Consider the following 144179-nt stretch of genomic DNA (forward strand, 5'->3'; position numbering starts at 1 on the left):
TGGCCTGACTGTGCCCACGGGCCTAATGCCCGTTCCCTGGTGCTCTAGGGAGGAAGGGATTAACCGGTGCCCTCACCGAGGGCCTACCTGTTACGGTGGGAGAGGCACCAGGGGGGAGTTTCGTTGGCTCTTCTGCATTCCTCCCCTGGGGGCCTCTCCGGGTCCTCAGCTGCGCTGTTCTGCTGCTGGCCCGTCCCGCCGCCTCTTTTCAGCGTCCAGCCGCCGCTTGCCATCTTCTCTCTAGAGCCTGGTGTCTTCTGGCCTCTTCCGCAGCCACCGGAGCTCTTCCCGCGGCGTACTCTCCTCTTCAGCACCGCCCGGCTCTTCGCCGTTCTTCAGCGCTGCCTCCCGTCTTCTCTTGCTCCCGGCGGCGTCTGACATCACACCCCGGGGGTAGGGCCTATTACAAAGTGAGCGCCGATTGGATCGCCGCACCCACCCGTGATTGGCCGGCGCCCCGCGAGCCGTGATTGGCTTGTGGACGGCGCTGGATTTGAAATCCCGCTGCCAGCGCTTCAGATTGGCTGCCAATACCGCCAAGTTTGAAGTGCCGCTGCTGCGGCTCTGCTCGTCTCCGCCTCTGGTCCGGTGCAGGGAACCAGTACGCGGTCCCTGCACCGAACACCCGTCGCTGCTGCTCTGATGTGCCCTGCGATACAGGGCACATCTCTACACCAGAGTGACATTCAGTGCTGCGTCTCCGTCACCTCCCAAGTGGTGTCGCATACTCCCGCGGCTCAGTTCGTGGGTACTTGCGGCGTATAATCTCTGGTTCTAGGCACACGGTTGCAGACGCTCTTCTGGTTCGCGTGGCTACTACAGGGAGGAGGTAAGAGGGTCCCCCAGACGGGACCCTCCACTAAATCGCGCTACGATCGCAGTCTAGGGAGATGGACTGCGACGCCATCTTCGCAGCTGTTACGCACAGGGACCCCACTATATTCACCAGGACATAGGAGTACAGGTCAGGTGTACTAACGCCCCTGTTAGTAAGGCTGCGTAGTATCAGGCAGTGAGGCCCAGCATAGGGGAGCCGGCACTTGACCTGTAGCCCCTCCCCAGCCCAGGGCACCATCTACTGCAGATTTTCCCGCCATGGAGCTTCCTCACACTCTCCCTCACTCCCTGACTGAGACGCTGGGCGTCATCTTAGGAATAGCTGCAGCTGGTCTCCAGGACTGCAGGGCAAGGTCTCCCTTGTAAAGCCGCCTGTATACAGCGCTGTGGTTTTACAAACAATTGAGTATTCTACATGTACAGACAGCGTTCGTTAAGAAAAAGTGTACCAAATATAGGATATATTGGGGGTCATTCCGAGTTGATCGCTAGTTTTAGCAGCCGTGCAAACGCTATGCCGCCCCCCCACTGGGGAGTGTATTTTAGCTTAGCAACTGACCAGGTGTCATCCCTTCTGGATCCCCAACTGGGTCCTGTTGACAACAGATACCAGCCTGCGGGGATGGGGTGCGGTGTTGGAGCAACACTATTTCCAGGGTCGCTGGACCATCACTCCTTTCGATAAACATTCTGGAGTTGCTGGCGGTGTTCAATGCGTTAACCCTCGCCCCACCTCTACTACAGAACAACCTGTTCAAGTACAGTCAGACAACGCCACCACGGTGGCATACAAAAACCATCAAGGCGGCATTTGAAGCAGCATGGCAATGTTGGTAGTGTCAAAGATCCTTTGTTGGGTGGAACGCCATCTGCCAGCAATATCGTCAGTTTTCATACCGATCGTCCTAAACTGGGAAGTGGACTTCCTCAGTCGCCAGAACGTACATGCTGGAGAGTGGAGTCTTCATTCGGAAGTCTTTTAACTCCTAGTGGACAGGTGGGGCCTACCAGACATAGACCTGATGGTGTCTCGACACAATCACAAAGTTCCGGTCTTGGGATCAAGGAACAGGGATCCTCAAGCAGCGTTAGTGGACGCACTAGCCATTCCATGGAACTTTCGGCTGCCATACGTGTTCCCTCCAGTGTCACTCCCGCCGAGGGTCCTGCGGAAGTCCAAGCAAGAAGGAGGAATACTAATTCTAGTCGCTCCAGCGTGGCCTAGACGGCATTGGTTCTAAAACCTGCAGGGTCTGTCGACAGACTGTCATGCCGCCGTAATTGCCTCTCCGGGGGCGCTGGATCTCCGGGCGGCCGTCCTCGCTGGCGGTCCCCGGCTCCCGGCGCTCTGTCCAGCGCTCATAGTGTGAACGTCACTGGTACGCCCGGCGTTCACTGAAGGTGCGGGTGACGTCATCAAGCGCTTCTCCAATCAGACGCTGGCGGGAAGTTCAAATTCAGACGCCGGGCAGAGCTCCGGCGCCTGAGTATCATCTATTCTGCTACAGAAGCTGTGATCTCCGTGCCTCCAAGCACTTCAGCGCCTACAAGCACCTCGGTGACTCCAAGCACCCAGTGCTCTCAAGCGCGGTTGGTGTCTCCAGCATCTGATACTCTTCACCGATTCATCAACGCCTTTTCAAGTTCTGTCTTTCAGGAGACCTCCAGCGTCCACACGTGCCTCCTGTCTGCCGACCAAATCCTGCATGAGGAAAACCTATATTCGTCCGTCTCTGCTGCGTCCCAGTTGCGGAAACCCAGAGTCCACAACACCGCCAAGCCAGGTCAGTGATAGTATACTCAGGCCTCATGGACTCGGGGGATCGGAACACAGACTGAAGTGCCATCCAGAACTTGGCTTCCCGCGTGCAAAGTCAGGAAGCAGCACAGGGCTAAGTGATGCAGTACCTCCAGGAGGTGTCCGGTCGTCTGGATCAGATTCAAGCATTCTTAGCTTCTTTTATTCCGGCCCCGATTCCCGTAGCCGCACCAGTTGCCGCCCCCAGCAATGTTCAACCATCGGCTGGTATCAGTCCGCGCCTTCAACACTCTACCCCTTCCCATTATAATGGGAATCCCAAAAATTGTCGGTTTCTTAAACCAATGCGAAGTTCATTTCGAGCTACTCGCACATAATTTTCCCACAGACAGGTCCAAGGTGGCATATATTATTTCTTTGCTTGAAGGTTCTGCATTGGATTGGGTGTCTCCACTATGGGAACGATCTGATTCATTGGTTTTCAATTACACTGAGTTCATCACGTCCTTCCGAAGAATTTCCGACGAGCCCGTCAGGATGACCACGGCCTCTTCTGACTTGCTACGCATCCGTCAGGGCTCCCGATCCGTGGGCCAGTACGTGGTTCATTTTCAGGCTATTGCTTCTGAACTTCGCTGGAATAATGACGCCCTTAGAGCTGCTTTCTGGAACGATCTCTCTGATCGCATGAAGGATGAGCTGGTCACTAGGGAACTCCCGGATTCGTTGGACGAACTGACCTCTCTCTGCGTCAAGGTGGATCTCCGGATGCAGGAACGTGGAGATATTTTACAACTGGATACCAAGTTAAAACCACTGATCAAAGATAAACCACAGATCATATATAAAAAGGCACAGAATCTAAAACAGAGTCTGGTTAGAAGTTATTTACCATCTGAAGATACCAAATTAAAGGAAAATCAGGGAAGTTTCTTTTGCTTAAAATGTGTAGCATGTAAGACAACCAAGCAAACATCAGTACAGCCCATAAAGAAATTCAAATCCAATGTCACAAAAAAAGAATTTGACGTAAAAGGTAGAATTACTTGTGACACCGAAAAGGTAATCTACATGTTAGAGTGCCCTTGTGGACACCGATACATAGGACAGACTAAAAGAAAATTGAAGATTCGCATATCTGAGCACATACTAAATACTAAAAAAGGCTTGGAGACCCACAGTGTGTCCAAACATTTTTCTCTAACGTCCTAGTGGATGCTGGGGACTCCGTCAGGACCATGGGGAATAGCGGGCTCCGCAGGAGACAGGGCACATCTAAAAAGCTTTTTAGGTCACATGGTGCGTACTGGCTCCTCCCCCTATGACCCTCCTCCAAGCCTCAGTTAGGTTTTTGTGCCCGTCCGAGAGGGTGCAATCTAGGTGGCTCTCCTAAAGAGCTGTTTAGAAAAGTTTTTTTTTAGGTTTCATTTCAGTGATTCCTGCTGGCAACAGGATCACTGCATCGAGGGACTTAGGGGAGAGATTTCCAACTCACCTGCGTGCAGGATGGATTGGAATCTTAGGCTACTGGACACTTAGCTCCAGAGGGAGTCGGAACACAGGTCAGCCTGGGGTTCGTCCCGGAGCCGCGCCGCCGATCCCCCTTACAGACGGCAGAACGGAGGTCCGGAAACAGGCGGCAGAAGACTTCACAGTCTTCATGAAGGTAGCGCACAGCACGGCAGCTGTGCGCCATTGTTGTCACACGGCTCACTGACTTGGTCACGGAGGGTGCAGGGCGCTGCTGGGGGCGCCCTGGGCAGCAATATAAGTACCTTATTGGCAGAATAAATACATCACATATAGCCATTAAGGCTATATGTATGTATTTTAACCCAGGCCAGTTCTTAAAAACCTGGAGAAAATGCCCGCCGAAAAGGGGGCGGAGCTTATTCTCCTCAGCACTCAGCGCCATTTTCCTGCTCAGCTCCGCTGGTGAGGAAGGCTCCCGGGACTCTCCCCTGCACTGCACTACAGAAACAGGGTAAAACAGAGAGAAGGGGGGCATAAATTGGCTATATTTATATATTAAGAGCGCATATATAGTAAACAACACCTTCTAGGGTTGTTTATATACATTTATAGCGCTTTTTGGTGTGTGCTGGCAAACTCTCCCTCTGTCTCCCCAAAGGGCTAAGAGGGTCCTGTCTTCGATAGAGCATTCCCTGTGTGGCTGCTGTGTGTCGGTACGCGTGTGTCGACATGTTTGAGGACGATGTTGGTGTGGAGGCAGAGCAATTGCCGATGATGGTAATGTCACCCCCTAGGGAGTCGACACCGGAGTGGATGGCTTTAGTTATGGAATTACGTGATAATGTCAGCACGTTACAAAAGTCAGTTGACGAAATAAGACGCCCGGCAAACCAGTTAGTACCGGTTCAGGCGTCTCAGACACCGTCAGGGGCTGTAAAACGTCCTTTACCTCAGTCTGTCGACACGGGTACCGACACAGATGAATCTAGTGTCGACGGTGAAGAAACAAACTTATTTTCCAATAGGGCCACACGTTATATGATCACGGCAATGAAGGAGGCTTTGCAGATCTCTGATGCTGCTAGTACCTCAAAAAGGGGTATTATGTGGGGGGGTGAAAAAACTACCTGTATTTTTCCCAGAATCAGAGGAATTGAATGATGTGTGTGATGAAGCGTGGGTTACACCCGATAGAAAATTGATAATTTCAAAGAAGTTATTGGCATTATACCCTTTCCCACCAGAAGTTAGTGCGCGCTGGGAAACACCCCCTAGGGTGGATAAGGCGCTCACACGTTTATCAAAGCAAGTGGTGTTGCCGTCTCCTGATACGGCCGCCCTCAAGGATCCAGCAGATAGGAGGCTGGAAACTACACTGAAAAGTATATACACACATACTGGTGTTATACTGCGACCGGCAATAGCCTCAGCCTGGATGTGCAGTGCTGGGGTAGTGTGGTTGGATTCGCTGACTGAAAATATTGATACCCTGGATAGGGACAGTATTTTATTGCCTCTAGAGCAATTAAAGGATGCTTTTCTTTATATGCGAGATGCTCAGAGGGATGTTTGTACTCTAGCATCAAGAGTAAGCGCGATGTCCATATCTGCCAGAAGAAGTTTATGGACGCGACAGTGGTCAGGTGATGCGGATTCCAAGAGGCATATGGAAGTATTGCCATATAAAGGAGAGGAATTGTTTGGGGTCGGTCTTTCGGACCTGGTGACCACGGCAACTGCCGGCAAATCCACTTTTTTACCTCAGACTCCTTCCCAACAGAAAAAGACACCGTCTTTTCAACCGCAGTCCTTTCGTTCCTATAAAAAGCGACCAAAAGGACAGTCTTATCTGCCGCGAGGCAGAGGAAAGGGTAAGAAAGGGCAGCAAGCAGCCCCTGCCCAGGAACAGAAGCCCGCCCCGGCTTCTACAAAGCCATCAGCATGACGCTGGGGCTTTACAAGCGGACTCAGGAACGGTGGGGGGTCGACTCAAGATTTTCAGCAATCAATGGGCTCACTCACAAGTGGACCCGTGGGTCCTGCAGATAATATCTCAGGGTTACATGCTGGAGTTCGAAAGGTTTCCCCCGCGCCGGTTCCTGAAGTCTGCTTTACCAACGTCTCCCTCAGAAAGGACGTCGGTTTTGGAAGCCATTCACAAGCTGTATTCTCAGCAGGTGATAGTCAAGGTACCCCTCCTACAACAGGGAAAGGGGTATTATTCCACACTATTTGTGGTACCGAAACCAGACGGTTCGGTAAGGCCTATTCTAAATCTGAAATCCTTGAACCTGTATATACAGAAATTCAAGTTCAAAATGGAGTCACTCAGAGCAGTGATAGCGAATCTGGAAGAAGGAGACTTCATGGTGTCCTTGGACATAAAAGATGCTTATCTACATGTCCCGATTTACCCCTCACACCAAGGGTATCTCAGGTTCGTGATACAAGACTGTCATTATCAGTTTCAAACGCTGCCGTTTGGTTTGTCCACGGCTCCTCGGGTCTTTACCAAGGTAATGACCGAAATGATGGTTCTTCTACGAAGAAAAGGCGTATTAATTATCCCTTACTTGGACGATCTCCTGATAAGGGCAAAGTCCAGAGAACAGCTGGAAGTCGGTGTAGCGCTAACACAAGTAGTGCTTCAACAACACGGGTGGATTCTAAATCTTCCAAAATCTCAATTGACCCCGACAACACATCTGCTGTTCCTGGGCATGATTCTGGACACGGTTCAGAAAAAGGTATTTCTCCCGGAAGAGAAAGCAAGGGAGTTATCCGAACTTGTCAGGAACCTCCTAAAACCAGGGACTGTGTCAGTACATCAATGCACAAGAGTCCTGGGAAAGATGGTGGCTTCGTACGAAGCGATTCCATTCGGCAGATTCCATGCACGGACATTTCAGTGGGATCTGCTGGACAAATGGTCCGGATCGCATCTGCACATGCATCAGCGGATAACACTGTCACCGAGAACAAGGTTGTCTCTCCTGTGGTGGTTGCAGACTGCCCATCTGTTAGTGGGCCGCAGATTCGGCATACAGGACTGGGTCCTGGTGACTACGGATGCCAGCCTACGAGGTTGGGGAGCAGTCACAAAGGGAAGAAACTTCCAGGGCGTGTGGTCAAACCTGGAGACGTCTCTTCACATAAATATACTGGAGCTAAGAGCAATCTACAATGCTCTAAGCCTGGCAAAACCTCTGCTTCAGGGTCAGCCGGTGTAGATTCAGTCGGACAACATCACGGCAGTCGCCCACGTAAACAGACAGGGCGGCACTTCGGAGTGCAATGGCAGAAGCTGCAAGGATTCTGCGCTGGGCGGAGAATCATGTAGTAGCACTGTCAGCAGTGTTCATCCCGGGAGTGGACAACTGGGAAGCAGATTTCCTCAGCAGACACGACCTTCACCCGGGAGAGTGGGGACTTCATCCAGAAGTTTTCCACATGATTGTGAACCATTGGGAAAAACCAAAGGTGGACATGATGGCGTCTTGCCTCAACAAAAAATTGGACAGGTATTGCGCCAGGTCAAGAGACCCTCAGGCAATAGCTGTGGACGCTCTGGTAACACCGTGGGTGTACCAGTCAGTGTATGTGTTCCCTCCTCTGCCTCTCATACCAAAGGTACTGAGAATTATACGGAAAAGAGGAGTAAGAACAATACTGGTAGCTCCGGACTGGCCAAGAAGAACTTGGTATCCGGAACTTCAAGAGATGCTCACGGAGGATCCGTGGCCTCTACCTCTAAGAAGGGATCTGCTTCAGCAGGGACCTTGTATGTTCCAAGACTTACCGCGGCTGCGTTTGACGGCATGGCGGTTGAACGCCGGATTCTAAAAGAGAAGGGCATTCCTGAGGAAGTTATTCCTACTTTAATTAAAGCCAGGAAAGAAGTGACCGCACAACATTATCACCGCATTTGGAGAAAATATGTTGCGTGGTGTGAGGCCAAGAAGGCTCCAACGGAAGAATTTCAATTGGGTCGATTCTTACATTTCCTGCAAGCAGGATTGTCTATGGGCCTCAAATTGGGGTCCATTAAAGTTCAAATTTCGGCCTTATCAATTTTCTTCCAGAAAGAATTGGCGTCAGTGCCTGAAGTACAAACTTTTGTAAAAGGTGTACTACATATACAACCCCCAATAGTGCTTCCAGTGGCACCGTGGGATTTGAATGTGGTTTTAAATTTTCTCAAATCTCATTGGTTTGAGCCTTTAAAATCGGTAGATTTAAAATACCTTACATGGAAGGTAACCATGCTATTGGCCCTGGCTTCAGCCAGGAGAGTTTCAGAGTTGGCGGCTTTATCGTACAAAAGTCCATATCTGATTTTCCATTCGGATAGGGCAGAATTGCGGACACGTCCTCAATTTCTCCCTAAGGTGGTTTCGGCTTTTCACTTGAACCAGCCTATTGTGGTGCCTGCGGCTACTAGCGACTTGGAGGATTCCAAGTTACTGGACGTTGTCAGAGCATTGAAAATATATATTTCAAGGACAGCTGGAGTCAGAAAATCTGACTCGTTGTTTATTTTGTATGCACCCAACAAGATGGGTGCTCCTGCGTCTAAACAGACGATTGCACGTTGGATCTGTAGCACAATCCAACTTGCACATTCTGTGGCAGGCGTGCCACAGCCTAAATCTGTAAAGGCCCACTCCACTAGGAAAGTGGGCGCATCTTGGGCGGCTGCCCGAGGGGTCTCGGCATTACAACTTTGCCGAGCAGCTACGTGGTCAGGGGAGAACACGTTTGTAAAATTTTACAAATTTGATACTCTGGCTAAGGAGGACCTGGAGTTCTCTCATTCGGTGCTGCAGAGTCATCCGCACTCTCCCGCCCGTTTGGGAGCTTTGGTATAATCCCCATGGTCCTGACGGAGTCCCCAGCATCCACTAGGACGTTAGAGAAAATAAGAATTTACTTACCGATAATTCTATTTCTCGTAGTCCGTAGTGGATGCTGGGCGCCCATCCCAAGTGCGGATTGTCTGCAATGCTTGTACATAGTTATTGTTACAAAAATCGGGTTATTACTATTGTTGTGAGCCATCTTTTCAGAGGCTACTTCGTTTTGTTATCATACTGTTAACTGGATTCAGATCACAAGTTGTATGGTGTGATTGGTGTGGCTGGTATGAGTCTTACCCGGGATTCAAGATCCTTCCTTATTGTGTACGCTCGTCCGGGCACAGTAGCTAACTGAGGCTTGGAGGAGGGTCATAGGGGGAGGAGCCAGTACGCACCATGTGACCTAAAAAGCTTTTTAGATGTGCCCTGTCTCCTGCGGAGCCCGCTATTCCCCATGGTCCTGACGGAGTCCCCAGCATCCACTACGGACTACGAGAAATAGAATTATCGGTAAGTAAATTCTTATTTTTAGACTGTCATAATAAAGATGCTTCAAAGTTAAAATTTATGGGCATACAAAGGGTGGAAAATAATTGGAGAGGAGGCGACATTTCACAAATTTTGAGACAAAAAGAAACCAAATGGATTTATTTCATGGATACGTTAACTCCCAAGGGTTTAAACATTGACATAGAACTTAATGCCTTTTTATAAATTAGTATAAATATATTATATACATATCACCAATTTAGAATTGCGCAAAACCATATAAACATTGAAAGAAAAAAGTAATTTTATGGACAGCTTTCCGCTTTTTCACTCCTAACAAAAAATCAGGACACATGGTAACCGCCTGTTTTAATTGAATTTCCGTTTTTGAATAAAGTTTTTTTTTTTATCCTATAAAAAGTGATTGAGGAAGTCCATCAGTTATCCTAGATGAAGGGCTTATGCCTGAAACGCGTTGGTTTATACACTAAGGAACCCTTACTGTGCACCAAATTTGCAAAATCAGACTGGAACACGGACGGGGAACCAGCAGCCAGCCAGCTGCTAATTAAAGCCGCCAGCCGCTTGGACGGGGAACTAGCAGCCAGCTAGCCGCCAATCAAAGCCGCCAGCCGCTGATCAAAGAGCGGCTAGACATCAGCCGCCTACCTAACAACAACACCTTGTACCACGGGTGTCGGGACCGCTGCTAAGAAGCAAGAACGAACAGGGTTAAGATACTCCTAATATAAATATCAGTCATTTACAACTTACGGACTAATTATTTAGATAGGGGTAGTTTTCTTGATCTTCTTTTAGGCTGAACTGCAATCCAGTCCCAAATAGTCCAAAAAGGGCTGTAAACATTTTTTACTAATCTTTCTTTTTTCACAGGTTTTGAGCATACACATATTTACACATATCAAGCGCTTTTTTACTTTTACACTATATGAAAATCTTGAACTGAGCTGCTAAAAAAATCCCGTTCATAGCGCAATTTAGTACTTTTTATATTCTGGAATTCGTACTTCACCTGGTGTGATGATAAGAATTTTGATGCCTACAGATTCAAAACTTCTAGAATCTTGGATTTTCTACAACAAGACCTGGGTTTAGGCCTTCATCTGGCCTCCCTCAAGGTTCATTTATCTACCTTGTTGTCTGTTTGATTTCAGAAAAAGATTGCATCTATTCCTGAAGTTCATACATTCACTCAGGGTGTGTATAAGAATTCAGCCTCCCATTGTCCCTTCTGTGGCTCCATGGGATCTGTCTATTGTTCTGAAAGCCCTGCAAGAGTCTCCATTTGAACCTCTTGAGATGGTGGACCTAAAATGGCTCACGACCAAGGTCCTGTTTCTACTGGCTTTTGGCTCTGCTAGAAGGGTGTTGGACTTAGGGTGGACGACAGGACAAAGCGCCTGTCTGATATTTCATCATAACCGGGTAGTTCTTAGAACTCTCCCTGGTTATTTACCTAAGGTGGTGTCATCATATCACCTTAACCAAGAGCTTGTTGTTCCGGCCTTTATCTCTTCTGACTTATCTCCCAAAGAGCGGTCTACGGATGTGGTAAGGGTTCTCCGTGTTTATGTGGAGAGGACTGCCTCTATTAGGTCAGATAACCTTTTCGTACTACATGGTTCCCACAAACGTGGCTGGCCTGTGAATAAGCAAACCTTGTCCAGATGGATTAGAATGGTGATTGCACAAGCCTATGCGCATGCTCGACTCCCAGCTCCTGTTGACATTAAAGCCCATTCTACTCGGTCTGGTGGACCTTCGTAGGCGGAACACCGTGGCACATCCACGGAACAATTGTGCAAGGTGGCTACGTGGTCCTCAGTGAACACGTTCATAAGGTTCTATGCCTTTGATACTTCCGCCTCAGAGCATGCTTCCTTTGGACGCCGGGTTCTCATACCCGCTAAGGTCGCGTCCCCTCCCTTGAGGAACTGCTTTAGGATATCACCCGACGTTTTCCCTGTGGAACACAGTGTTCCCTGCTGCAGAACAGGGGATTTGTGGTAGACTAACCATTGTTAAATCTTTCTGTGAGGTAGTGTACCCAGGGTTCCACTGGGCGACCACCCTGACGCACCTAGCTTCTATGGGTTTGTATGGCATTAGCCGCTGGTACCTTCTCCTGTCGTGAGAATGTGGTTCTATGTGACTAACATCTACCTTTTCTTTTACCTTCTCCTGCATTGGACTGGTTAACAAAACTAAGCTCACAGTGCCTGGAGGTGGGGTTATAGAGGAGTCCCCCCCCCCCCCCCCCCCCCAATACTTCCTACGACAGCCTAAAGCTTTAGCTTGTTGGTGCTTCTCTGGATCCACTCTAAACCCGATGTTTTCCCTGTGGAATCCAGTGTACCTCGCAGAAAGATTTAACAATGTTAAGTCTACCATAAATCTCCTTTTTGAGCTTCATGGCAAAGGCTGTGAATACTTGTGTACATGTGATTTCTTAGTTTTTTATTTGTAATAAATTTGCAAAAATCTAAAAAACTTTTTTCATGTTGTCATTATGGGGTATTGTGTAGAATTTCGAGAGAAAAGAATTTGTTCAATTTTGGAATAAGGCTGTTACATAACAAAAGGTAGAAAAAGTGAAGCGCTTTGAATACTTCTCGGATGCAATGTACTCTGGTGTACTTAGGTCAAAAGGCCATTCGGGTCAAAGGGTCAACAGCCAAAAGGTCGACACTTTCCAGCCAATTGCCTCCCCCCTCTCCTCTTCCCTCTTCTCGGGCACTACTCCACCATCCAACCTACTAACCCCAGCATCCTGCGGAGAGGGATGGTTGGGGGAGGAAATGTGCACGTCACCTAAACAGTGCTGGAAGGGTCCAGTGGCAGCTCAGCAGCTCGGAGAACGCTGGACACGCCCCCAGAGTGATGGGAACCGGGTCATGTGAAGCTGCTAATGATGGCGCTCAATTGGTGGCAAATGGGAATAGCGCCCCCATTTATCCGTATATAGGAACACAGCAGGAGCAGTGCTTATCAGCACACTTTACACACCACATTGTCTCTGGGATGAACAATTGGGGATGGACACTCTTATCTATATGTTTGGAGATAAGATTTTATTTTCATGTTTGCGTCTGTTTCATGGAGCAGGTCAGATGCCGGAAGCCACCTGGGGCCTCATTAGCTGCACAGTCCGGCCATTAACTTCAATACATTTCCATTGTGCTGCGATCATTAGTGTTTTCTGCACTGTCAGGGAAGTAACCCCTCCGGCCGCACTCCAGTCACATCTCAGGCAGCTATGACGGGAGGGAGTCGCAGCTCCAGATCTGACAATGCGGATGACTGCGAGTCGGTCAAAGAGATGGGATTTATTTTTTTTAAAAGTTCCAATTTGGGATTAAGTATCAGACTGGTCGGTGTGCGTATTCAGACCGTAATCCTGAATGATTCTTCCCCAGAGCTCTATAAGGAATCTTAATGTGTGAGACTAGAAGAATGAATTATGCAGACAGTAATACAGAGTTGCTGTATGACTATGGTACTTGTAAACTCTCTCTGATATTTATTTTAATTATTACATTTATTCTTAGACCATTTAGCTGTGAGGAACCGGAGACCTTTTACTAGAAGTCACGTAAATGATGTCACGGAGGATGGACAAGGACAGGAGTCATGTGACTGAAAGGATATTAAACCTCACTGTGGAGGTCATCCAGCTGCTGACAGGAAAGGTGAGGGGCAGACAGACAAACGTTCCCGCACAAGTTCAATTCGACGGTTACATCCCATTCACAATGTCAACCCAAAAGAAATTGTAGCCATGTATGGGGGCGTGCTACCAGAGGAAAGGTGGTAGCATTATTGTGCACAACGGCGATTAGAGTTTCACAATCAATATCAAATATATCTTTAATAAAAAAAAATATATATATATATATATATATATATATATATATATATATATATATATATATATATATAGTTAGATTATGAATTGATTCATTATTCCCCACGTACAACAACACTCTAATTTAATGGTCAATTATAAAACATAACTTTTATTAGATATATGCAATTAATAAATCCCCATCTATTGAAGCTAAAAAGGTGAAATATTAAAAGATAGATATAAAGTAAAGAAAAAAGAATTAAAATATATAGTACCGGGATGTCAATGAACACTCCTGATATTTACTTCATTTGTGATTCAAAATGTCGATAACTATACTGTCAGTCACAAAATTAATATATTTAAACTCTATTATTCGCTGTAATATCAGCCTTTGTGTTCACATACAAAGTTAATTAGGATGTATATAAATCAGTTCTCTTGCAGTCTTAATTTTTAATAATGACTGTCCCAAGAAGGCAGATTCTTAGTATCAATCTCGTGCTGTCAGTGTGGATACAACTGCTCATAAACTTATGAAGATATCAATTGATTAGAGTTAGCTGCGCAGATATGGTTCAACAATCCTCTGTTCTCTGAACTCTACACTATGTTGCCCACACAAGCCAATTTATATACAAATGTATCCATGTTGTATTTTGTCACAGTAGAATTGTGCCCACTTTAATTGTTACTGATTATTTCAGTGTGGACAAGCTGTTAATAGCGCTCCATGACAGGGCGTCTTCACTGAATTATTGCCGCATTGTCCAGAATAAGCGTCATACTTTCAGTGTGAATACAAATGCTCATCCCGGAAGTGTCACAGTGACTTCACTCATATTCGTATTACTAACACAGGGACCTGACTGGGGAGGTGAGATCTGGGAGTGTCTAACACAGGGACATAACTGGGGAGGTGAGGGAGATTGACAGTTACAAGTGTCTGCACTTTCATTACTTTTCCAAAGATGACTTTCATTCCGGCTGTGCAAGCTTTCCTTTAAGAGGTCCTTCATATACTCCCGTCATACATTCTTCCTATCCCTTCATGAATTTAAATTTTAGTTATGGAGACTCTTCACCTCCTTTTGAGCCTCTTGAGATGGTGAAATTCTGCTACTTTACCTTGAAGGTGGTTTTCCTCCTAGGTATTGCCTTTTCTGTAAGGATATTGGAATTGGTGGCCCTGTCTTCTAAGCCTCCCTTACTTATCCCTTATTCTGATAGGGTGGTGTTACGGACGAAGACATCTTTTTACCTAAGGTGCTTTCATTTGAACCAAGAGATCTTGCTTTCAATTTTTACTTTTGATCCTTGTGGTAGCTCCCAATTGTGGCTGACTAGCGTCCAAAGGATCTATTGCTCAGTGGATTACTGCCACTATTTGTCAGGCATATATATCTCTCGATGCGCCTGTCCGACGTCTCTCTGGGCTCATTCAACTTGTATGGTCGTGGCCTCTTGGCTGGTTTGCCATGGTACCCCACTGGAGCAGTTGTGGAGAGCGGTGACCTGGTCCTTTTGCATTCTTTTACCAGGTTTTACTTTTAATATACTGTTGGTTATATTGAATCCAGCTTTAGGCATGAGATATAGATGTCGTTTTCCATTTAGTTTTATTGATGTCTCTCTCATTACATAGGATCACACAGTAGTAAGGAAGACATCTGGAAAGTGTGAGACACCCAGTAGCCATCCTTGTGTGTCAGGAGGACTGAGCAGGACCCAGAGCCCCATCACGGTGCCTCCACCTCACTCACTGACACATGAGAGGCACAGTGACCAGAAGATCCTGAAGCTCACCAACAAGATCATTCATCTGCTGACTGGAGAGGTGACTGCTGGGAATGGGGCATTATACAGTAACACCAGGGGATGTATCTGAGTGATGACTGTATCATTGTGTGTGTCAGGTTCCTATAAGGTGTGAGGACGTCACTGTCTATCTCTCCATGGAGGAGTGGGAGTATATAGAGGAACACAGGGGCCTGTACAAGGACGTGATGATGGAGAATCACCAGGCATTGAAGATGGATATGACTGAAAGGATAATAAATCTCTTCCTGGACATCATCTGTCTGCTGACTGGAGAGGTGAGGGATTCTGGGAATGTCATGTCCTCTTGTCTCATACATGACAGCAGAGGCCTGCAGATTAGAGGCAGATAGGACATTGGTGATAAAATAGTGAAGGAGGCGATTATAGATTATATTTATATGTGATGTTTTCATTATTTATTTCTCCAATCAAACTTTATATGAATATTTTTTTAATCTTTTAAGTTTTGTAGATGACCCTGAACTGACCAGAATGTGCAAAATCAATTTTCTCCTTACTATCTGATATATCAGCCCAATATGCATATTTTGCTTTCTTCTAATTCAGCAGGTTTTATTAGTATTAATGACACGGTACAGGTATGTAAGCATCTACTGTTCACATGGTAGAATTTAATGAATGTTGTACACAGGATCACACAGTAGTGAAGGGAACATCTGGAGAGCGTGAGCCAGCCAGCAGCCATCACCGTGTGTGGGGAGGACTGAGCAGGACCCAGAGCCCCATCACAGTGCCTCCACCTCACTCACTGATACACGAGAGGCACAATCACCAGAAGATACTAGAACTCACCAACCAGATCATTCAGCTGCTGACTGGAGAGGTGACTGCTGGGAATGGGGCATTATACAGTAACACCAGGGAATGTGTCTTGGTGATGACTGGAGAGGTGACTGCTGGGAATGGGAGATTATACAGTAACACCAGGGGATGTGTCTGGGTGATGACTGGAGAGGTGACTGCTGGGAATGGGACATTCTACAGTAACACCAGGGGATGTGTCTGGGTGATGACTGGAGAGGTGACTGCTGGGAATGGGGCATTATACAGTAACACCAGGGGATGTGACTGGAGAGGTGACTGCTGGAAATGGGACATTAAACAGTAACACCAGGGAATGTGTCTGGGTGATGACTGTATCATTGTGTGTTTCAGGTTCCTATAAGGTGTGAGGATGTCAAGGTCTCTTTCTCCATGGAGGAGTGGGAGTATATAGAGGAACACAGGGGTCTGTACAAGGACGTGATGATGGCGAATCACCGGCCCCTCACATCACTGGGTAAGAGGAGACTGTCATGTAGTGTAATGGAGAGAGCAGCTATGGGGGCCACCTAGATACACATCTCCTGATAATCACATATATACAATGTACTCAGTCACTGTGTGTCTCCTACAGATGGGTCCAGTAACAGGAATACCCCAGAGAGATGTCCCCATCCTCTTTATTCCCAGGATCATACAGAGGAGAAACAGTGTCCCACAGGAGAGACGGGTAGGGTCTCACACAATACTGAAATACAGATGAATATACACTTAAGGATCTGTACTGAAGGTGTTTGAATATTGAACACTGATATTTTTATGTTATTTAGGGTGAAGATCTTATTGATGTTAAAGTAGAAGACATAAAAGTAGAAGAGCAGACGCATGTGGTGGGTGGTCTGCAGTGTAAGGAGGAGGAAATCCCTACAGATATCAGCACAGGTGAGTAATAATCACATATTCTCCTTGTTCAGTCACTACAGCAATCTGTTATTCTCCACCATCTACTGTTAGTACAGACTAATATGGGCAAAGTATCTGCCCAGTGGAGGAGTCAGGAGCCATCAGAACCTATTATACTCCTCCTCACATCATGTCACTATGTGTTACCAGCCCAGAGATCTGACCAGTCTCCTCCCCCCACACTCTGGTATAACCCATACATCAGGAGCCATCAGCCCCTATTATACTCCTCCTCACATCATGTCACTATGTGTTACCAGCCCAGATATCTGACCAGTCTCCTCCCCACACTCTCTGGTGTTTAGTATACAACACTAGGTGTAACATCTTTCTGACCTTTGAAACATTGTAGCCATTCATTCTCTGAATAGTGGAAAGAGATGTGGTGTCACATATCCCAAGATCCTCCTGACATTACATATTGTCCTCCCTTAGCAATAAGAGTAACAATATCTGTATATGAAATACTTTTCTGATTTGCGTCTGAGACAAGTCGTATACCAGCACTAATGTATGTTATACATATATATGTGATGCTATATAAATGCTACCTCAAACTGATTGGTAGCTAGGGGCAACTTTTCTCGTGGTCCACATCTCCACTCTTTCTCTAGCATCCATAAGGGATATTGGGGAATCTAGTACGATGGGGTATAGACGGGGTCCAAAAGAGCCGGCGCACTTTAAATTTCTTCACTGGGTGTGCTGGCTCCTCCCCTCTACTGTGCTTACTGTGAATCTTGGGTAAACACAAACTATGCCGTGTATGTCACACCAGATTCTCTCTATTGTCATCTGATTCTGTTTCTTTGTGAACAATGCAGCCAATCTTCACAAATCAGTGAAGGGGCTGTGGGAGAGGGTCCAGTGCCCCACTGGCTAGAGTCTCTTCAAACTATGATGTCTGATATGTCATCCCAGCTCACTGCTAATGTACATAAAACTCGGCTACTACAACAAGCTGTTGCAGACTTAGCTGCTAGGGCAGATGTTGCACAGCCCCGCTCTCTCTCATGCAGGTCCAGAAAGCGTGGTTTACCTGCTCTACTCTCTGATACAGATGAGGATATACAGGAAGATTGAAAGACTTGGATCCCATTAGTGGGGATTCCAATTCTGCTCGGGGTATTGAACCCCTAATTTTGGCTATACGGGACGTGTTAAAGCTCCCACTAGAGGACGCTGCGCACTTTCCCATTTCCTCCTGAAGGCAGGAAGTTTTGGGTGGAAGCCCCAGGGGTTGAGGTATCAGTCTCTCGACTGTCTAAAAAGGCGGTGCTGCCTGTCCCGGGCTCCTTTACCATGAAGGATCCTGGGAACCGGAAAATACAGACTACGCTAAAATCTATTTACGTGGCAGCAGGTGTGTCACAGAGGCCGGTCATAGCTGGATGACCCATGTCATTCATATGTGGGTTACTCAGATTCAGGAGGGCCTCTCCAGAGCTATGTGCCGGTCACTATGGTGACTCTCCACAAGCACATTCAGGACACTACACACCTCCTGTGTAACTCGCTCAAGGAGATGGGAAATATTAATGCTAGTACTTCTGCCATGGCAATGTCGGCGTGCAGGGCTTTGTGGTTGCGTCATTGGATTGCGGATGCAGAATCAATACGCAGTGTGAATTCCCTCCTCTTTTCGGTGGGAATGGCTCTTTGGGGTTGAGTTGGATGCGTGGATTTCCAAAGATACGGCTGGGAAATCCACGTTTCTCCCCTCTGTGGCCCCGCTGGCGAGACGCTCCTGCACGGGGCTGTCTATGCAGTCATTTCGGTCTTACAGATTTCGTTCTAAGGCCAGAGGTGCCTCAAATACGAATAGAGGCACCAGATGTAAGTCAAGAAAACCTGCAAGCACCAGCTCTCAGGAACAGACCACCAGTTCTGCTTCCACTGAGACCTCAGCATGACGGTGCCCACCCACCCCGAGGGGATCTCGAGGTGGGAGCTCGACTGTGTCACTTCAGCCGCATCTGGTAGGCTTCCTGCCAGTATACCTGGGTCAGGGATCTCGTTTCTCAGGGCTACAAGCTGGAGTTCGACGGTGCTCCTCCCCAACGATTTTTCAAATCAAGCTTACCAGCTTTGAAGGCTATGCAGGTTATGTTGCAACAGGCCGTTCAAAAGTTGGTCCACTCCTACGTCATTGTTCCAGTACCAATACCACAACGAGGCAAGGGTTATTACTTCAACCTGTTTGTGGTACCAAAACAGGATGGTTTGGTAAGGCCCATTTTGAATCTGAAGTTCTTGAATCCTTACCTGAAGGTTTTCAAGTTCAAAATGGAATCCTTGCGAGCAGTGATTGCGGGCCTGGAGGAACAGGAATTCATGGTCTCCTTGGACATCAAGGATGCTTACCTTATTCCGATTTGACCACCTCACAACCGTACCTGAGGTTTACCCTGCTGGATGATCACTACCAGTTCCAGGCCTTGCCCTTTGACCTGTCCACTGCTCCGAGGTTAATCATAAAGGTGATGGCGGAGATAATGGTCCAGGGGGTCAATGTTGTCCCTTACCTTGACGATCTTCTGGTAAAAGTAAGATATAGGGAGCTTTTATTACTCCATATCGACCGCACTATCCACCTTCTGTCACACCATGGGTGGATCCTCAACTTAAAGAAGTCCCACCAGGAGCCAACTCAAAGGCTCTTGTTCCTGGGGATGTTACTGTGGCCTAGAAGGTACCAGGGGACAAGGCGAGAACACTTCAGGAGATGGTCCGCATGGTGCTCCGACCTACTCGAGTGTTCATCCATCTTTGCATAAGATTGTTGGGAAAGATGGTCGCCTCATACGAGGCGATCCAATATGGGAGGTTCCGTGCCAGAACATTTCAGTTGGATCTCCTGAGCAAGTGGTCCAGATCACATCTACAGATGCACCGGATGATTCGGCTGTCACCTCAGGCCAGGATTTCCCTCTTGTGGTGGCTTGCAGTCCTCCAATCTACTGGAGGGCCGGAGTTTTGGGATCCAGGATTGGACCCTCCTTACGACAGATGCTAGTCTAAGTGGATGGGGAGCTGTCACCCAAGGGGCGCAGTTCCATGGCAGGTGGTCAGCCCATGAAAAACCTCAACTTTCTGGAACTTCCGTCGATCTACAAAGTTCTGCTTAAGGCCTCTCCTCTGCTCGGGGATCACGCGATCTAAGTACAATCGGGAATCAAGGAGTTCAGGCACTTCTGTTTGGGCTCAGAGGGCGTGGTACGCAAATCTTCTGGACATGTCCGTCGAAGACCCTTGGCCTCTCCCACTTAGAAGAGATCTTCTTCAACGGATCATTCGTCTACCCGGACTTACGACGTCTTCAATTGATGGCAATGAGGTTGAGCGGAACATCCTAGGGCCTTTCCAAAAAGGTTATTGCTACCATGGTTCAGGCCAGGAAACCTGTGACATCAGAACATTATCTTCATATCTGGAAGAGATATGTCTCTTGATGCGAGGAACACACACATCCACCTGCAGAGTTCCACTTGGGACTTTTCTTACGTTTCCTGCAGGCTGGTGTGGATAAGGGCTTATGCCTGGGTTCCATTAAGGTCCAGACTTCGGATCTCTTCATTTTCTTCCAGAAGAAATTGGCAGTGTTGCCAGAAGTTCAGACCTTCTTGCAAGGGGTACTCCACATCCAACCTCCTTTTGTGCCGCCTACGTCACCCTGGGATTTGAATGTAGTGTTGGAATTTCTACAGTCCTCCAGGTTTGAACCTCTGATGATGGTTGAAGACAAGTACCTCACGTGGAAGACTCTGATGTTATAGGCTCTGGCTTCTGCTCGAAGTGTCTCAGAATTGGGGGCCTTATCGTGTAAGAGTCCCTACTTGGACTTTTACGAGGACAGAGTGGAGCTCTGTACAGGACAGCAGTTCCTGCCGAAGGTTGTCTCCGCGTTTCACCGAATCAACCTATTGTGGTTCCTTCAAATTCGGACTCTTCTCTTCCTCTGGAGGCGTTAGATGATGGACGAGCTTTGAAGATCTATAGCAAGCGAACGGCTCGGATCAGAAAGACTGATTCTTTGTTCGTGCTCTATGATGCCCAGAAAAAGGGTTGTCCTGCTTCGAAGCAGTCCATTGCTCGTTGGATTAGGCTTACTATCTAACAGGCCCATGTGTCGGCAGCTTTACATGTTCCTAAGTGTAGTCTCAGCCTTGCAACTGTGCTGAGCCGCTACCTGGTCGGGGAAGAAAACATTTGTTAAGTTCTACAAGTTTGATGCCCTGGCCAAAGAGGATACCCAGTTTGGACAGGCGGTGCTGAAGCAGTCTCCACACGTTCCTGCCCATTCTGGAAGCTTTGGGACGTTCCCATTGTACTAGATTCCCCAATATCCCTTATGGATGCTAGAGAAAATAGGATTTGAATTACCTACCGGTAAATCCTTTTCTCGTAGTCCATAAGGGATATTGGACGCCTGCCTCAGTGCGTTGACTTTTCTGCAGGTTCTCGTTATGTGGTTACCTGTTCAGATGTTGTTGTTGCCGGCCATTGCCGGTTGTTATATGGTCGTGGTGTGCTGGTATATAAATCTTACCACTCTTTGTTATCATGTTTCCTTCTCTCGTATATGTCCTTTCTCCTTCAGGCACTATTTTACCTATAACTGCCTGTAGGAGGAGGCATAGAGGGGAGGAGCCAGCACACCTAGTGAAGAAATATAAAGTGCACCGGATCCTTTGGACCACGTCTATACCCCATCGTATTAAGTCTCCCCAATATCCCTTATGGACTACGAGAAAAGGACTTACCGGTAGATAATTGAAATCCTATTTTTTACTTCTTGATACATTAATCCCATTGTCTTACTGTCCAGAAAAGTGATCATGCTTAGGAGTATGTTTGGTAATGCGAAGGGGTATATTTACTAATGTGTGGGTCTGTAGAAGTTGGGATGTTTTCCATAGCGACCAATCACATTCTCCTTATTTATCTAGCACCTTCTAGAAGACAATTAGAATCTAAAACCCGCACTTCAGTAAATATAACCCCTTAGTTTCAGGAGAGTGGAGGCTTCTTATCCACAGATCTAGCTGGAACCTACATGCTCCTTGGCTTCTAATACTTTCTTACTGTGGCTGGGACCATGTTCCACGTAGCCATGATGGTGGGCATGGTCTCAGAATGGTACGCCCTCTGGGGTGGTGCCATTATGGGCAGTGTCGGCGCTAGGCGTCATGTATAAATAACTAAAATATTAAATTAATTAAGAAAAACGTATTTATATGTTTCACCACAGCCCCACATTGCTTCCGGCTGCTGAGTCCCTCAGTGCTGTACGGTGTAAAATCGGGCATAGAAGCTACAGGGCTGCACCAGTGGCAATGTGTGTGGATTGCAGAACACGGGGTCCGGGAGAGGAAATTCCCAGTACCACCAGCACTGCAAGAGTTTAAGTCCATGGACTACTATAAATTATATGTATTATAATGTAAGGATAACGTGTTTTTTTTTTCTCTTTCATCCACTAGGGGACACTGGAGTCATATACAATAGGGGTGTGAAGCTTGCAACCGGAGGTGTAGCACAATCTAAAATTTAGCATTGTCTGCACAGCCGGCTCCTCCCCCTTCACATCCCTCATCCCTCAGTTTGAAAAATTGTGCCAAGGAGGTAACAGGCACACAAGGAGCTATGCTCCATTTCAATACAAGAGACTGAGTTAACCTAATGAAAAGGGGGACAAGGTCTTAAGAATAGAGAGACAATGATCCCTACTAAAGAGGATCTGCATCTCTCCTCAGAAAATCCGGAGCACAGAGTCAGCAGTGAGTACTGGTTGTAAAAGGGCCATAGTTATAACCTTAGATACTGGGCATACAGTAATTAAGCCCTGGGAAGATTTCCCCACTGGCCCCCTCCTTCCACTGGCGCTGTGACAACTCCCTGGCCAGCTATACAAGAGATCAGTTTTAGACCCACTTCATGTCAGCTCCCTCGTCCGTCTCTCCTGCCACTACAAGCGGAGGGCTGAGGGAGACACACTGCGGCTGTCACCCGTGTAACGCCGCCGCTTAAACACAGGGGGGAACAGCGGGCTGTTAAAAAGAGCGCGTCCCCTCCCGCTGAAATCTCTCGCGGCTAGCAGCCGCAGCTTCCCCTGCACCCGCAGAGACTCTGACAGTATCTCCCAAACGCCTCCCGCCGTCGGCGCTAGTACGAGGGCGCGGGGGGCTGGTAAAACTGACGGGGGAAAAGAGCAGCAGCGGCTTCTTATACGCTGCTGACTTATAACGGGCAGGCTAGCAGCAAGCTCCTCCGCACTCCCCTGGTATAGACCTCCCGCTGACAGCGCAGCACTGGGGGACAGCAAAGGGGGAGAATGTATAGTAAGTCTCCTCCTGGTAGTAACAACGGGCTGGGGCAGCCGTAAAGGAGGCAGAGTGACCACTTTAGTGATTAGGTGTATGTATATATATATTAAATATATAGTGGCAGCCATTTTAAAACTATTAGAGGCGCCTAAAAGGTTACTGTTAGAAGGTATACGCCCCCTTTAGACCAGTCAGCAGAGGAACGACTTGTTTTATGAAAACTGCTCCCTCTACTGGATATTTTAGATATAGGACTCTGCTGCAATGGATTTTCAATGTGTACTCTAACAAAGAGTTGGGTATGTATATTTCTCTAACGTCCTAGTGGATGCTGGGGACTCCGTCAGGACCATGGGGAAATAGCGGGCTCCGCAGGAGACAGGGCACATCTAAAAAAGCTTTTAGGTCACATGGTGCGTACTGGCTCCTCCCCCTATGACCCTCCTCCAAGCCTCAGTTAGGTTTTTGTGCCCGTCCGAGAAGGGTGCAATCTAGGTGGCTCTCTTAAAGAGCTGTTTAGAAAAGTTTTTTTTTAGGTTTCATTCAGTGATTCCTGCTGGCAACAGGATCACTGCAACGAGGGACTTAGGGGAGAGATCTCCAACTCACCTGCATGCAGGATGGATTGGGATCTTAGGCTACTGGACACTGAGCTCCAGAGGGAGTCGGAACACAGGTCAGCCTGGGGTTCGTCCCGGAGCCGCGCCGCCGATCCCCCTTACAGACGCTGAAGACAGACGGCAGAACGGAGGTCCGGAAACAGGCGGCAGAAGACTTCACAGTCTTCATGAAGGTAGCGCACAGCACTGCAGCTGTGCGCCATTGTTGTCACACGGCTCACTGACCTGGTCACGGAGGGTGCAGGGCGCTGCTGGGGGCGCCCTGGGCAGCAATATAAGTACCTTTTTGGCAAAATAAATACATCACATATAGCCATTAAGGCTATATGTATGTATTTTAACCCAGGCCAGTTCTTAAAAACCGGGAGGAAAAGCCCGCCGAAAAGGGGGCGGAGCTTATTCTCCTCAGCACACAGCGCCATTTTCCCTCACAGAAAGGCTGAGGGGAAGGCTCCCATGCTCTCCCCTGCACTGCACTACAGAAACAGGGTTAAAACAGAGAGGGGGGGCACTGATTTGGCGATATAAATATATATTAAATGCTATAAGGGAGGAACACTTATATAAAGGTTGTCCCTGTATAATTATAGCATTTTGGTGTGTGCTGGCAAACTCTCCCTCTGTCTCCCTAAAGGGCTAGTGGGTCCTGTCCTCTATCAGAGCATTCCCTGTGTGTGTGCTGTATGTCGGTACGTGTGTGTCGACATGTATGAGGAAAATGTTGGTGAGGAGGCGGAGAAAATTGCCTGTAATGGTGATGTCACTCTCTAGGGAGTCGACACCGGAGTGGATGGCTTACTTGTGGAAGTACGTGATCATGTCAACACGCTGCAAGCCGATTGACGACATGAGACGACCGGCAAACAAATTAGTACCTGTCCAGGCGTCTCAGACACCGTCAGGGGCTTGTAAAAACGCCCATTTACCTCAGTCGGTCGACAGACACAGACACGGACACTGACTCCAGTGTCGACGGTGAAGAAACAAAAACTTATTTTCCTTTAGGGCCACACGTTACATGTTAAGGGCATGAAGGAGGTGTTACATATTTCTGATACTACAAGTACCACAAATAAGGGTATTTTGTAGGGTGTGAATAAACTACTTGTAGTTTTGCCTGAATCAGAAAATTAAATGAAGTGTGTGATGATACGTGGGGTTCCTCCGATAGAAAGTTATGGGCGGTATACCCTTTCCCGCCAGAAGTAAGGGCGAGTTGGGAAACACACCTTAGGGTGGATAAGGCGCTCACACGCTTATAAAAAACAAGTGGCGTTACCGTCTCCAGATACGGCCGCCCTCAAGGAGCCAGCTGATAGGAAGCTGAAAAATAGCCTAAGAAGTATATACACACATACTGGTGTTATACTACGACCAGCAATCGCCTCAGACTGGATGTGCAGCGCTGAGGGGGCTTGGTCGAATTTCCTGACTGAAAATTTTGATACCCTTGACAGGGACAAGATTTTATTGTCTATAGAGCATTTTAAGGATGCATTTCTATATATGCGTGATGCGCAGAGGGATATTTGCATTCTGGTATCAAGAGTAAATGTGATGTCCATATCTGCCAGACGAAGACACGACAGTGGTCAGGGGAGGCAGATTCCAGACGGCACATGGAAGTATTGCCGTATAAAGGGGCGGTCCATCGGACCTGGTGGCCATGGCAACAGCTGAAAAATCCACCTTTTGTTACCCCGAGTCACATCTCAGCAGAAAAGGACACAGTCTTTTCAGTCTCAGTCCTTTCGTCCCCATACGGGCAGGCGGGCAAAGGCCAGTCATATCTGCCCAGGGGTAGAGGAAAGGGAAGAAGACTGCAGCAAGCAGCCCATTCCCAGAAACAGAAGCCCTTCACAGCTTCTGCCAAGTCCGCAGCAGGACGCTGGGGCAGTACAAGCGGACTCAGGTGCGGTGGGGGGTCGTCTCAAGAGTTTCAGCATGCAGTGGGCTCACTCGCAAGGGGACTACTGGATCCTACATGTAGTATCCCAGGTGTACATTGGAAATTCGAGACGTCTCCCCCTCACAAGTTTCGGAAGTCTGTTTTACCAACGTCTACCTCCGACAGGGAGGCAGTATTGGAAACAATTCACAGGCTGTATTCCCAGCAGGTGATAATCAAAGTACCCCTTCTACAACAAGGGAGGGGGTATTATTCCACACTATATTGTGGTACTGAAGCCAAACGGCTCGGTGAGATCTGAAATATTTGAACACTTACATACAAGCGTTCAAATCAAGATGGAGTCACTCAGAGCAGTGATAGCGAACCAGGAATAAGGGGACGATATGGTGTCACTGGATATCAGGGACACTTACCTACATGTCCAAATTTGCCCTTCTCACCAAGGGTACCTCAGGTTCGTGGTACAGAACTGTCACTATCAGTTCAGACGCTGCCGTTTGGATTGTCCACGGCGCCCCGGGTCTTTACCAAGGTAATGGCCGAAATAATGATTCTTCTTAAAAGAAACTTGGACGCTTTCCTGATAAGGGCAAGGTCCAGAGAACAGTTGGAGGTCGGAGTAGCACTATCTTTAATAGTTCTACGACAGCACGAGTGGATTCTAAATATTCCAAAATCGCAGCTTTTCCGACGACACGTCTACTGTTCCTAGGGATGATTCTGGACACAGTCCAGAAAAAGGTGTTTCTCCCAGAGGAGAAAGCCAGGGAGTTATCCGAGCTAATCGGGATCCTCCTAAAACCAGGAAAAGTGTCAGTGCATCATTGCACAAGAGTCCTGGTAAAAAATGGTGGCTTATTACGAAGCAATTCCATTCGGCAGATTTCACGCATGAACTCTTCAGTGGGATCTGCTGGACAAATGGTCCGGATCGCATCTTCAGATGCATCAGCAGATAACCCTATATCCAAGGACAAGGGTGTCTCTCCTGTGGTGATTACAGAGTGCTCATCTTCTAGAGGGCCACAGATTCAGCATTCAGGATTGGATGCTGGTGACCACGGAGGCCAGCCTGAGAGGCTGGGGAGCAGTCACACAGGGAAAAAATTTCCAGGACAGTGTGATCAAGTCTGGAGAATTCTCTCCACATAGATGGAGCTAAGAGCAAAATTATAATGCTCTAAACTTAGCAAGACCTCTGCTTCAAGGTCAGCCGGTATTGATCCAGTGGGATAACATCACGGCAGTCGCCCACGTAAACAGAAAGGGCGGCACAAGAAGCTGGAGGCAGTGGAAAAAAACTGCAAGGATTTTTCGCTAGGCGGAAAATCATGTGATAGCACTGTCAGCAGTGTTCTCTCCGGGAGGGGACGACTGGGAAGCAAACTTCCTCAGCAGGCATGACCTCCACCCGGGAGAGTGGGAACTTCATAGGGAAGTTTTTCTGCATGATTGTGAACCATTGGCAAAGACCAAAGGTGGAAATGATGGCGTCCCGCCCGAACAAAAAACGGGACAGGTATTGCGCCAGGTCATGAGACCTTCAGGCGATAGCTGTGGATGTCCTGGTAACACCGTGGGTGTAACAGTCGGTGTATGTGTTCCCTCCTCTGCTTCTCATAACCAAGGTATTGAGAATTATAAGACATAGAGGAGTATGAACTATACTCGTGACTCCGGATTGGCCAAGAGGGACTTGGTACCCGGAACTTCAAGAGATGCTCACAGAGGACTAAGGGCCTGGGGAGCTAAGAAGGGACTTGCTTCAGCAGGTACCATGTCTATTCCAAGACTTACCGCGGCTGCGTTTGACGGCATGGCGGTTGAATGCCGGATCCTGAAGGAAAAAGGCATTCCATAAGAGGTCATACCTACCCTGGTAAAAGCCAGCAAGGAGGTGACCGCACAACGTCATCACCACATGTGGTGAAAATATGTTGCGTGGGTGAGGCCAGGAAGGCCCCACAAAGAAAATTCAACTAGGTCGATTTCTACACTTCCTGAAAACAGGAGTGTTTGAGCCTAAAATTGGGGTTCTTTAAAGTTTTAAATTTCGGCCCTGTAGAATTTCTTCCGGAAAGAATTGACTTCAGTTCCTGAAGTCCAGATTGTCAAGGGAGTATTGCATATACACCCCTTTTTGTGCCTCTAGTGGCACCGTGGGATCTCAACATAGTGTTGAGATTCCTTAAAATCATATTGGTTTGAACCACTCAAATCTGTGGATTTGAAATATCTCACATGGACAGTGAACATGCTGTTGACCAATATCTCACATGGACAGTGACCATGCTGTTGGTCCTGGCCTCGGCCAGGCGATTGTCAGAATGGGTGGCTTTGTCTTACAAAAGCCCATATTTAATTTTCCATTCGGACGGGGCAGAACTGGGACTCGTCTTCAGTTTCTTCCTAAGGGGGTGTCAGCGTTTCACCTGAAACAACCTATTATGGTGCCTGCGGCGACTAGGGACTTGGAGGACTCCAGGTTACTAGACGTTGTCCGGACCCTAAAATATATATATATATATATATATATATATATATATATATATATATATATATATATATATATATATATATATAGTTTAGGACGGCTGGAGTCACAAAGTCTGACTTGCTGTTTATATTGTATGCACCCAACAAGATGGGTGCTCCTGCTTTTAAGCAGACGATTGCTCGTTGGATTTGTAGTACAATTCAGCTTGCACATTCTGTGGCAGGCCTGCCACAGTCAAAATCTGTAAATGCCCACTCCACAAGGAATGTGGGCTCATCTTGGGCGGCTGCCCGAGGGGTCTCGGCTTTACAACTTGGCCGAGCAGCTACGTGGTCAGGGAGGAACACGTTTGTAAAATTCTACAAATTGGATACTCTGGCTAAAGAGGACCTGGAGTTCTCTCATTCGGTGCTGCAGAGTCATCCGCACTCTCCCGCCCGTTTGGGAGCTTTGGTATAATCCCCATGGTCCTGACGGAGTCCCCAGCATCCACTAGGACGTTAGAGAAAATAAGAATTTACTTACCGATAATTCTATTTCTCGTAGTCCGTAGTGGATGCTGGGCGCCCATCCCAAGTGCGGATTGTCTGCAATGCTTGTACATAGTTATTGTTACAAAAATCGGGTTATTCTTGTTGTGAGCCATCTTTTCAGAGGCTACTTCGTTTTGTTATCATACTGTTAACTGGGTTCAGATCACAGGTTGTACAGTGTGATTGGTGTGGCTGGTATGAGTCTTACCCGGGATTCAAGATCCTTCCTTATTGTGTACGCTCGTCCGGGCACAGTACCTAACTGAGGCTTGGAGGAGGGTCATAGGGGGAGGAGCCAGTACGCACCATGTGACCTAAAAGCTTTTTTAGATGTGCCCTGTCTCCTGCGGAGCCCGCTAGTTCCCCATGGTCCTGACGGAGTCCCCAGCATCCACTACGGACTACGAGAAATAGAATTATCGGTAAGTAAATTCTTATTTTTCAAGGGACTTCTAAACAAAAGATCCCGACGAAATAAAGGGAACGACTGGATAACAAACCCGACCCAGAACTGAAATACAGTTGGGTGTGCGAGGGTGACAACGGCTGGTGATATTTTTATTATTATTATTATTATTATTATTATTTTTATTGTTGGTTGTTGTTGTTGTTGTTGTTATTATTTTTTTATATACGGATGGGTCCAACATTTATCTTGACCTTTAATAGGATTAACTGAGCCAGGGCAGTCGGACGTAATTCCCTGCTGTAATGACTTAATCCCCTGCTGTATTGTTCAAGAACAATAGCCTAAAGGTTTTTATTCCAATAAGTCATGTTGGGCCTATGCGCAACTAGTCGAGATAACCGGGGACCCATCTGTAGTATGTACAGTAAAACAAGAAAATCCAGCTAGATGAATCCGGTGTACCTTTAATATCCATCACCCGTTACGGTCTTTCTGTTCCTATTATAAAGGTGGAAAGCACTGAGGAGCGCTCTCTGCGGTACGGCTTCAAATGTTAAAAGCACTTACCAAGAGCTTATTATGTGTGCACAAATTGTAATAAGATCAGCGCTAGTTTGGGTGACTCCCGGGTATGCGTTCCTGTTTATTTAAAGGTGCTAAACAGGGGAGCTAGGTTCCGTCACGGTCAAGCTCTGACAAAGCTTTCATAGGCAATGTCAAAATTCCGCAAACACCAGTCAGAGGTGCTGAGGGATTATCAAAGACCATGGAGGTATTCTGATTTAACTTAATCCCTCCTGCACAGGCATTATGCAATGTGAGCAGGGCGTTTCGGAGAACCCTCCCCATCTTACACGAAGGAGGAAGAGGGTCTTATTCTAGATGAAAGGGCGAGATGAATGAGTCTGCCTTAGATCAGGAACTTAGATTACCTTATAAAAGCGGTTCTGTAGATTCCTACGCTTCCTGAAGTAAGGAGTTCAGGAACCAGAGAGTTTTCGATCTATTCGAATCCCTCTTCTCGTTGACAAATGTCACCTATACCTAAAGTGACCGCCTTAAGGGATATGTCATGTCGCAGGGTGCACACCGCATTAAAATCATTTTATAACAGCACATTTGTCGCATGGGCTAGGCGTAAGAAAGTAGCCTAGCGGAAATTTCTCAGTTAGCGGAGAATATTCGAAAATCAGCGACTTATATGTGTCAGACTTCAAGGGTCGCTAGTAGAATAGCGTCCCACATCTAGATTTCGGCCATTTCCACTAGAAAAATGTTATGGTTCAGAGAATGGCTAGTGGTCTAGGATTCCCGGAGTAGAGGCTATTCCATTTTGGGGTTTAGATGTTATATGATGAGTTCGACAAGTAGATTTTACAGGCAACTACAGTGAAATCTACCGTTCTACCCATTTCTTACTCAAGCACCACTTCCCACGTTAGAGGAGGTTGCTCGGGACCAGTGTTTCAGTTCATTCGATCGCTGTCGTACCTAGCCAGAAGACAGTCGACACAAGAAAAGCATGACTGTCTCCCTGCTCACCTAGAGTCCACCTTGGGGACGTCTGGGCCAAAACAGCACCAGACGTCTGGGTCAGCAAGATAATTCCCATACAGGATAGAGTTACAGGGGTGTACACTCAGGCTGTTTATTAGCAGGGCGAGGGCCTAAGGTGCCCATTGCGAGCACGAGCGTTACAGAAGACAAATTCAAAGTCTCCTACATACAAAGACTTAAGTCGCCAGTCCCTGACCCTAGATGAGGAATGGGATTTTATTCAAAACTTTTGCTAATGCAAAATACTTTCATATTCCGATTTGGACCCCTCACCAAGCTTACTTAAGATTTGCGCCAGTGTGAAATTACTACCGAATCAGGGCCCTGCCATTCGGTCTATCATCAGCCCCAAGAATCTTTATAGAGATCATAACAATAGTGGTGACAGGATTGAGAATACCTTCTCAAGACGATCTGCTATAGACCTCATCTCAGAAACAGTTGATTAAGGATGCTCAGCATCTCATCAAAGTAATCCAACCTCATGCTAACTCAACGCACTCAATTCCTCTGTCTCATCTTGGACACTATACAATGGGAGTATTCCTACCAGAGCACTAGATCCAGGACCCACAAAGGTTACTGGCTCAGGTACTAAGGACACAGACGGTTTCTCCACACCTCTGTGTGCTACTTCTCGAGAAGAGGGTGGCGTCACAGCTCTCCGGTACGGCACGACCATTCCAGATGAAACTCATTGCTCAGGGAGCAGATTCGCACTGGCTTCTACATCGAAGAATCCAACTTCCACCACACATACGAACCTAATGATTTGGTGGTCGTTGCACAAGAATCTCGCAGCATGAAAGAGATTCGGCATTTGGGATTGAAGGATCCTGACAACGAACGCAAATCTCAGAGGTTGGGATGCCGTCCTAGTGGTACAAAGTCCTAACGGTTTGCAGATTCAAGATGGAATAAATCCAGTCAGTTATGCCGGGCTTTGAAAATGAAGGGCAGCCTGCCCAAATACATTCTCGAACTGAGAGCAGTTGGCGGTGCGCTTCTCTTAGACACAGACCTAGTCATGGGTCAACACTTAAAGATACAGTCGGACAATTCACGACGACTGCTTGCATAAACCAGCAAGGGGGAACAAAGAGCAGGATGGCGTTAATGAAAGCCACAAAGATCTTGTTGTGGGCAGAAAGGCGAAACATCATCCTCTCGGCAGTGTTCACTCCAGGTGTGGAAAACTGGGAAGCAGATGATCTCAACTGCAAGGACATGCATCAAGGGAAGTGGTGCCTACATCCACAGATTTTCGACAGGCTGGTGAGAAGATGGGGTCTACCTCTAGTCGATCTAATGGCGTCTCGGCGAAACCATCAGCTGCCCATATCTGTGTCCAGATATCCAGCAGCAGAAGGAGTGACCGCAGTAACACTTGGTGTTACAAGAGGGTTTTTATTTCTCCACCTTGCCCACTCATACCCAGGGTTCTGTAACGGTTGAACCGAGAATGAGTATGGACAATTCTAATGGCACCAGATTGGCCCCACAGGAGTTGGTACTCAATCCTGCAAGGGTTACTGGTGGAAGATCGTTGGCGATTACCTCAAAGGGAGGACCTGCTATCTCAGGGACTGTTCCAACACCAGTCCTCCATAGGCTGCATTTAACGGCGGGGCTCTTGAATCCCAGATCTTAACACAGAGGGATTCCAAGAACGACCGTTCCTACGATAATTACTGCTAGGAAGTCTGTCACAGCCATGCACTACTACAGTATTTGGAATATGTACAGGGACTGGTGTCAAGAACGTGGGGGGAATTCGACGAACTTCCACTTATCCACACTTCTGCTGTTCCTTCAGACCGGTCTAGATATAGGACCAAGGCTGGGCTCTCTGAACGTTCAACTTTCGGCTCTCCCCATCCTATGTCAACAAGCGTTTAGCATTCTTGCCAGAGGGTCAAGCTTTTTTTACAGGGGGTTCTCAGGATAAAACCCACTTTTCGCCCTACAAATGAGCCATGGGACTGTAATTTGGGTTGGAATTTTTCAGATCTCCAACGTTTGAGTCGTTGGCAAAAACAGAGCTGAACTATACCTTGGACAAGGTCACGTTATTGCTTGCCTTGGATTAGGCCAGGCGGGTTTCTATGTTGGGAGCCCTATTGTGTAAGAGTCTTGAATGTCGCATGGGGTTAGGGCAGAACTCCGTACAAGAACAAGTTCCCTCCTAAGGTGGTTTCGGGGTTTCACGTAAACCAGCAAATTGTGGTCCCATCTTTTCGGAGTCGCACAGATGGGTATGTGTTTTTGGCTGTTGTCCAAGCTTTACGGGTATACGTACAAGTTACGTCGGCCTTCAAACTGTCGGACCATTGTTTGTTCTTTATGAGGGTTGGCCAGCATCTAAGCTGCTTTTGTCTCGATGGATTCGATTTGCCATTTGGCAAGCTTATGGTTCCTGTGGAAAACAGTTTCCGACTCATACGGGTGCCCCTACCAGATCAATGGGTGCCTTGTGGAGGTCCGGCAGAGGTGTTTTCACTACTCAACTTTGCAGAGCGGCGATGTGGTCCTCAATCCACAGGTTCTTGTAATTTTACAAGTTTGATGCCTTTGCGTCCGGACACTCTAAGTTCGGACGTTTAGTTTTGCAGACCACTGACAGCACGCCCTCCCTGGGGGATAACTTTGGGACGTCCCCTATTGTATATGACTCCAGTGTCCCCTAGTGGATGAAAGAGAAAAGAGGATTTTGGTACTTACCGATAAATCCATTTCTCTGAATCCTCTAGGGGACACTGGACGCCCGCCTCGGTGCTGTCAACCTGCTGTGTTCAAGGTTCTTGTTCAAACAGTTCATGCAAACAGCGTTGGTTTTTTCTGTTAAGAATTACCCGGAAGCTGTTTGATAAGTTGTACGGTTCGGTTCCTCGCCATGGGCTCTAGTTTCATGTCCTGCTCTCTCGGTCAAATTTTCCAAACTGAGGGATGAGGGATGTGAAGGGGGAGGAGCCGGCTGTGCAGACAATGCTAAATTTTAGATTGTGCCACACCTCCGGTTGCAAGCTTCACACCCCTATTGTATATGACTCCAGTGTCCCCTAGAGGATTCAGAGAAATGGATTTATCGGTAAGTACCAAAATCCTCTTTTTTGTGTTTTTTGATTTTTTTTTTTTAAATGTGTTTAGTTGAAATGTCCGACATACAGATAGAAGACATACAGTGGTTCTTGAAAGTTTGTGAACCCTTCAGCATTTTCTTTATTTCTGCTGAAATTTGGCCTAAAACGACCTCAGATTTTCACACAAGTCCTAAAAGAAGATAAAGAGAACCAAATCACACACGAGAAAAAAAAATAGACGTGCTCATATTTTGATATTTATTTTTTTTGAGGAAAATTATCCAATATCATGTATCTGTGAGTGGCAAAAGTATGTGAACCTTTAGGCTTAGCAGATATTTTGAAAGTGAAATTAGAGTAAGGTATTTCCAATTTATGGGATGATAATCAGGTGTGCATGGACAACCTGTCTTTTTAAAAGAACAGGGATCTATCAGTCTGTTCACAACACGTTTGAGGAAGTCCTATCATGCCATGAACAAAGGAGATTTCTGAGGACCTCAGAAGAAGAGTTGTTGATGCTCATCCGTCAGTTTGTATACAAATGGAGGAAATTCCAGACCATTATTACCCTCCCCAAGAGTGGTCGACCAACAAAGATTACGCCAAGAGCAAGGCGTCTAAAAGTTTACAAGGTCACAAAGGAACCCATGGTAACCGCTAAGCAACTGAAGGCCTTTCTCACATTAGCTAATGTTAATGAGTCCACTTAACAATTCTGTGTGCATGGCAGGATTGCAAACAGAAATCAGCTGCTCTCCAAATAGAAACATTGCTGCCCATCTGCAGTTTGTTAAAGATCACCTGGACAATCCAGAAGGCTATTGGAACAATGTTTTGTGGACAGATGATTCCACAATAGAGCTCTTTGGCTTAAATGAGAAGCGTTATGTTTGGAGAAAGGAGAACACTGCATTACAGCATAAACACGGTGGTGGTGGTATCATGGTTTGGGCCTGTTTTGCTGCATCTGACCCAGGATTACTTGCCATCATTGATGTGACAATGAATTTTGAATCATACCAGAATATTCTAAAGGTCCATGAGCTGTATCTCAGAAGAACGTGGGTCATACAGCAAGTACACAAGTCATTTGACCAATGAAGGGTTAAAGAAGAATAAATGTAAAGTTTTGGATTGGCCAAGTCAAGGTCCTAACCTTAATCCAATCGAAATGATGTGGAAGGACCTGAAGCGAGCAACATAACAGAGGTGAAGCTGTTTTGTAGAGGAATGGGGTATAATTCCTCCAAGCTGATGTTCAGGACTAATCAACAATTACTGGAAACAGATGTAGTTATTGAAAGCAAATACTGAAAGCAAAGGTTCACATACTTATGCCCCTCATAGATATGTGATATTGGATCATTCCTCAATATAAAAATGAGCACGTCTCATTTCTTTGTCTCATTTGATTTGGTTCCCTTTATCTAGTTTTAGGACTGAAAATCTGAGGTAGTTTTAGTCCAAATTTCAGCAGAAATGTAGAAAATTCTGAAGGGTTCACAAACTTTGAAGCACCACTATAGTAAGTACACAACAATTAGTGGGTTAAGGCAATAACCTGGATTAGGAGTTAAACAATTATAAAATAAAATAATGTAGTTATCCAACCATTACCAGTAGGATATAGAGCAGGGGTAGCCAACTCCAGTCCTAGAGAGTTACCAACAGTTAACGCTTTCCAGGTCTCCTCACAGAATCACAAGTGATGTAACTAGCTCCACCTGTGGATCTTTTAAGATGTGTGAGTAATGAATACACCTGTGCACCTGCTAGGTGGTCTGGAAAATGTGAACTGTAACGCGGGGTGGGGCGTGAATAAAAAGATGCACGTACAGGTAGCATTTTATGGGAGTGTTGCTAAAGGTGGTTGCGTACAGAGATGTTTCACTGATTACATAGTAAATCATAGATGCGGGGTTGGGAAAAAAATAGGATTTTAATTACCTACCGGTAAATCCTTTTTGCGTAGTCTGTAGAGGATGCTGGGGTCCACATTAGTAACATGGGGTATAGACGGGTCCTTTGGGAGCTATGGGCACTTTAAGAGTTTAATAGTCTGGGCTGGCTCCTCCCTCTATGCCCCTCCTACCAGACCCAGTCTAGACATAGTGCCCGAGGAGACATACTTCGAGAGAAGGAAATACACAGATAGTGGTGAGATTCACACCAGCTCACACATAACAGACAACCAAGCTAACTAGCTTGAAACAAGTCAACAACCGCTGAACAACATTACTTAACCAAGTAACAAGGCAGTACTGAACCAAGTAACAACTGCAGGAAAATTAAGCGCTGGGAGAGCCCCCAGCATCCTCTACGGACTACGAGAAATGGATTTACCGGTGGGTTATTAAAATCCTATTTCTCTGACGTCCTAGTGGATGCTGGGAACTCCGTAAGGACCATGGGGAATAGCGGCTCCGCAGGAGACTGGGCACAAAAGTAAAGCTTTAGGACTACCTGGTGTGCACTGGCTCCTCCCCCTATGACCCTCCTCCAAGCCTCAGTTAGATTTTTGTGCCCGAACAAGAAGGGTGCACACTAGGTGGCTCTCCTGAGCTGCTTAGTGAAAAGTTTAGTTTTAGGTTTTTTATGTTCAGTGAGACCTGCTGGCAACAGGCTCACTGCATCGAGGGACTAAGGGGAGAAGAAGCGAACTCACCTGCTTGCAGAGTGGATTGGGCTTCTTAGGCTACTGGACACCATTAGCTCCAGAGGGACCGATCACAGGCCCAGCCATGGAGCTCGGTCCCAGAGCCGTGCCGCCGGCCCCCTTAAAGAGCCAGAAGACAGAAGAGGTCCGGAAAATCGGCGGCAGAAGACGTCCTGTCTTCACCAAGGTAGCGCACAGCACTGCAGCTGTGCGCCATTGCTCTCAGCACACTTCACACTCCGGTCACTGAGGGTGCAGGGCGCTGGGGGGGGGGGCACCCTGAGACGCAATAGAAACACCTTGGATGGCAAAAAAATGCATCACATATAGCTCCTGGGCTATATGGATGAATTTAACCCCTGCCAGAATACACAGAAAAACGGGAGATAAGGCCGCCGAGAAGGGGGCGGAGCCTATCTCCTCAGCACACTGGCGCCATTTTCCCTCACAGCTCCGTTGGAGGGAAGCTCCCTGGCTCTCCCCTGCAGTCACTACACTACAGAAAGGGTTAAAAAAGAGAGGGGGGCACTAATTACGCGCAGTATTAACAATACAGCAGCTATAAGGGGGAAATACACTTTTATATAAGGTTATTCCTGTATATATATAGCGCTCTGGTGTGTGCTGGCAAACTCTCCCTCTGTCTCCCCAAAGGGCTAGTGGGGTCCTGTCCTCTATCAGAGCATTCCCTGTGTGTGTGCTGTGTGTCGGTACGTTGTGTCGACATGTATGAGGAGGAAAATGATGTGGAGGCGGAGCAATTGCCTATAATAGAGATGTCACCCCCTAGGGAGTCGACACCTGAGTGGATGAGCTTATGGAAGGAATTACGTGACAGTGTCAGCTCTTTGAAAAAGACAGTTGATGACATGAGACAGCCGGCTACTCAGCTTGTGCCTGTTCAGGTGTCTCAAAAGCCATCAGGGGCTCTAAAACGCCCGTTACCTCAGATGGCAGATACAGACGTCGACACGGATACTGACTCCAGTGTCGACGGGTAAGAGACAAACGTGACTTCCAGTAGGGCCACACGTTACATGATTGAGGCAATGAAAAATGTTTTACATATTTCTGATAATACCAGTACCACCAAAAGGGGTATTATGTTAGGTGAGAAAAAACTACCTGTAGTTTTTCCTGAATCTGAGGAATTAAATGAGGTGTGTGATGAAGCGTGAGTTTCCCACGATAAAAAACTGATAATTTCAAAAAAATTATTGGCATTATATCCTTTCCCGCCAGAGGTTAGGGCGTGTTGGGAAACACCCCCTAGGGTGGATAAAGCGCTCACGCGCTTATCAAAACAGGTGGCTCTACCCTCTCCTGAGACGGCCGCCCTTAAGGATCCTGCTGATAGAAAGCAGGAGGGTATCCTAAAATGTATTTACACACATACTGGTGTTATACTGCGACCAGCAATCGCCTCAGCCTGGATGTGCAGTGCTGGGTTGGCTTGGTCGGATTCCCTGACTGAAAATATTGATACCCTAGATAGGGACAGTATATTACTGACTATAGAGCATTTAAAAGATGCATTTCTATATATGCGTGATGCACAGCGGGATATTTGCCGACTGGCATCAAGAGTAAGTGCGCTGTCCATTTCTGCCAGAAGAGGGTTATGGACGCGACAGTGGTCGGGTGATGCAGATTCCAAACGGCATATGGAAGTATTGCCTTATAAAGGGGAGGAGTTATTTGGGGTAGGTCTATCAGACCTGGTGGCCACAGCAACGGCTGGGAAATCCACATTTTTACCCCAGGTCGCCTCTCAACATAAGAAGACGCCGTATTATCAGGCGCAGTCCTTTCATCCCCATAAGGGCAAGCGGGCGAAAGGCTCCTCATTTCTGCCCCGTGGCAGAGGAAGGGGAAAAAGGCTGCAGCAGACAGCCAGTTCCCAGGAGCATAAGCCCTCTCCCACTTCTGTCAAGTCCTCAGCATGACGCTGGGGCTTTACGAGCGGACTTGTGCCCCCACCGTGCCTGTCTCAAGAATTTCAGCGCGCAGTGGGCTCACTTGCAAGTAGACCCCTGGGTCCTTCAGGTGGTATCTCAGGGGTACAAATTGGAATTCTAAACATCTCCTCCTCGCCGTTTCCTAAAGTCTGCTTTACCGACGTCTCCCTCCGACAGGGAGGCGGTATTGGAGGCCATTCACAAGCTGTATTCTCAGCAGGTGATAATCAAGGTACCCCTCCTGCAACAGGGCAAGGGGTATTATTCAACGCTGTTTGTGGTACCGAAGCCGGACAGCTCGGTGAGACCTATTTTAAATCTGAAATCCTTGAACACTTACATACAAAGGTTCAAATTCAAGATGGAGTCACTCAGAGTGGTGATCGCGAACCTGGAAGAAGGGGACTATATGGTGTCTTTGGACATCAAGGATGCTTACCTCCATGTCCCAATTTACCCTTCTCATCAAGGATACCTCAGGTTTGTGGTACAGAACTGTCACTATCCGTTTCAGACGCTCCCGTTTGGATTGTCCACGGCACCCCGGGTCTTTACCAAGGTAATGGCCGAAATGATGATACTACTTCGAAGAAAAGGCGTCTTAATTATCCCTTACTTGGACGATCTACTGATAAGGGCAAGATCCAGGGAACAGTTAGTGGTCGGAGTAGCACTATCTCAAGTAGTGCTACGGCAGCACGGGTGGATTCTGAATATCCCAAAATCCCAGCTGATCCCGACGACACGTCTGCTGTTTCTAGGGATGATTCTGGACACAGTCCAGAAAAAGGTGTTTCTCTCGGAGGAGAAAGCCAGGGAGTTATCTGAGCTAGTCAGAAACCTCCTGAAACCAGACCGGGTCTCAGTGCATCAATGCACAAGGGTCCTGGGGAAAATGGTGGCTTCCTACGAAGCAATTCCATTCGGCAGATTCCACGCAAGAACATTCCAGTGGAATCTGCTGGACAAATGGTCCGGATCGCATCTTCACATGCATCAGCGGATAACCCTGTCCCCAAGGACAAGGGTGTCTCTCCTGTGGTGGTTGCAGAGTGCTCATCGTCTAGAGGGCCGCAGATTCGGCATTCAGGCCTGGGTCCTGGTGACCACGGATGCCAGCCTGAGAGGCTGGGGAGCAGTCACACAGGGAAGAAATTTCCAGGGCTTGTGGTCAAGCCTGGAGACATCACTTCACATAAATATCCTGGAACTAAGGGCCATTTACAATGCTCTAAGCCAAGCAAGACCTCTGCTTCAAGGTCAGCCGGTGTTGATCCAGTCGGACAACATCACGGCAGTCGCCCACGTAAACAGACAGGGCTGCACAAGAAGCAGGAGGGCAATGGCAGAAGCTGCAAGGATTCTTCGCTGGGCGGAAAATCATGTGATAGCACTGTCAGCAGTGTTCATTCCGGGAGTGGACAACTGGGAAGCAGACTTCCTCAGCAGACACGATCTCCACCCGGGAGAGTGGGGACTTCACCCAGAAGTCTTCCACATGATTGTAAACCGTTGGGAAAAACCAAAGGTGGACATGATGGCGTCCCGCCTCAACAAAAAACTGGACAGGTATTGCGCCAGGTCAAGGGACCCTCAGGCAATAGCTGTGGATGCTCTGGTAACACCGTGGGTGTACCAGTCAGTGTATGTGTTCCCTCCTCTGCCTCTCATACCCAAGGTACTGAGAATTATAAGACGGAGAGGAGTAAGAACTATACTCGTGGCTCCGGATTGGCCAAGAAGGACTTGGTACCCGGAACTTCAAGAGATACTCACAGAGGACCCATGGCCTCTGCCTCTAAGAAGGGACCTGCTCCAGCAGGGACCCTGTCTGTTCCAAGACTTACCGCGGCTGCGTTTGACGGCATGGCGGTTGAACGTCGGATCCTGAAGGAAAAAGGCATTCCGGATGAAGTCATCCCTACCCTGATAAAAGCCAGGAAGGATGTTGCCGCAAAGCATTATCACCGAATTTGGCGAAAATATGTTGCGTTGTGCGAGGCCAAGAAGGCCCCAATGGAGGAATTTTAACTGGGTCGTTTCCTGCATTTCCTGCAAACAGGAGTGTCTATGGGCCTCAAATTGGGATCCATTAAGGTTCAGATCTCGGCCCTGTCAATATTCTTCCAAAAAGAACTGGCTTCAGTTCCTGAAGTTCAGACGTTTGTCAAAGGGGTGCTGCATATACAGCCTCCTTTTGTGCCTCCAGTGGCACCTTGGGATCTCAATGTAGTTTTGGGTTTCCTCAAATCACATTGGTTTGAACCACTTAAGTCTGTGGATTTAAAATATCTCACATGGAAAGTGGTCATGCTGTTGGCCCTGGCTTCGGCCAGGCGCGTGTCAGAATTGGCGGCTTTATCCTGCAAAAGCCCCTATCTGATTTTCCATTCGGACAGGGCGGAATTGAGGACTCGTACACAGTTTCTCCCTAAGGTGGTGTCAGCGCTTCACCTGAACCAACCTATTGTGGTACCTGCGGCTACTAGGGACTTGGAGGATTCCAAGATGCTGGACGTTGTCAGGGCCCTGAAAATATGTTTCCAGGACGGCTGGAGTCAGAAAATCTGACTCGCTGTTTATCCTGTATGCACCCAATAAGCTGTAAAGCAGAGACACCCCGGGCAGCCACCCAGGCAGAACCCACTTTATGAGTAGAGTGGGCCTTATCCGATTTTGGACGCGGCAATCCTGCCGTAGAATAAGCATGCTGGATAGTGAACCTGATCCAGCAAGAAATCATCTGCTTAGAAGCAGGACACCCAATCTTGTTGGGATCATAAAGGACAAACAGACAGTCCGACTTTCTGTGACGAGAAGTTCTCTTCACATGAATCTTCTGTCAAAGTCAGAAAAATGTCTTAATGCACACTGCCATATTTGCACCGCACACTGGTCCGTGCTGCGCATGCGTACGCTCTCCCGTGGAAGCGCATACCCGCAATAGCGTGCACTCGCACGCGCAGTATGCGCATTTACGGTAGAGTTTATGTGATCGTAGCGTGCGACTCATTAGTTACAAATGTTCACAATTAATGTAGTTTATAGATCATGGTCCCTTTGATAGTTTCTGTAAGTTTGGTTAAAGTACAATGTCCCAGAGCTGAGGAATCCCTCTTTGCATCGTACGAAGGGTCTAACAGGAATCATACTGCAGTGTTTGGTACCCATCGGAAGAGTATTTAATTAGCAATATTCCGGTGTTGGTTTGGAGCGTATTAATCGCTCGTGCGAATAGTTATGGACATAAGAAGTTTATGTCCATTTCTATGATTTACACATACTCAGGTATGCGGCGGGAAACCCAGTTTCCCACCCACCTGAGCTGTTGGAAATCGTCACAGCCCACCTGTATGAATCACCCTATGACCTTTTGTTATGATGCAGGGCCGAATTCCTTCGGCCAATGGACAATGGGATTGTAGGGACTAGGAGATTGCATTGTGTGTGGGGCATAAATAGGCAGGCCGACCATATCCAAACTCACTCTCTCATCAACGGTTATCTGCTGATAATCGGGAGCTGGATATCGAGGCGCAGGCGATCATACCCTTTGTGCGTAAGTTCTCTCCATAATCATTGTCATTCTGCGAGCCAATTTCTCTCTCTCTCTCTCTATCTCTCTCTCTCCTCTTTTCTCTTAAATACCTTATAGTATTATAGTATTGTATTGTATTTCATTTAGGTCAGCATAGTATTGTCTTATTGTATTCATTGTTTAGTTCTGTGGTTAGGAGGTCTCTGTTATATTGTAGCGTATCATATGTACTGTTATCCCCTTTTACAAGTATATTAGATATAATACAGTTAATAGGCTTTGGAAACCTAAACCAGTATCTGTGTATTTACTATAGTGTTAAATGTTCACTTGAGCGTCGGTGACGCTCAAACAGCTTTGTAGGTAGTCAGGTTACACAAGGTTGCATTTACACCCTGTACTCACATTAAGGTATTCTGTGTATTTCATCGGTATAAGGTTTAACATAAAGGTATAGTGTTGTGAGCGTCTGCATCGCTGGTGACCTCCTCGTGGTCTCTAGCGTACGCTACGTTACAGCGAATCTTTCCCCTAGACATAACCAATAACGTGTCCTGTGATCACTAGGCCGTGAGCGAACGTGACGCTTGTGCGTCTCGCTTACCGCTGAGCGATCGTTACGCAAATAGCGTATCATTACGGTATTTCTTAAGCAAACAGCGTACAGTGTTCTTAGCTTCATAAAGGGTTGATTATACGACAAAGGAATTTAGCATTGTCAATTGCGGGCTCGTCCGGTCCTTTTCACATCTGCACTAGGTAGATCAGCAGACATTATCCCCCAGCAAAGGGTGGGAGGTTGTCTCGCAGTTGCTGACGGGATAAGCGTCTGCTTCGCTTAGGTAAAGAGTGCTGAAGGAATCCGGTAACCGGAAGTAAGAACAAAACGCTTGTGTTTTTTTTTTTAAACTTTATTTTTCTTTTGTCTCGCGTACGCACGCATATATCTGCATTTCTGTTTCATTTTCGTATATCACTATTCCTGTTTGCCAAATTTTATAGTTGATAGAAAGGGCTAAAAGGAGATTTGCTGTTATTTAATAAATAAAGGTAATAGTTAAAGTATAGAACAACACACGGCTTGTCCGAGAGACGAGGCAGCCAGTGTGCAGTGTGGATTGCGGTAGATGATCAGGGATCATCTACATTGATAAAATATATATTGTGTTACGGTGGATCCTTTGCATTGCGTACACGTGTCACTAACAAAGACTAGCGTACGCAATCCGAAAGGCAGACGCACGCAGCGTACATTACGCAACGTAGCGTCTGGTTACGCCCACGTAGCTCAAGTTGTGATAAAGTTGAAGTAGCGCAAAAGTGAAGTAGCGCAAAGGCGATAAGTAACGCACAGCGGTAGATAACGCGACGCGGTAAATAACGCAAATCTATTTTTGGAAAAATCTGAAATTTAGTTTAACAGATCCTGCTCCTAATTGGTAACACTCTTGGCCTGAAGACAATTTCTGCGCAGAAATAGACATAGAAACAAAGTGTACATGTGTTGAGTGAGTGTGTTTATACAATTTAAAAGGTGGAACCAAAAGGAAAGTCGAGTACTCGTCAAGGGACATACGTGTAAGTGACATATACGGTGGCTAGGGAGGCATCCCTGGTTAAAAATAATAATTTGAGCATTAGAGTATAGCGGACCATAAGGTAAAGGTAACAAGACCAGGAGGTCATAAGGTAACAAGACCAGGAGGTCATAAGGTAAAAAGGTCCGCTATAAAAGTCCAGTGGCACAACGCCTGGGGTGTTGGTGCAGAACCCATATAGGCCATACAAGCTCTGGCTGGAGGAATCACAGCCGGAAACATAGATTCCATTGATCTTTCAGTACATGACAAGTAGTGCTCGTGTACTGAACGATTGGACCGCACGTAATTGTGTGCAGTAGTTAATCTGACCTCATACCATTAGAGTAAAGAAGTCACAAACGCTATTTGTACACTCTGACGTGATTTGTGTAATTTTTTATTTTTTCGGGAAGAGAAGTTCGCTGGTCACTCAGGAACTATCTAACAACCCCAACGTTTACTGGAAAGAGTAAGTGTCCTGCGGGTATCCCTCATATGTTCCAGTAAACTGAAGGTTCCATAGGGGCCCTGTATCGAGTACGCCAGCACCATATCGGTGTGATCAGGTCGTATTGGTCGAGGTGGGCGAGTGAGTGGGGTACTCGGTAAACCGCCACCGCCGGCCTACTGCGGAGTAATTTGGTTGTCTGTAAAGGCTTGCTGAAAACCTTGATACAGAAAATCCAAGGAGGACTAAGCAACACCTACAGACGATGGGGGCCAGTTGCTCAGGTAGGGGGCGATCAACCCAGGTTCAGGTTGATTCGGAGGACCGACCAGTTGGGTCGGCAAGATATATAATGTGTGAAAAATACGGTAGTCACACAGAGGTTTTATGTGATGAATGGCAAAGAATGACTGTACAAGACAGGGACAAGTTCCCAAGAATAGGTAGCTTCAGTCCAGAGGTGTTACAAAATTTAAGGAGGAGGATATGTCTCGTAAAATCACCAAAGAGACGAATTCAGCATCATGATTATTTACAGTTATGGCACCAGGAAGGTGAGATACAGAGAGGTTTGGCTCTGGCGGCGGGATCTGGGGCAGTCAGGAAGTTGATTGCCACAGCTCCTCCTCCACCATACATTGCAGGAGAGAAGTTGATTGCGGAGAGAAACGCACTGGGTTGTAAAACACAAACTCTTAGTAACAATGTAAATGTAAATGATGTTAACCGAATAACTCATGCAAGTATTAACCCGTGCAAGTTGTACCCTGTTTTGAACCTTCCTCAGGAGTGTGAACAAGAAGACGATTCGGCAACAATTTCAGCGCTCTCTCTAGCGGCCACCATAGCAGAGACCACAGTAGGCACAGCACCACCCACGAGAGTAGTGAAGGCCCCTAGCGGAGGGATAGGTGAGGTCGTGTCAGCGGGTAAGTACGGCACCATGCACTACACTGAAACAATTGTACCACAAGTTGTAGAATCTACACAGAGTGAAGTTATAAGAGTTAATCCAGTTAAGGTGATAGTAGTTCCCAATGGGAAAACAGATGCATCAGGAGTCACACCCGTCAGGAACATTGCCATGTATTGCCCGTTAACTAGAATGGAATTAAGGACCATAGTGTCTGAATTCCCAGACCCCAGGAAGGATTTAGTGGCAAGCCAAAAATACATCAGGGATCTAGGAAACACTTTAGAGCCCAATAATAAGGATTGGCAGATAGTGTTAAGAGCTTGCTTACCTCCCAGTGTCGACTCAGTTAAATTCTTAGCTGACTGTCTATTAGATAAAGATGTACCACTTACAGATGTGTACGATCAGGATAATGTAAAAAGGATAAATTTGCAGCTAAAAGAATATTTCCCAGCCGTTGCTAAATGGAATAAACTATTCTCCATTAAACAAAAGGAGTCTGAAACGGCAGCAGAATATTTCCACCGGGCATTATCAGAAATGGCAAAATACACTGGTATAGAAGACATAAAGACCAACCCAAACCATCGAGAAGTAGCAGTATCTGTACTGATGGATGGTTTGAAAGAAACATTAAAGGCTAGGGTACAGACCACGCAACCATGTTGGCGAGGTCTGTCAGTGTCCACTTTGAGAGAGGCTGCTGTTGATCACGACAAAAACATCACTAGACACAGGGAGTCGCAAAGTGATAAGTTGATGTCCGTAAGTATACAGGCGCTGACCACAAGGCAGCCTGCGTATGTACCACCGAATCCTGTGGGTAAGGCAAGTGGAATAACATGTTTTTCTTGTAACAGACCAGGACATTTTGCACGAGAATGTAGAATAAAGAATGTACAAAGATCTTTTCAACCCCCTAGACAACAACACCACACACGACATTGGGAGCAGGGTCCACAGAGGCGGAGTTTTGAGCCACATACAGGGGAAACAAAAAGATATCCCCCGAACAGAGATTGGCATGCCTCTGGTAGTTCCCAGCTAACCCCCGCACAAGTAGTTGCTGCCAATGGGATTCAGGGAGGTCAGCATACCCAATAGGGGTGTGGCCATACCTGTAATCTGCAGCCGGTTAAATTGATTGCCAGTCTTGGAAGCGAACCAGAGATTGCAATCAATGTAGCCGGTAAAACTTTAAACTTTCTTGTAGACACAGGGGCGGCCAAGTCAGTGATCAATTCGACAGTGGGCATGAGAACCACTGGTAGGACAGTTCCAGCCATGGGAGTAACAGGAGTAGTCCAGCACTACCCTGTTAGCAAACCAGCCGAGATTACAATAGGGCCTTTGCATACCAAGCATTCCTTTTTGCTGGCTGCATCGGCACCAACCAATCTCCTGGGAAGAGACTTACTATGTAAAATGGGTTGTGTCATTTATTGTACTCCTGAAGGTGTATTCTTGGACATCCCTGAGAATCACGCTCAGGAAGTACGAGACATGTTAGACTCCCCATCAAAATTAATGTCACACACCATTATGACAAATAGGAACCCATCCCAGGTAGAAGAGATGACATCTCAGATACCAGAGTCACTTTGGACAAAAGATGGACAGGACACTGGATTAATGGCAAACGTAGCTCCAGTAGTAGTACAAGTAAAAGATGGTAGGATAGCTCCAAAAATCCCACAGTATCCTCTGAAGCCAGAGGTGGAGTTAGGAGTTTTTCCCGTAATAGAGCGCTTGCTACAACAGGGCATTCTAGTAAGAACGTCCAGCACAGCAAATAGTCCCATCTTCCCTGTTAAAAAGAGTGGGGGGAGGGGTTACAGGCTAGTGCAGGATCTAAGGGGGATTAACAAAATAGTCGAGAGTCAGTTCCCCGTAGTGCCTAATCCAGCTGTCATCCTAATGCAAATTCCTCCCACTGCCAAATTTTTCACTGTTATTGACCTCTGCTCCGCTTTCTTTTCGGTACCTCTGCACCCTGACAGCCAATATTTGTTTGCATTCACATACAGAGGAGTCCAATACACGTGGACTCGATTACCCCAAGGTTTCATAGACAGTCCAAGTATATTTTCTCAGGCTTTGCATGATTGTTTACAGTCTTTTCAACCAGAGACTGGATCAGTATTGATACAGTATGTGGATGATTTACTGCTGTGTTCAGATTCACTGGAAGCTTCCCTGAAGGATACGAAACAGCTCCTGTTTCATCTTTCAGACACAGGTCACAAAGTTTCCAAAGACAAGTTGCAATTATGCCAGACTAAGGTAAAATATTTGGGACACTGTCTAACACAAGGACTGAGACACCTGACCGCTGATAGAATCCAAGCCATTAGAGACATGACACTGCCACAAACCCAGCAACAGATCAGGACGTTTTTAGGAATGTGTGGGTATTGCCGTAATTGGATCCCAGGGTTTTCCATATTGGCACTACCTTTGCAGGAAATGGTCTCCTCAAACAAACCTGATCGGATTTCGCATACAGACGAATCTGAAACAGCATTTGAGAGACTCAAACAGTGTCTAACGCAGGCACCTGCACTAGGTATGCCAGACTATGGGAAACCCTTTGAACTATACGGAACAGAAAGTGCTGGGTGCGCAGCAGGTGTACTAACACAAAAACACGGTGACGCCAGCAGGCCAGTTGCATACTACAGCGCTCAGCTAGATACGGTAGCGCGGTCCCTCCCCACATGCTTGCGTAGCGTTGCAGCGATAGCATTGCTAGTGACGAAAAGCGAAGATGTCGTGCTAGGCCACAACCTCACAATCCATACACCACATGCGGTATCTGCCTTATTGAATTCTGCCCAAACCAGACACGTCTCATCAGCAAGGTTTACGAGATGGGAATTGGCATTAATGGCCCCCGTAAACATCACCATAAGGAGATGCAGTGCATTAAACCCTGCAACATATCTCCCAGGTGTGCCTGGACAGGCACAAAGGGTGGGAGGTGAGAGTGATGGGGAAGGAGGATTTAATGCAAAGGAAGATACACATGATTGTATGGAATATTTGACCCAAAATTTTACCGCAAGGCCTGACATCAGTGACAATCCACTAGAAGATGCAGAACTCACGTTCTACACGGACGGTAGTTGTCACAGACAGTCAGACTCGGGAGACTTGTGTACTGGATACGCAGTCGTAGATGACCAAGACACCATAGAAGCGGAACCACTAGGCCCACCTCACTCAGCCCAGGTTGCTGAACTGGTCGCCCTAACCAGAGCATGTGAATTGGCTAAGGGAAAGTCTGCCAATATCTACACCGATTCCAGATACGCGTTCGGGGTAGTCCATGATTTCGGAGCCCTATGGCGGCTCAGAAACTTCATGACGGCAGCTGGCACACCGATAGCGCATGCAGCTCATATAAAAAGGCTTCTAACAGCGATACAGGAACCCGACAGAGTGGCTGTTATCAAATGTAAAGCACATACATATAGCCAAGACCCAGTATCCCTTGGTAACAGCCGAGCAGACGAAGCCGCAAAGCTTGCAGCTGCTACCCCCATACAGACAGACGCCACACAGTTGATGGTATTTAATACCATCAACACACAAAAGTTGTGTGAAATGCAGAATTTGTGTTCCACTCAGGAGAGAGCAGTCTGGAGGGCAAAGGGATATGGCCAGGAGTCCTCAGGGCTCTGGACGGATGGACATGGTAAACCAGTGGCCCCCAGGGCATACCTTCCGTGTCTGGCTGAAGCAGCTCACGGGCTGACTCATCTAGGCAAGGAGGGGATGTGCAAATTGGTAAGAGCATACTGGTGTGCCCCAGGATTCTCCTCTCATGCTAGTAAAAGAGCAATGTCATGCCTTACCTGTCTGAGAAAGAATATTGGAAAGGCAATACCTACAGAACCATCCCATATCCCACCTGCCGGCGGCCCTTTCCAAGTAATACAAATTGACTTCATTCAATTGCCCCCATGTAGAAATTTAAAGTATGTACTTGTTTGTATAGATGTTTTCTCGAATTGGGTCGAAGCTTTTCCAGCAGCTACAAATACCGCTATGTTTACAGCTAAGAAAATTGTGCAGGAATTTGTATGTAGATATGGTATCCCTAGAATCATTGAAAGTGATAGGGGTACCCATTTTACAGGTGATGTCTTCCAAGGAATGTGTAAGTTGATGGGAATTGATAGTAAGCTGCACACTCCGTACCGTCCACAGGCGAGTGCGAAGGTCGAAAGAGTGAACAGCACTATTAAAAATAAATTGAGTAAAGTAATGGCAGAGACAGGATTGACGTGGCCAGAAGCTTTACCCATTGTTTTGTATAGTATCAGAACCACTCCCAGGTCCCCTCTTAATCTGTCTCCTTTTGAAATTCTGTTTGGTCGACAACCGCATGTCATGATTAACCCTCAGGATGATTTGAAATGTAACAATGAAGTAACTGTAAAGTACTTAATTAATATGAGTAAACAGTTGAGGAATCAAAATGATAATCTGAAGTTGGTTATTCCTGATTTACCAGATAGTAATTGTCATGACATTGAACCTGGGGATTATGTAATGATACGAAATTTTCTACGCTCAGGTTGTCTTATTGATAGATGGGAAGGACCATACCAGGTCTTATTGACTAGCACCACAGCATTGAAGGTTGCTGAGAGAGAGACTTGGGTCCATTCATCCCACTGCAAGAAGGTTGCTGATCCAGAGAAGTCCCGTGATAAGGAACAGACGGTAGAAGTTGTATCACTGGAGTGTCTGTTCCAGGAGGACTGAGGCGGCACCTGAGCCTTGAAGACCGGAAGCAGTTGTCGACTCCCCTCTCCCTTTTATTGTTTTTCCCCACTTCCCATCCCCTCTCCCTTAAAATTTCTGTTTCCCCCTTCTCATTCTTCTCTATTTTCTCCTCAAAGATGGACTTGCCCCAAGAGACTGTAATCCGGATTTTGATGTTAACCATGATGTTGACCAGAGCAGTCTGTTCCGGCGAGAGTACCATAGAGGTCGAGAGAGGTTCTGGAATGGGTTCCGATTATGATGATGGAGGCGTAGTTTTCCAAGATCAACCAATCCAACAAGCAAAGGCGAGTATCAGAAAACGATCCGATAGAAGAAATTGTGATGGATTGTTAGCTGAAGAAAATTGTATCTGTAGGCTCTGTGATAATCTGGTTGAAGATGGATGCATAAAGAAATGCCAATCTAGTTTTAATATCCATATGGACCGGCATCCATTGAGTGACTATCACTCTCTAGTGGGTAACGTGTTGAACCAAACAGATTGTTGGGTATGCTCTCAAGTACCTCAGGGTCACAGCAAATCAGGGCTAGTACCATTTCCTTTAACGTTAGGGGAGGTACTTGAGCTAAGTGGTGGGAGACCGGTGGACCGGAGGTTTAATATCTCCAGCCCTCCTAGTTTGAAGCTCCACCAGTACCATGTGGATAGGTCCCTCTTATGTTTTAACATCTCCAATCCTAGAAAACCGGGAAATTGGGAAGTGTCATGGAGCAACCTTACCATGACCTTTTCACACAGAGCAGATAGAATGCCTACAGATACAGAGCTCGTACGCCACATAGCCAGTAGAGGGAAATCTTTTCGGTATCGATATACCTTAGGAAATAGGATTACTAGAGTTGGAGAGGTATCACCAGGATACTGTGCACATATCGTACAAACTGATACGTGTATTAGACAGATGGAAGAATTAGGGTCAGGAGATTTCACCTGGAAGGTTTGTAACATGGTCATGTCCTTCTCCGTCCCTTATGTTCTCCCCGATGATGCATATTTCATATGCGGGAGAAAGGCGTACAAGTGGCTTGCCCCAAACTCTGAAGGATTGTGTTATATTGGAAAAGTATTGCCTGAAGTGATGACTGTAACACATGACAAAATGAAGGACATACACCGTGGTGCCCAAGCTCCTTATACTCACACTCACTACGAACACCGAGTTAAAAGACAACTGTCAGAAAGGTTAGAGCATCCGGCCTCTGATCTTATCCATGAATCCACCGGGATTCAGGTTCTGGTAGCGTTAGATTTCACTCGTACCGCTCGAGGAGTGATGAATTATAGATACATTTCCGCACTCGCCAATTTGTTAGATAATATCACTGAAATGTATGATGACACGTTTAGATATACTGGAAGAGAACTCCAAGCTTACAAAACAGAACTAGTTCAGCATAGGATGGTTCTTAATTACCTTACAGCAGTAACAGGCGGATATTGTGTTACATTGGCAACACAGTACGGCATAAAGTGTTGCACGTATATCACAAATAGCACCGAGGATCCGGTAGAGGTCATAGACCAAAAGATGGACGATATTCTGCAATTAAAGTGGGAATTTCGTCGAAAACACAATCTCACCCTTGCTGCTGTAGGTAATGAGCTGACTGGTTGGGTGTCATGGTTGAACCCGCGAAATTGGTTCTCCGGTTTGGGAGACTGGGCTCAAGGAGTCATAATGGATGTTGGAAAGTTTCTCCTATGTATCTTGGGTGTCGTTATATCTATTGGATTGATATTTAGATGCGGTCAGGCTTTAATGAGGTGCAAACAAAGTACAAAAGTGATGAGCTTGAGGAGCGAGGAAACTGTAATTAACCTGGATTTGATTTATGACCCAATGCTAGAAACCATGACGTAATGATGTAATGAGTATACGGTCCGTCTTTCACCCATTTCTATGTTTTCCTCCGAGGTACAAAGACCCACGTAGACGAAGGATTTGATGAGCCAAGGGGCCGACAACGGAAAGATGGAAAGAAGAAGAGCAGACGACCTGATATACAAGATTTTGATGGACAATGCCATGGGTACCCCAGTTTCCCTAGGAACTTTTAAATCACGCTAGCCCAACATTTTTTGTAAATCCATGGACGTTGTTTGCTTTACTCACGATTTATGAGCAAAAGCACAAAGAAGAAGACTCCAATCAACCGACACCAATCAAGACCTCAATCGACAGATGTACATTTCCCTGACATAGAATATCATTGCATTTTCCATAAGTGTTCTTTATCTTCATCTCTACAACCCTCAGGTAATGACACACATAGTCGATAGGGAATACAGGCACCGATATCAGCAACCACATACCTCCCCCATTCATGTATCATCAACTAAAATGTGCATCCCCATTTTGTTACAACTGTAAGCCGAAATGAGCTCGGTAGAGTTTGACAGCCCATCCACAGACCCTTAGTACGGGATAAGAAGGAATTCAAATGTATACTTCGCAATACCTCGAAGCTTGATTTACCACACGTACGGCACGATGATACATGACCCTCCAAACATGGACTCATACACACATGCTTCTGCTTTCTCACTAGGTCATACCCTCTTCACACCTACTCCATTCTTCTTCCTTTCCCCACCATGGAAATCAATTAACCCCTGACTTACATTTTTCTCCTTAAATATTTTGTGGCAGTTATTATTGACTGCCAAAGGGTGGACTGTCAAAGTCAGAAAAATGTCTTAATGCACACTGCCATATTTGCACCGCACACTGGTCCGTGCTGCGCATGCGTACGCTCTCCCGTGGAAGCGCATACCCGCAATAGCGTGCACTCGCACGCGCAGTATGCGCATTTACGGTAGAGTTTATGTGATCGTAGCGTGCGACTCATTAGTTACAAATGTTCACAATTAATGTAGTTTATAGATCATGGTCCCTTTGATAGTTTCTGTAAGTTTGGTTAAAGTACAATGTCCCAGAGCTGAGGAATCCCTCTTTGCATCGTACGAAGGGTCTAACAGGAATCATACTGCAGTGTTTGGTACCCATCGGAAGAGTATTTAATTAGCAATATTCCGGTGTTGGTTTGGAGCGTATTAATCGCTCGTGCGAATAGTTATGGACATAAGAAGTTTATGTCCATTTCTATGATTTACACATACTCAGGTATGCGGCGGGAAACCCAGTTTCCCACCCACCTGAGCTGTTGGAAATCGTCACAGCCCACCTGTATGAATCACCCTATGACCTTTTGTTATGATGCAGGGCCGAATTCCTTCGGCCAATGGACAATGGGATTGTAGGGACTAGGAGATTGCATTGTGTGTGGGGCATAAATAGGCAGGCCGACCATATCCAAACTCACTCTCTCATCAACGGTTATCTGCTGATAATCGGGAGCTGGATATCGAGGCGCAGGCGATCATACCCTTTGTGCGTAAGTTCTCTCCATAATCATTGTCATTCTGCGAGCCAATTTCTCTCTCTCTCTCTCTCTCTATCTCTCTCTCTCCTCTTTTCTCTTAAATACCTTATAGTATTGTATTGTATTTCATTTAGGTCAGCATAGTATTGTCTTATTGTATTCATTGTTTAGTTCTGTGGTTAGGAGGTCTCTGTTATATTGTAGCGTATCATATGTACTGTTATCCCCTTTTACAAGTATATTAGATATAATACAGTTAATAGGCTTTGGAAACCTAAACCAGTATCTGTGTATTTACTATAGTGTTAAATGTTCACTTGAGCGTCGGTGACGCTCAAACAGCTTTGTAGGTAGTCAGGTTACACAAGGTTGCATTTACACCCTGTACTCACATTAAGGTATTCTGTGTATTTCATCGGTATAAGGTTTAACATAAAGGTATAGTGTTGTGAGCGTCTGCATCGCTGGTGACCTCCTCGTGGTCTCTAGCGTACGCTACGTTACAGCGAATCTTTCCCCTAGACATAACCAATAACGTGTCCTGTGATCACTAGGCCGTGAGCGAACGTGACGCTTGTGCGTCTCGCTTACCGCTGAGCGATCGTTACGCAAATAGCGTATCATTACGGTATTTCTTAAGTAAACAGCGTACAGTGTTCTTAGCTTCATAAAGGGTTGATTATACGACAAAGGAATTTAGCATTGTCACTTCAAAGCCCTCACAACATCCAAGGACTTTGAGGTAATTGAGGAGTCAGTAGCCACTGGCACCACAGTAGGTTGGTTGATATGAAAAGCCGACACAACCTTTGGAAGAAACTGCTGATGCGTCCTGAGGTCAGCTCTATCTTCATGGAAAATCAAGTAGGGGCTCTTGCAGGACAATGCCCCCAATTCTGACACACGTCTAGCAGATGCCAATGCCAACAGTGTGACAGCCTTCCAAGTAAGAAACTTGACTTCAGCCTCCTGTAAAGGTTCGAACCAATCCGATTGCAGGAACTGCAGCACCACGTTAAGATCCCAAGGTGCCATAGGAGGCACAAAGGGAGGTTGGAAGTGCAGAATCCCTTTCAGGAAAGTCTGAACCTCAGGAAGGGCAGCCAATTGATTCTGGAAGAAAATGGACAAGCCCGAAATCTAGACTTTTAGGGAGCGCAGGCCCACATCCATTCCTGCTTGCAGGGAGAGGAAAAACCGCCCAAGTTGAAATTCTATCGTAGGAAACTTCTTGGATTCACACCAAGACACATACTTTTTCCAAATACTATGGTAAGGTCTTGACGTTACTCTCTTCCTAGCCCGTATCGGGGTAGGAATAACCTTGATCGGAATGCCCTTCCGAGTTAAGATTTGGTGTTCAACCTCCATGCTGTCAAACATAGCCATTGTAAGTCTTGATAAGCGAACGGCCCATGTTGCAGAAGGTCCTCTCGAAGAGGACTCTGATCTTCCAGTAGTAACTCCAGAAGATCCGCGTACCAAGCCCTTCTTGCCCAGCCCGGAGCAATGAGGATCGCCTGAACTCTTGTTCTTTTGATTAGTTTGCGAATCCTTGGGATGAGCAGGAGTGGAGGGAATACGTACTCTGACTTGAACACCCACGGAGTTACCAGGGCGTCCACTGCCACTGCCTGTGGATCCCTCGACCTGGAACAGTACCGCCGAAGTTTCTTGTTGAGGCGTGAGGCCATCATGTCTATTTGAGGTACGCCCCAAAGACTTGTCACCTCTGCAAACACCTCTGGGTGTAGGCCCCACTCCCCCGGATAGAGATCGTGTCTGCTGAGGAAGTCCGCTTCCCAGTTGTCCACTCCTGGAATGAAGATTGCGGACAGCGCCGCCGCGTGTCTCCTCCCAGAGGATGATTCTTGTTACCTCTGACATTGCAGCTCTGCTCTTCGTTCGGCCCTGCCTGTTTATGTAGGACACAGCTGTGACGTTGTCCGACTGAACCTGAATGGCTCGATCTTGCAGAAGATGTGCATTCTGGAACTAAGGGTACAACGGTCTTCTACAGGCGGTAGTTCCAGAATGTTTATTGGAAGAATGGATTCTAGACTTGACCACCTTCCCTCGAAGGTTTCCCCTTGGGCGACTGCTCCCAAACCTCTGAGACTTGCATCCGTGGTTAGAAGAATCCAATTCTGAATCCCGAACCTGCGGCCCTTTAGTAGGTGAGAGGTTTGCAGCCACCAGAGGAGCGAGAGTCTGGTTTTCGGAGACAGACGTATCCTCTGGTGCATGTGAAGTAGAGATCCCGACCATTTGTCCAGGAGATCCAGTTGGAAGGACTGTGCATGAAATCTTCCGTACTGTAGAGCCTCGTAAGAGGCAACCATCTTCCCCAGAAGGCGAATGCACTGATGAACTGATACCCAGGTTGGCTTCAAGACATCCCGGACCATTGATTGTATCACCAACGCTTTCTCCACCGGTAGAAACACCTTCTGCACTTCCGTGTCGAGGATCATCCCTAGAAAAGACAATCTCCTTGTCTGCTCCAAATGTGACTTTGGAAGATTCAGGATCCAGCCATGATCCCGGAGTACTCGAGTTGTGAGAGCAATGTTCTGTAACATTTGCTCTGACGTCCTAGTGGATGCTGGGTACTCCGTAAGGACCATGGGGAATAGACGGGCTCCGCAGGAGACTGGGCACTCTTAAAAGAAAGATTAGGTACTATATCTGGTGTGCACTGGCTCCTCCCTCTATGCCCCTCCTCCAGACCTCAGTTAGAATCTGTGCCCAGCCAGAGCTGGATGCATTCTAGTGGCTCTCCTGAGCTTCTTAGAAAAGAAAGTATTTGTTAGGTTTTTTATTTTCAGTGAGATCTGCTGGCAACAGACTCACTGCTATGAGGGACTGAGGGGAGAGAAGCAAACCTACCTGCTTGCAGCTAGCTTGTGCTTCTAAGGCTACTGGACACCATTATTTCCAGAGGGATCGAATACAGGGCCCGACCTCGATCGTCCGGAGCCGCACCGCCGTCCCCCTTCCAGAGCCAGAAGACTGAAGAACCAGAAGAAAAACGGCGGCTGAAGACTCCGGTCTTCAATAAGGTAGCGCACAGCACTGCAGCTGTGCGCCATTGCTCCCACAGCACACCACACGCTCCGGTCACTGGTGGGTGCAGGGCGCTGGGGAGGGGGGGGGGGGCGCCCTGGGCTGCAATAAGTATACCTTTGGCAAAATTGCACATAATACAGTTATAAACTGTATATGTGCCTAATCCCCCGCCATTAACATTAAAAAAGCGGGAGAAGCCCGCCGTGGAGAGGGCGGGGCTATCTCCCTCAGCACACCGGCGCCATTTTCTCTTCACAGCTCCGCTGGAAGGACGCTCCCCAGGCTCTCCCCTGCAGTATACACTACAAGAAGGGTAAAAAAGAGAGGGGGGGGCACATAAATTTAGACGCAATATTGTGTATATAAGCAGCTATTGGGAAAAATCACTCAGTAATAGTGTTAATCCCTGTGTTATATAGCGCTGTGGTGTGTGCTGGCATACTCTCTCTCTGTCTCCCCAAAGGACTTTGTGGGGTCCTGTCCTCAGTCAGAGCATTCCCTGTGTGTGTGCGGTGTGGCGGTACGGCTGTGTCGACATGTTTGATGAGGAGGGTTACGTGGAGGCGGAGCAAGAGCCGATAAGTGTGATGTCGCCCCCTACGGGGCCGACACTGAAGTGGATGGATATGTGGAAGGTATTAACCGACAGTGTCAACTCCTTACATAAAAGGTTCGATGACGTAACCGCCATGGGAAAGCCGGCATCTCAGCCCGCGCCTGCCCAGGCGTATCAGGGGCTCATAAACGCCCGCTAGCTCAGATGGCAGACACAGATGTCGACACGGAGTCTGACTCCAGTGTCGACGAGGATGAGACAAATGTACAGTCCACAAGGGCCATCCGATGCATGATTACGGCAATGAAAGATATATTGCACATTTCTGACATAAACCCGGTTACCACAAAAAAGGGTATTTTGTTTGGGGAGAAAAAGCAGCCAGTGACTTTTCCCCCATCTGATGAGTTAAATGAATTGTGTGAAGAAGCGTGGTGTTCCCCAGATAAGAAACTAGTGATTTCTAAGCGGTTACTGATGGCGTACCCCTTCCCGTCAACGGATAGGTTACGCTGGGAGACATCCCCTAGGGTGGACAAGGTGCTCACACGCTTATCAAAAAGGGTGGCACTGCCGTCTCAGGATACAACCACCCTAAAGGAACCTGCAGATAGAAAGCAGGAGGCTATCCTGAAGTCTGTGTATACACACTCAGGTACTAGACTGAGACCTGCAATTGCGTCAGCATGGATGTGTAGTGCTGCAGCAGCATGGTCTGATACCCTGTCAGACAACATTGATACCCTAGACAGGGATACTATTTTGCTAACTATAGAGCATATAAAGGACGTCGTCCTATATATGAGGGATGCACAGAGGGACATTTGCCGGCTGGCATCTAGAATTAGTGCAATGTCCATTTCTGCCAGGAGAGTATTATGGACTCTGCAGTGGACAGGTGACGCTGATTCAAAAAGGCACATGGAGGTTTTGCCTTATAAGGGTGAGGAATTATTTGGGGACGGTCTCTCGGACCTCGTATGCACAGCAACAGCTGGGAAGTCGACTTTTTTACCTCAGGTTCCCTCACAGCCTAAGAAAGCACCGTATTACCAAGTACAGTCCTTTCGGCCCCAGAAGGGCAAGCGAGTTAGAGGCGCGTCCTTTCTGCCCAGAGGCAAAGGTAGAGTGAAAAAGCTGCAACATACAGCCAGTTCCCAGGAACAAAAGTCCTCCCCCGCTTCCTCTAAGTCCACCGCATGACGCTGGGGCTCCACAGCCGGAGCCAGGTGTGGTGGAGGCCCGTCTCAGGAACTTCAGCGACCAGTGGGCTCGCTCACAGGTTGATTCCTGGATTCTACAAGTGGTATCTCAGGGGTACAAGCTGGAATTCGAGACGTCTCCCCCTCGCCGTTTCCTCAAATCTGCCTTGCCAACAACTCCCCCAGACAGGGAGGCAGTGCTGGAGGCGATTCACAAGCTGTATTCTCAGCAGGTGATAATCAAGGTACCCCTCCTTCAACAAGGACGGGGTTACTATTCCACAATGTTTGTGGTACCGAAACTGGACGGTTCGGTGAGACCCATTTTAAATTTGAAATCCTTGAACACTTATATAAGAAGGTTCAAGTTCAAGATGGAATCGCTCAGGGCGGTTATTGCAAGCCTGGACGAAGGGGATTACATGGTATCACTGGACATCAAGGATGCTTACCTGCATGTCCCCATTTACCCTCCTCACCAGGAGTACCTCAGATTTGTGGTACAGGACTGTCATTACCAATTCCAGACGTTGCCGTTTGGTCTGTCCACGGCACCGAGGGTATTTACCAAGGTAATGGCCGAAATGATGATACTCCTTCGAAAGAAGGGAGTTATAATTATCCCGTACTTGGACGATCTCCTGATAAAGACGAGGTCCAAAGAGCAGTTGCTAATCAGCGTAGCACTTTCTCAGGAAGTGCTGCATCAGCACGGCTGGATTCTGAATATCCCAAAGTCACAGCTGATTCCTGCGACGCGTCTGCTGTTCCTGGGTATGATTCTAGACACAGAACAGAAGAAGGTGTTTCTCCCGGAGGAGAAGGCCCAGGAATTATCATCTCTGGTCAGGGACCTCCTGAAACCAAAACAGGTGTCGGTGCATCACTGCACGCGAATCCTGGGAAAGATGGTAGCTTCTTACGAAGCGATTCCCTTCGGCAGGTTCCATGCAAGGATCTTCCAGTGGGATCTATTGGACAATTGGTCCGGATCGTATCTTCAAATGCATCAGCTGATCACCCTGTCCCCGAGGGCGAGGGTGTCTCTGCTGTGGTGGCTGCAGAGTGCTCATCTTCTCGAAGGCCGCAGATTCGGCATACAGGACTGGGTCCTGGTGACCACGGATGCAAGCCTACAAGGTTGGGGGGCAGTCACTCAGGGAAGAAACTTCCAAGGACAATGGTTGAGTCAGGAAACTTCCCTACACATAAATATTCTGGAGCTAAGGGCCATTTACAATGCCCTGAGTCAAGCAGAATCCCTGCTTTAAAACCAACCGGTGCTGATTCAGTCAGACAACATCACGGCAGTCGCCCATGTAAATCGATAGGGCGGCACAAGAAGCAGGATGGCAATGGCAGAAGCCACAAGGATTCTTCGATGGGCGGAGAATCACGTGCTAGCACTGTCAGCAGTGTTCATTCCGGGAGTGGACAACTAGGAAGCAGCCTTCCTCAGCAGACACGACCTCCACCCGGGAGAGTGGGGACTTCACCCAGAAGTCTTCAAGCTGATTGTAAACCGTTGGGAACGACCACAGGTGGACATGATGGCGTCCCGCCTCAACTAAAAGCTAAAAAGATATTGTGCCAGGTCAAGGGACCCTCAGGCGATAGCTGTGGACGCTTTAGTGACACCTTGGGTGTACCAGTCGGTTTATGTGTTCCCTCCTCTTCCTCTTATACCCAAGGTACTGAGGATAATAAGAAAGAGAGGAGTAAGGACTATACTCATCGTTTCGGACTGGCCATGAAGAACTTGGTACCCGGAACTTCAAGAAATGATCTCAGAGGACCCATGGCCTCTGCCGCTCCGACAGGACCTGCTGCAGCAGGGACCCTGTCTGTTCCAAGACTTTCCACGCCTGCGTTTGACGGCATGGCGGTTGAACGCCGGATCCTAAGGGAAAAGGGCATTCTAGAGGAAGTCTTTCCTACGCTGATAAAAGCTAGGAAGGACGTGACAGCAAAACATTATCACCGCATATGGTGAAAATATGTTGCTTGGTGTGAGGCCAGAAAGGCCCCAACAGAGGAATTTCAGCTGGGTCGATTTCTGTACTTCCTACAGTCAGGAGTGACTATGGGCCTAAAATTGTGATCCATTAAAGTCCAGATTTCGTCCCTATCTATTTTCTTTAAAAAAGAACTGGCTTCACTGCCTGAAGTTCAGACGTTTGTTAAGGGAGTGCTGCATATTCAGCCCCCTTTTGTGCCTCCGGTGGCACCTTGGGATCTCAACGTGGTGTTGGATTTCATAAAATCACATTGGTTTGAGCCACTTAAGACCGTGGAGTTAAAATATCTTGCGTGGAAGGTGGTCATGCTGTTGGCCTTGGCTTCGGCCAGGCAGGTGTCAGAATTGGCGGCTTTGTCGTATAAAAGCCCATATCTGATTTTCCATATAGACAGGGCAGAATTGAGGACTCGTCCCCAATTCCTTCATAAGCGTTTCATTTGAACCAGCCTATTGTGGTGCCTGCGGCTACTCGAGACTTGGAGGATTCCAAGTTGCTGGACGTAGTCTGGACTCTGAAAATCTATGTTTCCAGGACGGCTGGAGTCAGGAAAACTGACTCGCTATTTATCCTGCATGCACCCAACAAGCTGGGTGCTCCTGCTTCAAAGCAGACTATTGCTCGCTGGATCTGTAACACGATTCAGCTTTCTCATTCTGCGGCTGGCCTGCCGCATCCTAAATCCGTAAAAGCCCATTCCACGAGGAAGGTGGGCTCTTCTTGGGCGGCTACCCGAGGGGTCTCGGCCTTACAACTTTGCCGAGCTGCTACCTGGTCGGGTTCAAACACACTTGCAAAATTCTACAAGTTTGATACCCTGGCTGAGGAGGACCTGGAGTTCTCTCATTCGGTGCTGCAGAGTCATCCGCACTCTCCCGCCCGTTTGGGAGCTTTGGTATAATCCCCATGGTCCTTACGGAGTACCCAGCATCCACTAGGACGTCAGAGAAAATAAGAATTTACTCACCGGTAATTCTATTTCTCGTAGTCCGTAGTGGATGCTGGGAGCCCGTCCCAAGTGCGGACTCTCTGCAATACATGTATATAGTTATTGCTTAACAAAAGGGTTATTGTTTTGAGCCATCTGTTAATGAGGCTCATTCTTGTTTCATACTGTTAACTGGGTATAGTTATCACGAGTTGTACGGTGTGGCTGGTATGAGTCTTACCTGGATTCCAAATCCTTTCCTAGTAATGTCAGCTCTTCCGGGCACAGTTTCCCTAACTGAGGTCTGGAGGAGGGGCATAGAGGGAGGAGCCAGTGCACACCAGATATAGTACCTAATCTTTCTTTTAAGAGTGCCCAGTCTCCTGCGGTGCCCGTCTATACCCCCCATGGTCCTTACGGAGTACCCAGCATCCACTACGGACTACGAGAAATAGAATTACCGGTGAGTAAATTCTTAGTTTTTACTGCTTATTATTCCTATTTCATCTGAATATATGTAGGTAGACTAAATATATTAAAACATATACAAAGTACACTCCGAGATAAGTGAAAATGAGAATATTAGTTATGGTTTTCTCCTGTACTTTAGGATTGTTGGGGAGGAGTATGTGGAATCTTAGCTGATGCTAGGAAGATTTATTACCTCTCTGATCTGGTTCACCCTCCCATCTTACTTATTTCTCTGTTGTGTGTGTGAATTTACTGCATTGGTTCAGCTCACTCAAATGAAGAACCAAGCAACAAGGCTTTTTTTAAGAAGTCACGGCACCGTGCCTGTGGTCACAGGATGATAAAAAAAATAAAAAATAGAATGTGTTTAAAAAAAAACAAAAAAAAACATTTGGTTTAAACCAGCCAACCCTGCTCAGATGAAGAATTTGCACCTACCGTAGGGCTGGTGCACATTTCGATGAGTGTCTCAGGCCTCACAGATTCAGATGTATGGCTGTACACCAGGAAAGGGCTGGTTAGCACATGGAGTGAATTGGACAATTACATTAAATGACTAACCTCCTATATTTTTACCCACAGACTCCTCTAAAGATCCATCTACTGATATAAAGGAGGAATCAGTCTCATGTGATGGAGACCTCACACACACTGACATGTATACAGCCGCAGATAATACACAGAAAATATCTACTCGTATAAAAAGCAACTGCATTACAAATGTGTCTTGCTCTGGATGTGAAAAATGTGTTACTCTTAATTCAGACCTTGTTATACATCAGAGGAGTCACACAGGAGAGCCGCCATATTCCTGCTCAGAATGTGGGAAAGGGTTTAGAAGTAATTCAGAACTTCTTGTACATCAGATGATTCATACAGATGAAAAACTGTTTTCTTGCTCAGAATGTGGGAAATGTTTTAAAGTAAATTCACATCTTGTTAAACATCAGATGATTCATACAGGAGCATACCCATATTCCTGCTCTGAATGTAAGAAATGTTTTAGATATAAATCAGAACTTGTTATACATCAGAGAAGTCACACAGGTGAGAGACCTTATTCTTGCTTGGAATGCGAGAAATGTTTTCCAATTAAATCGCTACTTGTTAGACATCAGAGAAGTCACACAGGTGAGAGACTATATTCTTGCTCGGAATGTGAGAGAGTGTGTATAAGTAATTCAGAACTTGTTAGACATCAGAGAATGCATACTGGAGAGAAACCATTTTCCTGCTCTGATTGTGGGAAATCTTTTACACTTAAATCAGATCTTGTTCGACATCAGAAAAGTCACACGGGGCAGAGACCATATTCCTGCTCTGAGTGTGGGAAATGTTTTACACGTCATCCACATCTTGTTATACATCAGAGACTTCACACCGGAGAGAGACCGTATTCTTGCTCGGAATGTGGGAAATGCTTTACACGTAATTCACAACTTGGGTTACATCAGAGACGTCACACAGGTGAGAGACCATATTCCTGCTCTGAATGTGGGAAAGGGTATAGAAGTTTTCCAGAGCTTGTTAGGCATCACAGATTTCATACAGGTGAGATACCGTTTTCTTGCTCGGAATGTGGGAAAGGGTTTGACGTAAATACACTACTTGTTAGACATCAGATGATTCACACAGGAGCATACCCATATTCCTGCTCTGAATGTGAGAGAGGTTTTTCAATTAAATCAGAACTTGTTAGACATCAGAGACGTCACACAGGTGAGAGACCGTATTCTTGCTCGGAATGTGGGAAAGGGTTTAAAAGTAATGCAGAACTTGTTATACATCAGAGACGTCACACCGGAGAGAGACCGTATTCTTGCTCTGAATGCGGGAAATGCTTTACATATAGAACACAACTTAGTAAACATCAGAAAAGTCACACAGGAGTGAACCCATGATATAGGTCTGAGTGTAAGGAGAGGGAGTTATAGTAAGACAGAACTTTTACACGAGTGCGGTCACCCAGGAGAATACTCATAATTCATTCTCTGTGTAAGAAATGTTTTACATGTTTATGTTCTGTACGGCAGAATGTGTGATTATTACGAATAATAATAAGTATTAATATACTCTGCACCGAGCCTGAGTGCGGTTATCTTGAAGCTTACGCCTAGATTTCCCAGAATGAAATTCACACCCCGCTATATGGTACCAGCTCCTTTACTGGTTCCCTACGTTTTCTGTGTATCTCTTCTACATCCTCCTTTGTCATTAATTGGTTTTCTTCCAGTCCTTATCCTCCACCCGCTATCAAGGTTCAGCACCAAAAGGGAGTCCCGCAATTCCACGGAAGGAGCACACGTTGGGCTTTAGGCTTCTGTCCCAGTTAGAACCATTCCTAGCTGACAGTATAGGATCTCCAACTTCCTAGCATGTGAGTGACAGCATTGCAGTCATTCATCTTCTCCCAATTTTATGATCCTTTCCATAGAATATATCTGTAGTCCATGTCAACATTCCCATTAACAGGTTAGCTGCCACTGGTCTTCTTCCCCTCACTCTTTTATCCTCTCTCATTGGACATATAATTAATTAGACTTATCTTCTTCCATCTCTGCTCCAAATTTTCCAACTTGCTCTCCTCCCTTTGATAGTTTACCTCATTTGCTTCAACCCATCCCTTTCTCCAGTTCCCCCCTCATGCAAAGCATCCATAATTCACCTAACCTGCCATGTTTTCTTCCTTTTTTATTATTTTATGTCCCTACTCTATCTTCTTTCAAAAACATTTTCCCCAATGTCCTAGACACCGCTCACTGCTCCGGACAATCTTTGGCCACTGACACTCTTCACACCAGACCTGGCACGCTGTGCTGTCCCGTTACCTGCACAGTGCTTCTGCATTGGCGGATTGCTTCTGCAGGAAATACTGCTTTTACTGCCGGCTTCATGTACTGTAAATTTACTCTTCTGTCATACATCTATGCTCTCAGTTCATTAAGTCTCTCATTTCCGGTCAGATTTTTCAACACTTGTTTCCTCTTTGCCACATTCAATTTTGACCGTTTGTCCTAACAGTACTTGTGTCCTGACAGCCTATGGTTATTGACGTCTACTCCCCCCTTTCCTCAGCTCACATTTTACATTGCCATCCCCAGTCACCTCTCCAGCTTAATGGTGATTATTCTATAAAGAATTAAGAACATTGGTCTTTGTGAATCCTATAGTTTCCCTTTTAAATACTAAGGGCCGTGTTGCAAGCCGAAATCTGATTTTTTTAAAAAGCGTCAATTAAAGGCGTGGTTATGGGGGTCATTCCGCAGCTGTTGCGGCTGGCCGGGAGTTGATAGTCACTGCCCCTGGTCGCAGCGGCTGTGTATGACGTTGCGCGGCCCGGCCCCTGCACGGTCTGGCCACGCCTACGTTGGCCGGACCGCACCCCCATAATGGCGGGCAAACACTGCTATGCTGCCCCCTACCTCTGTGCAACCGCCTCTGCCTGTCAAGCAGGCAGAGGTGATCTCTAGGCAATGACGCAGTTCCGACCCGATCGCTGCGATAAACTACAGCGAGCGATCGGGTTGGAATGACCCCCTATGTATTGTAAATGACTGGCGCATTAAAAAATGTCCAAGTGTGACGGGCAACCCGCACCTCCGGCCAACTGGGACGGCATTACATCCGGCCCTAAATGTTACGTTTAGCCAAGACCTTGACAAAAGGATTCATTTTCATCTAGGAGATGTGATCCATCCAGACCAGTCAGGATTTATATCCAATTACAGCAGATCTACAAACAAATGGGGATAAACATTATTCAAGCGTCTCATGACAATACAACAACTCCTATTGCTTCCAAAGATCACAGCCAAGTCATGTGACACTGCGGAGGGGAATTATATATGGAAAGTGATACACTGGTGTAACTCTGAGCAACTTTGTTTTATTGGAAATGATTCAAATATTTTGAAACCAATAAAGAAATGTTTCTGAATATACTTCACAGATTGTATCTCTCTTACATAGTTACATAGTTGGTGAGGTTGAATAAAGACAAATATCCATCGAGTTCAACCTGTATTATAAAATTAAATATAATGTAGATGCAGTAACCTTGGATATTTCTATCAGTTAGGAATTTATCTAATCCATTTTTAATCTTATTTAGTGAGTCCACCAATACTACCTCCTCTGGTAGATAATTCCAAATCCTTACTGCTCTTACTGTAAAGAACCCTTTCCTCCGTTGTGTATGAAATGTTTTTTTCTTCTAACCTCAGGGGGTGTCCTCCTGTCCTGTGTAGCATTTTTTTGATAAACAGATCATCTGATAAATCCTTGTATTGTCCCTTACAGTATTTATAAATATTAATAATGTCCCCTCTCAGCTGCCTCTTTTCCAGTGTAAACATATCTAACCTTGTGAGTCTTTCCTCATAACTCAGTGCCTCCCTTAACCAGTTTGGTGGCTCGCCTCTGAACCCTTTCTAGTTCCAAGATATCTTTTTATAGTGAGGCGCCCAGAACTGTACACAGTATTTATACAGTGGCAGGATTACACTCTCATCCCTTGTCTCCATACCCCGTTTTATGCATGCTAACACCTTATTTGCTTTTGTTGCTGCATTTTGACATTGCGTACTGCTACTGAGTCTATAATCGATGAGCACACCCAAATCCTTTTCAACCACCGTTATCCCTACATTTTTGCCATTTAGTTTATATGCTGCCCGATTATTCTTAATCCCAAAGTGCATAACTTTACATTTTCTCTCTCATAAATATTTTTAATAGTTCTTTCAACCACTCATAATTGCTGGAAATGCGGAGATTCTCGAGCAGACCTTTATCACTGTTTTTGGTTATGCCCCCTGATTGGAAGCTTCTGGGTACAAATATGTAAATATGTTGCCTGGTAAACTATTTACACCTGTTGCCAGAATGGGCAATCTTTGGTATTTTTGAAATGATCAAGCCATGTCAGAAGGTGGCAAAAAATTACTTGTAGCAGTAAGTGCAGCAGCACGCAAATCCATACTACAAGTGTGGATCCACCCAGAACCTCCGTCATTACCCTTATTCCTAGCAAAGCCGTTTTACCTTTTTCCAGTGGAATGGGTGGGAGTGGCTCTAGAGAAGGACAGAAAAGTAAAGCAATATGTTGAAGTGTGGGAGAGTTACATAGCAACGTTATCTGCTTCAGTAAGATGACACATTCACACCTCCCAAACCAACACTTTGTGGTATATGACCAGCGTATCGGGAGGTCATCCACCTATTTCTCTGTGATACCCATTTTATATGTCCCATGGGAGGGCGTGGGGCAAGCGCAGAAAACATTTTTGTATTTTCTAGCTCAAGTATTTCTTAACAAGTTCTTGTTGGATGTGAATGATAGCTGGCATAATATGATGTTCTAGCCGAAATCAACAATAATGTGCGATCCTTGTACTTTTGTGTCGTTTTCTGTGACTGAACGTCTGAAAGAAACGAGATAAATGCAGACAACAGATTTGTAAAATGTCTTTGAATTTATTGTTTAATTACACTGTAAAGTACACAATATTAATTTTCTTTTATATTTATGATTGTATTATACTTTGCTTCAATAAAAAGTTAAACCACTGCGACTGCGCTTACTGACACTTTTATATTTATCCTTGGTAGAGGCAAATGTCGAGGCTGACTCAGACATTGTAGCCCGATTCAGAGTTGGACCAGACGGCCATCTGCCCACTACAAAGGCCTTCCCTGGTATACATCATCACAAAATTTGGTGCATACATTTTAACACTAAAGACCGGATCGTTTCTTAAAACAGTAAATATTATCCACAAACCACCTACCGTAGTAATGAGCACATAAAATATATAATACACAAAGTGATTGTTAAAGACATCTAGAACTCACTAGTTAGTTACCACTGCAGTTGGTGATTATTCATTAACCAATATCACCAGTGTTTGTTATTAATCCAGATCAGTGTTCAAAAGTAGCTGTTACCTGATGGCATTTACCAGCCACTGTACATTGATTAGTGATGTGAAATCTGAGTTTCCAAAAAGTCCTGTCCAGTAATGGTTATCTGGGGCGATTTGCTGCGTTACTCACGTTACGCCACCCTCATAGGACAGGTAGGTGGATTGCTGGTCCAGAATAAAACAACCTCCCAGCACTAGATCATATACAGCAGGGCTGGCCAAACCGGTCCTCGAGATCTACCAACAGTTCACATTTTCCAGACCTCTTAGCTGGTGCACAGGTGTAGTCATTACTAATTAAGATGTACTGCATTCATTCCTAACTGCCAATTCTACAGGTCTCCAGGAGGCCTGGAAAACATGCACTGTTGGTAGATCTCGAGGACCGGTTTGGCCAGCCCTGATATACAGCAACATGCTTCAGCTTGCACAGAATCACACAGCTGCCGCTGTAAAGTTCCTGATAATACAGAAACAATAGGTCAATAGATACCTTATCAATACGCAAACCAATGCATTATGTCACACTAGTAAATAGAGTTTTCACCACAACTCCAAGGCAACACATAAAAGAAATGGTACTAGGTGATAGGTGCCAGGTAAATAACAAATAACTATGCTCCCCTGTTCATATTCTGTAGATGGTTCTCCCAATCTGATGATTAAGTAGTACATAAATACTGTTTAACCAATGTATAATAACAGTTTCTCAGTGTGTATATTATATTGAATTTCTATTCATGGGTATAATTCACCTCCTTAAATTGTCAGTTATTGGGGTGGCCCCCACTTCTATGCACTCACAACAAGAGGCATATCAAGGCGTATTTAGGCATATCAAGAATGTTCCGCATGCAGCTCTGTCCCTCCACCTGGAGTGTGAAGAGTAACCGGGTTGTGTTATGACTGAAGAATCTTCTTTCCGAGGAGGCTGAGGTTTCCAGAGATCTTCTGGGCAATGACCCTTGTACACCCCGAGTTAAGACTCCTAGAACTCACCAGCAGGTCTTCTAGCTTATAATAGCCGCTTTTCCCATAAGGCGTGATGTGCCTACCGGTACTGGGATGCCACCAGGACTTACACCACTGGTGGTAGTACGTGCTTAACTGCGAGTGACCCAAATCAATACCGATAGGAAGAAAGACCCAAAAGAAGAGAAGAGTAGCACAAAGATAAGGCAAGAGTAAGAGAATAACACTACGATGTCAGGGAAACGTGGGAGATCCAGAGATATTAGACAGGAGTGTCCCAGACAAAGACAAGGCAGCTGTAAAATGGACTGCATTGTAAAGAAGTGAGAGCACGAAAACACTGAAAGCTCTGAACCAACAGGTGGAGCTACTGGCAGTGAGAGTACTGAAGGTTTGCAGGAGAAATAGATCACAGAGAAAACACGGGACTGTATAGTAAATAGATGAGGGGTAGTATTAGCAGAAAATAAGATTTTAGACCTACCGGTAAATCTTTTCTCCTAGTCCATAGAGGATGCAGGGGACTCCATAAGGACCATGGGGTATAAACGGGCTCCGCAGGAGACATGGGCACTCTAAAGACTTTAGATGGGTGTGCACTGTCTCCTCACTCTATGCCCCTCCTCTAGACTTCAGTTAAAGAACTGTGCCCAGAGGAGACGGACAGTACGAGGAAAGGATTTTTGTTAATCTAAGGGCAAGATACATAACACCATCCACACCGTACAACATGGAATATACGAACCAGTTAACAGTATGAAACAAAACAGCATCAGCCAGAGATTGATCAAAACTGTAACATAACCCTTATGTAATCAATAACTATATACAAGCTTTGCAGGATTTACTCCGCACTGGGACGGGCGCCCAGCATCCTCTACGGACTAGGAGAAAAAAATTTACCGGTAGGTTTAAATTCTTATTTTCTCTTACGTCCTAGAGGATGCTGGGGACTCCGTAAGGACCATGGGGATTATACCAAAGCTCCAGAACGGGCGGGAGAGTGCGGATGACTCTGCAGCACCGATTGAGCAAATATGAGGTCCTCCTCAGCCAAGGTATCAAACTTGTAGAATTTAGCAAAAGTGTTTGAACCCGACCAAGTAGCCGCTCGGCAAAGTTGCAATGCCGAGACACCTCGGGCAGCCGCCCAAGATGAGCCCACCTTCCTAGTGGAATCGGCCTTTACCGAATTTGGTACCGGCAATCCAGCCGTATATTGAGCCTGCTGAATTGTGTTACAGATCCAGCGGCAATAGCCTGCTTACAAGCAGGGGCGCCAACCTTGTTGGCTGCATACAGGACAAACAGTGCCTCTGTTTTTCTAACCCAAGCCGTCCTGGCTACATCAAGAGACTTGGATTCCTCCAAGTCCCCCGTAGTCACAGGCACCACAATAGGTTGGTTCATATGAAACCACCTTAGGCAGAAATTGAGGACGAGTCCTCAACTCTGCTCTATCCACATGGAAAATCAGATAGGGGCTTTTGTGAGACAAAGCCGCCAATTCAGACACCCGCCTCGCAGATGCCAAGGCTAACAACATGACCACTTTCCAAGTGAGAAATTTCAACTCAACTGTTTGAAGAGGTTAAAGCCAGTGTGACTTAAGGAACAGTAACACCACGTTAAGGTCCCATGGTGCCACTGGGGGCATAAAAGGAGGCTGGATGTGCAGCACTCCCTTTACAATAGTTTGGACTTCTGGGAGAGAAGCCAATTCCTTCTGAAAGAATATTTACAGGGCTGAAATCTGTACCTTAATAGAGCCTAATTTTAGGCCCATATCCACTCCTGTCTGCAGAAAGTGGAGAAAATGTCCCAGGTGAAAATCTTCCGTAGGAGCATTCTTGGCTTCACACCAAGATACATATTTTCTCCAGATACGGTGATAATGTTTCGCTGTCACCTCCTTCCTAGCTTTTATCAGAGTAGGGATGACCTCCCCCGGAATACCTTTCCTAGCTAGGATTTGGCGTTCAACCGACATGCCGTCAAACGTAACCACAGTAAGTCTTGGAACACGCAGGGCCCCTGCTGCAACAGGTCCTCCCTGGGAGGAAGAGGCCACGGATCTTCTGTGAGCATTTCCTGAAGATCTGAATACCAGGCCCTCCGAGGCCAATCCTGAACAATGAGTATTGTCTGGACTCTTTTTCGTCTTATGATTCTCAGTATTTTTTAGATGAGTGGAAGAGGAGGGAAGACATAGACTGACGGAAACATCCATGGTGTCACCAAGGCGTCTACCGCTACCGCCTGAGGGTCCCTTGACCTGGAACAATACCGACGAAGTTTCTTGTTGAGGCGTGACGCCATCATGTCTATATGAGGAAGCCCCCAACGACTTGTTATCTCTGCAAAATTCTTGATGAAGACCCCACTCTCCAGGATGGAGGTCGTGTCTGCTGAGGAAGTCTGCTTCCCAGTTGTCCACTCCCGGAATGAAGACTGCTGACAGCGCGCTTACGTGATTTTCCGCCCAGCGAAGAATCCTGGTGGCTTCCGCCATTGCCACTCTGCTCCTTGTCCCGCCTTGGCGGTTTACATGAGCCACTGCTGTGACGTCTGACAATCAGAACAGGTAGGTCGCGAAGAAAAGTCTCCGCTTGTCGTAGGCCGTTGTATATGGCCCTTAATTCCAGTTGATGTGTAGACAAGCCTCCTGGCTCGACCACAGTCCCTGAAAATTTCCTTGTGTGACTGCTCCCCATCCTGGGAGGCTCGCGTCCGTGGTCACCAGAACCCAGTCTTGAATGCCGAACCTGCGACCCTCTAGAAGGTGAGCACTCTGCAGCCACCACAGGAGAGACACCCTGGCCCTGGGGGACAGGCTTATTTTCTGATGTATTTGTAGATGGGACCCCGACCATTTGTCCAGAAGGTCCCACTGAAATGTCCTCGCATGGAACCTGCCGAAGGGTATGGCTTCGGTGGCCGCCACCATTTTTCCCAGTACTCGAGTGCATTGATGAACTGACACTCTTTTTGGCTTTAACAGGTCTCTGAGCATGCTCTGGAGTTCCTGGGCTTTTTCCATCGGGAGAAAACCCCTCTTCTTTTTCTTGTCCAGAATCATGCCTAAAAATGATAGCCGAGTCGTTGGAATCAACTGCGATTTTGGCAGATTTTGGATCCAGCCGTGTTGCTGCAGCACTCTCAGTGAGAGTGACACGCTTTTCAGCATCTGATCTCTCGATCTCGCTTTTATCAGGAAATCGTCTAAGTATGGGATAATTGTGACTCCTTGTCTGCGTAGGAGCACCATCATTTCCGCCATTACCTTGGTGAAAATCCTCGGGGCCGTGGACAGCCCAATCGGCAATGTCAGAAACAGGTAATGACAGTCCTGTACAGCGAATCTCAGGTACGCCTGATGAGGAGGATAAATGGGGACATGAAGGTATGTATCCTTTATGTCTAGTGACACCATAAAATCCCCCCCTTCCAGGCTGGAGATCACTGCCCGGAGAGATTCCATCTTGAATTTTAACTTTTTTAGATACAGGTTTAAGGATTTTAGATTCAGAATGGGTCTGACCGAGCCATCCGGTTTCGGGACCACAAATAGAATTGAATAGTACCCCTTCCCCTGTTGCACTAGGGGAACCTTGATCATCATATGCTGTTGACACAGCTTTTGTATCGCAGCTAAAAATATTTCCCTCTCTGGGGGAGAGGCTGGCAAAGCCGACTTGAAAAATTGGCGAGGAGGCACTTCTTCGAATTCCAGTTTGTAGCCTTGGGATACAATTTCTATTGCCCAAAGATCCACATCTGACAGAACCCAGATCTGGCTGAAGAGTCGAAAACGTGCCCCCATCGGTGCGTACTCCTGCAGTGGAGCCCCAACGTCATGCAGTGGATTTTGTAGAAGCCGGGTAGGACTTCTGTTCCTGGGAACTAGCCGTAGCAGGCATTCTTTTCCCTCTACCCTTACCTCTGGCGAGGAAGGAAGAGCCCCGGCCCCTTCTGGACTTATGCGACGATAGGACTGCATCTGATATTGAAGTGTTTTCTTTTGCTGTGGGGGAACATAAGGCAAAAAAGAAGATTTACCCGCGGTAGCTGTGGACACCAGGTCCGCGAGGCCCTCCCAAAATAAAACCTCACCCTTGAAAGGCAAAGTTTCCATTTGTCTCTTTGAATCAGCATCGTCCATTGGCGGGTCCACAGGGCTCGCCTAGCAGAAATTGCCATTGCATTGGCTCTTAAACCCAACAGCCCAACGTCTCTCATATATAACGCTGCGTCTTTTATATGACCTAAGGTCAATAAAATGCTATCCATATCTAGGGTGTCAATGTCAGATGACAAGTTATCTGCCCATGCTGATATTGCGCTACATACCCATGCTGACGCTACTGCCGGTCTGAGCGAGGCCCCCGTATGTGTATAAATTGATTTTAAGGTAGTCTCCTGTCTGCGATCAGCAGGATCCTTGAGGGTTGCTGTGTCTGGAGACAGTAGCGCCATCTTTTTGGACAAGTGCGTCAAAACCTTGTCCTCCCTGGGCGAGGATTCCCACCGTAACCTGTCCTGTGCGGGGAAAGGATACGCCATAAGAATTCTCTTGGGCATCTGCAGTTTCTTGTCTGATGATTCCCAAGCTTTTTCAAATAAAGCGTTCACCTCATGAGATGGGGGAAAGGTTACCTCAGGTTTCTTCTCCTTAAACATGCAGACCCTCGTGTCAGGCACCGAGGGGTCCTCTGTGATATGTAAAATATCTTTTATTGCAATAATCCTATAATGAATACTTTTGGCCACCCTTTGGTGTAACCTCGCATCATCGTAGTCGACACTGGAGTCAGAATCCAAGTCTGTATCAGTGTCTGCTACCTGGGACAGGGGACGTTTATGAGACCCAGAGGGGCACTGTGACACAGTCAAAGCCATGGATTGACTCCCTGCTCTTTCCCTGGACTCTGCTTTGTCCAATCTTTTATGTAATAAAGACACATTTGCATTTAAAACATTCCACATATCCATCCAATCAGGTGTCGACTGTGCCGACGGAGACACCACAATCATCTGCTCTACCTCCTCCTTAGACGAGCCTTACACTTCAGACATGCCGACACACACGTACCAACACCCCCACACACTGGGATATATATCTATATGGAGACAGTCCCCCAATAAGGCCCTTTGGAGAGACAGAGAGAGAATGCCAGAACACACCTAGCGCCACTGGACACTGGAACAAAATCCTAGTCTGTACAGCGCTTTATATATCAATAATACACTCACTGCGCCAAATAAATGTGCCCCCCTCCTTTTTGCCCTCTGTACTTGTGTTCAGCAGGGGAGAGTGCGGGGAGCAGCTTCTCTGCAGCGTGCTGCGGAGAAAATGGCGTTGGTTAGTGCTGGAGGATCAAGCTCCGCCCCCTCAATGGTGGGCTTCGGTCTCGCTCAAATTCTTTATACTGGCGGGGGTTTATTTAATATACTGCCTCCGCAGTATATATATGTCAGCCAGTGTTCCTTGAGGTTTATTATTGCTGCCCAGGGCGCCCCCCCCCCCTGCGCCCGGCACCCATACAGTGCCGTCAGTGTGTGTGAATGTGAGAGCAATGGCGCGCCGGGTTACTGCAGCGCGGTACCTCAGTGAAGATCTGAAGTCTTCTGCCGCCTTTGAAGTTGTTAGGGTCTCCTGCTCTGTGCTGCCACGTCGTCATGGCAACCGGGAGACAAGTGCTAGCGGAGTAACCTGAGCGTAGCTGATACTCCGGTTCGGGTCTTTTGCTGTGCAGTGGTTACAGGCTCTGTGCACGGCAGGGGATCCGGTGCTGGTTTTTGTGCTCACAGTCTGTGAGGTCTGAGTGGGGCGTGGACAGCACCTGCTATATAAACCCTCTTCTCAGGTTAGGCAGATGCTGCTGAATCTTTGTTGGTTAGTCAGTTCCTGAAAGCTAGCTAGTACTGTGTAAACTTTGTATTTGTTTGTTGCTTACTGCAAATAGGTCTTGGGATTTGGTATTACACTCTGCCAATCCAGACCTAGCAGTAAGACTGGAGTCAGTCGTTTAACCTGCTGGGGTTCTTTTGCTACTCTGTGAACCTAGCAAGTTTGCGGCTGTATTCTTAGACTTGCCTGCCAAAATCCTTTCTCACTGTGCAAGGTGTTCAGGTGTCAGTTTAGTGGCAGTAAGCTGAAGCAGTGCACTGCAAGTGAGGACTAGGATTGTGGAGACTCTCCTTGTGTCTATTATTCCATCTCTGACCAAGGAATTTACTGCCACACCCGTTGGTAACCCTTTAGGGTTTTGCTGTTGCCCTTAGCAACAGCATTTCGGGTTCTCTACGTATTAAATCACAACATCTCGCTTCTTTCCATCTGAGCATTCCTAATACTAGGGAGACACCCAGTTTCTTAGCCTTTGGGCTTATCTGTTCACTTTGTGTTTATTTTGTTACCCTATCACCTTCTGTGTATGTAATGTCATATTCCCCAGTCTGTCTGTGAGTTCATTTGTTTTGCATCCCTCTCCGTTCAGACACCAGTACATTCCTGCTGGCACTGGTGTGCATAACATATTCAGCAGCCAAATACTCCTGTTGAAATTTTGTGGGAGTATGGAGCATACCCCTCAAAATACTTTGCAACAGGTGGTCAATCAGGTGCAGGTCCTGACTCGACAATTTAATTATTTGTCCATTAAAATGCACACCTCGCAGGCCGCTGGCGGAGCTCCCGCAGCAGCAGTACCTTCAGGGGTTAAGGAGCCGAAAGTAAATCTCCCGGATCATTTTTCTGGAGATCGCTCACAGTTCTTTTGTTTCAAGGAGAGCTGCAAGCTATATTTCCAGCTTAGGCCTCAGTCTTCTGGGTCGGAGATTCAGCAGGAGGGCATAGTGATTTCCTTGCTACAAGGAGACCCACAGGTCTGGGCATATGGGTTGCAGCCTGACTGTCCGTCGCTTAAAAGTGTTGATGCTTTTTTTACGGCACTGGGCATGTTGTATGATGACCGTGACAAGACGGCCTCAGCCGAGGCTCAGATTTCGATCCTTAAGCAAGGGCGAAGGCCAGTTGAGGTTTATTGTACGGAGTTTCGGAGGTTGGCCCATGATACCCAGTGGAATGACCCAGCCCTGAGACACCAGTACCGAAGAGGTCTTTCTAACCAGTTAAAAGACCAACTGGTACAATATCCCTTGCCTGATAGCTTGGATCAGCTCATGCAGTTATCCATTCGGGTGGATAGACGTCTGAGAGAGCGTAGGCTTGAAAGGGAGACTGAGATTTCCTTCTTTTCCAGGGGAACCTCAGACTCTGAGGAATTTTCCGAGGAGCCTATGCAGATTGGGGCTACCCGCCTCTCCTCGCGTGAGAAGACGCTGAGGAGACAGCAGGGGTTATGTTTGTACTGTGGGAATAAAGGTCATGTGGTAGTATCATGCCCAGAAAAGCCGGAAAACTTCAGGGCCTGAGGGTGATGGGAAATATCCTGTCAGGCCAGAAGTCAGAATTTCCCAAGAAAACTTTTATCATTCCGGTGACCTTGAAGATCCTCGGTCAAACTGTCAAGACTGAGGCCTTTGTGGACAGTGGGGCCGACGTGGTTTTTATGGACCGCCAATTCGCCCTGAAACACTCTGTTCCCTTAGTACCCTTGGCATCGGAAATTGAGATTTGTGGGTTAAACGGGGAACCATTATCCCAGGGTAAGATTACCTCTTGCACTAGCCAGATTTCTTTGTTTATTGGAGCCACACACTCTGAAAAATTGTCCTTTTATGTGACTGTCTGTACTTTTGACCCATTGGTGTTGGGGTTACCCTGGTTAAGGGCCCACAATCCTCAATTTGACTGGGTCTCTGGGGAGATTCTTAGTTGGGGTACTGATTGTTTCAGGAGTTGCTTGAGCCTTCCAGTCAGGCTTTCGAAGCTAAGTTTGCCAGGATTGCCAGGATGTTATTCAGATTTTGCGGACGTGTTCTCCAAAAGAGTTGCAGAGGTACTACCTCCCCATCGCCCCTATGACTGTGCCATTAATTTGTTGCCGAATGCTAAGCTTCCCAAGAGCAGGTTGTACTCCCTGTCACGTCCTGAGACTCAGGCTATGGCAGAGTACATTCAGGAGAACTTGGCTAAGGGATTTATCAGACCTTCACAGTCTCCAGTTGGGTCGGGGTTCTTCTTCGTGGGTAAAAAGGACGGTTCGTTGCGACCCTGCATCGACTTCAGGGAATTGAACCGTATCACGATTAAAAACTCATACCCACTGCCTCTCATTTCGGTCTTGTTTGACCAGCTTCGTACTGCCACCATTTTTTCTAAGATTGACCTACGCGGTGCGTACAATCTAATCCGAATAAGAGAGGGGGATGAATGGAAGACTGCCTTTAATACCCACTCAGGGCATTATGAATATTTGGTGATGCCTTTTGGGCTCTGTAATGCCCCGGCAGTCTTCCAGGACTTCATGAACGATGTGCTCAGGGAATATTTGGATAGATTCTTAGTTGTATACTTAGATGACATCCTAATCTTCTCCCATTCCCTGGAGGAACATCGGAAGCATGTACGCTTAGTCCTCCAGAAACTCAGAGCCCACCGCTTGGGGCGAAGCTGGAGAAGTGCGAATTTGAAGTTCAGCAAATCGCATTTCTAGGATATATTATCTCCCCAGAAGGTTTCCAAATGGAGGGTTCCAAGGTACAGGCAGTCCTGAATTGGGTGCAGCCCACTAGTTTGAAGGCGCTTCAGCGTTTCCTGGGCTTTGCAAATTTTTATAGACTATTTATCGCTGGATTTTCGTCTATAGTGGCGCCCTTGGTGGCACTCACTAAGAAAGGGGCGGATGTTGCTCACTGGTCTTGTGAGGCCAAAGCGGCTTTTGCCTGTCTCAAAAGGGCATTTGTCTCGGCCAAGGTGCTGCGACACCCAGATCCAGAGCGTCCTTTTGTGGTGGAGGTGGATGCCTCTGAGATGGGTATTGGGGCAGTGCTCTCTCAGATGGGAGTGTCTGATGATCGCCTTCATCCCTGTGCTTACTTTTCCCGTAAATTTTCGCCTGCCGAGATGAATTATGACTTGGGTAACCGGGAATTGTTGGCTATTAAGGATGCACTTGAGGAGTGGAGACACTGGCTTGAGGGGGCTAAGTTTGTGGTCTCAATTCTCACCGACCATAAGAATTTGGCATATTTAGAGTCAGTGAAGCGCCTCAATGCCAGGCAGGCACGATGGGCTTTGTTTTTTGCTCACTTTAATTTTTTGATAACATATCGCCCTGGGTCAAAAAACATCAAGGCTGATGCGCTCTTGCAGAGTTTTGCTCCAATCCAGGAGACCACCGAGGAGCCATTGCCCATTGTGTCCCCATCATGTATTAAAGTGGGCATTACCCAGGACCTCTTGTCATTAGTCCTTAGAGCACAGGAGCAGGAACCTCCAGACCTTCCCGTAGGTCTTTTGTTTGTGCCTCCTAGGTTAAGACAGCGAGTGTTCCTGGAATTCCATGCCAAGAAGTCGGTAGGTCACCCGGGTATTGCCAGAACTCGGGAGTTGCTATCTAGGGCGGTGTGGTGGCCCTCGGTGGCTAGGGATGTGGATCAGTGGGTTCGGGCATGTGACATCTGTGCCCGAAATAAGACTCCTAGAGGGGTTCCTGTTGGCCCATTACATCCACTCTCTATTCCATCTAAGCCATGGACCCACATTTCAATGGATTTTGTGGTGGACTTGCCCAAATCCTCGGGGATGACAGCCATCTGGGTTGTCATTGACAGGTTTTCGAAGATGGCGCACTTCGTTCCATTGGTTGGGCTGCCATCGGCCAGACGCTTGTCTGAATTATTTATGCTGCATGTTGTGCGCCTCCACGGGTTGCCACTTGATGTGGTCTCTGACCGCGGATCCCAGTTTGTGGCCAAATTCTGGAGGGCATTTTGTTCCGATCTCCAGATTTCTGTCAGCTTGTCGTCAGGCTACCATCCGCAGTCTAATGGGCAGACTGAAAGGGTGAACCAGTCCTTGGAGCAGTTCCTCAGGTGTTATGTCTCCAAGTGTCAGACTGACTGGGTTGCTCATCTGTCCATGGCGGAGTTTGCCTATAACAACGCGGCTCACTCTGCTACAGGGATCTCTCCCTTCCTTTGTGTGTATGGGCATCATCCTAAGGCCAATTCTTTTGACCCCCTGGACTCCACGCCTGGTGGTTCCTCTGTGGTTTCGGTCCTTAGAGGTATTTGGAGGAAAGTGAAGAAAGCCCTTGTGTCTGTGTCATTAGTGATCAAAAGGGTTTTTGATAAGCGGAAAAGACCCTGCCGCTTCAAATTAGGAGACTTTGTCTGGTTGTCTACCAAGAATTTGAAGTTGAGACAGCCATCTCATAAGTTAGGCCCCCGGTTCATCGGTCCTTAAAAGATCACTAGGGTTATCAATCCGGTGGCATTTCAGTTAGATCTACCCCGTTCTTTGTGTATCAATAAAACATTTCATTGTTCCCTTTTAAAACGGGCGATTAGTAATCCTTCTTCCAGTGGAAGACCTTCCCCTCTTCTGATTCGTGGCTAGAGGGAGTTTGTTGTTGAAAGGATTCTTGACTCAAAGATGGTTCGGGGTCGGCTGTCATTTTTGGTGCACTGGAAGGGGTATGGCCCGGAGGAGCGGTCGTGGGTGCGCAGTTGTGATCTTCATGCCCCCAGACTGTTACGCTCTTTCTTCTCGCAGTTCCCCGATAAACCCGGTGGTAGGGGTTCTTTGACCCCTCGTCAGAGGGGGGGTACTGTTAGGGTCTCCTGCTCTGTGCTGCCACGTCGTCATGGCAACCGGGAGACAAGTGCTAGCGGAGTAACAGCGTAGCGGATACTCTGGTTCGGGTCTTTTGCTGTGCAGTGGTTACAGGCTCTGTGCACGGCAGGGGATCCGGTGCTAGTTTTTGTGCTCACAGTCTGTGAGGTCTGAGTGGGGCGTGGACAGCACCTGCTATATAAACCCTCTTCTCAGGTTAGGCAGATGCTGCTGAATCTTTGTTGGTTAGTCAGTTCCTGAAAGCTAGCTAGTACTGTGTAAACTTTGTATTTGTTTGTTTGTTGCTTACTGCAAATAGGCCTTGGGATTTGGTATTACACTCTGCCAATCCAGACCTAGCAGTAAGACTGGAGTCAGTCGTTTAACCTGCTGGGGTTCTTTTGCTACTCTGTGAACCTAGCAAGTTTGCGGCTGTATTCTTAGACTTGCCTGCCAAAATCCTCTCTCACTGTGCAAGGTGTTCAGGTGTCAGTTTAGTGGCAGTAAGCTGAACCAGTGCACTGCAAGTGAGGACTAGGATTGTGGAGACTCTCCTTGTGTCTATTATTCCATCTCTGACCAAGGAGTTTACTGCCACACCCGTTGGTAACCCTTTAGGGTTTTGCTGTTGCCCTTAGCAACAGCATTTCGGGTTCTCTACGTACTAAATCACAACATCTCGCTTCTTTCCATCTGAGCATTCCTAATACTAGGGAGACACCCAGTTTTTTTAGCCTTTGGGCTTATCTGTTCACTTTGTGTTTATTTTGTTACCCTATCACCTTCTGTGTATGTAATGCATATTCCCCAGTCTGTCTGTGAGTTCATTTGTTTTGCATCCCTCTCCGTTCAGACACCAGTACATTCCTGCTGGCACTGGTGTGCATAACAGAAGTCTTCTTTCTTCTTATACTCACCCGGCTTCTAGCTTCCGTCTCTGTGAGGAGGACGGCGGCGCGGCTCCGGGACGAACAGCGAGGATGAGACCTGCGTTCCAACCCTCTGGAGCTAATGGTGTCCAGTAGCCTAAGAAGCAGAGCCTATCATTTAAGTAGGTCTGCTTCTCTCCCCTCAGTCCCACAATGCAGGGAGCCTGTTGCCAGCAGTGCTTCCTGAAAATAAAAAAACTAACAAAAGTATTTTTCAAAGAAACTCAGTAGAGCTCCCCTGCAGTGCATCCAGTCTCCTCTGGGCACAGGATCCAACTGAGGTCTGGAGGAGGGGCATAGAGGGAGGAGCCAGTACACACCCGTCTAAAGTCTTTAGAGTGCACATGTCTCCTGCGGAGCCCGTCTATACCCCATGGTCCTTATGGAGTCCCCAGCATCCTCTAGGACGTAAGAGAAATAACAAATAAGCAACGAGACAGATAATACAACTGACAGAGGACGGTTGTAAGATAACCAGACAAAGGTATCCACGGCTAGTGCTAGAACCAAGAGACAACTATGACCAGCAAGGAGTGAGAGGCAGACCAGAATGATAAAGGGAGCATAAGCAAATCAGCAAATCCATGTAGCCAAGCCTCCCCTTGATTACAATTCCATGCAGCTGCCCCACTGCACGTCCTGCGGTCTTCCTGTGAGTGCCTGGCGTCTGCATAACTTGGCAACTCACAGAAGCCGCCGGGCTGACGTTGCATAGCATCAACCCCACCCGCTGCACCGGCTAATCATCCAGGTTGCCATGGAGCCAGTGCAGCGGAGCCAGAAGAACGTGCCACACTTCCCCAGAAGTGATGCGATGATAGACATTTTTGAGTAAAATGACGCTAGGAACCTGGTTTGATGCGGTGGCCATCTTGTTGTAGTTTGATGTCCATCGTTCATGGGTTGTGGCTGCCATTTTGTTGAAGTCCGTGTATTGTAAAAGGTTTATAGTCATTTGTCCACACGAAAAATCCTAAAATTTTACAAATTTAAAAGGCAGAATCCTTCCTAAAACATTAACAAAAAGTACTATATAGAAAACAATGTTAAGCAGTTTAATACTTCCACATAAACAGACCTAACATGAACAATCATAAAAAAACACTACTTCGAAATCACTGTTTAATCCACAAGGTATGAGAATATTGTATAAATAAATTAGTTTCATTTCTGTTTTAGCAATATTCTGAGTATTTGAGATACATCTATGATTCTTTTTGACCTGTTTTCTGCCATAAAAGTTCTTAATATTTTCTACCGAGCTAGAGTGTTCTTTTTTAAAGTGTGCAGACAGCGAATGGGTTTCTAAACCTCTCTTAGTATTTCTCATGTGTTCCCCTATTCTTATTTTTTAGGGTTCTCCATATATAAAATGTATCGCAGCTGCATTGTATAGCGTAAATCACTTCTTTTGTGTTGCAGGTAATAAATTATTTAACGTGTTCCTGCCATTAATTATAGCCGAATCACATTTTTTCGTTGTGGTCCCATTGATGCTCCGGCATCCAGCACATCCCCCACATCTATAGAAGCCTACTGAAAGGACCTGTCCAGGTTTATATTCTTTCTCTAAATGTGCACTGGTCACTAGATAATATTTTAGGCTTGAAGAGTTTCTATAAATATAATTATTAATCAGTGCACATGAGTACTTATTTTCAGTTGGTTCATCTTTTTCCTTCTTATTTATAGTTAGAAGTTAATTTCTTATCTTATGAACTTTTTTAAGGCCCTCCTCTACTCTTTCCTTTTCGTAACCACAGCAGATACATTTCTGTTTCAAGTCTAAAGCCTGTTCTTCAAACGTACTCAACTCTGTGCAGTTGCGCTTTAGACATTTAAATTGTCCACCTTGTATCGAATGTAACCAGTTATCAAGATGACAACTGTGAGCTGTGATATATGACATATGGGCCCTACACACATGCCGATATTTTGAAAGATATGAACGATCTCGTTCATAAATGAACGAGATCTCGTTCATATCTTTCAGTGTGGAGACTAAAGCGATGAACGATGCGCGTCCCCGCGCTCGTTCATCGCTGGTCTCCTGTCGGCTGTGCATGCTGGCCAATATGGACGATCTCGTCCATATTTGCCTGCACGTCTATGGAGCCGGGTGACGGGGGGAGTGAAGAAGCTTCACTCCCCCCGTCACTGCCCCCCCCGCCGCCGGGTCGCTCGTCGGCCGTATCGGCCGTCGGGCACCTCGGCTAGTGAGTAGGGCCCAATAGAGTCAATACTCTTTTGATTTTTGAATATTATTATCCTTTATATAAACTGTGACATCTAAAAAGTTAATTGATGCCTGACTTTTGTCAAAGCTTAACTGGATGTTATTGGTATTGTTGTTATTATTATATTAAAAAAAAAGATTCCAACATAGAGTGATAAAGCCTAATATTTATCTTACTGAAAACCCTTTAAAAGGTGAAAGAACACAGTACGCAATTGACGTATGGAATACCGTAAGAGTACGCACGTAGCCTAACAAACGCTTAGCCGTGGTCGAGCGGCACGTTCGCTCACGGCTAAGAGCGTACAGGCAAGCACGCTATAGGCTGCTAGCTAGCGTAATGACACGCTATCAGCGTAGCAGACGCTCGAGACCACGAGGAGATCACAAGCGGCGCTGACGCTCACAGAGTTAAACCTTTATAACTATACCATACACAATATACTTATACTATAAACCCTTGTGCAGTGATAAGGTGTAAATGCAACACAGTGTAACCTTGTTAGTTTAGAAGCTGTATGAGCGTATGTGACGCTCTGCGAACCCCTTAGCAATATAATAAAACACTAATACCGGTCTAAGGTTCTAACGCCTTTAAGGAAGAGAATGAACGTTCACTTTGCAAAAGAATACACAGTACAATTTATACACTACCAAGATAACATAGAATATCTAACCAAGTAACTACACATAAAATACAATAAAGACACAAGTACTTTTAAGGGGAAGGAGAGAGAGAGAGAGAGAGAGAGAGAGAGTGTGGCTTACAATAACAATAAAGATAATATGCAGAGAAACTTACGCACAAAGGGAAACAATCGCATGCGCCTTTCTGGATATCCAGCTCCCGATTATCAGTGATGAGAACCGTTGAAGAAAATAGAGAGCTGGCCCAGATCGGCTTGTCCTTTTATACACTACACACAATACAGTACAATGGTCCCTATATTCTTATTGTTCATTGGACACAGGAATTCGTCTTCGCATTATAACAAAAGGTCATAGGTTGATTCATACAGGTGGCCTGTGACTATTCCAAACTGCTCAGGTGGGTGGGAAACTAGGTTTCCCGCCGCATGGGTAATAAAGTGCAAATACAGTAAATGTTCATAAACTTCTTATGTCCATAACTATTCGCACGAGCGATTAATCCGCTTCAAACCAACACCGGAATATTGCTAATTAAATACTCTTCCGATGGATACTAAACACCACTGTATAACCCCTGTCTGACCCTTCGTATCAAACAAAGAGGGATCTCTTTGTCTATGAACATGCTATATTAACTAAACTTTCAGATTCTATCAAAGGGACCATAATCTACGAAATACATTATATGGTTAAAATATGTAACGATTGAGTCGCACGCTAGACGTACACAAACTCTACTGTAAATGCGCATACCGTGCGCCCGCGGGTGCACGCAACAGCGAGTATGCGCACGCACGGGAGAGCTCATGCACGTGCAGCAGGCACTCGCATGAGGTGCATATATGGCAGTGTGTAGCGTGATATTTTTCTGACTTTGGCAGTCACCAATAACTGCCACTTTCTAAAACATTTCAAAAAGAGAAAAATATATGTCATGTGTAAATACATTTCTATGGTCGGGTAGGGGAGGAGAGAAGAAGGTGTGAAAAGGGTATGACCTAGTGAGATAGCAGAAGCATGTGTCTATGAATCCATGTTTGGGGGGTCATGTACCATCGTGCCGTACGTGTTTTAAATCAAGCTTCGAGGTATTGCGAAGTATACATTTGAATTCCTTCTTATCCCGTATTAAGGGTCTGTGGATGGGCTGTCAAACTTTACCGAGCTCTTTTCGGCTTTGGTTGCAACAAAATGGGGGAGCACATTTTAGTTGATGATACATGAGTAGGGGGGATATGTGAATGCTGATATCTGTGCCTGTATTCCCTATCGACTATGTGTGTCATTACCTGAAGGTTGTAGAGATGAAGATAAAGAACAATTATGGTAAATGCAGTGATAAACTATGTGAGTTTAATATACATTTTCCGTTTGAGGTCTTGTCTTGTCTTGTCTCGACGTACATGTTGACTGTAGTCTCTTTGTGCTTTTGCCAATAAACGTAAGCAAAGCTTTATCAATGTCCATAGACTTACAAAAAGTGTTGGGCTAGCGTAAAATTAAAGTCACTAGGGATATGGGGGGTCTATGGCATAGTCCATCACTTGTCTGTGTAAAAAGGTTGTCAAATTCTTCTTCCAAGCGGATGTCTTTTTACCTTGGAGAGAAACAAAGGAGAAACGGGTGAAAGAAACGGACCGTGGAATCACATTTTCATCACAACATTGTCTCTATCGTTGGGTCATAAATCAAATTCATTGGAATTATAATGTCCTCACTCCTTAGACTCATCACCTTAGTACTTCGTTTACACTTCGTTAAAGCCTGAACGCATCTAGATATCAAACCAATCGATATGACAATACCCAAGATACACAGAAGAAATTTCCCTACATCCATTATAATTCCTTGAGCCCATTCTACTAAACCAGAGAACCAATTTCGCGGGTTCAACCATGACACCCAACCGGTCAGCTCATTACCCATAGCAGCAAGGGTGAGATTGTGTCTCCTGCGGAATTCCCACTTTAATTGGAGAATGTCCTCCATCTTTTGGTCTACGACCTGGACCGGGTCCTCGGTGCTATTCGTAATATAAGTGCAGCATTTTACGCCGTACTGCGTTGCCAGTGTGACACAATATCCGCCTGTCACTGCTGTGAGATAATTAAGAACCATCCTATGCTGAACCAGTTCTGTTTTATAAGCTTTGAGCTCCCTTCCGGTATACCTAAAAGTGTCGTCATACATTTCAGTGATATTGTCTAATAAATTTGCAAGCGCTGATATGTATCTATAATTCATCACTCCTCTGGCGGTACGAGTGATATCTAACGCGACTAGAACCTGAATCCCGGTGGATTCATGGATCAGGTCAGAGGCCGGATGCTCTGTTCTTTCTATTAGGTGACGTTTAACGATGTGCTCGTAATGAGTGTGAGTATAAGGAGCTTGGGCACCTCGGTGAATATCTTTCATTTTAGTATGTGATACCGTCATTACTTCAGGCAGTACTTTTCCAACATAACACAATCCTTCTGAGTTTGGGGCAAGCCACTTATACGCCTTCCTCCCGCATATGAAATATGCATCATCGGGGAGAACATATGGGACGAAGTAGGACATAACCATATTACACATTTTCCATATAAATTTCCTAACCCTAATTCTCCCATCTGTTTAGTACACGTATCGGTTTGTACGATATGTGCACAGTATCCTGGTGATACCTCTCCAACTCTCATGGTTCTACTTCCTAGGGTATACCTATATCGGAAATATCTTCCACTACCGGCTAAGTGGCATATAAATTCTGTATCTGTAGGCAATCCGTCGGCTCTATGTGAGAATGTCATGGTTTGGTTATTCCATGACACTTCCCAATTTCCCGGCTTTCGGGGATTGGAAATGTTAAAGCACACTAAAGACCTATCCACATGGTATTGGTGGAGCTTCAAACTAGGAGGACTAGAGATATTAAACCTCTTGTCCATCGGCCTCCCACCACTTAACTCAAGTACCTCCCCTATCGTTAAAGGAAATGGTACTAGTCCTGACTTGCTGTGACCTTGAGGTACTTGAGAGCATACCAAACAGTCTGTCTGATTTAGTACTTTACCCACTAAGGAGTGATAGTCACTCAATGGATGCCTATCCATATGGATATTAAAACTGGATTGGCATTTCTTGATGCACCCATCCTCAATTACATTGTCACAATGTCTACAGATACAATTTTCTTCAGCTAACAATCCTTCAAAATTCCTTCTATGGTCAATGCTATCGGATCGCTTTCTGATACTCGCCTTTGCTTGTTGATTATGTTGTTCTTGGAAAACTACGCCTCCATCTTTGTCATCAGAACCCATTCCAGAACCTCTCTCGACCTCCATGGTACTCTCGCCGGAACAGACTGCTCTGGTCAACATCATGGTCAACAGGAAAATCCGGATCACAGTCTCTTGGGGCAAGTCCATCTTATAGGAGGAAATGGAGAAGAATGAGAAGGGGGAAAGAAATAATTGAGGGAGATGGGATGGGAAGTGGAGAAAAACAATAAAAGGGAACAGGGAATCGACAACTGCCTCCGATCTTATTATTTTCAATGCTCAGGTGCCGTCTCAGTCCTCCTGAAACAGACACTCCAGTGATACAACTTCCTCTACCGTCTGTTCTTTATCACTGGACCTTTCTGGATCAGCAACCTTCTTACAATGGGACGAATGAACCCAAGTCTCTCTCTCGGCAACCTTCAATGCTGCCGTGCTAATCAATAAGACTTGGTATGGTCCTTCCCATCTGTCAATAAGGCAACTTGAGCGTAGAAAATTCCGTATCATTACATAATCCCCAGGTTCAATGTCATGACAATTACTATCTGGCAAATCAGGAATCACTAACTTCAGATTGTCATTCTGATTCCTTAGCTGTTTACTCATGTTAACCAGGTATTTTACAGTCACTTCATTGTTACACTTCAAATCATCCTGAGGGTTAATCATAACATGCGGTTGTCGACCAAACAAAATTTCGAAGGGGGACAGATTAAGAGGGGAACTGGGAGTGGTTCTGATGCTGTATAATACAATGGGTAAATCTTCTGGCCATGTTAATCCTGTTTCTGCCATAACTTTGCTCAATTTATTTTTAATAGTGCTGTTCACTCTTTCTACTTTCGCACTCGCCTGGGGGCGGTACGGAGTGTGCAGCTTACTATCAATTCCCATCAACTTACACATTCCTTGAAAGACATCACCTGTAAAATGGGTTCCCCTATCACTTTCAATTATTCTAGGGATACCGTATCTACACACAAATTCCTGCACAATTTTCTTAGCAGTAAACATAGCGGTATTTGTGGCTGCAGGAAATGCTTCGACCCAATTTGAAAACACATCTATACAAACAAGTACATATTTCAAATTTCGACAAGGGGGTAATTGTATAAAATCAATCTGTATTACCTGAATAGGGCCGCCTGTAGGTGGGATATGAGATGGTTCTGTTGGTATTGCCTTTCCGATATTCTTCCTCAAGCAGGTAAGGCATGACAGTGCTCTCTTACCTGCATGGGATGAGAATCCTGGGGCGCACCAATATGCTCTTACCAACTTGCACATTCCTACCTTGCCCAGATGAGTCAGCCCATGTGCTGCTTCAGCTAAACATTGAAGGTATGCTCTGGGTGCCACTGGTTTACCCTGTCCATCTGTCCAGAGTCCTGAGGACTCCTGGCCATATCCTTTTGACCTCCAAACTGCCTTTTCCTGTGTGGAACACAAATTTTGCATTTCACACAACTTCTGTGTGTTGATGGTATTGAATACAATCAATTGTGTGGTGTCTGTCTGGGGGTACCAGCTGCTAACTTAGCAGCTTCGTCTGCTCGGCTGTTACCAAGTGATACTGGGTCTTGGTTATATGTATGTGCTTTACACTTGATAACAGCCACTCTGTCGGGTTCCTGTATCGCTGTTAGAAGCCTTTTGATGTGAGCTGCATGCGCTATCGGTGTACCAGCTGCCGTCATGAAATTTCTGAGGCGCCATAGGGCTCCGAAATCATGGACTACCCCGAAGATGTATCTAGAATCGGTGTAGATATTGGCTGACTTTACCTTAGCCAATTCACATGCTCTGGTTAGGGCAACCAGTTCAGCAACCTGGGCTGAGTGAAGTGGGCCTAGCGGTTCTGCTTCTATGGTGCCTTGGTCATCTACTACTGCGTATCCAGTACACAAGTCTCCCGAGTCCGTCTGTCTGTGACAACTACCGTCAGTGTAGAAAGTAAAATCTACATCTTCCAGTGGGTTGTCACTGATGTCAGGCCTTGCCGTGAAATTTTGGGTCAAATATTCCATACAATCATGTGTGTCATCCCTTGTATAACATCCTCCTTCCCCATCACTCTCATCCTCCACCCTTTGTGCCTGTCCAGGCACACCTGGGAGATATGTTGCAGGATTTAATGCACTGCATCTCCTTATGGTGATGTTTACGGGGGCCATTAATGGCAATTCCCATCTTGTAAACCGCGCTGATGAGACGTGTCTGGTTTGGGCAGAATTCAGCAAGGCTGACACTGCATGTGGCGTATGAATTGTGAGGTTGTGTCCTAGCACTACATCTTCGCTTTTTGTAACTAGCAATGCTATCGCAGCGACACTTCGCAAGCATGTGGGGAGGGATCGCGCTACCGTATCTAGCTGAGCGCTGTAGTATGCTACTGGCCTGCTGGCATCACCGTGCTTTTGGGTTAGGACGCCTGCCGTGCAACCAGCACTTTCTGTTCCGTATAGCTCAAAGGGTTTCCCATAGTCTGGCATACCTAATGCTGGTGCCTGCGTTAGGCACTGTTTAAGTCTCTCAAATGCCATCTCGGATTCGTCTGTATGCGAAATCCGATCAGGTTTGTTTGATGAGACCATCTCCTGCAAAGGTAATGCTAGAATGGAAAACCCTGGGATCCAGTTACGGCAATACCCACACATTCCTAAAAACGTTCTGATCTGTTGCTGGGTTTGTGGCAGAGTCATGTCTCTAATTGCTTGAATTCTATCAGCGGTCAGGTGTCTCAGTCCTTGTGTTAGACAGTGTCCCAGATATTTTACTTTAGGCTGGCATAATTGTAATTTGACTTTGGAAACCTTGTTTCCTGTGTCTGAAAGATGAAACAGGAGCTGTTTCGTATCTTTCAGGGACGCTTCCAGTGAATCTGAACACAGTAGTAAATCGTCCACATACTGTATCAATATTGATCCACTCTCTGGTTGGAAAGACTGTAAACAATTATGCAAAGCCTGGGAAAATATACTTGGACTGTCTATGAAACCTTGTGGTAATCGAGTCCATGTGTATTGGACTCCTCTGTATGTGAATGCAAACAAATATTGGCTGTCAGGATGCAGGGGTACCGAGAAAAAGGCGGAGCAGAGGTCAATAACAGTGAAAAAATTTTGCAGTGGGGGGGATCTGCATAAGGATGACAGCTGGATTTGGCACTACGGGGAACTGACTCTCAACTATTTTGTTAATCCCCCTTAGATCCTGTACTAGCCTGTAACCCCTCCCCCCACTCTTTTTCACAGGGAAGATGGGACTATTGGCAGTGCTGGATGTTCTTACCAGAATGCCCTGTTGAAGCAAGCGCTCTATGACGGGGTAAACTCCTAACTCCACCTCTGGCTTCAGAGGGTATTGTGGGATTTTTGGAGCTATCCTACCATCTTTTACTTGCACAACTACTGGAGCTACGTTTGCCATTAATCCAGTGTCTTGTCCATCTTTAGTCCAAAGTGACTCTGGTATTTGGGATGTCATTTCTTCTACCTGGGATGGATTCCTATTTAACATAACAGTATGGGACATTAATTTTAATGGGGAGTCTAGCATGTCTCGCACTTCCTGAGCGTGATTCTCAGGTATGTCCAGGAATACACCTTCAGGAGTGCAATAAATGACGCACCCCATTTTACACAATAAATCTCTTCCCAGGAAATTAGTCGGTGCCGATGCAGCCAGCAAAAAGGAATGCTTGGTATGTAAAGGCCCTACTGTAACCTCTGCTGGTTTGCTAACAGGGTAGTGCTGGACTACTCCCGTTACTCCCATGGCTGGAATTGTCTTACCAGTGGTTCTCATGCCCACTGTCGAATATATCACTGATTTGGCCGCCCCCGTATCTACAAGGAAGTTTAATGATTTACCAGCTACATCAATTGTGACCTCGGGTTCACTTCCAAGGCTTGCAATCAATTTCACTGGCTGCAGATTACAGGTATGGCCACACCCCTATTGGGTATGGTGACCTCCCTGAATCGCGCTGGCAGCAACTACTTGAGAAGGGGGTAAATGGGAACTACCAGAGACTTGCCAGTCTCTTTTTGGGGGATACCTTTTTGTTTCCCCTGCATGTGGCTCATGACTCCGTCTCTGCGGTCCCTGATCCCAATTTCGTGTGTCATGTCGTTGTCTAGGGGGTTGATATGATTTTTGTGTATTTTTCACTCTACAGTCTCGTGCAAAATGTCCCTCTCTATGACAGGAATAACAAGTTACCACATTTGACTTACCCACAGGGTTTGGAGATTTATACAAAGGCTGCCTTGTGGTCAGGGCCTGTATACTTACGGCCATTAACTTATCACTTTGTGACTCCCTGTGTCTGGTGATATTTCGATCATGATCAATAGCAGCCTCTCTCAAAGTAGCCACCGACAGACCTCGCCAACATGGTTGCGTGGTCTGTACCCTTGTCCTCAATACCTCCTTTAAACCATCCATTAACACAGATACTGCTACCTCTCTATGATTTGCATTTGTCTTAATGTCTTCTATGCCTGTGTATTTAGCCATTTCCAGTAGTGCCCTATGAAAATACTCAGCAGCTGTTTCTGACTCTTTTTGTTTAATGGAGAACATTTTGTTCCATTTAACTACAGCTGGAAAATACTCTTTTAACTGTAAATGTATCCTCTTTAAATTGTCTTGGTTGTACACATCCGTAAGGGGTACATCTTCATTTAATTTACAGTCAGCTAAAAATTGTGCTGAGTCGACATTGGAGGGTAAACATGCATTTAGCAATATCTGCCAGTCTTTGTTATTGGGCTCTACAGTATTCCCTAGCTCTCTAATGTATTTCTGGCTAGCAACTAGATCCTTCCTAGGATCAGGGAATTCAGACACTATTGCTCTTAATTCCATTCGGGAAAATGGGCAGTGCATGGCAATGTTTCTGACAGGAGTGACTCCTGAAGTATCCGTTTTCCCATTTGACACTGCTATTACCCTAACGGGATTAAGTTTAATAACATCATTCTGAGTAGATTCTACAGCTTGTGGTGAAATGGTTTCAGCATAGTGTATGGTGCCGTACTTACCCGTTGATACGACCTCACCTATCCCTCCGCTAGGGGCCTTTGATACTAGTCTTACGGGTTGGGTCGTGCCCACTGCTGTTTCTGATATGGTGGCTGCTAGAGAGAGCGCCTATATTGTTGCTGATTCGTCCTCTTGATCACACTCCCGGGGAAAGTTTAAAACAGGGTACAGCTTGCACGGGTTAATATTTGCATTAATTATCTTATTCACATTATCCTTAACATTTATACAGTTACTAAGTGCCTGTTTATTACACACTTGTGCGTCATTCTCTGCAACCAACTTCTCTCCCGTTATGTAAGGTGGCGGTGGTGCTGTAGCTATCAGTTTCCTGATAGGGTTAGATCCAGCTGCCTGAGCCAACCCTCTCTGTATTTCACCCACCTGTTGCCATAACTGTAAATAGTCATAATGTTTGATCCGTCTCTTTGTTGATTTAATGAGACATATCCTTCTCCTTAGATTTTGTAACACATCTGGGCTAAAGCTACCTACCCGGGGAAACTTTTCCCCGTCATGCACAGTCATTCTTTCCCATTCATCACATAAAACCTCTGTGTGTGAACCGTATTTTTCACACATTACATACCTTGCCGACCCGATTGGCCGGTTTACTGAATCAACCCGAACCGAGGTTGATCGCCCCCTACCTGAACAACTGGCCCCCATACTTGCAGGTGTTGCTTTCACTACCTCTGACCTTCAAATCAGGGTCTTCAGCGAACCCTTACAAAACCAAGATGTTCGGGGTAGGCCGACGGTGGCAGTTTACCGAGTACTCCACTCACTCACCCACGCCGACCAATACGCCCACACACTGCCTTAGCGCTGGCGTACTCGACCTAGGGCCCCTGCGACCTGAACCGCTATTTACTGGAACATGCGAGTGTGATCCGCAGAGCACTTAACCCTTTCCAGTAACTATTGGTTGTTGGATAGTTCCTGAGTGACCAGCGAACCTCCCTTAAAATAGAAAAAATTACACAAATCACGTTAGAGTGTACAAATAGCGTTTATGACCCCTTTCGTACGCAAATGGTACTGGTCAGGTTACTAACTAATGCACACAATTACGTGCGGTACAATCGTTCTGCACATAAGCAACTAATCTTGTGTGCGGAGCGACCAGTGGAATCGAAAATTTCGGCTGCGAATTCCTTCAGCCAGAGCTTTAATGGCCTATATGGGTTCTGCACCAACCCTTCCTGGTGTTGTGCTACTTTTCTCTATAGCGGACTTCTTAGTCTGCTGTACCTAGACCTCCTGGTCTGTTCCGGACCTCCTGGTCTGTGCTACAGTAGACCTCCTGGTCTGCTATACTCTAATGCTCAAATTTATGTTTAACAAGGGATGCCTCCCAAGCCACCATGCACGTCACTTACATGTATGTACCTCACGAGAACTCGACTTCTTGTGGTTCAACCCAAAAATTGTAAAAACTTATATATACAAACACTCACCACATGTACACTTTAATTTTATTTCTGCGCAGAAATTCCTTTCATTCAGTAAACAGTCTAGACCAGATGAGTCGCAAATTGGAGAAGGATCTATTAGCTTAAAATTTTGGACACTAAAATTGACTTGCGCTATTTATCGCGTTGCCTCCTTTTCGCCTGTTACAAATAATACTATCGTGTGATTTGAATTATGTGGGCGTACCCGGACGCTCCGTTGCGTAATATACGCTACGTGCGTCGGCCTTTGTGTTGCGTACACCAGTCTCACCCTTTTGTTAGAGACACGTGTATGCCAGCCAGATATGTCCACAGAAATACAATCAACACGTTTATCAATGTAGATGATCTTTAATTGTAATCATCTACCGAGCACCACACAGGTTTTTCCTTGTATTTTAGGCAAAGCTGTGTGCGTGCTTTACAAATTACCCCTTAATGTATTACTTTTACTCTTTAACTACTAATAGCAACAAATCTTTCTTAGCAGGTTATCAATTGTGAAATGGCAACCATACGCAAGACAGAACAGAAAAAAAAAACAGTTTTAAAAGACACTAGCGTATTGTTCTTACCTCCGGTTCCGGATTCCTTCAGCACCCTTTACTAAGCGAGCAGACGCTTATCTGGTCAGCACTACGAGGAACATTACCTCCCGCCCTTTGCTGACCGATAATGTCTGCTGAAATTACCTAGTACAGATATGTGAAGGACAGACGAGCCCCCAATTGATAAAGCCTAATATTTATCTTACTGAAAACCCTTTAAAAGGTGAAAGAACACAGTACGCAATTGACGTATGGAATACCGTAAGAGTACGCACGTAGCGTAACAAACGCTTAGCCGTGGTCGAGACGCACGAGCGGCACGTTCGCTCACGGCTAAGAGCGTACAGGCAAGCACGCTATAGGCTTCTAGCTAGCGTAATGACACGCTATGAGCGTAGAGGACGCTCGAGACCACGAGGAGATCACAAGCGGTGCTGACGCTCACAGAGTTAAACCTTTATAACTATACCATACACAATATACTTATAATATAAACCCTTGTGCAGTGATAAGGTGTAAATGCAACACAGTGTAACCTTGTTAGTTTAGAAGCTGTATGAGCGTATGTGACGCTCTGCGAACCCCTTAGCAATATAATAAAACACTAATACCGGTCTAAGGTTCTAACGCCTTTAAGGAAGAGAATGAACGTTCACTTTGCAAAAGAATACACAGTACAATTTATACACTACCAAGATAACATAGAATATCTAACCAAGTAACTACACATAAAATACAATAAAGACACAAGTACTTTTAAGGGGAAGGAGAGAGAGAGAGAGTGTGTGTGGCTTACAATAACAATAAAGATAATATGATTGCAGAGAAACTTACGCACAAAGGGAAACAATCACATGTGCCTTTCTGGATATCCAGCTCCCGATTATCAGTGATGAGAACCGTTGGAGAATAGAGAGCTGGCCCAGATCGGCTTGTCCTTTTATACACTACACACAATACAGTACAATGGTCCCTATATTCTTATTGTTCATTGGACACAGGAATTCGTCTTCGCATAACAAAAGGTCATAGGTTGGTTCATACAGGTGGGCTGTGACTATTCCAAACTGCTCAGGTGGGTGGGAAACTAGGTTTCCCGCCGCATGGGTAATAAAGTGCAAATACAGTAAATGTTCATAAACTTCTTATGTCCATAACTATTCGCACGAGCGATTAATCCGCTTCAAACCAACACCGGAATATTGCTAATTAAATACTCTTCCGATGGATACTAAACACCACTGTATAACCCCTGTCTGACCCTTCGTATCAAACAAAGAGGGATCTCTTTGTCTATGAACATGCTATATTAACTAAACTTTCAGATTCTATCAAAGGGACCATAATCTACAAAATACATTATATGGTTAAAATATGTAACGATTGAGTCGCACGCTAGACGTACACAAACTGTACCGTAAATGCGCATACCGTGCGCCCGCGGGTGCACGCAACAGCGAGTATGCGCACGCACGGGAGAGCTCATGCACGCGCAGCAGGCACTCACATGAGGTGCATATATGGCAGTGTGTAGCGTGAGATTTTTCTGACTTTGACAAGAGGAATCCCGCCAAACTAAAAAAATGTCACCAATATATTGTGACCAGGACACTAGGTTTGCTCCTAATAGGTTGTTATTCCAAATGTTTTGATCCTCCCACTGCCCCAAAAATTTATTGGCATAACTTGGTGCAAACCTGGTGCCCATGGCTGTGCCCTTAAATAAAACATAATTGTGATGTGAAATGTATGTTATACCTTTCACTTTAAATACTGTAAGTCCTTTTCTATTATGATTGCTCTAAGCTTCTGGACACTGCTTTTATTCCCTGTGTAGGTTCAATAATTGTGTATAGAGAGCTCACATTGGTACTTGCAAGTGAGAGATCTTTTTCCCATAAAATATTAGTAAGTACGTTCAGAAAGTCTCTAGTGTTTTTGAGATGTGACCTGTTATATGTTACCAAAGGTTGGAGGAGGTAATCTATATACTGTGATAAATTATCACTTATTAATCTGATTCCAGACACTATAGGACAGCCTGGCAGGTTATATATGTCGAAGTCAGAAAAATGTCTCAATGCACGTTGCCATATTTGCACCGCACACTGGTCCGCGCTGCGCGTGCGTGCGCTCTCCCGTGGAGGCGCATACCCGCAATAGCGTGCACTCGCAGGCGCGGTATGCGTATTTACGGTAGAGTTTACGTGGTCGTAGCGTGCGACTCATTCGTTACAAATGTTCACAATTAATGTAGTTTATAGATCATGATCCCTTTGATAGTTTCTGAAAGTTTGGTTAAAATATAATGTCCCAGAGCTGAGGAATCCCTCTTTATATCGTACGAAGGGTCTAACAGGAATCATACAGCAGTGTTTGGTACCCATCGGAAGAGTATTTAATTAGCAATATTCCGGTGTTGGTTTGGAGCGTATTAATCGCTCGTGCGAATAGTTATGGACATAAGAAGTTTATGTCCATTTCTATTATTTAACTCATACTCAGGTATGCGGCGGGAAACCTAGTTTCCCACCCACCTGAGCTGTTGAAAATCGTCACAGCCCACCTGTATGAATCACCCTATGACCTCTTGTTATGATGCAGGGCCGAATTCCTTCGGCCAATGGACAATGGGATTGTAGGGACTATGAGATTGCATTGTGTGTGGGGCATAAATAGGCAGGCCGACCATATCCAATTTCACTCACTCTCATCAACGGTTATCTGCTGATAGCCGGGAGCTGGATATCGAGGCGCATGCGATCGTTACCCTTTGTGCGTAAGTTTTCTCTCCGTAATCATTGTCTTTCTGTGAGCCAATTTCTCTCTCTCTCTCTATCTCTCTCTCTCCTCTTTTCTCTTATATCTCTCATAGTATTATAGCATTGTATTGTATTGCATTTAGGTCAGTGTAGTATTGTCTTTTTGTATTTATTGTTTAGATCTGTGGTTAGGAAGTCTCTGTTATATTGTAGTGTATCATTTGTACTGTTATCCCCTTTTACAAGTATATTAGATATAATACAGTTAATAGGCCTTGGAACCTAAACCAGTATCTGTGTATTTTCTATAGTGTTAAGTGTTCACTTGAGCGTCGGTGACGCTCAAGCAGCTTTGTAGTTAGTCAGGTTACACAAGGTTGCATTTACACCCTGTACTCACATTAAGGTATTCAGTGTATTTCATTGGTATAAGGTTTTAACATAAAGGTATAGTGTTGTGAGCGTCTGCATCGCTGGTGACCTCCTCGTGGTCTCGAGCGTAGGCTACGCTACAGCGAATCATTCCCCTAGTCATAACCAATAACGTGTCCTGTGATCACTGGGCCGTGCGCGAACGTGACGCTTGGGCGTCTCGCCTACGGCTGAGCGATCGTTACGCAGATAGCGTACCATTACGGTACTTCTTAAGTAAACAGCGTACAGTGTTCTTAGCTTCATAAAGGGTTGTTTATACGACAAAGGAATTTAGCATTGTCAATTGGGGACTCGTCCGATCCTTCTCATATCTGCACTAGGTAGATCAGCAGACATTATCCCTCCAGCAAAAGGGTGGGAGATTGTCTCATAGTGCTGGCGGGATAAGCGTCTGCTTCGCTTAGATAAAGAGTGCTGAAGGAATCCGGGAGCCGGAAGTAAGAACAAAACGCTTGTGTCTTTTTAAAACTGTTTATTTTTCTTTTGTCTTGCGTACGCACGCATATATCTGCATTTCTGTTTCATTTTCGTATATCACTATTCCTGTTTGCCAATTTTATAGTTGATAGAAAGTGCAAAAAAGAGATTTGCTGTTATTTCATAGTAGAGGTAATAGTTAAAGTATAGAACAACACACGGTTTGTCTGAGATACAAGGCAGTCAGTGTGGATTGCGGTAGATGATCAGGGATCATTTACATTGATAAAAGTATATATTGTGTTACGGTGGATCTTTACATTGCGTACACGTGTCGCTAACAAAGACTAGCGTACGCAATCCAAAAGGCAGACGCACGCAGCGTACATTACGCAACGTAGCGTCCGGTTACGCCCACGTAGCTCAAGCTGTGATAAAGTGAAGTAACGCAAAGGCGATAATTAACGCACAGCGGTAGATAACGCGACGCGGTAAAATAACGCAAATCTATTTTTGGAAAATCTGAAATTTAGTTTAACAGATCCTGCTCCTAATTGGTAACACTTTTGGCCTAAAGACAATTTCTGCGCAGAAATAGACATAGAAACAAAGTGTACATGTGTTGAGTGAGTGTGTTTATACAATTTTAAAGGTGGAACCACAAGGAAAGCCGAGTACTCGTCAAGGGACATACGTGTAAGTGACATATACGGTGGCTAGGGAGGCATCCCTGGTTAAATAATATTTGAGCATTAGAGTATAGCGGACCATAAGGTAACAAGACCAGGAGGTCATAAGGTAACAGACCAGGAGGTCATAAGGTAACAGACCAGGAGGTCATAAGGTAACAGGTAAAATAGACAAAGAGGTCCGCTATAAAAGTCCAGTGGCACAACGCCTGGGGTGTTGGTGCAGAACCCATATAGGCCATAAGCTCTTGCTGAAGGAATCGCGGCCGGAAACATCAATTCCATTGATCTTTCAGTACATGACAAGTAGTGCTCGCGTACTGAACGATTGGACCGCACGTAATTGTGTGCAGTAGTTAGTAATCTGACCTAATACCATTAGAGTAAAGTGGTCACAAACGCTAGTTGTACATTCTGACGTGATTTGTGTAATTTTTTATTTTTGGAAGGGAAGTTCGCTGGTCACTCAGGAACTATCCAACAACCGATACTTGCTGGGGAACGCGCCCCAGTAAATAAAGGTTCACAGGGGCCCTGGGTTGGGTACAGCAGCTCTGGTTACAGTGATTGCAGTACTGGCCAACGTGGGCGAGAAGTAAGTGGGGTACTTGATAAACCACCACCGCCGGCCTGCCCAAGGACATCTTGGTTTGTTTGTAAGGGTTCGCTGAAAACCTTGAGATAAAGATCCAAGGAGGAATAAGCAACGCCTGCAGATTATGGGGGCCATTTGTTCAGGTAGGGGGCGATCAACCTCGGTTCGGGTTGATTCAGAGAACCGACCAGTTGGGTCGGCACGATATGTAATGTGTGAAAAATATGGTAGTCACACAGAGGTTTTATGTGATGAATGGGAGAGAATGACTGCACAAGACAGGGACAAATTCCCAAGAATAGGTAGCTTTAGTCCAGAAGTGTTACAAAATTTAAGGAGGAGGATATGTCTCGTAAAATCATCAAAGAGACGAATTCAGCATCATGATTATTTACAGTTATGGCACCAGGAAGGTGAGATACAGAGAGGTTTGGCTCTGGCGGCAGGATCTGGGGCAGTCAGGAAGCTGATAGCCACAGCTCCTCCTCCACCATACATTGCAGGAGAGAAGTTGATTGCGGAGAGAAACGCACTGGGTTGTAAAACACAAACTCTTAGTAACACTGTAAATGTTAATGATGTTAACCAAATAACTCATGCAAGTATTAACCCGTGCAAGTTGTACCCTGTTTTGAACCTTCCTCAGGAGTGTGATCAAGAAGAAGATTCGGCAACAATTTCAGCTCTCTCTCTTGCGGCCACCATAGCAGAGACCACAGTAGGCACAGCGACACCCACGAGATTAGTGAAGGCCCCTAGCGGAGGGATAGGTGAGGTCGTGTCGACGGGTAAGTACGGCACCATGCACTACACTGAAACCATTGTACCACAAGTTGTAGAATCTACACAGGAAGAGGCTGTTAGAATTGCTCCTGTAAGGGTAATAGCAGTTCCCAATGGAAAAACAGATGTGTCTGGAGCCACTCCCATAAGGAACATTGCCATGTACACTCCATTTTCCAGAATGGAATTAAGAACAATAGTGTCCGAATTTCCTGACCCCAGGAAGGATTTAGTTGCTAGCCAAAAATACATCAGGGATTTAGGTAACACTGTAGAACCCAACAACAAGGATTGGCAGATACTGCTAAGAGCTTGTTTACCTTCCAATGTTGATGCAACTCAGTTTTTAGCTGATTGTGCATTGGATAAAGATGTACCGCTTACAGACGTGTACAACAAGGATAATGTAAAAAGGATAAATTTACAGCTAAAAGAGTATTTCCCAGCCGTTGTTAAATGGAATAAAATATTTTCCATTAAGCAAAAGGAGTCCGAAACGGCAATAGAATATTTTCACCGGGCACTATTAGAAATGGCAAAGTACACTGGTATAGAAGACATAAAGACCAACCCAAACCATCGAGAAGTAGCAGTATCTGTACTGATGGATGGTTTGAAAGAAACATTAAAAGCTAGGGTACAGACCACGCAACCATGCTGGCGAGGTCTGTCAGTGTCCACATTGAGAGAGGCTGCTATTGATCACGACAGAAATATCACTAGGCACAGGGAGTCGCAAAGTGATAAGTTGATGTCCGTAAGTATACAGGCGCTGACCACAAGGCAGCCTGCGTATGTACCACCGAATCCTGTGGGTAAGGCAAGTGTAATAACATGTTTTTCTTGTAACAGACCGGGACACTATGCACGAGAATGTAGAACAAAGAGTGTACAAAGATCTTTTCAACCCCCTAGACAACGACACGACACACGACATTGGGAGCAGGGTCCACAGAGGCGGAGTTTTGAGCCACATACAGGGGAAACAAAAAGATATCCCCCGAACAGAGATTGGCATGCCTCTGGTAGTTCCCAGCTAAACCCCGCACAAGTAGTTGCTGCCAATGGGATTCAGGGAGGTCAGCATACCCAATAGGGGTGTGGCCATACCTGTAATCTGCAGCCAGTTAAATTGATTGCCAGTCTTGGAAGCGAACCAGAGATTGCAATCAATGTGGCTGGTAAAACTTTAAACTTTCTTGTAGACACAGGGGCGGCCAAGTCAGTGATAAATTCGACAGTGGGCATGAGAACCACTGGTAGGATAATTCCAGCCATGGGAGTAACAGGAGTAGTCCAGCACTACCCTGTTAGCAAACCAGCCGAGATTACAATAGGGCCTTTGCATACCAAGCATTCCTTTTTGCTGGCTGCATCTGCACCAACTAATCTCCTGGGTAGAGACTTACTATGTAAAATGGGTTGCGTCATTTATTGTACTCCTGAAGGTGTATTCTTGGACATCCCTGAGAATCACGCTCAGGAAGTACGAGACATGTTAGACTCCCCATCAAAATTAATGTCACACACCATTATGACAAATAGGAATCCATCCCAAGTAGAAGAGATGACATCTCAGATACCAGAGTCACTTTGGACAAAAGATGGACAGGACACTGGATTAATGGCAAACGTAGCTCCAGTAGTAGTACAAGTAAAAGATGGTAGGATAGCTCCAAAAATCCCACAGTATCCTCTGAAGCCAGAGGTGGAGTTAGGAGTTTTTCCCGTAATAGAGCGCTTGCTACAACAGGGCATTCTAGTAAGAACGTCCAGCACAGCAAATAGTCCCATCTTCCCTGTTAAAAAGAGTGGGGGGAGGGGTTACAGGCTAGTGCAGGATCTAAGGGGGATTAACAAAATAGTTGAGAGTCAGTTCCCCGTAGTGCCTAATCCAGCTGTCATCCTAATGCAAATTCCTCCCACTGCCAAATTTTTCACTGTTATTGACCTCTGCTCCGCTTTCTTTTCGGTACCTCTGCACCCTGACAGCCAATATTTGTTTGCATTCACATACAGAGGAGTCCAATACACGTGGACTCGGTTACCCCAAGGTTTCATAGATAGTCCAAGTATATTTTCTCAGGCTTTGCATGATTGTTTACAGTCTTTCCAACCAGAGAGTGGATCAGTATTGATACAGTATGTGGATGATTTACTGCTGTGTTCAGATTCACTGGAAGCTTCCCTGAAGGATACGAAACAGCTCCTGTTTCATCTTTCAGACACAGGTCACAAGGTTTCCAAAGACAAGTTACAATTATGCCAAACTAAGGTAAAATATTTGGGACACTGTCTAACACAAGGACTGAGACACCTGACCGCTGATAGAATCCAAGCCATTAGAGACATGACACTGCCACAAACCCAGCAACAGATAAGGACGTTTTTAGGAATGTGTGGGTATTGCTGTAATTGGATCCCAGGGTTTTCCATATTGGCGCTACCTTTGCAGGAAATGGTCTCCTCAAACAAACCTGATCGGATTTCGCATACAGACGAATCCGAAACAGCATTTGAGAGACTCAAACAGTGTCTAACGCAGGCACCAGCACTAGGTATGCCAGACTATGGGAAACCCTTTGAACTATACGGAACAGAAAGTGCTGGGTGCGCAGCAGGTGTACTAACCCAAAAACACGGTGACGCCAGCAGGCCAATTGCATACTACAGCGCCCAGCTAGATACGGTAGCGCGATCCCTCCCCACATGCTTGCGTAGCGTTGCGGCGATAGCATTGCTAGTGACGAAAAGCGAAGATGTCGTGCTAGGCCACAACCTCACAATCCATACACCGCATGCGGTGTCTGCCTTATTGAATTCTGCCCAAACCAGACACGTCTCATCAGCAAGGTTTACAAGATGGGAATTGGCATTAATGGCCCCCGTAAACATCACCATAAGGAGATGCAGTGCATTAAACCCTGCAACATTTCTCCCAGGTGTGCCTGGTCAGGCACAAAGGGTGGAAGGTGAGAGTGATGGGGAAGGAGGATTTAATGCAAAGGAAGATGCACATGATTGTATGGAATATTTGACCCAAAATTTTACCGCAAGGCCTGACATCAGTGACAATCCACTGGAAGATGCAGAACTCACGTTCTACACGGATGGTAGTTGTCACAGACAGTCAGACTCGGGAGACTTGTGTACTGGATACGCAGTCGTAGATGACCAAGACACCATAGAAGCAGAACCGCTAGGCCCACCTCACTCAGCCCAGGTTGCTGAACTGGTCGCCCTAACCAGAGCATGTGAATTGGCTAAGGGTAAGTCTGCCAATATCTACACCGATTCTAGATACGCGTTCGGGGTAGTCCATGATTTCGGAGCCTTATGGCGCCTCAGAAATTTCATGACGGCAGCTGGTACACCGATAGCGCATGCAGCTCACATAAAAAGGCTTCTAACAGCGATACAGGAACCCGACAGAGTGGCTGTTATCAAATGTAAAGCACATACATATAGTCAAGACCCAGTGTCACTTGGTAACAGCCGAGCAGACGAAGCCGCAAAGCTTGCAGCTGCTACCCCCATACAGACAGACACCACACAATTGATGGTATTTAATACCATCAACACACAAAAGTTGTGTGAGATGCAGAATTTGTGTTCCACACAGGAAAGAGCAGTCTGGAAGGCAAAGGGATATGGCCAGGAGTCCTCAGGGCTCTGGACGGATGGACATGGTAAACCAGTGGCCCCCAGGGCATACCTTCCATGTCTGGCTGAAGCAGCTCACGGGCTGACTCATCTAGGCAAGGAGGGGATGTGCAAATTGGTAAGAGCATACTGGTGCGCCCCAGGATTCTCCTCTCATGCGGGTAAAAGAGCAATGTCATGCCTTACCTGTCTGAGAAAGAATATTGGAAAAACAATACCTACAGAACCATCCCATATCCCACCTGCCGGCGGCCCTTTTCAAGTAATACAAATTGACTTCATTCAATTACCCCCATGTAGAAATTTGAAGTATGTACTTGTCTGTATAGATGTTTTCTCGAATTGGGTCGAAGCTTTTCCAGCAGCTACAAATACCGCTATGTTTACAGCTAAGAAAATTGTGCAGGAATTTGTATGTAGATATGGTATCCCTAGAATCATTGAAAGTGATAGGGGTACCCATTTTACAGGTGATGTCTTTCAAGGAATGTGTAAGTTGATGGGAATTGATAGCAAGCTGCACACTCCGTACCGTCCACAGGCGAGTGCGAAGGTCGAAAGAGTGAACAGCACTATTAAAAATAAATTGAGTAAAGTAATGGCAGAGACAGGATTGACGTGGCCAGAAGCTTTACCCATTGTTTTGTATAGCATCAGAACCACTCCCAGGTCCCCTCTTAATCTGTCCCCCTTTGAAATCTTGTTTGGTCGACAACCGCATGTCATGATTAACCCTCAGGATGATTTGAAATGTAACAATGAAGTAACTGTAAAGTACTTGATTAACATGAGTAAGCAGTTGAGGAATCAAAATGATAATCTGAAGTTGGTGATTCCTGATTTACCAGATAGTAATTGTCATGACATTGAACCTGGGGATTATGTAATGATACGAAATTTTCTACGCTCAGGTTGTCTTATTGATAGATGGGAAGGACCATACCAGGTCTTATTGACTAGCACCACAGCATTGAAGGTTGCTGAGAGAGAGACTTGGGTCCATTCATCCCACTGCAAAAAGGTTGCTGATCCAGAGAAGTCCCGTGATAAGGAACAGACGGTAGAGGTTGTATCACTGGAGTGTCTGTTCCAGGAGGACTGAGGCGGCACCTGAGCCTTGAAGATCGAAAGCAGCTGTCGACTCCCTTCTCCCTTTTGTTGTTTTTCTCCACTTCCCATCCCCTCTCCCTTAAAAATTTATTTTTCCCCCTTCTCATTCTTCTCTATTTCCTTCTCAAAGATGGACTTGCCCCAAGAGACTGTAATCCGGATTTTGATGTTAACCATGATGTTGACCAGAGCAGTCTGTTCCGGCGAGAGTACCATAGAGGTCGAGAGAGGTTCTGGAATGGGTTCCGATTATGATGATGGAGGCGTAGTTTTCCAAGATCAACCAAACCAACAAGCAAAGGCGAGTATCAGAAAACGATCCGATAGAAGAAATTGTGATGGATTGTTAGCCGAAGAAAATTGTATCTGTAGGCTTTGTGATAATCTGGTTGAAGACGGATGCATAAAGAAATGCCAATCCAGTTTTAATATCCATATGGACCGGCATCCATTGAGTGACTATCACTCCTTAGTGGGTAACGTATTAAACAAGACCGATTGTTGGGTATGCTCTCAAGTACCTCAGGGTCACAGTAAATCAGGGCTAGTACCATTTCCTTTAACGTTAGGGGAGGTACTTGAGCTAAGTGGTGGGAGACCGGTGGACCGGAGGTTTAACATCTCCAGCCCTCCTAGTTTGAAGCTCCACCAATACCATGTGGATAGGTCCCTCTTATGTTTTAACATCTCCAATCCCAGAAAACCGGGAAATTGGGAAGTATCATGGAGCAACCTTACCATGACCTTTTCACACAGAGCAGATAGAATGCCTACAGATACAGAGCTCGTACGCCACATAGCCAGTAGAGGAAAATCTTTCCGGTATCGATATACCTTAGGAAATAGGATTACTAGAGTTGGAGAGGTATCACCAGGATACTGTGCACATATCGTACAAACTGATACGTGCATTAAGCAGATGGAAGAGTTAGGGTCAGGAGATTTCACCTGGAAGGTTTGTAACATGGTCATGTCCTTCTCCGTCCCATATGTTCTCCCCGATGACGCATATTTCATATGTGGGAGAAAGGCGTACAAGTGGCTTGCCCCAAACTCTGAAGGATTGTGTTATATTGGAAAAGTATTGCCTGAAGTGATGACTTTTACACATGACAAAATGAAGGACATACACCGTGGTGCCCAAGCTCCTTACACTCACACTCACTACGAGCACCGAGTTAAAAGACAAATGTCAGAAAGGTTAGAGCATCCGGCCTCTGATCTTATCCATGAATCCACCGGGATTCAGGTTCTGGTAGCGTTAGATTTCACTCGTACCGCTCGGGGAGTGATGAATTATAGGTACATTTCCGCACTCGCCAATTTGTTAGATAATATCACTGAAATGTATGATGACACGTTTAGATACACTGGAAGAGAACTTCAAGCTTACAAAACAGAACTAGTTCAGCATAGGATGGTTCTTAATTATCTTACAGCAGTAACAGGCGGATATTGTGTTACATTGGCAACACAGTACGGCATAAAGTGTTGCACGTATATCACAAATAGCACCGAGGATCCGGTAGAGGTCATAGACCAAAAGATGGACGATATTCTCCAATTGAAGTGGGAATTTCGTCGAAAACACAATCTCACCCTTGCTGCTGTAGGTAATGAGTTGACTGGTTGGGTGTCATGGTTGAACCCGCGAAATTGGTTCTCCGGTTTGGGAGAATGGGCTCAAGGAGTCATAATGGATGTTGGAAAGTTTCTACTTTGTATCTTGGGTGTCGTTATATCGTTTGGATTGATATTTAGATGCGGGCAGGCTTTAATGAGGTGCAAACAAAGTACAAGAGTGATGAGCTTGAGGAGCGAGGAAACTGTAATTAACCTGGATTTGATTTATGACCCAATGATAGAAACCAGAATGTGATGAAAATGCGATTATACGGTCCGTTTCTTTCACCTGTTTTTCTGCTTTTCTCCAAGATACAAAGACCCCTTGGACGAGGAAGTTGACGAGACGGTATACAGACAAGACAACAGACCAGACCAAAGATGAAGCTTTTGACCACTTGAGAAATGGACACTTGATGAACTTTGCCATGGATCCCCAGTTTCCCTAGTACTTTTAAACTCACGCTAGCCCAACATTTTTTGTAAATCTGATGGCTCAGACAAAGCTATTTGCTCATGCCTAAGGAGCAATACAGCGCAAAGAAGACGACTCTCAACAGATACCGAACACAACTTCGACGACAGATGTACATTTCCCTGACATAGAATATCATTGCATTTTCCATAAGTGTTCTTTATCTTCATCTCTACAACCCTCAGGTAATAACACACATAGACGATAGGGAATACAGGCACAGATATCAGCAACCACATACCTCCCCCATTCATGTATCATCAACTAAAATGTGCATCCCCATTTTGTTACAACCATAGCCGAAATGAGCTCGGTAGAGTTTGACAGCCCATCCACAGACCCTTAGTACGGGATAAGAAGGAATTCAAATGTATACTTCGCAATACCTCGAAGCTTGATTTACCACACGTACGGCACGATGATACATGACCCTCCAAACATGGACTCATACACACATGCTTCTACTTTCTCACTAGGTCATACCCTTTTCACACCTACTCCTCTCCTCTTCCTTACCCCACCATGGAAATCAATTAACCCCTGACTTACATTTTTTCTCCTTAAATGTTTTGTGGCAGTTATTATTGACTGCCAAAGGGTGGACTGTCGAAGTCAGAAAAATGTCTCAATGCACGTTGCCATATTTGCACCGCACACTGGTCCGCGCTGCGCGTGCGTGCGCTCTCCCGTGGAGGCGCATACCCGCAATAGCGTGCACTCGCAGGCGCGGTATGCGTATTTACGGTAGAGTTTACGTGGTCGTAGCGTGCGACTCATTCGTTACAAATGTTCACAATTAATGTAGTTTATAGATCATGATCCCTTTGATAGTTTCTGAAAGTTTGGTTAAAATATAATGTCCCAGAGCTGAGGAATCCCTCTTTATATCGTACGAAGGGTCTAACAGGAATCATACAGCAGTGTTTGGTACCCATCGGAAGAGTATTTAATTAGCAATATTCCGGTGTTGGTTTGGAGCGTATTAATCGCTCGTGCGAATAGTTATGGACATAAGAAGTTTATGTCCATTTCTATTATTTAACTCATACTCAGGTATGCGGCGGGAAACCTAGTTTCCCACCCACCTGAGCTGTTGGAAATCGTCACAGCCCACCTGTATGAATCACCCTATGACCTCTTGTTATGATGCAGGGCCGAATTCCTTCGGCCAATGGACAATGGGATTGTAGGGACTATGAGATTGCATTGTGTGTGGGGCATAAATAGGCAGGCCGACCATATCCAACTTCACTCACTCTCATCAACGGTTATCTGCTGATAGCCGGGTATCGAGGCGCATGCGATCGTTACCCTTTGTGCGTAAGTTTTCTCTCCGTAATCATTGTCTTTCTGTGAGCCAATTTCTCTCTCTCTCTCTATCTCTCTCTCTCCTCTTTTCTCTTATATCTCTCATAGTATTATAGCATTGTATTGTATTGCATTTAGGTCAGTGTAGTATTGTCTTTTTGTATTTATTGTTTAGATCTGTGGTTAGGAAGTCTCTGTTATATTGTAGTGTATCATTTGTACTGTTATCCCCTTTTACAAGTATATTAGATATAATACAGTTAATAGACCTTGAAACCTAAACCAGTATCTGTGTATTTTCTATAGTGTTAAGTGTTCACTTGAGCGTCGGTGACGCTCAAGCAGCTTTGTAGTTAGTCAGGTTACACAAGGTTGCATTTACACCCTGTACTCACATTAAGGTATTCAGTGTATTTCATTGGTATAAGGTTTTAACATAAAGGTATAGTGTTGTGAGCGTCTGCATCGCTGGTGACCTCCTCGTGGTCTCGAGCGTAGGCTACGCTACAGCGAATCATTCCCCTAGTCATAACCAATAACGTGTCCTGTGATCACTGGGCCGTGAGCGAACGTGACGCTTGGGCGTCTCGCCTACGGCTGAGCGATCGTTACGCAGATAGCGTACCATTACGGTACTTCTTAAGTAAACAGCGTACAGTGTTCTTAGCTTCATAGAGGGTTGTTTATACGACAAAGGAATTTAGCATTGTCAATTGGGGACTCGTCCGATCCTTCTCATATCTGCACTAGGTAGATCAGCAGACATTATCCCTCCAGCAAAAGGGTGGGAGATTGTCTCATAGTGCTGGCGGGATAAGCGTCTGCTTCGCTTAGATAAAGAGTGCTGAAGGAATCCGGGAGCCGGAAGTAAGAACAAAACGCTTGTGTCTTTTTAAAACTGTTTATTTTTCTTTTGTCTTGCGTACGCACGCATATATCTGCATTTCTGTTTCATTTTCGTATATCACTATTCCTGTTTGCCAATTTTATAGTTGATAGAAAGTGCAAAAAAGAGATTTGCTGTTATTTCATAGTAGAGGTAATAGTTAAAGTATAGAACAACACACGGTTTGTCTGAGATACAAGGCAGTCAGTGTGGATTGCGGTAGATGATCAGGGATCATTTACATTGATAAAAGTATATATTGTGTTACGGTGGATCTTTACATTGCGTACACGTGTCGCTAACAAAGACTAGCGTACGCAATCCAAAAGGCAGACGCACGCAGCGTACATTACGCAACGTAGCGTCCGGTTACGCCCACGTAGCTCAAGCTGTGATAAAGTGAAGTAACGCAAAGGCGATAATTAACGCACAGCGGTAGATAACGCGACGCGGTAAAATAACGCAAATCTATTTTTGGAAAATCTGAAATTTAGTTTAACAGATCCTGCTCCTAATTGGTAACACTTTTGGCCTAAAGACAATTTCTGCGCAGAAATAGACATAGAAACAAAGTGTACATGTGTTGAGTGAGTGTGTTTATACAATTTTAAAGGTGGAACCACAAGGAAAGCCGAGTACTCGTCAAGGGACATACGTGTAAGTGACATATACGGTGGCTAGGGAGGCATCCCTGGTTAAATAATATTTGAGCATTAGAGTATAGCGGACCATAAGGTAACAAGACCAGGAGGTCATAAGGTAACAGACCAGGAGGTCATAAGGTAACAGACCAGGAGGTCATAAGGTAACAGGTAAAATAGACAAAGAGGTCCGCTATAAAAGTCCAGTGGCACAACGCCTGGGGTGTTGGTGCAGAACCCATATAGGCCATAAGCTCTTGCTGAAGGAATCGCGGCCGGAAACATCGATTCCATTGATCTTTCAGTACATGACAAGTAGTGCTCGCGTACTGAACGATTGGACCGCACGTAATTGTGTGCAGTAGTTAGTAATCTGACCTAATACCATTAGAGTAAAGTGGTCACAAACACTAGTTGTACATTCTGACGTGATTTGTGTAATTTTTTATTTTTGGAAGGGAAGTTCGCTGGTCACTCAGGAACTATCCAACAACCGATACTTGCTGGGGAACGCGCCCCAGTAAATAAAGGTTCACAGGGGCCCTGGGTTGGGTACAGCAGCTCTGGTTACAGTGATTGCAGTACTGGCCAACGTGGGCGAGAAGTAAGTGGGGTACTTGATAAACCACCACCGCCGGCCTGCCCAAGGACATCTTGGTTTGTTTGTAAGGGTTCGCTGAAAACCTTGAGATAAAGATCCAAGGAGGAATAAGCAACGCCTGCAGATTATGGGGGCCATTTGTTCAGGTAGGGGGCGATCAACCTCGGTTCGGGTTGATTCAGAGAACCGACCAGTTGGGTCGGCACGATATGTAATGTGTGAAAAATATGGTAGTCACACAGAGGTTTTATGTGATGAATGGGAGAGAATGACTGCACAAGACAGGGACAAATTCCCAAGAATAGGTAGCTTTAGTCCAGAAGTGTTACAAAATTTAAGGAGGAGGATATGTCTCGTAAAATCATCAAAGAGACGAATTCAGCATCATGATTATTTACAGTTATGGCACCAGGAAGGTGAGATACAGAGAGGTTTGGCTCTGGCGGCAGGATCTGGGGCAGTCAGGAAGCTGATAGCCACAGCTCCTCCTCCACCATACATTGCAGGAGAGAAGTTGATTGCGGAGAGAAACGCACTGGGTTGTAAAACACAAACTCTTAGTAACACTGTAAATGTTAATGATGTTAACCAAATAACTCATGCAAGTATTAACCCGTGCAAGTTGTACCCTGTTTTGAACCTTCCTCAGGAGTGTGATCAAGAAGAAGATTCGGCAACAATTTCAGCTCTCTCTCTTGCGGCCACCATAGCAGAGACCACAGTAGGCACAGCGACACCCACGAGATTAGTGAAGGCCCCTAGCGGAGGGATAGGTGAGGTCGTGTCGACGGGTAAGTACGGCACCATGCACTACACTGAAACCATTGTACCACAAGTTGTAGAATCTACACAGGAAGAGGCTGTTAGAATTGCTCCTGTAAGGGTAATAGCAGTTCCCAATGGAAAAACAGATGTGTCTGGAGCCACTCCCATAAGGAACATTGCCATGTACACTCCATTTTCCAGAATGGAATTAAGAACAATAGTGTCCGAATTTCCTGACCCCAGGAAGGATTTAGTTGCTAGCCAAAAATACATCAGGGATTTAGGTAACACTGTAGAACCCAACAACAAGGATTGGCAGATACTGCTAAGAGCTTGTTTACCTTCCAATGTTGATGCAACTCAGTTTTTAGCTGATTGTGCATTGGATAAAGATGTACCGCTTACAGACGTGTACAACAAGGATAATGTAAAAAGGATAAATTTACAGCTAAAAGAGTATTTCCCAGCCGTTGTTAAATGGAATAAAATATTTTCCATTAAGCAAAAGGAGTCCGAAACGGCAATAGAATATTTTCACCGGGCACTATTAGAAATGGCAAAGTACACTGGTATAGAAGACATAAAGACCAACCCAAACCATCGAGAAGTAGCAGTATCTGTACTGATGGATGGTTTGAAAGAAACATTAAAAGCTAGGGTACAGACCACGCAACCATGCTGGCGAGGTCTGTCAGTGTCCACATTGAGAGAGGCTGCTATTGATCACGACAGAAATATCACTAGGCACAGGGAGTCGCAAAGTGATAAGTTGATGTCCGTAAGTATACAGGCGCTGACCACAAGGCAGCCTGCGTATGTACCACCGAATCCTGTGGGTAAGGCAAGTGTAATAACATGTTTTTCTTGTAACAGACCGGGACACTTTGCACGAGAATGTAGAACAAAGAATGTACAAAGATCTTTTCAACCCCCTAGACAACAACACAACACACGACATTGGGAGCAGGGTCCACAGAGGCGGAGTTTTGAGCCACATACAGGGGAAACAAAAAGATATCCCCCGAACAGAGATTGGCATGCCTCTGGTAGTTCCCAGCTAAACCCCGCACAAGTAGTTGCTGCCAATGGGATTCAGGGAGGTCAGCATACCCAATAGGGGTGTGGCCATACCTGTAATCTGCAGCCAGTTAAATTGATTGCCAGTCTTGGAAGCGAACCAGAGATTGCAATCAATGTGGCTGGTAAAACTTTAAACTTTCTTGTAGACACAGGGGCGGCCAAGTCAGTGATAAATTCGACAGTGGGCATGAGAACCACTGGTAGGACAATTCCAGCCATGGGAGTAACAGGAGTAGTCCAGCACTACCCTGTTAGCAAACCAGCCGAGATTACAATAGGGCCTTTGCATACCAAGCATTCCTTTTTGCTGGCTGCATCTGCACCAACTAATCTCCTGGGTAGAGACTTACTATGTAAAATGGGTTGCGTCATTTATTGTACTCCTGAAGGTGTATTCTTGGACATCCCTGAGAATCACGCTCAGGAAGTACGAGACATGTTAGACTCCCCATCAAAATTAATGTCACACACCATTATGACAAATAGGAATCCATCCCAAGTAGAAGAGATGACATCTCAGATACCAGAGTCACTTTGGACAAAAGATGGACAGGACACTGGATTAATGGCAAACGTAGCTCCAGTAGTAGTACAAGTAAAAGATGGTAGGATAGCTCCAAAAATCCCACAGTATCCTCTGAAGCCAGAGGTGGAGTTAGGAGTTTTTCCCGTAATAGAGCGCTTGCTACAACAGGGCATTCTAGTAAGAACGTCCAGCACAGCAAATAGTCCCATCTTCCCTGTTAAAAAGAGTGGGGGGAGGGGTTACAGGCTAGTGCAGGATCTAAGGGGGATTAACAAAATAGTTGAGAGTCAGTTCCCCGTAGTGCCTAATCCAGCTGTCATCCTAATGCAAATTCCTCCCACTGCCAAATTTTTCACTGTTATTGACCTCTGCTCCGCTTTCTTTTCGGTACCTCTGCACCCTGACAGCCAATATTTGTTTGCATTCACATACAGAGGAGTCCAATACACGTGGACTCGGTTACCCCAAGGTTTCATAGATAGTCCAAGTATATTTTCTCAGGCTTTGCATGATTGTTTACAGTCTTTCCAACCAGAGAGTGGATCAGTATTGATACAGTATGTGGATGATTTACTGCTGTGTTCAGATTCACTGGAAGCTTCCCTGAAGGATACGAAACAGCTCCTGTTTCATCTTTCAGACACAGGTCACAAGGTTTCCAAAGACAAGTTACAATTATGCCAAACTAAGGTAAAATATTTGGGACACTGTCTAACACAAGGACTGAGACACCTGACCGCTGATAGAATCCAAGCCATTAGAGACATGACACTGCCACAAACCCAGCAACAGATAAGGACGTTTTTAGGAATGTGTGGGTATTGCTGTAATTGGATCCCAGGGTTTTCCATATTGGCGCTACCTTTGCAGGAAATGGTCTCCTCAAACAAACCTGATCGGATTTCGCATACAGACGAATCCGAAACAGCATTTGAGAGACTCAAACAGTGTCTAACGCAGGCACCAGCACTAGGTATGCCAGACTATGGGAAACCCTTTGAACTATACGGAACAGAAAGTGCTGGGTGCGCAGCAGGTGTACTAACCCAAAAACACGGTGACGCCAGCAGGCCAATTGCATACTACAGCGCCCAGCTAGATACGGTAGCGCGATCCCTCCCCACATGCTTGCGTAGCGTTGCGGCGATAGCATTGCTAGTGACGAAAAGCGAAGATGTCGTGCTAGGCCACAACCTCACAATCCATACACCGCATGCGGTGTCTGCCTTATTGAATTCTGCCCAAACCAGACACGTCTCATCAGCAAGGTTTACAAGATGGGAATTGGCATTAATGGCCCCCGTAAACATCACCATAAGGAGATGCAGTGCATTAAACCCTGCAACATTTCTCCCAGGTGTGCCTGGTCAGGCACAAAGGGTGGAAGGTGAGAGTGATGGGGAAGGAGGATTTAATGCAAAGGAAGATGCACATGATTGTATGGAATATTTGACCCAAAATTTTACCGCAAGGCCTGACATCAGTGACAATCCACTGGAAGATGCAGAACTCACGTTCTACACGGATGGTAGTTGTCACAGACAGTCAGACTCGGGAGACTTGTGTACTGGATACGCAGTCGTAGATGACCAAGACACCATAGAAGCAGAACCGCTAGGCCCACCTCACTCAGCCCAGGTTGCTGAACTGGTCGCCCTAACCAGAGCATGTGAATTGGCTAAGGGTAAGTCTGCCAATATCTACACCGATTCTAGATACGCGTTCGGGGTAGTCCATGATTTCGGAGCCTTATGGCGCCTCAGAAATTTCATGACGGCAGCTGGTACACCGATAGCGCATGCAGCTCACATAAAAAGGCTTCTAACAGCGATACAGGAACCCGACAGAGTGGCTGTTATCAAATGTAAAGCACATACATATAGTCAAGACCCAGTGTCACTTGGTAACAGCCGAGCAGACGAAGCCGCAAAGCTTGCAGCTGCTACCCCCATACAGACAGACACCACACAATTGATGGTATTTAATACCATCAACACACAAAAGTTGTGTGAGATGCAGAATTTGTGTTCCACACAGGAAAGAGCAGTCTGGAAGGCAAAGGGATATGGCCAGGAGTCCTCAGGGCTCTGGACGGATGGACATGGTAAACCAGTGGCCCCCAGGGCATACCTTCCATGTCTGGCTGAAGCAGCTCACGGGCTGACTCATCTAGGCAAGGAGGGGATGTGCAAATTGGTAAGAGCATACTGGTGCGCCCCAGGATTCTCCTCTCATGCGGGTAAAAGAGCAATGTCATGCCTTACCTGTCTGAGAAAGAATATTGGAAAAACAATACCTACAGAACCATCCCATATCCCACCTGCCGGCGGCCCTTTTCAAGTAATACAAATTGACTTCATTCAATTACCCCCATGTAGAAATTTGAAGTATGTACTTGTCTGTATAGATGTTTTCTCGAATTGGGTCGAAGCTTTTCCAGCAGCTACAAATACCGCTATGTTTACAGCTAAGAAAATTGTGCAGGAATTTGTATGTAGATATGGTATCCCTAGAATCATTGAAAGTGATAGGGGTACCCATTTTACAGGTGATGTCTTTCAAGGAATGTGTAAGTTGATGGGAATTGATAGCAAGCTGCACACTCCGTACCGTCCACAGGCGAGTGCGAAGGTCGAAAGAGTGAACAGCACTATTAAAAATAAATTGAGTAAAGTAATGGCAGAGACAGGATTGACGTGGCCAGAAGCTTTACCCATTGTTTTGTATAGCATCAGAACCACTCCCAGGTCCCCTCTTAATCTGTCCCCCTTTGAAATCTTGTTTGGTCGACAACCGCATGTCATGATTAACCCTCAGGATGATTTGAAATGTAACAATGAAGTAACTGTAAAGTACTTGATTAACATGAGTAAGCAGTTGAGGAATCAAAATGATAATCTGAAGTTGGTGATTCCTGATTTACCAGATAGTAATTGTCATGACATTGAACCTGGGGATTATGTAATGATACGAAATTTTCTACGCTCAGGTTGTCTTATTGATAGATGGGAAGGACCATACCAGGTCTTATTGACTAGCACCACAGCATTGAAGGTTGCTGAGAGAGAGACTTGGGTCCATTCATCCCACTGCAAAAAGGTTGCTGATCCAGAGAAGTCCCGTGATAAGGAACAGACGGTAGAGGTTGTATCACTGGAGTGTCTGTTCCAGGAGGACTGAGGCGGCACCTGAGCCTTGAAGATCGAAAGCAGCTGTCGACTCCCTTCTCCCTTTTGTTGTTTTTCTCCACTTCCCATCCCCTCTCCCTTAAAAATGTATTTTTCCCCCTTCTCATTCTTCTCTATTTCCTTCTCAAAGATGGACTTGCCCCAAGAGACTGTAATCCGGATTTTGATGTTAACCATGATGTTGACCAGAGCAGTCTGTTCCGGCGAGAGTACCATAGAGGTCGAGAGAGGTTCTGGAATGGGTTCCGATTATGATGATGGAGGCGTAGTTTTCCAAGATCAACCAAACCAACAAGCAAAGGCGAGTATCAGAAAACGATCCGATAGAAGAAATTGTGATGGATTGTTAGCCGAAGAAAATTGTATCTGTAGGCTTTGTGATAATCTGGTTGAAGACGGATGCATAAAGAAATGCCAATCCAGTTTTAATATCCATATGGACCGGCATCCATTGAGTGACTATCACTCCTTAGTGGGTAACGTATTAAACAAGACCGATTGTTGGGTATGCTCTCAAGTACCTCAGGGTCACAGTAAATCAGGGCTAGTACCATTTCCTTTAACGTTAGGGGAGGTACTTGAGCTAAGTGGTGGGAGACCGGTGGACCGGAGGTTTAACATCTCCAGCCCTCCTAGTTTGAAGCTCCACCAATACCATGTGGATAGGTCCCTCTTATGTTTTAACATCTCCAATCCCAGAAAACCGGGAAATTGGGAAGTATCATGGAGCAACCTTACCATGACCTTTTCACACAGAGCAGATAGAATGCCTACAGATACAGAGCTCGTACGCCACATAGCCAGTAGAGGAAAATCTTTCCGGTATCGATATACCTTAGGAAATAGGATTACTAGAGTTGGAGAGGTATCACCAGGATACTGTGCACATATCGTACAAACTGATACGTGCATTAAGCAGATGGAAGAGTTAGGGTCAGGAGATTTCACCTGGAAGGTTTGTAACATGGTCATGTCCTTCTCCGTCCCATATGTTCTCCCCGATGACGCATATTTCATATGTGGGAGAAAGGCGTACAAGTGGCTTGCCCCAAACTCTGAAGGATTGTGTTATATTGGAAAAGTATTGCCTGAAGTGATGACTTTTACACATGACAAAATGAAGGACATACACCGTGGTGCCCAAGCTCCTTACACTCACACTCACTACGAGCACCGAGTTAAAAGACAAATGTCAGAAAGGTTAGAGCATCCGGCCTCTGATCTTATCCATGAATCCACCGGGATTCAGGTTCTGGTAGCGTTAGATTTCACTCGTACCGCTCGGGGAGTGATGAATTATAGGTACATTTCCGCACTCGCCAATTTGTTAGATAATATCACTGAAATGTATGATGACACGTTTAGATACACTGGAAGAGAACTTCAAGCTTACAAAACAGAACTAGTTCAGCATAGGATGGTTCTTAATTATCTTACAGCAGTAACAGGCGGATATTGTGTTACATTGGCAACACAGTACGGCATAAAGTGTTGCACGTATATCACAAATAGCACCGAGGATCCGGTAGAGGTCATAGACCAAAAGATGGACGATATTCTCCAATTGAAGTGGGAATTTCGTCGAAAACACAATCTCACCCTTGCTGCTGTAGGTAATGAGTTGACTGGTTGGGTGTCATGGTTGAACCCGCGAAATTGGTTCTCCGGTTTGGGAGAATGGGCTCAAGGAGTCATAATGGATGTTGGAAAGTTTCTACTTTGTATCTTGGGTGTCGTTATATCGTTTGGATTGATATTTAGATGCGGGCAGGCTTTAATGAGGTGCAAACAAAGTACAAGAGTGATGAGCTTGAGGAGCGAGGAAACTGTAATTAACCTGGATTTGATTTATGACCCAATGATAGAAACCAGAATGTGATGAAAATGCGATTATACGGTCCGTTTCTTTCACCTGTTTTTCTGCTTTTCTCCAAGATACAAAGACCCCTTGGACGAGGAAGTTGACGAGACGGTATACAGATAAGACAACAGACCAGACCAAAGATGAAGCTTTTGACCACTTGAGAAATGGACACTTGATGAACTTTGCCATGGATCCCCAGTTTCCCTAGTACTTTTAAACTCACGCTAGCCCAACATTTTTTGTAAATCTGATGGCTCAGACAAAGCTATTTGCTCATGCCTAAGGAGCAATACAGCGCAAAGAAGACGACTCTCAACAGATACCGAACACAACTTCGACGACAGATGTACATTTCCCTGACATAGAATATCATTGCATTTTCCATAAGTGTTCTTTATCTTCATCTCTACAACCCTCAGGTAATAACACACATAGACGATAGGGAATACAGGCACAGATATCAGCAACCACATACCTCCCCCATTCATGTATCATCAACTAAAATGTGCATCCCCATTTTGTTACAACCATAGCCGAAATGAGCTCGGTAGAGTTTGACAGCCCATCCACAGACCCTTAGTACGGGATAAGAAGGAATTCAAATGTATACTTCGCAATACCTCGAAGCTTGATTTACCACACGTACGGCACGATGATACATGACCCTCCAAACATGGACTCATACACACATGCTTCTACTTTCTCACTAGGTCATACCCTTTTCACACCTACTCCTCTCCTCTTCCTTACCCCACCATGGAAATCAATTAACCCCTGACTTACATTTTTTCTCCTTAAATGTTTTGTGGCAGTTATTATTGACTGCCAAAGGGTGGACTGTCGAAGTCAGAAAAATGTCTCAATGCACGTTGCCATATTTGCACCGCACACTGGTCCGCGCTGCGCGTGCGTGCGCTCTCCCGTGGAGGCGCATACCCGCAATAGCGTGCACTCGCAGGCGCGGTATGCGTATTTACGGTAGAGTTTACGTGGTCGTAGCGTGCGACTCATTCGTTACAAATGTTCACAATTAATGTAGTTTATAGATCATGATCCCTTTGATAGTTTCTGAAAGTTTGGTTAAAATATAATGTCCCAGAGCTGAGGAATCCCTCTTTATATCGTACGAAGGGTCTAACAGGAATCATACAGCAGTGTTTGGTACCCATCGGAAGAGTATTTAATTAGCAATATTCCGGTGTTGGTTTGGAGCGTATTAATCGCTCGTGCGAATAGTTATGGACATAAGAAGTTTATGTCCATTTCTATTATTTAACTCATACTCAGGTATGCGGCGGGAAACCTAGTTTCCCACCCACCTGAGCTGTTGGAAATCGTCACAGCCCACCTGTATGAATCACCCTATGACCTCTTGTTATGATGCAGGGCCGAATTCCTTCGGCCAATGGACAATGGGATTGTAGGGACTATGAGATTGCATTGTGTGTGGGGCATAAATAGGCAGGCCGACCATATCCAACTTCACTCACTCTCATCAACGGTTATCTGCTGATAGCCGGGAGCTGGATATCGAGGCGCATGCGATCGTTACCCTTTGTGCGTAAGTTTTCTCTCCGTAATCATTGTCTTTCTGTGAGCCAATTTCTCTCTCTCTCTCTATCTCTCTCTCTCCTCTTTTCTCTTATATCTTTCATAGTATTATAGCATTGTATTGTATTGCATTTAGGTCAGTGTAGTATTGTCTTTTTGTATTTATTGTTTAGATCTGTGGTTAGGAAGTCTCTGTTATATTGTAGTGTATCATTTGTACTGTTATCCCCTTTTACAAGTATATTAGATATAATACAGTTAATAGGCCTTGGAACCTAAACCAGTATCTGTGTATTTTCTATAGTGTTAAGTGTTCACTTGAGCGTCGGTGACGCTCAAGCAGCTTTGTAGTTAGTCAGGTTACACAAGGTTGCATTTACACCCTGTACTCACATTAAGGTATTCAGTGTATTTCATTGGTATAAGGTTTTAACATAAAGGTATAGTGTTGTGAGCGTCTGCATCGCTGGTGACCTCCTCGTGGTCTCGAGCGAATCATTCCCCTAGTCATAACCAATAACGTGTCCTGTGATCACTGGGCCGTGAGCGAACGTGACGCTTGGGCGTCTCGCCTACGGCTGAGCGATCGTTACGCAGATAGCGTACCATTACGGTACTTCTTAAGTAAACAGCGTACAGTGTTCTTAGCTTCATAAAGGGTTGTTTATACGACAAAGGAATTTAGCATTGTCATATAGATCATTATGCACCTATGGGTGCATATATAACACTGGTACAATTGGCTCTTCTGGTATTAGGAACTTCACTTCAGGTTTACTTAGGGTTCCATTTTGTTCATATATTTATTTCGCCCTTGACTTGGTTAGGAATAAATCTGTGCGATTATTCCTTAATTTTCTGTAGGTTGATTTATTTTCTAATTGTCTATAATCCTCTTTTTCATAATCTGTTCATGCGTGACTATACCTGACTATACCTGATAATACGGGTGTGTGGCAACAAAGTATTACAGCACTCAGGTGACTTGGTAAGAGTCTGTAGTAACCTCTGAGTAAACCGTCAGTATATTTGGAAGGAAAAATGCATCAGGGTTAGTATGGGCTCTTGCGGGGAAAAAAAGGGGAAATACAGGTGCACAATCTAAGAACACTGGTAATAATAATAATAATAATAATAATAATAATAATTAATAATAATAATAATAAAAAACACTGCAATTCAACATGAAGTAAAACTGAGGTTCTTAGAATAATTTTGGACAAAAAATATGTGGGTTCGGCTACTGCGACCTCATCAGGAGAGTCTCTAATATTCCTAAGGTTCAAGTCCAGAACACGGAACTTCCAGCTCCAGCACAACCCAACCTCCTCAAGGCATCACACTAGTAAGAAGTAGCAGTATAAGTTTTAAAAAGTGTTACATTAATAAGAACTAGCAGCTTAAGTGGTAAAAGTGTTACATGGGTGAGAGGCAGTATAAGTGCTATAAAGTGCTACATGAGGTGTTAGTACGGACTATTACCAAGTCACCTGAGTGCTGTATTACTTTGTTGCCAAACAGCCATTTTATCAGGAACGTTGCAAGCTGAAAATGTGGGCAGCTGTGGTGAGACACAAGCCCTCTCACCACAGTTGCTGTGGCTAGAATTTCTACAGCTCTTGCAGGTCAATATAAATATGCAAACATGGTTTCTTTGTTCTCATCCTACCTATCTAATCGCTCCGTGTCCGCTTCTCTGAATACACCTCTCCACTACCTCTATCAGTTGGAGTACCGCAAGGCCCTCTCCTAGGGCCTTTTCTTTTCTCACTCTATAACACATCTCTTGGCAAACTAATCAGCTCTTTTGGATTTAAGAATCATCATTATTTGGATTATACTCAAATCTACCTATCCTTCCCAGATTTGTTACCATCTATATAGGTCCATGTCACTGAATGCCTTTCTGCTGTTTCCTCTTGGATATCATTTCGTCACCTCAAACTTAATATTTCCAAAACCGAATTAATTATGCCACCACCCAGTAATAGTTATAAACCTGATATCTCTATCACTGTTGATAACTCAACAATCAACCCTACCCCACAGGCTCGCTGCCTTGGTGTCATTCTTGACTCTTCTGTCCTTTGTTCCCCAGATTCAATCTGTCTCAAAATCATGTTACATGCATCTAAAAATACATTCAAAATACGACCATACTTTACACAAAACATTGCAAAAACTATAGTCCATGTTCTCATTATCTCCCGCATTGATTATTGCAATAGTCTTCTTACTGGTCTTCGCACAAAGAGACTCTCACCACTACAATCCATTCTGAATGCAGCTGTGAGGCTAATTTTCCTCACCAAGCTTTCTTCTGCTGATCCACTCTGCCAGTCCCTTCATTGGTTACCTGTAATCTACCGGATTCAGTATAAAATACTTTTACTCACACGCGTACATTAACCAAACTGCACCAACATACATCTCTTATCTCAAAATATCTCCCAACCCAATCTCTTCGCTCTTCACAAGGCCTATAGCTCTCATCCACTCTCATTATTCACTCCCATTAACAATTGCTGGACTTTCTTTGTCCACTCTGTGGAATGCCCTCTTACACACAATAAGACTCTCCTCTAGTTTCCAAACCTTCAAGCGTTCCCTGAAAACTCACCTCTCCAGGCAAGCCTATCAAATCCTGTGACTGCCCAAATAATCTTCATAAACTTTCCTATCCAATTACATCCCCACGGTAGTCTACACATATTTTCTCCTTCTTCACTTTCCCATCCTCCTGACCCCAGGCCAACATTGCTGTGTGACCACTTCATACAGCCCACCAAGAACCTTTGCAATCTGGTGGACCATTATACAACAGATAACACCTATCCTTTTATATCAATGCCTACTTCCCTATAGATCAGTGGTTCTCAAACTCGGTCCTCAGGACCCCACACAGTGCATGTTTTGCAGGTAACCCAGCAAGTGCACAGGTGTATTAATTACTCATTGACACATTTTAAAAGGTTCACATGTGAAGCTATTTATTTCACTTGTGATTCTGGGAGGAGACCTGCAAAACATGCACCGTGTGGGGTCCTGAGGACCGAGTTTGAGAACCTGTGCTATAGAGTGTAAGCTTGTGAGCACAACCTTCCTACCTCTATGACTGTCTGTTCTTTCCCAGTCTTGTGTTATCACTGTTGTTTCCAATTATAAAGCGCAACACAATTTTCTGAGCTATAAGAAACTGTTAATACATAAATAATACCTCTTCAGAGCTGCGTCACACAAAGGTACATACCATCTGCAGATGTCATTAACTAATGAAGGAATGCTCTGAGAAGCCACGCCCAGTATCCATGCTCCCGTAGAGGTGGTTGCTGGTATCAGTTTTCTACTGACCACAGATCTTTCACAGTGATCATGAATAGCAGCCATCCATGATATAGATGTAATCCTGCTTAAATGCCAATCTCAGTAGGATCTAAGGTCTGGAAGAGTTTCACAAATAGTCTAGCTAATGAAGACTGAGGGACAAATTAAGACCGAAGGTTAATCAACGTCAAGGTTGTGACCGCCTAGGGCTCAAGCCAGCCACCGCAGATGCTCTAAGAGGTCATTAAATCTCCATTTTGGTAAGAGTCTGGCTCATGTGCAAAGTACATCGGAATTAGGCCCACTGTTCTGCAGACTGCTACACTATATTGTAATCTCAGGGTATTATTCTGTAGGGTACAGACTGGCGAGAAGAAGGCATGTGGGTCACAGACTAGTGAGGAGGGGGCATGTGGGCCACAGGCTGGTGAGGAGGGGCACGTGGGTCACAGGCTGGTGAGGATGGGGCACGTGGGTCACAGACTGGTAAGGAAAAATGTGGGACAGACTGGTGAGGAGGGGGCATGTGGTCACAGACTGGTGAGGAGGGGACATGTGGTCACAGACTGGTGAGGAGGGGACATGTGGGGCACAGACTGGTGAGGAGGGGGCATGTGGTCACAGACTGGTGAGGAGGGGACATGTGGGGCACAGACTGGTGAGGAGGGGGCATGTGGTCACAGACTGGTGAGGAGATGCATATGGGTCACACGCTGGTGAGGAGGAGGCATGTGGTCACAGACTGGTGATGGGGCATGTTGGGCACAAACTAATAAGGAAGAGGCATGTGGGGCACAGACTGGTGAGGAGGGGGCATGTGGGGCACAGGCTGGTGATGAGGGGGCATGTGGGGCACAGACTGGTGAGGGAAAATGTGGGACAGTCTTATGAGGAAGGAGTATGTGGGGCACAGACTAATAAGGAGGAGGCATGTGGTCACAGACTGGTGATGGGGCATGTTGGGCACAGGCTGGTGAGGAGGGGGCATGTGGGGCACAGGCTGGTGATGGAAAAGATACACTATATGGATAAAAGTATTTGGCTACTCCTGTTAATGTTGAATTCAGGTGTTTCAGTCAGAGCCGTTGCCACAGGTGTATAAAATCCAGCACCTAGCCATGCAGTCCCTATTTGAAAAAAATTGTGATACAAAATGGGTCGTTCTGAAGAGCTCAGTGACTTCCAGGGCGGTGCTGTGATAGGACGCCACCTTTACAATAAGACGGTTTGTGAAATTTCCTCCCTGCTGGATATTCCACGGTTACCTGTAAGTGATATTGGCCCTCATTCCCAGTTGATCGCTCGCAAGGCGATTTTAGCAGAGTTGCTCACGCTAAGCCGCCGCCTACTGGGAGTGTATCTTAGCATCTTAAAATTGCGAACGAAGTATTCGCAATATTGTGATTACAAACTACTTAGCAGTTTCTGAGTAGCTTCAGACTTACTCGGCATCTGCGATCAGTTCAGTGCTTGTCGTTCCTGGTTTGACATCACAAACACACCCAGCGTTCGCCCAGACACTCCCCCGTTTCTCCGGCCACTCCTGCGTTTTTTCCGGAAACGGTAGCGTTTTTTCCCACACGCCCATAAAACGGCTAGTTTCCGCCCAGTAACACCCATTTCCTGTCAATCACACTACGATCGCCGGAGCGAAGAAAAAGCCATGAGTAAAAATACTATCTTCATAGCAAAATTACTTGGCGCAGTCGCAGTGCGGACATTGCGCATGCGCACTAAGCGGAAAATCGCTGCGATGCGAAGAAATTTACCGAGCGAACAACTCGGAATGAGGGCCTTTATTACAAAGTGGAAACGTTTAGGAACAACAACAACTCAGCCACAAAGCGGAACACACTGTAAAATCACAGAGTGGGGTCACCGACTGCTAAGGCGCATGGTGCGTAAAAGTCACCAACACTCTGCTGATTCCATAGCTGAAGAGTTTCCACTGACAAAACTGTGCGGCGGGAGCTTAATGGAATGGGTTTCCATGGCCGAGCAGCTGCATACAAGCCTCACATCACCAAGTCCAATGCCAAGCGTGGGATGGAGGGGTGTAAAGCACACGACACTGGACTGTGGAGCAGTGGAAACGTGGTCTGTGGAATGATGAATCATGCTTCTGTATGGCAGTCAGATGGGCGAGTCTGGGTGTGGTGCATGCTGGGAGAACGTTACCTGCCTGACTGCATTATGCCAGCTGTGAAGATTGGTGGTGGAGGGATAATGGTAGGGGGCTGTTATTCAGGGGTTGGGCTAGGCCCCTTATCTCCAGTGAAGGGCAATCTTAATGCTTCAGCATAGCAATATGGGGGTCATTCTGAGTTGATCGCAGCAGGAACTTTGTTTGCAGTTGGGCAAAACCATGAGCACTGCAGGGGGGGCAGATATAACATTTGCAGAGAGAGTTAGATTTGGGTGGGTTCAGTGGAGGTTCTTGCCACGGGCAAGTGGTACTATTGCCCGGGGCGCCGCCTTCCGGAGGGCTCCACACCAGGACAAGATCCGCCACTGTGCCCCCCCTGCAGTGCCCCCCGCTTTGAAGGGAATCAGACGCGTAGCGTCTAGTTTCCCTTCATTAAGAGGACCTTAGTTGTGCGGTGCGCGAAGATGTCATCGCGCACCGCACAGCAAAGGTCCTCTCCATGAAGGGAAACTAGATGCTACGATCTAGTTTCCCTTCGTGTAGAGGACCTATGCTGTGCGATGCGCGATGACGTCATCGCGCACCGCACAGCATAGTGGCACAGACACTAGGGGTCATAATTGACCTCTAGTGTCTATGCTGTTCTATGGGAGAGACGTAATAACGTCTCTCCCATAGATCGAAGAGAGGAGAGAAGAAGAGCGGCGCCGCCAGCGGAGGGGGTCTGGATCAGGAACGGGGATGGTAAGTATACTTTTTATTTATTTGTTTCTTTCAGCGTCGTGACCACGCCCCCAATTGAAGCCACACACCCATATTTTGCCCGGGGCGCCACAAGTCTTAGAACCGGCCCTGGGTGGGTTATTTTGTTTCTGTGCAGGGTGAATACTGGCTGCTTTATTTTTACACTGCAATTTAGATTGCAGATTGAACTCACCCCATCCAAATCTATCTCTCTCTGCACATGTTACATCTACCCCCCCTGCAGTGCACATGGTTTTGCCCAACTGCTAAAAAATTTCCTGCTGCGATCAACTTGGAATTACCCCCCATGTTCTGGACAACGCTATGCTTCCAATCTAGTGGTAACAGTTTGGGGAAGGCATTTTCTATTCCAACATGACTGTGCCCCAGTGCACAAAGCAAGGACTATAAAGATGGGGGGTCATTCCGACCTGATCGTAGCAGCTACAAACATCTTCCCAGACATGCGGGGGGACGCTCAGCACAGGGCTAGTACGCCCCGCATGTCTGGCCGCCCCCCCCTTCCCCGCACAAGTATAAAAGCATTGCCGCTCTTGTACTTGAAGAGTAACTCCCGGCCAGTGCAGCTCCTGTGGCTGGCCGGGAGTTACTCGTCACAGCGAATACGTGTGACGTCACGCAGCCGCTGCAGACCGCCCCCCACGCGGTCCGGCCGCGCCTGTGTTGGCTGGACCGCGCCCCTTAAACGGCGGTCAAATGCCGCCGTGCCGCCCAGCGACCGTCTGTGCCTGTCAATCAGGCAGAGGCGATCGCTAGGCAATGACAGCCATGCGCCGGTGCACTGTGGCGCCGGCGCAGTTCTGACCTGATGGCTGCAAAGAACTGCAGCGAGCGATTAGGTCAGAATGACCCCCATGGTGTGATGAGCCCTGACCTCAGCCCCATCGAGCACCTTTAGTATGATCTGGAACGGAGACTGTGAGCCAGGCCTTCTCCTCCAACATCAACGCCTGACCTCATAAATGCTCTACAGAATGAATGGGCACAAATTCCCACAGAAACACTCCAAGATCTTGTGGAAAGCCTTCCAAGAAGAGTGGGAGCTGTTATAGGTGCAAAAGGGGGACCAGCTCCATATTACAGTATATGTATGTGCAGGGCTTAAAGTGGTCCTGGAGAGCTGGGGGAACTCATCACTCGCGCTCCAAAGGCGCACGCTGCAACAAAGGGGGTGTGACCTCACTAGGAATGGGCGTGGCCACACAATAGTACTAATTTAAAATAACGCCTCACAGTAGCACAATCTAATTCACATTGCCCCACATATTAGTGCCCTCTTACACACACAATGCCCACAATACTAGTAGTGCCCCACTGATCTATAGGTATTTTTATAATGTGTTTAAATGTAGAAATGCGCAATGTATCAGGATATGTACAACCTTTGCTCACCTCTGTGTCTTCCATGTGTCCTTTCTGCTTTCTTGTTTCCTTTGTCACTCTCCTTGTGTCCATATCTTCATCCTTGACAACCCGAGTTCCCTATATACCTTTATGTCTGATCACCTGAATCTTTCTTTCCTTTACTTACCCCCTACACCTCTCACTCCCTGCTACCCTTTCCACCACTGCTTCTATCTCACCCCTTCACCTCTCACTCCCTGCTACCCTTTCCACCACTGCTTCTATCTCACCCCTACACCTCTCACTCCCTGCTACCCTTTCCACCACTGCTTCTATCTCACCCCTACACCTCTCACTCCCTGCTACCCTTTCCACCACTGCTTCTATCTCACCCCTTCACCTCTCACTCCCTGCTACCCTTTCCACCACTGCTTCTATCTCACCCCTACACCTCTCACTCCCTGCTACCCTTTCCACCACTGCTTCTATCTCACCCCTACACCTCTCACTCCCTGCTACCCTTTCCACCACTGCTTCTATCTCACCCCTACACCTCTCACTCCCTGCTACCCTTTCCACCACTGCTTCTATCTCACCCCTACACCTCTCACTCCCTGCTACCCTTTCCACCAGTGCTTCTATCTCACCCCTACACCTCTCACTCCCTGCTACCCTTTCCACCACTGCTTCTATCTCACCCCTACACCTCTCACTCCCTGCTACCCTTTCCACCACTGCTTCTATCTCACCCCTACACCTCTCACTCCCTGCTACCCTTTCCACCAGTGCTTCTATCTCACCCCTACACCTCTCACTCCCTGCTACCCTTTCCACCACTGCTTCAATCTCACCCCTACACCTCTCATTCCCTGCTACCCTTTCCACCACTGCTTCTATCTCACCCCTACACCTCTCACTCCCTGCTACCCTTTCCACCACTGCTTCTATCTCACCCCTACACCTCTCACTCCCTGCTACCCTTTCCACCACTGCTTCTATCTCACCCCTACACCTCTCACTCCCTGCTACCCTTTCCACCAGTGCTTCTATCTCACCCCTACACCTCTCACTCCCTGCTACCCTTTCCACCAGTGCTTCTATCTCACCCCTACACCTCTCACTCCCTGCTACCCTTTCCACCACTGCTTCTATCTCACCCCTACACCTCTCACTCCCTGCTACCCTTTCTGCCACTGCTTCTATCTCACCCCTACACCTCTCACTCCCTGCTACCCTTTCCACCACTGCTTCTATCTCACCCCTACACCTCTCACTCCCTGCTACCCTTTCCGCCACTGCTTCTATCTCACCCCTACACCTCTCACTCCCTGCTACCCTTTCCACCACTGCTTCTATCTCACCCCTACACCTCTCACTCCCTGCTACCCTTTCCACCACTGCTTCTATCTCACCCCTACACCTCTCACTCCCTGCTACCCTTTCCACCACTGCTTCAATCTCACCCCTACACCTCTCATTCCCTGCTACCCTTTCCACCACTGCTTCTATCTCACCCCTACACCTCTCATTCCCTGCTACCCTTTCCACCACTGCTTCTATCTCACCCCTACACCTCTCACTCCCTGCTACCCTTTCCACCACTGCTTCTATCTCACCCCTACACCTCACTCCCTGCTACCCTTTCCACCAGTGCTTCTATCTCACCCCTACACCTCTCACTCCCTGCTACCCTTTCCACCACTGCTTCTATCTCACCCCTACACCTCTCACTCCCTGCTACCCTTTCCACCACTGCTTCTATCTCACCCCTACACCTCTCACTCCCTGCTACCCTTTCCACCACTGCTTCTATCTCACCCCTACACCTCTCACTCCCTGCTACCCTTTCCACCAGTGCTTCTATCTCACCCCTACACCTCTCACTCCCTGCTACCCTTTCCACCACTGCTTCTATCTCACCCCTTCACCTCTCACTCCCTGCTACCCTTTCCACCACTGCTTCTATCTCACCCCTACACCTCTCACTCCCTGCTACCCTTTCCACCACTGCTTCTATCTCACCCCTACACCTCTCACTCCCTGCTACCCTTTCCACCACTGCTTCTATCTCACCCCTACACCTCTCACTCCCTGCTACCCTTTCCACCAGTGCTTCTATCTCACCCCTACACCTCTCACTCCCTGCTACCCTTTCCACCAGTGCTTCTATCTCACCCCTACACCTCTCACTCCCTGCTACCCTTTCCACCACTGCTTCTATCTCACCCCTACACCTCTCACTCCCTGCTACCCTTTCTGCCACTGCTTCTATCTCACCCCTACACCTCTCACTCCCTGCTACCCTTTCCACCACTGCTTCTATCTCACCCCTACACCTCTCACTCCCTGCTACCCTTTCCGCCACTGCTTCTATCTCACCCCTACACCTCTCACTCCCTGCTACCCTTTCCACCACTGCTTCTATCTCACCCCTACACCTCTCACTCCCTGCTACCCTTTCCACCACTGCTTCTATCTCACCCCTACACCTCTCACTCCCTGCTACCCTTTCCACCACTGCTTCAATCTCACCCCTACACCTCTCATTCCCTGCTACCCTTTCCACCACTGCTTCTATCTCACCCCTACACCTCTCATTCCCTGCTACCCTTTCCACCACTGCTTCTCTCTCACCCCTACACCTCTCACTCTCCCATCTCTCCCCGAGCCTCTCACTCTATGCTCCTCTCATTCCCCATCTCAGCCCCAGCTTCTCTTACTCTCCCATCTCACCTCCTGCTCCTCTCATCATCCCCACCCCAATCTCACCCCTGCTCCTCTCATCATCCCCACCCCAATCTCACCCCTGCTCCTCTCATCATCCCCACCCCAATCTCACCCCCTGCTCCTCTCATCATCCCCACCCCAATCTCACCCCTGCTCCTCTCATCATCCCCACCCCAATCTCACCCCTGCTCCTCTCATCATCCCCACACCAATCTCACCCCTGCTCCTCTCATCATCCCCTGCCGTCTCACTCCTGCTCTTCTCATCATCCCCTACGTCTCACTCCTACTCCTCTCATCATCCCCTGCCGTCTCACTCCTGCTCCTCTCATCATCCCCTGCCATCTCACTCCTGCTCCTCTCATCATCCCCTGCCATCTCACTCCTGCTCCTCTCATCATCCCCTGCCGTCTCACTCCTGCTCTTCTCATCATCCCCTACGTCTCACTCCTACTCCTCTCATCATCCCCTGCCGTCTCACTCCTGCTCCTCTCATCATCCCTTGCCATCTCACTCCTACTCCTCTCATCATCCCCTGCCGTCTCACCCCTGCTCCTATCATCATCCCCTGCCGTCTCACTCCTACTCCTCTCATCATCCCCTGCCGTCTCACTCCTGCTCCTCTCATCATCCCCACCCCAATCTCACCCCTGCTCCTCTCATCATCCCCTGCCGTCTCACTCCTACTCCTCTCATCATCCCCTGCCATCTCACTCCTGCTCCTCTCATCATCCCCTGCCGTCTCACTCCTGCTCCTCGCATTATCCCCTGCCGTCTCACTCCTGCTCCTCTCATCATCCCCACCCCAATCTCACCCCTGCTCCTCTCATCATCCCCTGCCGTCTCACTCCTACTCCTCTCATCATCCCCTGCCATCTCACTCCTGCTCCTCTCATCATCCCCACCCCAATCTCACTCCTGCTCCTCTCATCATCCCCTGCCGTCTCACTCCTGCTCCTCTCATCATCCCCTGCCGTCTCACTCCTGCTCCTCTCATCATCCCCTGCCGTCTCACTCCTGCTCCTCTCATCATCCCCTGCCGTCTCACTCCTGCTCCTCGCATTATCCCCTGCCGTCTCACTCCTGCTCCTCTCATCATCCCCTGCCATCTCACTCCTGCTCCTCTCATCATCCCCTGCCGTCTCACTCCTGCTCCTCTCATCATCCCCTGCGTCTCACTCCTGCTCCTCTCATCCTCTGATATCTACTCCTGCTCCTCATCATCCCCTGCCGTCTCACTCCTGCTCCTCTCATCATCCCCTGCCGTCTCACTCCTGCTCCTCTCATCATCCCCTGCTGTCTCACTCCTGCTCCTTTCATCATCCCCTACCGTCTCACTCCTACTCCTTTCATCATCCCCTACCGTCTCACTCCTGCTCCTCTCATCATCCCCTGCCGTCTCACTCCTGCTCCTCTCATCATCCCCTGCCGTCTCACTCCTGCTCCTCTCATCATCCCCTGCCGTCTCACTCCTGCTCCTCTCATCATCCCCTGCCGTCTCACTCCTGCTCCTCTCATCATCCCCTGACGTCTCACTCCTGCTCCTCGCATCATCCCCTGCCGTCTCACTCCTGCTCCTCTCATCATCCCTCCGTCTCACTCCTGCTCCTCTCATCATCCCCTGACGTCTACTCCTGCTCCTCTCATCATCTCCTGCAGTCTCACTCCTGCTCCTCTCATCATCCCCTGACGTCTACTCCTGCTCCTCTCATCATCTCCTGCAGTCTCACTCCTGCTCCTCTCATCATCCCCTGACGTCTCACTCCTGCTCCTCGCATCATCCCCTGCCGTCTCACTCCTACTCCTCGCATTATCCCCTGCGTCTCACTCTTGCTCCTCTCATCATCCCCTGCCGTCTCACTCCTACTCCTTTCATCATCTCCTGACAGTAGTAATAGCACACTTTTCTGTCAATCAAGAAGTGATAGGTACCACGCCTACCCTCCTCCTACTTTCCGCCTACCCTCCACCCACTCTCCGCCCATAACACTCCCCCCGACACTCCCTGTTTTACACCCCATTTTAATATAAATTGAATATAAAAGTCATCATTTGATATCAGTTTTTTCATTAGTCATAGAGCGATCACAAAAGTCTCTTACAAGACCTGTGTTTTGTCAGATAAGACTAATAGGTTTGAAAAAATCCATAGTATGTCACGCAGCACAGCTATTCGAAAAAAATGGATGAAAAAAAGGTATTACACAGTTTTAAATCCTGGTAGTTATTGCGACATTGATAAATATTATAAGGCTAATATAGGGCAGTTGAAAAGATCGGAAATTAAAAAATGGCTTCAAGATCAAGATGCCTATACGTTGCATAAGCCGGCGCAAAAAACCTATAAAAAGGAACATGATTTGCGTATCGGATATAAAATCAGCAATGGCAATGCGACTTGGTCTCGCTCATAGACCTAGCGAAGTACAATGATGGTTTTAAATACATATTAACCATTATCGATATTTTCAGTAAGAGAGCATGGGCCGTCAGTCTAACAACAAAGAATGCTACAACAGTCGCTAATGCTTTTGAAAAAAATATTTCAGCAGAACTGCGTGCCAAAGAAATTGCAAACTGACCGCGGTAAAGAGTTTCTAAACAAGATCCTAAAAAAAGTATTAGAAAGATACGGTATACAGCATTTTGTGACCAATAATGATGTGAAAGCAGCTGTTATAGAACGCTTCAATAGAACTTTAAAAACACATATGTGGCGCTATTTCACAGCTCAGAATACATACAGGTATATAGATGTTTTACAAAATTTCATATACAGTTATAACACCACATACCATAGAACGATTAAGTGTACGTCGTGCGAAGTGACGCCATCTAACTTTTTGAGAATTTTCAAGACGACATACGGCGATTACTTTAGAACTAAGAAGACTTTGACACGATTAGCCGCTGGTGATCATGTACGTATTTCCAAATATAAGGATATGTTTCAGAAAGGATATGAACAGAATTTTTCGGAGGAGATATTTGTAATACGTGACGTGAATACTAAAGGTCTTAAACCGCTTTACATGTTGACGGACCTCTACGGTGAAGATATTACCGGTAGTTTTTACCCCGAAGAACTTCAATGCATACCCAAAGACTATAATAGAATTTACAAAGTGGAAAAGATTTTAAAAAATAAGACGGTTAAAGGTCGAAAATACGCGTTAGTCAAGTGGCGCGGATACCCCGCTAAATTTAACAGTTGGGTAGCGGCAGCGGAGTTAAAAGATATATAAAGCGCATTACCATCTAAAAAAGACGAGCTATGGATGACAAATCGTTTTACATTACATTGCCCAGCAATGCTTCGGCCTATACTTTTCCGCAGAATAAGATATCTAACTATACAACAAAGCTTGCAAAGGCGATACAACTAAGCGGTGATTGGGAAGTTGGTCTTACAGAGATACAATATCCACACACATGGAATACGCTGGATATACAGGATTGTAGGTTACAAATAACACAGGACGTTATGCTAACCAAATCAGTTGTGGAATTCACAACCGTGTGCGTTAAACCAGGGTTTTATAAAACAACTGACGCGCTACTGGATGTAATCAACGCAGAAATTGGACGTCATAAACTGGATGGCGGATTAAGATTAGTGTACGATCCGCTTGAACGTGTTGTAACAGGCGACAGTAAGCGGTTGTATCATCTTTCAGCGAGTGATAAACTGACGAGTATACTTGGTTTACAACCTAAAACTAAGATTTCTAAGCCATGCGCAGACATCAAAGGTGGCCAATATACGCTGTACGTCTATACTGACATTATCGAACACCAGAGGGTTGGTGATAGCTACGTACCGCTACTACGCACAGTTGAAATTAAGGGATATAACAACGAGGTGATCACAATAAGATATGAGAAGCCCGATTACGTCCCGTTGTGCAAAGCGCATTTTGACACGGTTACCATAGAGATAAAGAATGATCAGAACAAGAATATTTCATCTAAGTTTGTGAAAGTGATCGTGAAACTACACTTTAGACGACGCAAAACCGATTTTTATTAAATTGACAGGATGGTTGTCATTAAAAACTATGGTGACCCGGCAATGTACGCGCAATATTATAAAGCACAAGCCGGTAACGGTTTACCGGGATTTCACGGCAGTTCGTATATGTACGGTTGTGGTTTAGGTGGTATTTTTCCTAGCCTGTTCAGAAAAGCTGTACCTCTCTTACGAAGAGGCCTAGAATTGGCTAAACCACACGTGAAAAGCGCTGCACGTAATATCGCAAAAGACGTCATCGGACAAGCCACCGCGGCCGCTATGAATAGATTACACGTGACAAACCATGCAAAACAAGATGGTTCTGGTTTAATATATACAAGAAAAGGTATGGCTAAAAGAAAACGGATGCGGTCGACAGCACTTCCGCCATGGTGTATGCCCCTTTTAAAAAAAAAACCGGAGACGTCGAAACTTAAATAAGAAAAGAAAAATCGACGCGAGGGGTTGGTGATATTTTTTAACCATGTCTTTCATACACAATGAGTCCGTTGAATGCGCAAAATCAGAGCTGGATCTTTTTGACGTACCGCCAACGCAAACTAGCATGGAGAAGAGTCTATACGTGTCATCTGTGACTTTTACTGGAAAATTAGTGATCAATTTGCAAGGACTATGAAGTAACCTCATATCTCATTGTTCTCTTAACAGGTATGTCTAGTGGGACTACAAGCGCCAGCAAGCTACACTGCATCTGTTAATTATCATATATGACTTTCATGAATGCTTAGCAATAGGTATGTCTAGTGGGACTACAAGCGCCAGCAAGCTACACTGCATCTGTTAATTATCATATATGACTTTCATGAATGCTTAGCAATAGGTATGTCTAGTGGGACTACAAGCGCCAGCAAGCTACACTGCATCTGTTAATTATCATATATGACTTTCATGAATGCTTAGCAATAGGTATGTTTAGCTTATTAATCATTAGCAGATTTAAGCAAACTTTATTTGTTGCATTTGGGGAATGTGTGATGGTTTCATACCCCCACACCATTTGTCTGTGTTAGTTTTATTGCTTTAAATGGGTGATGGGCTAGGGGTGGGTCCAATCAATCAATGTGCTTACATACACATGTTTGTTGCTCTTTATATTAGTTTGTAGTGTAGCTGAAACAGCGTAGCTGATTCAGTGTGGGGTGAAATCTTTCAAAGGGAGAAACTTTCTAAGGGTGTCATCTGTGACTTCTACTGGACGGAAACTGAAAGGAAGCACCATCAATTGCACACCAAAAAACAACACAAACCCTCAATACTTGGACTGCAGCTACAAATGTTTGTTTACTCCTAATATTCTCCAAACCTCACTTATTTGGAAAACTATACATTCACTTTCTGCACAAACACCTGCATTGCAACTTCTACTCTGACTCTGCAAACACCTGGACAACAAATGGGTCAGTGAGAAGCATATTTAATGAAGTAACACTGACTTGCAGTTTGCCAACACTGTGTAATTTTCCATCTAACCTCAGCAAATATTTGAGTTACTGTTACCTGTAGATACTGACGACAGTTTAACATTGAATTTATTTCTGCAATCTTCACTGCTCTCTTATTCAGCCACCACTCCTCCTCCTACTCTCATTTTGCTACCACTATTTACCCCATCCACACTATGGCCAGGCTGGCAACATCCCTCATTAATCCTCGTCTTCCTATTCCTTTTTTCTGTCCCCCATTATCACCTCTATCCCTCTCTCCCAGTCTCCTACATCTCATGCTGTCTCCTCTCCTCTGTCTGCCTCCCTTCCCCTCCTCTTCTGTTTCCCCACTGCAATTCACTTCTGCCCCTTCACACCATTTATACCCCAGCACTCAACCCTGCTCTCTCCCTCCTCTGCCTGTCTCCTCACTTCTCCACCACCAGTATCATACTGCACTCCCTCCCTGCCTCACTCCTGCAGTCTCCCTTCCTAGCCAAGGCCCCAGCACCATCAATTCACCCTCTTTATCCCTTCCTTCCCCATCAAGCTTACCTCAACGCCATAGCAATCCAGATAATCTCATTCACATCTCTCCAACAAACTCATACCCCCTATCCTGTGCACTCTGGAATGCCAGATCTGTTTGCAACAAATTGACCCCCACTCACGACCTCTTCATATCCAACTCCCTGCACCTCCTGGCCATTACTGAAACCTGGATTACACCCTATGACACCGCTTCTCCTGCTTCTCTCTCGGCTGGGGGCCTTACATTCTCACACACACCCCGACCTGGGGGTCGTCATGGGGGTGGTGTTGGGATCCTTTTACCCTCAAGCTACACATACCAACTTATACCTCCAGAACCATCTCTTACATTCTCTACATTTGAGGTCCATGCATTACGCCTCTACCAACCCACTAATCTTCGAGTTGCTGTCATTTACCGTCCACCTGGCATTTCCTCCAAATTCCTCGACAACTTTGCTTCCTGGCTACCTCACTTCCTCTCTTCTGACATTCCCTCCATTATCCTAGGTGATTTCAACATCCCTATCGATAACCCCACAAAACCACCTGCCTCTAAACTCCTTAACCTCACCTCCTCACTTGGTCTCTCCCAGTGGACCACCTCACCCTCCCATGTGAACGGGAGCTCACTGGATCTGGTTTTCACTCACCGCTGTGATATCTCTGATTTCTCCAATTCCCCTTTTCCCCTCTCTGACCACCACCTGCTCTCATTCAACTTATCTATCTCTGCTCCCCCATCTCTCCCTCCTAAGGCTACCATCACTAAGCGTAACATTGAGGCTATTGACACCTCATCCCTGTCCTCCCTGTTTGACTCTCTTCTCTCTCTCGCATGCCCTGAACAAGCCACATCTCTATACAATGCATCTCTTACTTCTGCTCTTGACTCTGTTGCTCCACCAACCACTATTCACCCTCGCAGATCAACACCTCAACCCTGGCACACCAAATGCACCAGATATCTACAAAAATGCTCACGTACTGCTGAGCGACACTGGAGGAAATCACGCTCTAAAGCAGACTTCCTCCATTTCAAATTCATGCTCTCATCCTTCAGTACTGCCCTTTCCCTTGCTAAACAATCTTACTTCAAAATCCTCATCTCTACCCACTCTTCCAACCCCCGGCGCCTCTTTGCCACTGTTAACTCCCTCCTCTGCCCACCACCACCTCCTCTCCCTTCCTCATTGTCTGCTCTTGACTTTGCCACTTACTTCACATCCAAGATTGACTCCATACGTCAGGACATCACATCCCACCAGTCCAGCAAAAACCAGCCACCACCCATCCTTTGCCACCCCTCCCCTACCCGCTTACCAACTCTGACATCTTTCTCCCTAGTATCTGGTGAGGAAGTCATGGCCCTCATACACTCCTCCCCCCCCACAACCTCCCCACTCGACCCTATCCCCTCCCACCTCCTTCGCTACCTCTCCCCTTCTGCCTGTTCCCATCTTGCCCACCTTCTCAATCTCTCCCTCTCATCAGGCACTGTCCCCTCTGCCTTCAAGCATGCTCTTGTCTCCCCTATCCTTAAAAAACCTACCCTTGATCCTAACACTCTCTCCAACTATCGACCGATCTCTCTGCTCCCCTTTGCCTCCAAACTTCTTGAGCGTATTGTCTATAATCGCCTTACTGCCTTTCTTTCCTCTCACTCACTCACTGCTTGACCCATACCAGTCTGGTTTCCGCTCTCTCCACTCCACTGAAACTGCCCTCACAAAAGTCTGCAATGACCTCCAGGCCGCCAAATCTAAGGGCCACTACTCTCTGCTTATTCTTCTTGACCTCTCTGCTGCTTTTGACACTGTGGACCACCCTCTTCTCCTGCAAATCCTTCACTCTCTTGGACTACGCGATACTGCCCTCTCCTGGCTGTCCTCCTACCTCTCTGATCGTTCCTTCTCTGTCTCCTCTCATGATGCTACCTCGCCCCCACTTCCACTAACTGTTGGTGTCCCCCAAGGTTCTGTTCTTGGGCCTCTCCTTTTCTCTCTCTATACGTCCTCCTTAGGTGAACTCATTAGTTCTTTTAAGTTCCAGTATCACCTCTATGCTGATGACACTCAAATCTACCTCTCCTCCCCTGATCTCTCCACGGCTCTTCTCTCTCGTGCCTCTAACTGTCTTTCTGCTATCTCTTCCTGGATGTCCCAGCGCTTTCTTAAACTCAACATGTCTAAGACTGAGCTGATCATCTTCCCACCCTCCCGCACAACCTCACCTCCCACAATCTCATTATCCATTGATGGCACGACTATCTCCTCTAGCCCCCAAGTACGCTGTCTTGGTGTAATCCTTGACTCCTCCCTCTCTTTCAAACCACACATTCAGCACCTCTCACAAACCTGTCATTTTCATCTCAAAAACATTTCCAGGATCAGACCTTTTCTCACCCAGGATGCCACTAAGATCATTATTCACTCACTGATTATTTCCAGACTGGACTACTGTAATCTCCTCCTAACTGGCCTCCCTGACAATTACCTCTCTCCACTCCAATCTATCCTCAATGCTGCTGCTCGGCTCATATTCCTCACCAAACGCACTACATCCACCTCCCCTCTCCTACTAGCCCTTCACTGGCTTCCCTTCCCCTTCAGAATCCAATTCAAACTGCTCACTCTCACTTACAAAGCTCTCACCCAATTCTCTCCCATTTACATCTCTGACCTTATCTCCCTTTACACTCCCACCCGTCCTCTTCGCTCTGCTAATGCACGCCGCCTCTCCTGTCTCCTGATTACTTCCTCCCACTCCTATCTCCAAGATTTTTCACGTGCTGCTCCCTTCCTTTGGAATTCTTTACCTCTCCCCCTCAGACTCTCCACCTCTCTACAAAACTTCAAACGGGCTCTCAAGACCCATTTCTTTACCAAACCCAGCCAAATCTCATCCTAACCCCCCCTGTTCCATGCTCTCTATGTACCCCAACTGTGTCACCCCTGTCTGTCTACCCCTCCCCCTAGAATGTAAGCTCTCACGAGTAGGGCCCTCTTCCCTCATGTGCTCACCCATTTCTTCTTTAATAATTCTCAACTGCCCAAATCAGTTTTTGGGCCACCTTGAACTTATCTCTGTCATTTACTGGTGTAGTTATGCTTAGTTACCCTGTACTTGTCCAAAATTGATTTCAACTGTAAGTCACTGTTTTGATTATGTGCATATGTACTCTGTAATTGGGCGCCGCGGAACCCTTGTGGCGCCATATAAATAAATGATAATAATAAATAATACGTTGAGGTTCAACCTTTAGCAGCGTTATCCGAGACAGCACCGCTGGAAATTTATATAGCGGCCAGTGGTGAACATAACTCTTTAGGGGTTATATTATCTGTACCTTCATAAATAACCCTATACGCACTCTTTGGCACAAGGTTAAACAAAAAACCACTATCTGCCTAAGGTTATAATATTTTTCTGACGCTTACGAACGTCCTAGGTTGGTCATTGGGCTCAGCCCCACCTGAATGTCGTATACCGCCTAATGACAGCTTAATCTTTGCATTTTTCAATTACAGATACTAACCGGAATATCTTCATAACTGTGTTCACCAATTTTCGTGGACTCTCATTCACGATTCTCGGGATAGAGTACCACACTAGTGGAATCTCTTAAACCGGGTCTAACGTGGAAAGCAGATCCACACATTTTCACGTACTTATCTCACTTCGTTATTTTCTTTTTCTATCATCTCTACCCTTCACTTCTCAATTTCAATTTCCTATATAGGTGCACTCTCATTGGTGTACACATAAATCCCTACGACCATACCACGCTGTCAGTGCCCGATCTTGGAAGCCAAACAGCGTTGGGCCAGGTTAGTATCAGGAGAGGTGACTGCCTGTGAATACCTGGTGTAGTAGGTCAGGAATTAATTTCCTCTCTTATGTGACCAACACACACCAACAGCAGTATCACCACTAATTCTACCTTCTCTCTCTTGGATTGCTTTAAATATCTACATCAACTGACCATAACCTCTTGCTCACATTTTCTGCCCGCAATTAGGGCGATGGTATGCTAACAATATTCAGGGGTATAATTCACCACTAATTCCACTTTCTCTTCCTTTTGATTGTTTCAAATATCTACATCAACTGACCATAACTTCTTGCTCACAATTTCTGCCCGCATTTAGGGCGTTGGCATGCTAACAATACTCAGGGGTATAATTCCTTGAGTGGTGACCACTGATTACCATTTCAGCCAGTTGTAGCCTAATTATTTTGAAACTGTGTTGTGACTAAAACCCCCGGTTCCATTAATACAGAAATACTGTACTGGTCAGGGGAAATGGGGGTATGACTACTCCATGTCTACAACCCTTTCCATACTCTTACGACTTAAGAGACCAGAACATTTTTTATTTCCTCAATAATCTATGGTTATTTTACAAGATTTGTGGGAAGTTTATCTGTGTTTTAACTTTATTAATAAAAGTTATATCTTAAAATATTCTCTTTAATACTTTCAAGTATATTCTTTTCTATTTAAGAGTGCGCCCACACAAGAGCCTTCTGTCCTCTCCCATTGCATAGTCTACGTACTTCTGGCTCTGGGTGCACCACCAACCAGGACTGTATATTACTGATAACATATATTGTTATCTCCCTACTTAGGTCTATACACTGTCCAATTTTGGTCTTTTTCTGCTATTTTTCAAAATACTATATGGAATTTAAACCTGTGCCCGATCGCCCCCTGTCCACTTGCTAGTATCCTACGCTGTTGCAAAAACAGTCTCTGATCGGTTGGCATGGTCTTTATTTTGAGTCTTAATCTATCTATCCCTCCTTCCCACATCTCTCTTTTAGCAGCCTCCAATTTATTTTCAGCCCTCATTCTATCTGACCTATCTTTGGTCATTAATATGACCTCTTTCTCATTAAAAGCGGAATTAACCAAGCGTCAAAATCTGGAGAATTTTGGCGACCCCTTCTCTGAAACATTTGAGGTGTCTTCAAGTAACTCTGATTGGAGGACCACTTTCTCTAGATTACAAAAAAGCCTACAGAAAAGAACACGCTTGTCGTGGGACGTCACATTAGAAAATTATCTGAAACACAAGATTGTGCCCCGAGGACTGAGGCCGAAAGTATTTCCCTCATTTCCACTTGCTACTGAGAATCTTAAGACAGAGTGGGAGGCGGCACTTTTGAAGTGCTCGAACGAATTGTTACATCTTCTGATTAAACACGATACACTTCTTATAGATCAAGTGGAAAAAGAAATTGATGAACTGGGCAAAAACCTTGAAACCTGGGAAAAAGATCTATCCTTTCAGACTGCATTTGAAAAACATAAAAACGAACTTAAACTATATGAACAAACTATAGTGGACCGTAAACGTAACAAATTTATCAGGGACAAACGGGACTTTGCAAGGGGTGATATTTTCAGGTGGAATCCGATACCCCCGACCAGGAACCGTAAACAGAGGGAAGATTCTACCTTCTCTGAATTTGAGTCCTCCACAAGTGGAGATTCAGCCAGTGAGACCTTAGAGAACACCGCATACGGCCGAGAAGGGGTGGAAGATTTCTCCCCACGTTTTTTAGGCCAGGGTCAAAAGCCAAGAGGCAGGAACAAAAACCAAGGAAAACCAGGCGAGGGGGAAAGAAAAAACGACAGGCGCAACCCAGATTGGGATACGTCAAGGACTGCTCGATATCCTGCCCGTCAGAGAAAAACAACACGCTAACTCAGGATAATCCTTCCCCCTCCTCTTCTCTACAGGTTATCAATCTCACTAACAGATCTCTCTCTCCTGCTCACATGGAGGTACTTGCAAAAGGTCTGTCCTTCTCTCCCTCTAGATCGTTCAACAGATTTTCTTGGGAGAAAGACCTGAGATTATTTGGAAGGAAGCTCCTCCTCAAAAAATTCTTTGTCAAACAACAATCGAGAACAGAGAGTGCATGGAGCACAGAACTTTCAACTATTGATCTTCAAGCCATTCAAGTCTTAGAAGAACTCCAAATTGAATCAAACATGGAAATGAACACACCCAACCGACCCAAATGTAAACCAAAATCGTCCTTCTTTCCTCCGGACAATACCAGCCCGGAGATTAAGGTCTTCCTCAACAGAGTGTAAAGAATTTGACCACATTTTTGTTCAAACTACAACTGGCCATCAACAATTTCCCAGGAATCTCAAGTATAAGGAAAGACAAGCCTTACGAGACATGGAAACCTGGCGAGATGTAGTGATTAAACCATCGGACAAAGGTGGCAATATTGTCCTTTGGCCACAGAGTATGTATATTGCTGAAGCACACAGACAGTTATTTAATCCTCTGTGTTACAAAAAGCTCCTTAGTGATCCAACAAAAAGGTTTTTGAAAGCATATACGTCTCTGATACAAGAAACCAGGGCACAGGGCACGATCACCAAACAAGAGGCCGCATATCTCACTGTCCACAATCCCAAAACCCCAACATTCTATCTCCTGCCCAAGATCCACAAAAACATCCATCAGCCACCTGGCAGGCCGATTATGTCTGGAAAAGGTGGGATCTTAGAGCAACCCAGTCGTTTTCTTGACTTGCATTTACGTGATTTTGTTCTTGAATTACCATCGTATTTACAAGACACCGCGGATCTACTCAGGAAAATTCATGATATTCACTTTGAACAAGATTTTCTTTTGGTGACCCTAGATGTTGAGGCACTGTACTCGAGCATCAACCATCATCATGGCCTCACAGCGGTCAAGTTTTTTCTGGATCAAATTAACACTAACGACTTTTCTGATTTTCTCCTACAGTTGCTTGAATTTGTTCTTTCCAAAAATTATTTTGTTTTTCAAGACCAATTCTTTTTACAGATTAGGGGAACCGCAATGGGCGCGGCATGTGCACCCACATATGCGAACCTCTTCTTAGGGTGGTGGGAGCACTTTCACGTATTCAATACCTCAAATGAAAAATATACTATACATATAGTACTATGGTTGAGGTATATCGACGACGTGTTCATGATTTGGAATGGCAACAGAAATCTGCTCATGGACTTTATTCAGACCCTCAACCAAAATGATCTCAACATCATCTTGACACATCACATCAGTCCTCAAATGGTACCATTCCTAGATCTCAATGTCTACAGGTCTGAGACCGGCTTTCTGGAAACGGAATTATACCGTAAAGGAGACTGCAACTAACAGTCTCCTTTACCAGACAAGCTCTCACTTCCCCCCCACAATTGAAAACATCCCAAAAGGGGAATATCTGCGTTTAAGGCGCAACTGCTCAGAAGATCACAGTTTCAAAGTTAAGAGCATGGAACTTACTCAGCGTTTACTAGCCAGAGGCTATAGTAAACGCTCACTTAAACGCGCATATACAGCCACTGTAGCCATTAAGAGAGATAACTTGATCTTTGGTAAAAAGATCAAGGACACAGAGCAGGAAGATACTATCCGTTTCATCGGCACGTTCTGTCCCGAATGGAGGATGCTGAAGGAAGCTATAGCCAGACATCTCCCCATTCTCCAGCTTGATCCTGACCTTGCACCATTCTTTGATTCTCCGTTACAAATGAGCTGGCGCAGATCGAAAAATATGAAAGATCAATTAGTGCGCAGCCATTTGATTACCTCTCCCCCTAAAAAACCCACTATCACAGGTTCCTTTCCCTGTGGACAGTGTAAGGCGTGCCCGCAGATCTTGAAAACCAACAGCGTCATGGATAGATATGGCCAATCAGTCACCCTGCAACATTTCTTTAATTGCAATACCCAGGCCATGATTTACTGTATAACCTGTGGATGCAATTCCAAATATATAGGCATGACCACTCGCAAATTTAAATAGAGAATTTTAGAACATCTTGGAAACATCCGTAATGCCTCCAGGGACCTGGCACGGATGAAACAGCTTACATCTGTGGCCAGACATTTTCATTTCTGTCACCAAGGATCAATCAAGGACTTTAAGACCTTTGGCCTGGACTGCGTTCATTTGGGTATACGAGGAGGGGACCTTACCAAGGAGCTATATAAAAAAGAAAGTGAGTGGATCTTTCGTCTTAATTCCTTGAAGCCCCATGGCCTCAATTAAACTATAAATTATGGGGCTTTTCTGTAAATCCCCTTCATTCTCTGGTAATCCTCTCACCCCCACTGCTATACAGTTACTATTTTCACTCCCTCAGTACACATCCCCCAGCACACCTCACTAATTCAAATCAATCCTATTTAATTCGTTTTCTCTTCTTTCATTTTATTCTATTTTTCTTTCCCCCCCCCCTCCCTCCCCTTTATTACATCGCCCACACCATGATCAACTAAAACCCCCCCCAGCCATATCCATCATACACACTTTATCTACACTATCCACACACCATACCACTTTGCACCAATTCCTCCACAATCCACTCACTCACCAATTCACTACCCTCCCACCTCCTCCATCCAACACACACCCATCATCACATTATCTGACACATACCCATTGCCCGACACATGCCACCACAATCTGTCCACAATTCTCTCCCTGCCCAGTCCGTAACATCACCCCATCCCCTTTTATTTCCTACACTAACACCAGCAAACGATCCCTACACCCATCCTCCATTACCCCTCGCCGACATACAATCTCTCCACCCTATATCTAATTCATTTGCCCCCACACATATCCCATTAGCCCTCCCCCCTCTCCTCCCCTCCTACCTTTGTTTCCACTCATCCCCACCCACTTAATACTCTCCATACACATCCCTGGCATCACACCCATTTTTTCCCCTTTTCAAATATCGTCTCAGCCTCGCAATTTATTTATTTATTTATACATACAGACTATCAAGCAGCATAACCACTCATATGTTATTTATTATATTTTGCCCATTTCCGCCAGGCTGTCATCCAGCCAGCGGCGCTGGATACACTGTTCTCATCTGTGTCACTCCGCTTCAGCCCTTTTGCCCTTTTCCCATTACCAATATGGCGTCCATATTCTCGCGAGATCGCGTCCTCCAATCAGACTTTCAACTGCGACTGCACCTCCGCTATCTCGTTACCTAGCAACCGCTAGGCACAGCGCTAATACGCGGCTCTCTCTTATTGGTTAATCACGCCACCAGCCGCCCTTAAGTATCATCCCAACCCACCCCACTGTACGGAACCAGGAAGTGAACAAGCCCACAGGGTGAAACGCGTTTTCTGCGGGGAACTCCGTCCACACAGTCATATCATGGCGCTATTCTAACGGATCATAATTAACCCATTGGAGAATCGTAAGCTCCTTCTAATTACTTAGATCATCCTTGTTGTAAGGATCATTGCCGTTAGACCAGCCAAGTACTCAGCCTCCTATGTATTTGAGGCTACTCTGTGAGTCACCTTGAACCATTGGTATTAAGCCAGCATTTGTTTTGGTCAGTTTATTTTGTATCTGCTCTGACATTTTTTTCTAGGGATAGGAACTCACTGTTTATGTCTTATTAATTTGCTACCAGTATTCCGCATGTCCATAATAGGATCTTAGCCTTGTCCTGTGCAGCATACCAATTATCCCAATTTTTGCTACATTAACAACTGGGTATATTAACGCATATAGCCTCACCTATTAGGGGTTATACTACTTACATCAGAATCGGTTTATTTATGTGTACCTCATATACCTCTCATCTTTAAGGGATATAGTATTTATATCAACATCATCATTTTTGCATGGTACAGTACATCGAGCAGTTTGTTTTATGCTACCGGGTCATATTACCTAATTTAGCTTACTTTTTTATTTTTCATCTTAAGTTTTATTTTCATTTCTTTATTATTATTCCTCTCATTTCTTTGCTGATTTGTATGTTTTTCTACTC

At 46.0% G+C, this 144179-nt stretch overlaps 1 protein-coding gene across 1 annotated transcript; it reads left to right on the forward strand.

Moving 5' to 3' along the window:
* Nucleotides 1-16320: 16320 nt before the first annotated feature.
* On the forward strand, nt 16321-66870 carry LOC134991139 (zinc finger protein OZF-like). The gene is made up of 4 exons (XM_063950729.1): nt 16321-16403; nt 16521-16616; nt 16717-16828; nt 61890-66870. Exons 2-4 carry the CDS (start codon nt 16521-16523, stop codon nt 63206-63208), a joined length of 1527 nt encoding a protein of 508 aa, XP_063806799.1. The 5' UTR covers nt 16321-16403; the 3' UTR covers nt 63209-66870.
* The last annotated feature ends 77309 nt before the right edge of the window (nt 66871-144179 follow it).

This window comes from Pseudophryne corroboree, unplaced genomic scaffold, assembly GCF_028390025.1.
Source record: "Pseudophryne corroboree isolate aPseCor3 unplaced genomic scaffold, aPseCor3.hap2 scaffold_1205, whole genome shotgun sequence".
Lineage (NCBI taxonomy): Eukaryota > Metazoa > Chordata > Amphibia > Anura > Myobatrachidae > Pseudophryne > Pseudophryne corroboree.

Bases quoted from the DNA above. Each gene is read 5' to 3' on its own strand.
- LOC134991139 (XM_063950729.1), top strand. From the start codon at position 16,521: ATGGGTCCAGTAACAGGAATACCCCAGAGAGATGTCCCCATCCTCTTT. The intron at 16,617-16,716 runs GTAGGGTCTCAC...TATGTTATTTAG, and splicing joins GTGTCCCACAGGAGAGACGG to GGTGAAGATCTTATTGATGT. The intron at 16,829-61,889 runs GTGAGTAATAAT...TTTTACCCACAG, and splicing joins CCCTACAGATATCAGCACAG to ACTCCTCTAAAGATCCATCT.